Source organism: Lissotriton helveticus, chromosome 1_1 (assembly GCF_964261635.1).
Source record: "Lissotriton helveticus chromosome 1_1, aLisHel1.1, whole genome shotgun sequence".
Lineage (NCBI taxonomy): Eukaryota > Metazoa > Chordata > Amphibia > Caudata > Salamandridae > Lissotriton > Lissotriton helveticus.
Window position 1 is genome coordinate 1,303,304,447 of NC_136057.1, and position 144,179 is coordinate 1,303,448,625.

General features: G+C 46.6%; 1 protein-coding gene across 2 annotated transcripts; it reads left to right on the top strand.

Annotated features, from left to right (window-relative positions):
* The first annotated feature begins 12,735 nt into the window (after positions 1–12,735).
* Positions 12,736–107,633, top strand: PRR36 (proline rich 36). 2 transcript variants are annotated; one of them, XM_078681345.1, is made up of 6 exons: positions 12,736–12,962; positions 73,939–74,480; positions 77,177–77,279; positions 94,699–94,877; positions 97,315–99,495; positions 99,541–107,633. In XM_078681345.1, exons 2-6 carry the CDS (start codon positions 74,012–74,014, stop codon positions 101,640–101,642), a joined length of 5,034 nt encoding a protein of 1,677 aa, XP_078537471.1. In that variant the 5' UTR covers positions 12,736–12,962; positions 73,939–74,011; the 3' UTR covers positions 101,643–107,633. The 2 variants fall into 2 exon arrangements, with proteins under 2 accessions (XP_078537471.1, XP_078537482.1); XM_078681356.1 differs by having other exon boundaries at positions 97,315–101,631; positions 105,681–106,247.
* Positions 107,634–144,179: the final 36,546 nt, after the last annotated feature.

Consider the following 144,179-nt stretch of genomic DNA (forward strand, 5'->3'; position numbering starts at 1 on the left):
AATGTCACAAATCTCCACATTTAGTATATATGTCCTTTCAAGTTGCCTCCGTCATCCACTGCCGTTATGAGCCCGTTGTTCAAGATACGTGGAATCACTCCTCCAAAAATCTCCTTTTATTCTTACTGCATCAATTGGGTGCAAAACCAACGGGAGGGCATTATAAATTTGAAACATGAATAAGGTGGTATGCACACCACGTTTGTCTTTTTTAATCATTGTCAATCTTTAACCATTTTAGTCAGTTCGCGTGCAGGACTAGGTCGTGCCATGCCCTGAATGCACTATTTAAAGTACAATCTGTGGGGAGCGCCTGGTAGACGCTCCACTCCCAGCCGCACTGCGTGTTTTAGGATTCCAAATCCAACCATTATTTATCCATTCCAACATTCTCCATATTCGTCATGCTTTTACGATAGTTTTACCATGTTTTCACTCTCATCCTTAGTTATTCCACGATTCCATCAAAATGTATTTCAGAAACTTCACATATTTACACGTGCCAATCCAGGCCTCCTTGTAAATAGGGTCCAATACAACCAATGGCTTTTAGGCAGCATCTCTTTATTTCAACCCAATGCATTTCGGGCTTTAACAAGCCCTTCGTCAGGGGTAACTGAAAGTCAACAATAATATACATTATTTCAGTATATGCTACGTTTTAACCGAAAGTATTTACATTTCAATTAAGCGTTACACATGTGGCATTTTGCATATAAACAAGTAGAAACCTTCATTTAAACTAGCCCAAATATGCAGCACTTACTCAGAAAAGAGCCTCAAGGCACTATTAAATCCTAACCTTCAGACACCAACCCTCTAACAGGTCAAAAATATCATAATAAAGGGAAACAAAAGTAAAATCATGGGTGAACAGCAAGACCTTCAACTGTTTAAAAAACACAGCTCAATTAAAGAAAGCCTGTAGAGACCAAGGTAGGTTGTTTCACAACTTGGCCCCAATGACCACTGTGGAAGAGCCACTGTGTCTCTTGCATCAAAACTCTGTCTTGCACAATGCCAGTGGCAACCACCTGCACTTTATAAAGGGGACAGAGATCCCATGCAGGAGGGTGCGGATGTCTGGGGGGGGGGGGGTCAATAGGACTCAGTGTGCCCCCTCCAGAGGACGGTCTTCAGGGGGTGCATGGATAGTGTGCCATCTTTTTGATGAACTGTCAGTGCGTCTCCTAAGGGCTTCTTTGCCTCTGTGTCCGTAATAGGGCATGGACACAGTCAAAGTGATTCACTCATTTACAGGAGCCACCGCCCTTGTAAATAAGGGAACGCCCACTCAAGATAGTGCTGGCGCTACATGTGCAGCAGCACTATCATTATTACAGAAAGGGGCACACAAGCATCTGTGGCCTGTTATGTGATACGATAATACCCCGGGGCCCACACAAAGTGTGCACACACGCCCAGTCCGCCCCCAGGGCTCTATGCATAAAACAGCCCCTGCTTAAAGGAGGGCTGTGGTACAAACATGGAAAGTGCACCCATTACATAATAAGGGGCCAGGCCCTCCTGACGACCCCATCCATCTACAGGTCCAAGCAGGCAGAGGACTACTGCTAAGGACCCAGAACTGACAAAAAGTGCCACAAACAAGACTCTTGGTGGCTGTGTCAATTGCTGGATCGGTAGTTGACGATGAACGGTTTTCAGTCAGAAGAATCATAGATCCCAGATATCTGATGAGGGGAGTGATCAGCAGAGAGGGGCGATTTCTGGTCAGGAGTGAGAGGCCGAGTTACCAATGGCTGCCTGTGCTGTGTAATACAGATCTCTTTCTCACCTGGCATTGTCTTGGAGCAGGTTGGGTGTCTATGCTGAGGAAAACGAGCCACTTGCTTCCTAGGCACTGCTGATGGGAAACCTAGCTGCACGCAGGGTGAGAACGGACCACTTCCCCCCAAGGCATTATTGATGATTGTACTACTGAATGTCAACACCAACAATATCATGGCATACTAATATAGAGGACAAAATACAGACATGTAAGTGCATATAGGGAAGTATAGATTTACTATTCCTAACTCCACGTGTATGTGCCTTGAAGATATATGGACATCGCAAGTGCATGTATGTAGAGTTAGGTATAGGAAATCAAGATTTACCTATTGATATTTTACTTTCAATATTCTGTCCTTGAAATTCTGTTCCATCAATATTATTGATTAGATATTTAGGGGGCGCACACCATTGTGGAGGAGTACGTTGCCTGTTAGAATGAGAGCTTCCTCCCCGGCTTGGTGCAGAGGAGCAGGCTCTGCTGCCTGTGCTGTGGCAAAAAGCCTCTTCCCCTCTGGCCTGGCCTAGGAATGGGAGAGCGGTTTAAGCAGCGGCTGCTGCACGGATCGGGGCGGGGGGGCAAATGCGGGGGAAGCGGGTGTAAATTTAAAAAAAAAGAAAACGACTTACCTTCTCACCACGTCTGTCCTCGTAGTCCCTCGCTCTGGCCAGAACAGGAAGCAAGCCCAGGCTCCCAGTCAGCCAATAACAACGCCGTTGTGATTGGTCTGAGCACGGTGGTTCGGTGCTCAGATGCTGACTGGGAGCTTGGGCGTGTTCTCCACGCAGGCTGTAATACAGCCTGCGTGGAGAACATACAAAGTGTGCATGACTGTTTGGCCAGGCCAAGAGGGCCGGCCAAACATTCATGCGCACTTACAGTGTGCTCACCACTCCCCCTGCTCCTGTCGAGAGAGCGGCACCGCCCCGCAAAGCTGCCGCACATAAGGACAAAATAAAATGATAACGTGAGTTATTATCGTTTTATTTTTCTTTAATTTCATTGCTAAAAAGCAGTGGGGCGATGCTCCTCCGCCTTGGCGGCGGAACCACCTCTGGGTTTGGGAATGGTTGCCTTTGCTCAGAGAGTGATCGACTTCCTTCCATGCCTGGCCCAGGAGTGAGAGGACGGTTTCCAGTAGCCGCCTGGGCTGTGAGACTGAACCACTTCCTCCCAAAGGCCCGGCCAGAACTAAGCAGGCTGTCCCAGAACAGGATAAACAGCCGTAAGTTTCGAAAAAAGCGGGGGAGGCCAGCCACAAATGCATTCTGCGCCGCAGCGCATTCCGCAGGCATGGGAACTGTGTTTGTGAAAAACACAACAGGCGAGAGGGAAGCTAAAGAGAGCAACCGCTTGTGGCCGAGAGTTTTTATGAACCACAAAAGCGGAAGGAATCTCTGTTTATTTACGTATTTCTGTGAGTCTTTTGTTGCTAATATTATCCAAAGATATTTCCTTAGCTCTTTTACATACATTTATACATTACAAAGGCAACTTGAGAAGTCTAAAGATGTTCCTATCCGCGAAGGAGGCGGGGACATGACCAATACATCATTCAGGTATTACAATTTGGATATACATTAATGTGTGCATTATATATTTAGTATAGTCAGTGAGAGGGTGAGGGGAAAAAGACTGATGAAGGGCGTTTCTTGCATCAGTATGCACGCATAGTGGCTAGGTAAGGTGCCCAGCTTTTGACATCCAGGAACTCGGACACTCCACAAACATCAAAGAAGGACTACAGTTTTGCATCAACCGAGGAGCATATAGTGACTTCATTGATGCGCTCACCAACATAGGATAGTGAGGCACAGAGTAATTAAATCCAATACTTCCACTTCAATTGCTTTGGTCTAGTGCTAACTTATCCTTTTCTTGAACACATGAAAACTTCCCTCCCTCCACCTTCAGTCGATCCTTTCTGAAAACCAGAACATGTACTAAATTTACTGAAATCTGCAGGGAGCGATGATTAAAATCTGGGACAGTCTCTTCGGAACCTGGGATATCTTATGGTTACGAATGACTCGAAAACAATATGTTATGGATGGAGAAAATACAAGATTTCACTGGCATGGGGATCTAGCAGCGCTGGCCATGGGATCCAGGAGTGGAATGGGGAGGCTTGTGGCCATTTAACTGGTGGTTACTAATGTATGATCTTCTAGCGACTGGAGGAACAGCCAGTAGTCAGGTGTTCGAAAGAGAGGTAAAAGTTTGGGTGTGTAGAGTTGAGTCAGTAGCGGGTGCATTTTTAGTCAGATTCAAAAGTTGTGAAGAATGGGTCATGCCTTATCTCAGTGGATATATCATTCCAGATTTTGGGAGTGACGCCTGAGAATAAGCTTGAATGCAGCAACAGCTGCTGCAAAAATAAAATGGTGGGGCAGCGCTGGGGTGATTTTATTTTTTAAAACCCACTTACCTGCTTCTCCCACTGCCGCTTTGTCTGCTGGATGCCTCAGTGCTCCTCTTCTTGAAGTTCTGGGCCAGCACAGACTCCCCACCCAATCCAGACACTGCTCTCATGCTGTCCTGGTTAGGCGCTCACGAAGGGACTGGGAGCCTGTGCGATTTCTCCACCCCGCTGTAGAAATTCTAAGTTAGCATTTCTGTTAGGCTGGCCTAAGACATGCACGCTTACAAGTGTCCTCCGCTCCTTCTCCCAGTCCCTCACTGGTGTCGACAGGATTGCCTGGTCCCGCTCTACACTCTGCAGCCAGTGAAAAATAAAATGACAGTAAAATTGTTTTATTGTCGTTTTATTTCTCATACTCAGTTGGGCGACGCTTCTCCGCCATTGCGGAGGACGCGCCGCTACTTGGACGTATTGCTGCAGCATTTAGCTTCTCTATATAACTTGGGGGTTGCTTTAAAGATGCCTACGATTTCATAAGGTTAATTTCTATATCGGTTAGTGTGAAGTATTTAAGCTGAATGCCTCACAAGTGATGCATGCGGATCTGAGCATACAGCACTCTTGAAGGAGTTACTTGAGTTTGATAAGCAAAGAACACAACGTGACCAAACTGGCGTTTGTTATCAACACTGCATTGAGGATGCTGTACGCAGCACAGTTTGTAAAGTAGGCAAAGATAGCTAATACTTAGGAGGTCTGTTAGATCATCAAGAGATACACCATTTTGATAGATTGTATATGTTTTAGTTAATAGTGGGCTCCTTTCACCACTGCATTTGTATGTATGCATGTGGATTGGGTTTACTATCTAGTACAAAGCCAAGTTATGTAGCGTTGTGAATTATTTTGGAGCAGAGACAAGCTCCTGGAAGGGTATTCCATCAGTTTTCCATGAGAGATAACTGCAATTGTATACACTTAAAGCTGTTCAAGACCCTGGTGACTGGTCCACACTAAACTCATGCATGCACAGCCAGTACTGGGAGGCGCCAAGCTTTAAGGCATGTCCAAATGAGGAACTGTCACTGGCTTGAACCATACTCAAGCACCCCAACGAGTGTAACTTTTAAGCTCTCATACCCTCTTGTAGGCACACCTTCTACTGGACCACACTGCACAGCCATGCACACTGGATAATATGGTTCTTACAGGTCTGAACCATGCTAACACACACATCCAATAGCGCAATCGCTCTCAGTCCCACACTGCGCTGTGCTCTTTGGGACACTCAGTAACACACTTGCTAATGGATAACACCCTGCTCAAGCAGAAGAAATAGCCTCTGATTGACTAGACATATACTTCAACTTCCACTTCACAGTAAGGCCCTAGCAGAGGCCGCAAGTGTGCAAAATATAAGCATGGAGTATGAGTGGCCACCTTCTAACTTCCATATATCTAGTTGAAGGCACAGCAAGGAGACCTACACCATGTGCAGAGTAAAGGTGCCTGAGTTACTGAAAGCTCAAGTCAGATGCATGCCTCTGGCTCAGCTCAAAGTCTTCTTGGAACCTCAAGCTCAAAACAAGCCGAGCTTTTATGATAGGGGATGTGTCCCATTGTCAACAGCTGTCGACCATATAGTATGGGGAAGCAGGTTTGAATCCTGGCCTTAGTTAAGCATCTTGTGATCTCCCTGTGCCGGAAAAAAAACTTTTAATGTAGTCTGTGCCTGAGGTGAAGCACTTTCCTGCCCTTTGGCACGTTCACACTATGCAAAACTGCCCAAAATCAAACCTAGATTCTGCCTGTCACCCACTCTGATCTTATCTTCGAAAAATTATTGAGAAAACATTAACCTTTTTTTACAGAGATTGACATAGCGCAAACTTGACCCGGTACCGGGTATCAGAGCGCTTTACATAGCACCAGTTGTGTTACGTGAGGACACATTCATTTTTGTTAGGCACAAGGAGATTAAGTGATTTGCCCCAGAATCACAGGATGTTCAGCGTCTTAGCTGAGACTCGAACCCGGTTACCCAGTTTCGAGGTCAACCGCCCTAACCGTTAGGTCAACTCCTTTTCCCAACCTTTGATGTCAAAAAGAGATACTCATCTAATGCATGAACTGCACAATATGAAACTATAAAATCTGGGATCAATCCCAGACTCCCTGCTTGATCAAATTGTGTGATCCTAGATAAATGCTTTATTTCATGAAGCCTCAATTTTGTTTGTTATCATATATTAGAGCATTTCCAAATATATAGGTTCGGAATGTGCGCTGTACAAAAACTTTTCTGGTGGTTGATTTGATAGCCTATAATTCTGCTTCATCTATAATAAGAATCTAGGCCACATATGGGGTACAAATGACAACTGATTTGTCTCTTAATACAGTGTGAGAAATGTGGTTGTTGGTTGACTGGGGTGTGAGACCTGGTCAAGCAACAGTCCCAGTCCCTTGCAGGGTAAACCACAGAAAATAATTAAATTAACCTGTGCTTAACCCTAGGTAGCTTGGAACAAAAGAATCAGTCAGGCTTAAATTAAAAGCAAAGTGTAAAGTATTTACACCGCACACAAACAATAAAATAAAAACACAACACATGAAAAATCCAAAACCAATTTAGAAAAATTGAGTATGTTTTGATAAATCATTTGACACCAAATTGACAAAAATCCAATCAATAGATATGGAGTTATGGATTTTAATGTTTTTAGTGAAAGCTTGCACCAAAAAGAACAAAGTACCAACCCGCGGACATCTGGTCACGCAAGACTGGGTCAAAGTCAAAAGATAAGGCTGACTGCGATGGAGCGTTATTCGGGATACAAGAAGTGGATTGGGCTTGGTCAGCTCTTACCTTCAGACTTAGAAAAATTATTGAAAAAGAATGTCTGAGAAGGTAGAGGTTCAGCGGGGCAAGGCAGCAGGAGTGTCTGAGGTGTGTGTGTTGTCGTTAGATGGCTGTGGAGCGAAGCTGCGGTGAAAATGTTTACCTTCTGACTTAGTCACCGAAATGTAAGTCAAAAATATCCAGCAGGACGAGGAAGAAGGCTGTAGCTTTCGTAAAAGACCGCTGAAATGGAGTAGCCTCAGTGAAGAAATTAGCGAGAGAAGCCGCAAAGTCAACCCAACCGGCGATGCAGCTTGGACAAATAGGTGAGCAGGCTGGTCCTGGTCTTCTCCTGGTTTCTCAGAGCACTTTTTGGCCAAATCTTGTCTACGTTTTCAGTTTTAGAAATTGGCCATTTGGGTACCTTTAGCACCACAACCAAGGGTCCAGGACTGATGGGAACACCTCTTCGGGGTACAGGACTCACTCAGACTGGGTCCAGGTGCGCGTTCAAGATGGAGAGAGCCTTTTATATCCCTGTGGCTCTGAACTGGAGGCCAGCAAACTAGCCCTTGGAATCACTTCTTCTAGTCCTGGGTTCAGGTGAAGATGCAGGGATCAACATCAGGGGGTGCTCTGGGGGTTCACGGCAGACTCCAAGCAGCAAAGCAGTCCTTCTCCTTATAGCAGCAGCCTGGCAGAGTGCCTAGCAGGTTACAGCAGCAGGCCCAGGACGAGAGCCGCGAGGTTCCGGACCCCTCCGCCTGCGGTTTTGGCGCACGTACCTTTTGGCTAATAAGCCTGGACAGAGGTGGTGAACTGCACAACCGAAATTGGTTGTGCATTGAACATACTGAACAGGCTAAACTCACTGGTTCAGTATTAAACCATTATTTGTTGCACTTGTTTTTCGAGTTTTGTTTTCACATAGCTCACAAGTTTCTATTTTGCAGATAGATATATCATTGACCCTGAAGAAGGCCATGACACTTTTTATAGGTCTATAGGCCGAAACATGTTGGTCCTGATACAACACAGAAGCTTCTAATGTCGGCACCTGTGTTATCAGCAAGATTCTATTTTTAATCCTGACACCGGGTAGCGGAATTAAAGTTGCCGCCGAGCTAACTCCGTAGTTAGTTTTAAATCACTCACATTATAGCACTGCACGTTTTCATAACACACCAGGCTAACATAGGGTGTTAGTACACCTGCTGACCTCGCAATAAAACATCCCTGAGCTCCTCCCTCGCAGGAGGGGTTGTAGACTGCGTAGAGACTAGGACTCTCACGTGAGGAGGCACCTCTATGATGAAGCATGATACCTCTTTTGTGTGAGGGGAACCGTCCTAAAAAGGGAATCCCCTGTTGCGCGTAAAAGTGCACGCAGCTCTCCGCTGAATAGCCCTCCTAGCTAACTGGTACGGGCACCTTAGTTGTGATATTATTAATGAGTGGGGAGTTGGTTCCCATTGGTCCTAAAATCTCCTCAAGCCCCCCTTGTGTGACTTACAGCAGCAAGCATTCCTTTGAGAGTCCTTCCACAGGGTCAGTAGTGAACTGAAGAGTGGGTTTGAAGGTCCTATTTTTGTACCCTGGGGCCCTTCTCCTGGAAGGTGGAAGAAGCTTCTGGAAAGGTTATTTGAAGTGTATGGAATTTCCTGATTCCCCTGCACTGATTCCAAGCTGGCTGCAGCAACAATACAGGGTTGTTAAGCTTTTTGAGTGGAGACAGGACACAGTCTATTCAGGTGTAAGTGGGACTGTGCTCAGATTCGCCCCCTCCATCCTGCCAGTGATGGACCATTGAGGCACACCCTATCCCTTTATTGTGAGACTATGTGGGAGGAATTCACAAAGTCTAACTGTCAGCTACTCCCAGTCATTTGACCCAAGACATGCTGCAGACACAAAGGGCTATGGTCAGGAATTTGCCAACTTTCTAAAAGTGGCATTTTCAAAATTGCAATGAAAATCCGACTCTACCATTAAAGAGGGTGTATCATTACAATTCCATAGGTACCAAACATGGTATATCTACCTTCTCTCAATTAGGAATTACATCCTATTAAATGTAATAAGGAATCCCCAATATTATTGCATGGGAGAGGTAGGCCTCACAGTAGTGAAAAACGAATTTGGGAGATATTCACAGCTAGGACATGCAAAACTTAAAAGTACATGTCCAAAATTGTAATTTCACAGCACTCTGCCCTACAGGCTACCTAGGGCCTACCTTAGGGGTGACATATGTAATAAAAGGGGAGCTTAAGTGTTGGCAAAGGGGTTTAAATGCCAAGTCAGTGTGGCAGTGTGACACTGCATTCAGGCTATAATGGCAGGCCTGGGACAAGTTTTAGAGTGCTACTTAGGTGGGTGCCACAATACGTGCTGCAGCCCACAGCTACCATTTAATTTACAGGCTCTGTGTATATGGTACACCATTCTACAAGAGACTTACAAGTAAATTAAATATGCCACTTAGGTATATGCCAATCAAACCATGTTTAGGGTGTGAGCACAGGCGCATTAGCATTGTTTAGCAGAGGTAAAGTGGACTAAGTCCGATTAAAGTCAAAGGGGTAACCCTGTGTCCCTAAGAACCTGGGCATTGTTGATCTTGTCTACAAAAAGTTCAGTTGGGTGAAAAACAATTCCTTTCATACAATGACAATTAAATGAAAAGAGATTTCTTTTTTTATAGCCACAGTGATACTTCAAGTTATAAGTATATTTCATTTAGTAAGTATGGCTGTCATACACAACATGAACAAAAACAAATAGTTTATCTGTGACTGATGTGACATATAGTGATATATGATGTGACAATGATAGACTGACGAACATTACATAAATGCATAAATAACAAAACAATGAAGGATCTCTGTCCAATTATAAAGTTCAAAAGTAACCCCCATATCAACTATTCAAGGTTACAGCGACTAAGACATGAGTAGATAGTACGTCGACGTTTCAACCCTGGTGTCTGTATTACTAAAAAGGCATCACGTAGAGTCTTCTTCAGGACAAAATGAATCACGCTGAGACAGCCAAGTCGTGATAAATCAGAAATGGGAGCTCCTTGATGGAGTACAGAGTAAGAAATATAGCAGGTCATCATAGATGGATTTGTCATCATGATAACCAGTCTCTAGCTCCAAACACAGTCGGCGTAAACCTCTGTGGGGAACCGATCCCTTTAGATATCAGTCAGTAGCAAAGACGAAACATTCAGTCTTCAAAAGTTGCGGAGACCAAGAATCCTTTTGATTAATCTGTTTAGAATAATGCAGTAAATACAACCCGGGGCCGACCCCGGGTTGTATTCACTGTAAAATTCTAAACTGATTAATCTATGATGACCTGATATATTTGTATTTAATTGTCATGGTATAAATGAGTTGTTTTTCACCCAACTGAACTTTTTGCAAAGTCCTAAGTCCAACAGAAGCAAAATGCCAACAAACATTGGAGATAAGTAGGCAAAACATTTGGGGGAAGACCACTCTACGACTGCCAGGCCTAACATACACAAATAGCATTGTCATCAGGTTGAGGCAGGAAGGTTTCTCAGTTCATGTTTAAAACATGCCACTTTTAATAAATACTTCTCAATGCAGAAATACGATCTAATGAACTAAGGTGCAATATTTCAGCGATTTAAATAAATGTTTTTGAATTTTGAAGACACCTTGTCATTTGCTAACCTCATCTGTGGCTCGGCTCTCCTTGTTAATCCATTGACTCGTCCACCTTTAGAGCAGAATCGCTTTAAAGGACCTTTCAAGGTGGTCTGTAAAGCTCTTGCACTGTTCCATCTTGGGACATGTTTTTCCTGACGAACAGAATATCATTGCCTACCAATGTGCATCACTTAAAAAGCATTGAAACTTAACACACCTCATCACATAAGGGAGAAATATGGTATTTTATGGAAACACACAGACATTTGCAACATAATAATATCTTTCTTGATATTAAGCCTTGCAACAAAGCCCTAACATTATCCGGTTTTGAACTTCATATATTGGACATCATCATATTTGAAATAAGAGGGACCCCCCCTTGTTCTTCTTTCAAAGACACCACTCACTCCCTTGTCCTCTGCTGAACGGCAGCTGAAGTCATCCCTCTGCTTCTGACAGCATGTTCACACAAACATAACTGTACTTTTTGTACTTTGCGAAATGTAAAATTATGAGATAATGTTATCCTCGAGTAACCCGTTTTTTCTAAGACTGCTCTCTTCGCCCCTTGCTGTACAGTAAGTACCCTTGCACTCACTTAGATAATATCTGCACTGCATAAAAAAACCTGGAAATAAATAAATAAAACGAGATACAGGTCTCCCAGGCAAGGACGAACAGCTTCCAAAGGCGGCCAACAATCACAGACGTGCTTCTCCCTCCTAGGGGCTTGTTAGTATGAGGCAGCGGGGAAGAGAAAGCAGTAAATTGGTGTCGGCTCGCTGCCTGCTTTCAGCACCTCAATGAAGAATAGGAGATGGAGCGGGGGGGGGGGGGGGGGGGGGCTAGGCGGTGACCAGGCGGGGGTGGGGGTGGGGGGGAAGGAGCAAGGCCAGTGAAAAGAAACCATCCATGAAAGGGGTCTTTCACTAGGCGGCGGGGGTGCTCCAAGACAAGCGTGACAAACAGAAAAGAACTACTTTACCCTTTATGTGGGGGAAATGGGGAGGGGTGGGGAGCTTCGGCCGCACATGGGCGGGGGCAAGCAGCATAGATTCATGGGGGATAATTGAGTGTGGGTTTGCAGTGCTGCAGCACGAGGGGGGCATGCAGCATAGATTAATGACGACGTTTGAGGGTGGGGTTTCTACAGCACGAGGGGCATCCGAAGCATGGGTTAATGGGGGGTGTAGGGGGTGTAGGATAGGCACTTCTACAATAGGGTGAGTTCATGAACCACACGACTATATTTTAAAGTGGGGGCTTCTGCTACAGAAGGAGGGGGGTGCACCATTGAGTAAGAGAGAATGTGGCCTAACGGCTTGAGCTGCCGTTTTTGGAGCTGGGGAACCAGGTTCGAGCCTCCACGTGGGCTCAACATCCTGTGATTCTGGGCAAATCACTTAATCTCCCCGTGCCTACCAAAAATGAACGTGTTCTTGTGTAACGTAACTGCGTAACTGCTTCTCACGTAAAGCGCGCCAATACCTCCGGGTCAAGTTCGCGCTATATAAAACCGCAACAAAAAAGTGTCATTAAAAGAGGGAACATACTGAGCGGGAGCGAACACGTCATAGACTTATGAGGAGGGAGGGGGGGCAGAGTAATGCTTCATCATGGGCAGTGGGAGGTCAGTGGAATCTGACAACATACATTCATTGTTGGGTGGGTGTTCCGGTGGCGTTTTGGGTTGACATTTGGTTCTGACAGGAGGCGGCATGCTGCAAAGATAAGTTCGAGGGAGTCGGCAGGAGTGCCCACGCAGGGTAGCACAGATGGGATCGGGGGTGAGGGTCCGTGAGAGGTCGCTGTCCAGCCGGAGGGGGCATGCAGCGAGCAGTGAATGGTTAACTGCCAGCACCCCAGGGCCCCTCGAGACCCGGCGCTGCAGCGAGCCACCAGCTGCTTCCCGGGAAGGGGAGGTGGGGACCAGAAACAATCCTCCTCCCCTCGCCCACCCCGGGACGGGGTGACATCATGCCTCCCGAAGCGGCGCTCGCCCATTGGCTGCCGCGGGAATTGATGCTGCCGGCCCAGCCGCCGCCCCTTTTGTGTCTCGGTGTCTGAGGATCACACACCCAGTGCGAGCAGGAAGGGAGCGGCGCGGAGCGGACAAAGGAGGCCGCGGATCCCAGACCCCACCCGGGAGTCCCATCGCCGGCCTGCAGCCCACCCGAGAGCCCCGGGCCGCAGCCACCCAGAGGCGGCAGCTCCTCGCCCGAAAGCCGGCGCCACCCCCCGCCCGGAGCACTGCCGGCACCAATCTACTGTGTGGAGGTAAGACAGCGGCGTGCACCGAGCCAGCATGTGCAGTGACTACAGTGCGGCGTGTAAGGGGAACACAGCACTGCACTGACTCCAGGGAAGCACGCGCTGCTGCGCTGGAGGGTATGAGTGAAGCTTTCTTTACTGGTGCCGGGTGGGGAAATGTGACCCTCTTACTGCCTCCAGTGTAGGGGAAGCTTGCACATGTGGCCTCTCCGTACAGTTTTGTACACGTTTGCACGGCTGCTTCGTGTAGTTTACATGTTCTGCTTCCTCTGCTGTGGCCGAGGAGTTAACTTGCACTGCTGTTGCTTCTGTTCCCTGCGGGGTATAGCGCTGTTTAGCGCCCACAGCTGCTGCGTGTGTGGGAAGCTTGCGCTGCTTCACACTGCGCGGTGCAATGTCTCCGTCTGAAGGGAATGTTGCACTGCTGCCGCTTGTGCTGCATATATATATATATATATCCTGTGAGTTGGGGGTTTATACTGGACTTCATCTGATTGCGAAGGAAGCTTGCACCCCGGTACACGAGTGGAACCAACGCCGTGTGGTACTGCCGCTGTCCTGCATCTCGAGAGGAAGCCTGCACTGCCGGCATTATCTGTCGGCCATGAGATTTTTAGAAGTTATTTCTACATATTGCAGTATAACCTCTTTCCTCTGCTCCGCCATCCCGCGCGGAAGGGCTCCGATGAGTGCCTCGGGTCCGCCATCCTGCCCCAGGGTGTGGCCGGCCCGCGCCTCCCTCCCTCCCTAGCTCCCCGTCTGTGTGGGACTTGAGTTATTGTCTGTCGTGCTGCGGCAGGGGATGAACACTCGGGACCTCGTGGTCCAGACCGCAGTTTCCTTGGTTTCTCTGTTGTTGGTACCCTCGGGATCCCTACCACCGCAGTACCCACTCGGGGTATCCATGGCGTTTGCTGCTCTGAGTGTTGGTTGGCATGGGTGGGTCCCTGGGGGACTGTGCCGACTCGATGCGCGCGCATCGCTGCCCTGGGTATTACTGTGGGACTCCTTGGGGCCCTCTATAGAAAGCCCTGCCCGTCGGAGGGAGTGTTGTGGGGCACCACACGACCCCCAGAGGCCCTGCAAGAGGTTCATGCTCGGTACCCCAGGGGTCTTTTCTTACTCTCTACTCCACTTAACTCATCCATGGGTGGGGGTTCAGCAGCACGAGGATGATGTCTTAGCTGAGAGGTCCTAATAGGAGGAGAGCAGTTCTGCAGGGGTATCTTTTGCTTCTGTACCCCACCGAGCAGACCCTTGGCACGCGCTGCTCTAGGTGTTGCCGTGACTGGTCCTCTGTAGGGATGTAGCAACTCGAGGCACCGTCTCTTGGCCAAGCAACCCGACTTGCATGGGGTGGTCCTTCATTATTCAAGACTGGGGCAGGACATTGAGCCCTCTGGGACCACATTGTAGTAGCTGGATAGCTTTATATCCTTCCCAGGCACCCTCCAGACCTGTCTCTGACTCTTGAAGCTTCCACGGTGATTGGACACTGCTGACAGTCCTGGCCTGGACAGTACTGTGATTTTTATGGCTCATCTTTTATGTTGTTGGTTTGCTCTTTGGACTGCAGAGTGTGGCAACAGGTTTGATAGCTTTGGCCACATTTCTCTATTGCTAAGAGTGGGTTGGATTGTGTTTCTTTCGTGGGGAGTGTACTGGGAGTGCGCAGTGGGGTGTGGCGGCCTTCAGGGACCGGCTGAAGCAGGGCGGAGTGGAAGGACACTGTGGCTGTAGTTTTACTAGGTTTCTGCAGAATATTCTGTCCAGTAAGAAAATGAGGCCTGGTTGTCGGGTGGATTATAACCGTGCAGCCCATGGGGACCATCTTTATTCTCCAATTTGGAAGGAGCAGGTGCTTAAACCAAGATGTTGACTGTCTCTATATTACAGGTGCCTTCCAGGAGAGTAATTTCTACAGGTAAGTAACTTTCCTCTCTCTGACATGGGTTTGTTACATTCTGATAGAATTTGCCATCACTGTGTAACTCCAGTGATTGGGTTGGATTTTGGGTGTATCCTCAGTACACATTAATTACTACATCAAAGAGGTAGCGCATGGCCATATTTCAACATAAGCGCTTCACAGAATGTTAGAAGAGTGTGGAGGAGAAGGGGACGTGAATTGCCCATGAGATGCTGCCACCGAAATTGCCAGTGTTTAACCTACCTAGATTTATGGGCAATTCCAGCAATATCTGCTGGCAGAGCGAGGCCGTCGAACCAGTAATGCTGTTATTCCTCAGTTCTTCTCTTCGAATATTCCTTGCTTCATGTCACCTCTCCTGCTTCTAACACTAAGTGGCTTGGTTTTTCCTGAGGCTCTTGGTCCGCTCCAGGAAGCACCCAAGGACCATGTTAGCATTATCTTTAAAGCTTTAAGATGGAGCAGCGGGCACGAGGAAGAAAAAAGGCAAAGGAAATGCTTTACTAATGTGGACATTAGGCACTACTTTCAGCACAGAAGCCGGAAGCACTCTAAAAATGTATCTTTTTTTTGAAAGCGAGTAAAAGACAATCTTGTGTGGGCAGAGATTAAGTTTAACGAGGTCTTCCAGTATTAATGGCCACACAAAAGCTACTTGTCATGGTGTGAAATGTAATATCTGGCTCCCATGAGGCAACTTGGGTATGTGATCATTTCTAAGGCGAGGTTCTTGCTCATGCATTTGTTTGTCCTGCAGAGCACTGGTCATCAGCCAGTGGGATTACATGCTTGGGTGATGTCATGGCACAACATAGTCCCACAGCAATTTGTAGGAAAACAAAGGCAACAGTTACAAATGAGACCAAGTGAGAAAAAAAAAGTTAAATTGCAAAGCAATGAAGGAACGTTAAAGGCTATCACTGCCACCATGAATAATGCTTAATATTCCAAAGAAAGTGTGGAAACCAGAACATGCATAATAATTGTCATGTCTTCATGTGGTTGTCAAAATATTTAACCCAAAAATATCCGCCTGCTACAATATATACAGCAGAATATCGACTTGAACAATATTGTCAAGGTAAGCATACATGTTGGAGAGTACTTGCCTTGGCAGTATTATGTAAGTCGATATCTTCCATGCGTTTTTGTTGCGTTGCGTTTTTGTTGCAGGTTGATATGTAAAGTCAATATTGAGAAGCAGCATTCTGTGGTTCCAAGAAATATACAAAAACTGTTTTGGAGAAAACCCTTCATCACCGGCTTTTAAAAATGAGGGGCCTGGGTGTGTTCTTTGCATTAAACTGTTTGTTGCTATACTGGCCATCGCACCTTTTTGATTTTGAAGAATAGCCCATTCCCCCGCCCTCAAACCTAAAAGGGATTGCATTTTTTTTGAGTGAGGGCAAACGGGAAGTGCCTCGCTAGGAGGCCAGGAGTTTTTTGTGAAATGCCATCCCATGTCCTTTGGTGGCCACCTAGTGTACTCATATGGTGGATCAGAAGCCAAAACACTAGAGTTTAGTTACAGAAGTGTCTGTTCCCATTGCAACTAGCAGCATTGTCTTTACGGCCTCAGAGCCACTTTTTGCCACTCCCTGAATGGAGCCAGAGGGTCATCGTAGCTCTGAGCCATTTCTGGCCGATACTGCCAATGGAAAGACCAAGGAATTAGTTAAGTGCACTGATGGAAATTACATTAGTGTATGGCAGGCTTTCATGATACCATGGGCTGACATTTTGTAGACTCACAGGTCTACCTGTGGAAAATTCCACTTGACAACACGTTGATGAATAACATCTCGGTTGACCTCTCATTTGTGATATCCCGCCACAGCAGAAGGCTTATGCTAATACGTTTAGATGTGTGGTAGATGGCATACACCTATTTGTGTTTGTGGACAAATAAATACAGAAATGGCCATTGCCTTCAACACAGAAGCTAAGAATCGAAGTCCTATGGTATTCTGTGTGTTGTGTGAATATCAGGTTGTCTTTGTTTGAACTCGCACCGTGTTACTCTTTAGGACAAGCCCACATGATTTCCCGGACAACTTTACCGCTGTCAGCTTTTAGTCTGGATGCTGATGGAAAAAAGAGTACTACATTGTGGAGTTAAAAGCCAAGAAGGGCGTCCTGACCAGTATTACCACTTCTGTTACATTCTCTTCCAAATAGTTTAACCTATGATTGTCGACGTGTCAGGAAAGGCCACCATCAGCCAAGCTGCCCATGTTCCTTTAAGGTTGCTGCTCCTGGAAGACCACAGACTAACTATCCAGGCATGTCAGATCACTCAGAGAGGGCAATAGGGACAGTAATTTGCTAAAGGACACAGAGCAAAGCTAGAGAGGCCATGTGTCTTCTAAATCTGAGGCCTACAAAGCATGGAATCCGTTTCCATGCAACACCTGCTCCCTCCACGTCATCTAAGCTTGCTGTAGAAGTAAGAAACCATGCCAGATTTGGCCTAGTGTAGATGGAGCTGAGAAGAGGGCTGTGTCCCAACTGAAGGGCTTGGATTTTCCCTAGATGGTGTCCTTATTGTCCTTTCATCAAAGTGGCATCACCCAATCATTGTTGTAACAGGATCATCAGCCCTAAGTGCCGGACGCTTTAAAGGATGAGTGTCTCTTTCTTGAAGGTCATTGACACGGATATCTTAATGAATGGAACTTGTAACCTGCTTTAGTACATCTCTAAAACCCCTCCAGAAATATGAACCAAAAAGTCAACACTTTTATTAAATTCAGTGTGTTTACATTCTGACTGTATATTTTGAGCATTTGAAATTAATATGGCAGTCATCTAATCTTCTGACACCCCCCCCCCCCCAATTTCCCACCCTCTCAATAAGACACTACTGTGCCACCACTGCCTAGGCACAGAATGTGCCACTCAGAAAAAACCCATTTGCAGTTTCATATTGCATAAATAATGCAATTTTCGAAGATTTCCCCAGGAGCGTCCTCCAACTTACGCCTATTCTGCTGAGAAGATTTGTGACATTGTTTTGGTGCTCCCTGAAACTAAATTCAGCAGGCCCGCCTCCCAAAGCATACCCTTGTATTCGCTAAGTGTTGTCCTCGTCCCAGCTACAATTCTTCTTCAGAGTTTGCCTGAAAATACAGTTGGATAATATGTTTTTACCTGGACAAAATAACCGGTGTCGGATACTTTAGGCTGAGGATGTCGTGGTGTGGCCCGTAGTGATTTACCTGCTGCCACCTTATGCCAAAGAGTTATGAGCTTAGATGCCGGCCCTCCTCTTCTAGGAGAGAGTCTATTTTCATTGCTTTTATTTCCAGATAGGGAGTCCTGGCAGAATTCCCCTGTTATCCAAGATTCCTCTCATGCCTGTGGTGGATGACCACTAAACCAAAATAAGCACCAATATTGCCGCAATACTTGTATAATGGATCTAGCTTGATCGCTCGAATTACTGACCTAAACAGTAACTCTCAGGAGATATATTTATCCGGAATCAATCCAACAATTTTTATTAATTATGCATCAGTAATCTCATGTAAATGAACAATTTTTCTTTTTGAAGACGAACAACACAAATATCAGCTCCACATCATGTAATAAAGTACAATTATTTACAATTCAAAAAGACGATTTGGAACAAGCTACAAACTTTCAATCTAACACTCATACATCACAAGACATTGATAAACATACAAATACTAGTTTACAATTATACCATAATATTTACAAATTCCTGAATTGTAGAGAAAAGCATTGGAAGCAACAGATAAACAATTATTGAGCTTTTTGTTAAATCAACACGATCTTCCTAATGCTGGGTAGAGGGGTCTACGCGTTTCGATAACCCCTTATTGTGGGGAAATCTCGTCAGGACCAAATGCCTGTAAATGGAGAACAAGAATAAATCAACTAAAGGGTAGAAAAACCAAGTCTCCGACACTTCAGTGAGGGGCGGGGGGCTAGTCCTACCTTTTAAGTGCACGGGTATTCTCTTGCTTGGAGAAACTGAAAACAGAAATAGACCATCTTTTAGACTCTCGTTAGGGGGAGCTATTACACTCTGCACATACTCACACTCTTACGTGAGATACTCACAAAATGCTTGCCGCGTATCCAGGCGGGATCCAAGTTAATTCGGAAGTGGTGGAGGTGGTGATCTATAAGATTAGAGGTATTTGTGTAAGGGCACGGGCGTGTGTACGCTTGCTCTAAAGACTAATGCTGGGGAGGGGTGTCTTACTTGTTGTCAGCGTGTGCGTCGGTCAGCTTCTGCTTCTCGGGACTGTCTTCTTTTAATATTGTTCTGAAACAGAGGGGGATTCTCAGTCACAACTCTGCCTGAGGGGCTCGTAGTTTGAATCTAATAACGCACAGTGCGGATGGAAAATACCTGAGTGTTTGAAATGAAGCGAATACATCCGGGGGTTCACGCTGTTCGGTCTCTGGCAACAAATGCAAGGGCCGGTCCCATCCAGTCGATGGTGCTAGTCTCGTGTGTGTTAGATGTACCTACTTCCTGGTTCCGAGGATTGTGGGGATTGTGGTTTGTTAGTCGTTGTCATGGAGACGGGGTGCAGTTGAATCAAGCCGGCGCGCAGCCGACCTCATAGTTCACAGCAGAGGCAGCGGACCTCTTCGGGCTCTCTGTAACCTCCTCAGGAGGTATTTACAAGCGATCAGTATTTCTACAACATCGTCCCGGGGACGGGGTGGAGTGGTAACGGGCCGGCAAGCTTCCGACCACGTTATGTCCCACGGGCAGCTTTTGGCTCTAAATCTATTCATAGCAGGGTGTTTATAAGCGATAAATCTCTGAAAGTTCATTCAGACCGCTTATAGCGGTGTTGAATTTCACAATCAGCATGGCCTCATTACGTGAAAGCTTTTCTTCGATGTCTCCTCCTCTGAAGTCTTTATCAACTTTAGAAATGACTGTCCATTTCAGGTCGTCTAACGTGTGGTCGTGATTTGTCCAGTGATTCACTAGAGGGGCAGTTGTGATCTTCTTCTTTATCCGAGATTTGTGCTGTGTGATGCGGCATCTGACCTCCTGGCTTGTTTTGCCGATATACAGCATATCACAGGGGCACTTTATGCCATAAATGACATAACGTGACTTACAATTTGTAAATTTTACATGTTTCCAAAATTGTTGCTTGTGTTGAAACAAGCTCCCTTCTTCAGTGCTAGAGCAGCAGATACAGGATCCACATTTATGGTGTCCCTGGATCGGTGGTAGGCCTAGCATCGTACCTATTGTTGGTACAGTCTTCTTTATTGCTGCGCGCACCAAATGGTTGGCAATGCTCTGGTCTTTCTTGAATGCAAACAGCGGCTTCTCTTTCAATGATGCATCGATATTCTCAACCAAATGCCAATTTTGTAGGATGGTTTTTTTGAAAAGGTTGGAGTTAGGGCAGAATGTGGAGACGCATACTATCCTATTGAGTGTTGGTTTCTCTTTTTTCACTAAGAGTGTGTCACGAGGAATCCACCACACTCTCTTCATTGTTCTTCTCAACAATTTCCTGGGATAGCCTCTTAAAGCTAGATTGTCTGTCAGATTGGTAGCGTGGAACATATATTCATCCTTAAAATGGCAGTTTCTTTTAATCCGCAAGTATTGCCACCTTATGCCAAAGAGTTATGAGCTTAGATGCCGGCCCTCCTCTTCTAGGAGAGAGTCTATTTTCATTGCTTTTATTTCCAGATAGGGAGTCCTGGCAGAATTCCCCTGTTATCCAAGATTCCTCTCATGCCTGTGGTGGATGACAGCTGAGCATGCAGATCTCTGCCTCCCAGGGCCTGTGGAAAAGAGTTTTCGCTCCCAGCTGGCCCAGTGTCTTGCAGATTGGACTGAACCCACGATTGGGCTGATGGCAAAATAGTCTGAAAAAGGAACTTCGCATTTCTTCTCTTACTTTGCAGGGAGAACTCCTGTTTCGATGGCTACATTTGGTCCCTCAAATCTAAAACTGAGGCATTTGACAATGCTGACGTGCCTTGAAGCACCTGGGCCTTAAAGATGAATCTTTGGGTGGTAAATTGACGAATGCAAGTAACATTTGAAAAAGAAAGATGATGCTCCGAGTGTGCGACTAGGAGTGCCTTTGATGAGTCAGTATCTGAAGTAGGGCCTTATATCCAGGAAGGGATGATGGTGAAATATGACCCCATTTCATGAAAGGTTGATAAACTATACTTTGGCATTGTGCAGCGAACAGACCCTGTACCAAGGTTGGCACACTCCAGATTATGTTTAAAAGGGCAGTCCTAGGGTGGCACTCGGCAGGCTAGACTCTTAATGTTCATGATGTGTACACTCGAACTTGCATATTTTAAGCGGTCTGCCCCAGATATGGAGCACTATGTATAATTGTTTCTTTTTTATAGCTTAAATCCTCAGATTGCTTTCTACAGCGCAAATCCTTAAATTGCCTGCTATCTTCAAAAGCCCCCTTCCACTGTACTCCTAAAACCTTGCATGAAAAAACTGATCTTGACTTCCTCTTGTCACACCGAAACATGTTTTAGCCATTGTTCTAGGCTACTTTATTTGCTTCAATCTACCCGTCTGCCACTTTCACATTTATTTTGTTTGAATGTTTTGTACTCTTCTTTCCCAGTTAACCTTTAGAACACATACCATATGTTGTACTCTTATCTGCGTTCATCTTTTTCCTTCGTGTCCTCGTTCTCTTGTCTCTTTATACAGTATCTGAAAAGCACTCAGTCACCCGAATGGATAGCGTTCGCGTTATGTCAAACTCAAAATAATCAACTCATTGCCACATTTCAGGAAGAAACTTGAACGTCTGCGCTTCGCAATTAATACCTAAATGCCCACCATACTAAAGCTTCAGTTTGGCCTGATGCCCCCAACCCCACACCCCCCACGTGCATTTGAGCATCACTACCTCGGGTGAAAAACTGTACCTCTTCCTCCCACCCTTGTAACTCCCTACCACAACTACCTCTGAACTATAGCGTTCACTTGTACTACTGTCTATTGTGAACTTATTTTATATATTGTTACTATGTTTTATTTACATTTTATGTAACTTGGGAAATTTCTGCTATTTCATTTACACATCCCACTGTATTTCATTAACTCTTTTATACCATTACTATGTATTTTTTATTTACTCTTCATGCAACTCGTGTGGTTGTGCTACCTCCGCAAAGTGCTCTAACTGGGGGCGAGGGGGGACTGTGCCTCTACTCGTCACCCTTGATACCCCCTACCACAACTGCCTCAGAACTATAGTGTTCACATATCCTACGGTCTAATGTATACTTCTTTTATATAGTATTACTATCTATTTTTATTTATTCTTTATGTAACTCTGGTAACTGCTGCTTTTTCATGTACATTTCTCATTGATTATTACCAATACTAAGTATTTTTATTTACTCTTACTGTTGTGCTAACTCTGTAAAGGTCTCTGATACCTTTGGGTCAAGTTTACGCTGTACAAAACTCGTTCAATAGGAATAAATAAATAAATGCCAGAGATCTCAAATTCTGTAATCTGGCTCCCAACTGTACCCGTCCTATCCACAAGAAATGAGCGGGACCAGCTTGCAGTGCACACAATCTTCAGCCTCCGTTTGGCCTGCCCACAGAGTGTGCCTTTGTTTCAATGTTGAACCCTCAACAGGACACACATACCCACCCTCCTGTTGAGCTCTGGTTTGTAAGCATGAGAGGGATTGAAGACCGTGCAGCAAAGGCACCTGTCAGGCTATTGGATAACAAGGTTGTGCAGAACAAGTTGATCAGACAGGGTATCTTCTCTGAAACTAGCAGTGTTGAGTGATAATGGAGTGAAGGGGTGGGGGATCCTAGCCCTCGTTGCTCACTTACTATTTTTATGGAGGGCCTTGTGGGGCAGATGTTCCTGGAAAGCTATAGATGCTGCCTCCAATCTGGTGGAATGAGCACAGACCCCTCTTGGATGGTGTAGAAGTGAGTGACGCAAAGCAATTTAGCAAGCAGTGGACGTCATGAAAGCCTTCTTGCCTGGGGTATCTTACTGAAAGGTCACAAAGCCAGAAATACTTACTCAACGCCCTAGCGCAATGTGTGTGAAGACTAGGAGCTGGCTTTATGCACCCAATGTGCAGAATTTTGTGATCCAGGTCTGATTTGCATCCTAGGAGAAAACCCCAAAAGCAATACCTATTACTTCATTTGGAAATCGCACGCTGAATAAAGGCTGGATCAGTGTGCACAGTGACTTTGTCTCTGTGAAGGAAAAGCCTTCGGCTCTGATGTCGACTGTAGCGTTTGCCAAAAGATCTGTTGGAATCAGTGGCCGCTAACAGACTACTAGTCTTCCCCATCAAGGATATTACCTGGAGGGCTGTAGGACTGGCACACATTTGAGTTTGGCAACAGGAAATAACTGGTTAAACAAAGTCATCACAGATAACAAACCCTTGTGTGATGGAGAACTAATTTTGAGACCATGCCCTGAAATGTTGATATAGAAAAACAAGCATTGGAAAAGACAGTAGGCCTAGCATGCTTTTTAAGTCCTGAATAAAAGTTGAAAAACCCTAATGTGGAGAAGAAAACAAAAATTATTGGTTTCTACATAAAATGCATCTGAGGTAACGATTTAATGTGTGATGATTTTATGTCCAGTCAAATTGCTTTATTTCGATAACGAATATCATAAAAGCATCAATCGATCCTTTAGAAAAAAAATTGTACAAGTAAAAATTATAAAAGACATAACTGGGACATGGTGTCTACTATGGATGACCAACAATCTTCTGAAAGTTAACGCAGAGAAAACGGAGGTGTTGGTCTTCACTAAACAAGAAAGTCCCTGGTGCGAACTCTTCTGGCCCCCAGAATTAGGGGAAGTGCCAACTCCAGGAAGAGTAGTCAAAAGCTTAGGACTAAAAATGTACGCAGACCTGTCTACGGCCCCTCAAGTCTCCTCGGTGGTAGGCTCCTGCACTGGCCTGCTTAGGCAACTCCGGAAACTGGTACCTATCCTTTCTGTCTCCACATTGCAATCCATTGTGTCCGCCACAGTTATTTCTCGGCTGGACTATGGCAATGCTCTTTACCTAGGTCTGTTGCGGAAACTTCTGAGGAAACTGCAGGTAGTGCAGAATGATGCGGTCAGGCTGATTTTTTTTCTCTTCGGAGGAGAACTCGTGCAACGCCTCTTCTCTTGAAGCTGCACTAGGTGCCTATCGAACATAGAGTGCAGTTTAAATGTCTCTGTATAGCCCATAAAGCCATCTATGGAGAAGCCCCTGATTACATTAAAGACCGTCTGAGGAAGTACACCCCGGGCAGAGCTTTGCGCTCTGGCAAAGCCTGTAAACTAACTAAATCCCGATTTAACCTTAAATCCAAGGGTGGCAGAGCTTTGTCGGTACTCCTTCCGCAAATCTGGAATGAGCTACCTGCAACCTTTCAAGGGGAGTCAGCGTTACTGTCTTTTAAAAAGGAGTTAAAGACCCACCTGTTTAAAAAGATAACATCAATACTCTAATTGGCTTGATTGATGGCGGATGGCCCTCCGGTTGTAGCATGTTGTGTACTTTTCTGTGAAAGCGCTTAGCGACCAGTGGTGATGTGCGCTATACAAAAACCTAGTAACATAACCTAACATACTCAGCATGAACATGATAGCTCATTGTTTCATCACAATTAAAATATTTAATTTTGAATAAAAATAGACGGTAAAATATGATTTATGGTACCCAATAGAACCTATATAAGTAACAGTGCATAAGAAATAGTTTGTACAATATTTTGTAAATTAACTTCTGCTGATCTGTATTATCCATGGGGCCTGTGGTATAAGAATAAGTCGCCCTTTGCAAGGCTTTATGCCTAACTATCCAGGCACAGCTTAGAAACGTAGCCACTCCGCAAACAAAAAGGGTTCTTGCAACAGATTTCAAGACGCATAAAGCAACACGATGGTCAAGAGTGCCTAATTGTCTGCAGATTGGTTTTAACCATTTAGACCTTGCTATTTCATACGCTGGACATGCAACCATAAGGTGGGCAACACACTCCTTCGGTGCCCTACAGTAAGGACTGTTGTGGGGGGCGCCATTTTGCAGCTAGTTAATGGACCGGGAGCAATCCAAGTCTAAATTGGATATAGAGCGCCCTATCACTTGGTATCTGGATTATATGGTTCAAGGCTTCAACGTTGCTTGTGCTGGTGACATTCTTCAGTTGGCCTTCCCTCATTTGGATTACTAAGCTCCCGGGTATTGATCCAGTCCCAATAGATGCGTTTAAGCTCTGCCTAGCTAGGTGGGGGGGAGGGGGGGGGGGTTGGTTATCCCAGGAGTCCTTAAGGCCGAGAGCTGTCATCAGTTTCATGACATTAGTGATCCAATTAACCCTAGGGTTGACATCTAAGCTCATTACCTCAGTAAGTCCTGTGGCATATTTCGTGAGTTCAGGAGTCCGCCTAAGGCGTGCCCAAAAGAACAGTGGGCGCAATTTAGCAATATTTCTGTTAAACGCCTACCCATGTCACACATGAAGGGAGTTAATGGGACGTTCCGAGGGAGCATCACCAGATCCCTCAAGAACATGTGCTCTGATCTGCAGATCTCATCAACTTTGTCAAATCCCCATAGCTCTGCTCTATAAATGGCAGAGCCAACTGCCTGTGCATGATTTTATGTACTTTTGAGATGTGACATAGTGCAAGTGTTCCTTAGAGTGCAGAATGATACACCAGGGAGTCGGTAGGATGTGGTGAGAGTGCTATATTTGTTTTTTACTCTGTTTTATATAGCGCGAACTAGACCCAAAGGTATTCGAGCTCTTTACATGAGCACCAGTTGCGTTACAGACTGACCTTCATGTTTTTTTAGGCACGTGGACATTAAGTGATTTGCCTGGAATTACAGGATGTTGAGAGTCCCTGCCGAGACTTTAACCCGGTTCCCCAGCTCCAAGGTCCACTGCTCTAGTTGTTAGGCCACATCCCCTCCCAAACTTCTCTCCCATACTTGTCTTGGAGTCAAAGTACACACTAAGTGCATCTTAAAGAATTAGTAACAGTAGTTCTTGCAGACATGATTACTAATCCTTAAACATACATATAGAGCAGGCCTGAAAATGTCGTCTAGGTTATAGGTTGTTACTATTCTATTCAGCAGGTAAAAAATGCCAAGCCTGCAGGAGATGCTCACATGGGTAGCATAGAGGCTAGCTTAAAGGGGGCCAGTTTACAATGTATGCTGTTTCCAGTCCACACACCATACATACTATAGGGTTCCGACAGTTGGTGATGTGAAGGAAGTGGGTGCGTTAGTACTAGGAGAGGATTTTCTTTCATGGGCAGAGGGTGCGGCCCTCCTGCCAACAGAGTGGTTATGCGAGCCAAGGGCAGGATAAGGGGGCGGGGCCAAAATCGAAAGATCCTTGGCTCTCGCTCAACGTGTAGTCTTTCAGTAGTCGTTGTCTGCGCCGCTCCGGAAGGGGTTAATTATGTCAGAATGAGTACTGCTTGTACAACAACAACAAAAAGCCATATAATGAGGTCATTGTATATTTTCAGCAGTGTCGGCATCGTGACTGGTCACTAGTGCTGATGGCAAAAACCCATAAGCTTTTTGGAAAAAATAAAAAATCGGAGAACCATCCTGACTGCCTTGTGCTGGAAACTGCCCGTGCGATCTGCCTAAAACGTAACGGCGGAAATCTCTACCCGGTTGAAAAGACATTTTCCTTTCGTCAGAGGGCCGATTCTACTCTTTAAGGCCCAGCGTAGCACGAATGAATAATGCTGTAACACGTCAGTTAATTTTGTATTTTCGGACAGCAGTCAAAAGTAGGGAAAGCTTTTAGAGCATCGAGCGATTATCTGAAGTTTTTTTAAAGCGGGAGTACATTTATTATAAGGAGTACATTTAATCTCCGGATCGAAGGAACACTGCAGCCGCGCCTTCGGCGTGCTGGTATCACCGCGCACTAGTCTCCCAAGGAGACTCGGGCAGCTTAGGGATGCGCATGCGCACGCCAAACCATGGCATTTTACGGCACTGTGGCGCGCGAGACAGTTACATAGAACATAGAGTGGCAAACTCTTGTACGTGGCACACACTTCCAGGAGTCGGCATTAAACATGAACATATGACTAGAGCGGGTCCATAAAAAGAAACTTTAAAACTCGTCTTGATATTAAAGTCCTTAACATTACTGGCAAACACACGAATCGATTTCCCTGCAATTACTGTAAAAACCCTTAAGGCAATCCATGTCAGTGATGCAGTCCTGGTATATATTTCACGTTTTACTTCAGCTTGCATTCCTAAAGACTTTTTTTTCAAGATGATTCTCTAGGCTTTAGTGCAACTTCGTATAGAGCATACTTTGAACTAGATCCCTTCCAGGTGTCTGGCTGAGTTCAGACTGTGGGTGGGTGTTGATGGTACGAGATTGACCGCTCCAAAGTTGAAGCTGAAAACTGCACATTTCTCACAGTGCCTGCCAGTGAGCCAAGTGTGCAGAGTACATACTCATCCAGTTCTTGGCCTCTGCAGAAGTGCACAGAGTAGTGGTGCATATATGGCAATTGCAATTGTGGGAAAGTGAGGTGTGCCCATTGAAGGTTTCAGAAAGATGTGAGAAGGAAAGGGGCATACATGTTTAACAGACTACAGAGGGAGCTGGAATGAAGGGGGAAAAGGGAGTGTCAGATCCTCCAGTGACCACTGCCCCTTCAACAGACCCTACTAGTGTTTAATTCAGTCTAAAAATGTTCAGGATTGAAACATTTTCAATTCTAATTATTAACAACAAAATCATTATTGTTAATCATTAATCTCATACATTGGCAAAGCCAATAGGACTGGATTGTTTTAGGCACGTTAGTTGTTCTGTGGTACATTCTGGATGCAGTAACAGAAAGGTCACTGGGAGCCGCCCTAATTTTGGTCAGGTGGCACACCACAAAGCACAGCATTTTCGTTTGAGTAGACAGCATCTCTTGGAAAAGATAATTAGCTACACTTCTTTGGCCACACCCCTTATAGCAACTCCCCACCTTTTTCATCCAACTTGAAGCATTGCTCATGGTCTATCATCACGTACAATATGTGGTCAGGAATGCTTTGCATCACCCTAGTCCTTGTTTACTGTGGCATGCACCCTTGCCTCATCTCATTCCTCTTCAGTACATCCTTTTACTTTCCTTCTACAAATATTTATTTTCTTCTCCTCACTTCACCATCCTTCCCATGCCCAACTCACCCACCCACTTGTAAGCACTACATTTTCATTTCCTTTGGTGCTGTCCATATTTCAACTGCTGCGGACCTCCTTCACATATTTCCCCCACAGATATAGTTGGCGCATATGTGACCATCGCTGTGTGCAGTCTGCAGCGGCCTAGGACTAGGTCCTGTAGTGTGACCACAATTATGATCCACTGTCAGAAATGTGCACTACCTTCAGCATCAACTTCTGAGCTCTCAATTGTGTGCAATCAAAAACACCCACCCATAACCTGAAACCAACCTGGCAAAAGGAGATGACTCAATTCATAATGTGCAGTACGAATGAGTCCTATAATGCTTGAAAAAACCTACAGAAATGCAACATCTGGAAAGAAATAATCTTTGAGAATGCAAGATTTAAATCAAGCGGGTCGGCATAAGTGACATGGATTGCATACGGGTGTTTGCAGTCCTTCTAGGTCTCGCGTGGTGTACTGCGCACATGCGCAGTCGAGCTCGTGACATTTTATGTCTGCGAGTGAACTTCAGTAGCTCCTAAATGGTGGTCAGCCATTGGAGAAGAGGTCCTAGTGACGTTCTTCTCTCTTTAAGCCCCATCCTTTTTAGATTGGGTTGCTTGACTTACTTCTGAAGTAAAAGGTTTCTTATCTTCTTTATGGGTCTAGATGGCCCCATAAAGAAGATAAGGAACCTTTTACCCCAGCAGGAAGTCGAGGCGCCCAGTCTGAAAAGGACGGGGCTTAGAGACAAAAGGCTGTGTCATGGCGAGCGCTTGTTAGGATTTGCCAGCGCAGCCTGCCTCTAAACCTCTTTTTATGTAGCTTTTTTTCTGTGCCTTAATCAAGGATTCCATACATCCATCAGCATGTTATTTCCGCTCACTGAATACAAGCTCAGGGTAGCCAAGAAGGGGTCAGTATGAAGTGTTACAGGTACCTCTTCACCCCTGGCCCTGGGTGCAGCAAGGCTGCTGCTCCGGCACTGGGCCGCATCACATGGCACTGCCGCAGCACTCCCACCTGCACCCCCGATTTTTATTGAAGTACCGAGAAACACACAAAACGCTCCTCCGATGCGCATCTTTTCTGATCTTCGGTACTTCTGCTATTCCAGTACTGAGACCCATACATACTCAACACCCCCGCTATGCGATTGAAACCCGCCCTCCGTGTTCTTCAAATGCTCTTCACCCCTTACCAGCACTCCCAACCACACTGAATGCTCTACGTCTCTACCAATGTACCTCTTACCCGATCTGCAGCATAGCTGCAGAAGACATCACAGCTGCAGTACTCAGAAGCACACCCAGCGCTCGGCCAATGTACCTCACCTCTGCCCTGCAGGGACGGCTGCTGAAGGCCAGCACTTGTTCATTTTACGGTGGCCCGTGTAGTTAGGTGACCCGGTGTCTGCTGGAACGGGCCTGGAGCGGGGGTTTTCAGTACCTTTCATTCCTCCTGACCCCTCGCCCCAGTCGGTTTCTCCTGCTCTTCAACATCCTGCCTCCTTAATTCTCCCACATTATGCCTCCTGCTCCTAAATATCCCGTTCTCTTTCCGAGGTGCGGCTCCTCGTGCCTGGCCAGCGCCGCCCTTGAGTCTCCACCGGCCTTCTGTGAGTAGGCTTGGCAGTGCCAGTGCGCACAAGATGACTCTATTAATTGCTTTAGCCTGGCATCCAGATTGGCACAGCTGGAAGGGGCTCCTCGGGTCCTTGTGGGATTGCAGTGTGTAGGTCATGAGAGCTGCTGGCAGAGGGTAGGGGAGCAGCTCAGTGGGCAGACGCCTGATGAAGGGTGGCGGGAGGGTGGGTCACTTGTCGGGCTGGGCAGGACGTCCGCTCTGGAGAGGCTCCTACGCACAGCAGCTACAGCGTGGCCATGACCTCTCCCCGCACCCCACTTTATGACATCAAGGAGATCATTGACTGCAGTCTGTGGTTTTAAGGAGAGAAAAAAGATGGAAAGTCCGTGTCAATGAAAGTCAAACATATGATGCCCGGAAGTGTCAGGGTGCAGGGGCACAGTGCCAGAGTGCGCACGCATGACAAGAGGGATGCCCCATGAATCAAAGATGGAGTCAGCTTAATTTGAGCGCGAGATTATAACCCATATGCTCTTCCTATGTGTGCACCAACAGCATGCCGTGCTAAGGGGCGTGGAAGCTAAAGAGCTGTGTGTGTGTGGCTCTGTGTGTGTGTGGCTCTGTGTGTGTGTGTGTGGCTCTGTGTGTGTGTGTGTGGCTCTGTGTGTGTGTGTGTGGCTCTGTGTGTGTGTGTGTGGCTCTGTGTGTGTGTGTGGCTCTGTGTGTGTGTGTGGCTCTGTGTGTGTGTGTGGCTCTGTGTGTGTGTGGCTCTGTGTGTGTGTGTGGCTCTGTGTGTGTGTGTGGCTCTGTGTGTGTGTGTGGCTCTGTGTGTGTGTGTGTGGCTCTGTGTGTGTGTGTGGCTCTGTGTGTGTGTGTGTGGCTCTGTGTGTGTGTGGCTCTGTGTGCGTGTGGCTCTCTGTGTGTGTGCGCAAATGCAATAGTTCTCGCATTTGCGACCGGTTAACCCCTTCCGTGCTCCCGTTGGCCAACGGGAGCACTCCCTCCCCAGTGCTGCTGTCGGCCGACGAAGCCCCGCCCACCCTTTAGAACGCCCACTAAGGCGTTAAGCTATTGGCATTGTAAATGACAATGCCATTTATTTAACGGTTTTGAAAACCAACACATAAATAAAAATGTTGTCATTTACAATGCCAATAGCTTTAACTTTTGCAAAGGCGAGACCGTTGCATTGTAAATGCTTGTTGGCAAATGTATCCGTGTTTTTACCTGTAAAGTTAATGACGTGAATGTAGGTCACTGCTGTGTTCTGAAATCTAACCGCGCCCAGCCCACTTTTCTCTATTTAAGTCGTGTTCTCCGTGACCCAATGTGATTATCTGCTGCTTATTCCTGTCCCTATGCCCAGCTTAGGTTTGGTAAAGTTGTTTCACACCCAGTCCCAACACGTGAAGCCTTGACACTCCCTCATGGGAGTGCCAGTGTTCATCTATTCTAGTTTATTACTTCCATTTCCTGTCTCGGAATCGATTGCTGTCTGGAGTTGAATGCAATACAATGACCAATTACATAAAAAAATATATTTATACATTGCCTGGCCATGCACCTCATACAACCCCTTGCATCGGCTCAGCTGATCCGCAGAATGGCGAATTGGCTCTGTGCCTGGACTCGAGGGGACAAAAATGGGCCTGAACACAACTTGGGGCACTAATAAACTATGAGTTGTTAGGTGCGATCCCATAACGGTTTCTTGTGCTGTCAAACCGAATAAAGGTGGAGAATAAATGTAATTAGAGAATTCAGTGCAAGCAGTGAATTGACGACAGGGGATCAGGGGTCGTGCTTTCTCAGTCCCCACCATGTTTAGAGCCGTCCCCAGGACGCCTGTGGCTCCTGATAGTACTACAGTGAAGAGTGACTGGTTCTCAAGGCCTGGTGTGTAGAAAATGTCTACCCTGGGTAACTATCCTCCTCTCCTTTCCAGCCCCAATGGGTGTGTGGGGTGACCACTGAGGTCATTGTCCAGCTCTAGTCTCGGGCTGGCCGCGTGGCTTCGCTCAGAGCGCCCAGCACGAGGAAGGCCTCGAGATGCCACGTAGTGAGAAGGTGGCGGAGGCTTCTCTCCTCAGTTTCCTGGCTTGTTCGTCTTCCATCGTCTGGCAAGTGGAAACCTGTGCTCCAATATTTTTTTCTCTCACTTTTCCCTTGGCTGAGGGGAATATTTTGCTCCAGGGCTGCATCCAGATGTTGACGCAGCACCTCCTCAGCAGCTGCTCCTCCGCTTGTGATGCTATGTAAGTTGTTTATCTCCTTGGGGCCAGCTGTGCCAGGTTGTTCAACTATGATACAGCTGATAGGGCAGCACCCCTGATGACCAGGCCGCTGCTGAAGTGAATCTTAAACAGGGTGCCCATCCTGACCTCGAGCCCTCTTTGCTTGAGGCAACCGTTCCTAAGTGTGTGTGTGTGTGTGTGTGTGGAGAGGGGGTGGTGTTCCCACTACTGCTAGCTTCACAAAGAGTTCTTTGTTCTGCCTGTGGTGAAGAATCCTCCTCTCCGAATCAGTGGTTTGTCCCCAGAGGCGGAATTCCACCTCTGCTCCGCCCTGATATGAAATGAATGACGTACGGTGCATGACGTCACTGTGACAGGCAGCTGTGCACACGTCTCTTTCCCTAGAGCTGAAGCAGGCCACCGACTCTAAAGCAGTGGCGGGGATACGATGTGCCCCACAATGTGCTTTGAATGGCTCACCCTGGGGTGAATGAGAGCAGACTCCTGATTGGCAAACAGAGGCCACTCATAGGCGGACACGTCACCAGGCGCATTTAGAAGAGTAGTTACAGCGTGTTCTTCGGGGTACATAATTTTCTGTTGCAGACACAAATTGCTCCAGGTTACAATGACTCTGAAGTACTGAGAGATTACACTAGTGCCTTTTCAGAGCTGGCCCCTAAACATATGACCCTAAAAATTGGTGGGTGAACCACTTGCCACAGAGCTCACCAGGGGACGACTTGGGTTGATTTGCTTGATGCAATAAATGGCTGGTATTATGCCCACAAGCAGTTTTCAAGATAAGCCACAGACACGAGTTAATGAGCTTTGAAAACCGTTATCTGTTGTTTCCGGTGCATGACGTTGGAAAAGGGTTGACACGCGCAGTTTTAAAATGACAGCGGCTAACCGTCCTCAGGAAGTGGTTTGCTCGTACCTGTATTGACGGCGAGTTGAATAATTCAGAGAAGGCAAAGCATGCTTTGGGCGAGAAGGCGCACAATAACCAGACCAAAGTGAGCGCAAAAGGCTGCTTTATTAGGACAGGCACGCACACTGAACTTTTAACATTACAAATATTTTTATCAAACTCCGGCTCACCAATGCAATCATTTTCCTGACCCTCCCCTCCCAACACCCTCCTCCCCATACCCCCCACAATAAACAGTCCCCAAGCCATCATCCAAAGATTCATTCCTCGCCATCCATTTTCCTTCCATTCACTGTCCTCCACAATCAACCCAACCATCACTCCCATGTATTCCCTCTGCCATGACCACCCTGCAAGTCACCCAACCCTTCTGGCATGTCATATGCGCCGCTGTATCTGCCACCAGGAAAAACCCTGACGAGGATTTTTCCGGAGTTTTCCTGTCTCCCCCGTGCATTTTGTCTTTCAATATCTGTTATTAACCCGTTCGCTGCGGGTGTCGGGCAACGGCCGTCGCAAGCACTACCTCGGTAGTGCTGCGCACGTGTGTTGGCTGGCGCAGCCCCGCCCGTTTTTTAGAATGTTCTTCACTGGTGCGGAACGTTCGAAGCAGTTAAGGCGTTAACCATCATTATGGCTCTTGCCACAACAGCCCCCAATCTTCAATGTGGGCGAGCCAACACAGTCAAAACTTGGCTGTAGACACAACAGCCTTTCAGCACCATCTTTTCTCTGCCAATGCCATGACTAACCTTTCCCTGACTTCCAATTAGTATACTTCAATCCACATTAAAATAGGTGAACCCCATCCTGCCTAAAGCACATAAAATCCTCTTTTTGATGTCTTGTTTTTTAATGTCTTTGTTCTATCCAACCCACTCCCCTCACAAATACACTGCATCTCTCTATTCACCATCATCCTATTTGCTTTCTCATTTGCATAATAGTTTACTACCAAGTGCCAGACCCTTCTTGGGACTAATGCTGTCCAGAAAACATGAGTGCCCGACCACCATCTCCCCAATCAAGTCCAAATCCTTCTTAATTTCCTTTAGTAATCCCAAATCCAATGATTGCACCAAGTCCTTTTCTCCTACATGCACTACCAAAACATCTGGACACAGTCTTACCAATATCATATCTGACAGACAGGTAAGCAATTGACCCTCGTACCTCTTCATTCAATATGTATTTCACCAAAACAAAAACCCAAGTCCCTTTCACAAGGCAGCTTCTCTGCTTGCTCAGTTTCCCAATTTAAGGATGAATGACCCACAATTCAAATGGAAAATGCCGCCAGGACAGGTCCCACCACACAACCTAGAATGAAAGAACGTTTACCAGAACGCTTAAATCCTCCAAATACTAAACATCGACCTTTGCTCGAGCTCTAATTCTCCGAAGAGCCTGGAAAGCAAACATTTTCGAAAAAACAATGTGCTGCTCTTTTACTTGCCTGCCTCTGTTAATGTTTCCACTACCGGTATCTTATGTTTATCGGTTCTGTACCTGCTGTAAAGCGCTCAGATACCCCCGGGTCTGGCCAGGGCTATAGAAAACTTCTAAAATAAATAATGTAGCATTAAACATCGTTGTAGGAATGTACTGATGGTTTCAAATCTGCAAAAAAATGTGCAGCTCATTGGTAGTACTTTATCCACATACAACAGATTCTCAAACTGAAAGCCCAATAGAGAAACCTCGCTGGCGTGAACAGGAAGAAAGCGAAAAGCTCAGATTGTATTGCATTTTGCTAACTCTGCACCAAGACCCCCCCCTTGCGTACCAAAGCTAGGGCCACATGTAAAGCGGCAAATTGAACTGCTGTATCCTCCCGGGTGAAGAAATCGGTAACCGATGACCCTTTAGGACAGGATATAAATAATGAATGAACCTGAATTCACATGCATGCATTCCCAATTCACAATGGGGAAACCATCCAGTCTGGCAACTGCCATTACTGAATTGGCCCTGCCATTCTTCCTTCCTTAAATCCCTTCTCTAGCTTCTGACCCACTACTTAAGGGTGTTGCTTAGACTTCAGGTTTTCTGAATCTTCTGACCCTGATACCAAGCCAAAAACCTGTCTCAAGCCCCCATTTCAAAATCAAGGCTTCGTCTCGATTGGGATAAAACAATAGCTACGCATTCAGGATCTCCATTTTAACAGGAGTAAAATCCCCTGTTCCCCCTGCCACTGAAATGTGCCCGCTCCGCGAAACATTGTAATACCGCACATCTGCCCCACGTTTTACACACTCTTGCTTGTATTTGTATGGGTTCTTAGGGCAATAATCTTTGAGGCTCCAGCATGCCCCTGGTTTTGTATTCTGACACCTGTCCCAGTTCTCCACCCCTCCCGAGGTCGGTCGCCCCTGAAAAGGCCAGTATGGCACTGCTAGACAGCTTACTGTATGCACTTTGGGAGGTGGTCTTTGGGGATACATCCATTAAACCCATAGTTCGTTGTCAACCTCTCCCCATGATTTGCCTGGTTTTAAAACCATCTTCCTCCCGTATTCCTCATCATTATGCAACCATGCAAATCCCCTAAAATCCATATGTGCTTTCCGACTGGTATCCATATATTTGAAGCTTGATACTGATCTGTCTGGGAATTCGTCTCAATGGAGGCTGGCATAAATGAGGAACACCGTCGTCAATTGTCATGGGTCCATGCGGTCACGTAGCCAGCTCTCACGCTTTCTTCCTGGACCCTTCTTCGATTGCAGTTCTCTGTAGAGCAACTTCAATACATCCATAAATTCCCCTTTCCAAATTTTGTCTTTTCTCATATTGGATAAATGCGCCCCAATGGCATAATCTTTTAAAACCTCCAGCAATGCTTTTTGGATTGTCTCCTGGTTCTATTTATTTATTTTGTGGGGGGGGGGGGTTCTCTTGTTTGATTTCCACCACCTCCTCTTCTAACCATTACTCTTACCCTCATCACTCTTTTTGTTATTGCTGTCTTTACCTGTGACCTCTTTTGTACTTACCTCCACTTTGCTGGCATCAGTGCCCAGGGTTGGATTGGGATTGAAAATCGGCCGGGCACGCAAAAAAAAAAATCGGCCCACATTTGCATAATGCCTTTCCCCAAATGACTGCGTCGGCGTAATCTTTAAAAAAAAAAAAGCGGGGTATAAAAAAATGCACACGTTCGTTTACACTGCTGAAACACACCTGGAAACAAGTGAGGCCACTTCTCCTCAGGCCGCCTGCCCCCCGCTCAGTTTGTGCGCACGTTAATGGACCGGCCAGCGAGACAAAGGGAGTGATACCTCTGCCCTTGAGTGCCCATCTGCCTATAGAAAGGCCACGCAGACACCCACTGGGCCGCTGGCTGTTCGAACAATAGAGACAGCTCCCAAAAAGGCCCCCAGACTGCTCAAAAAAGCAGCCCACAGCAGGAACTCGGACACCGGCCCCTCGGGCATTGTCCGAATGCCCGCGTTACCAATCCGGCGCTGTCAGTGCCTACCCCTACCCCTTGACTTTACCCCGTTCCCTGCTACTCTGCCACGTCTTCTCACCTGTTCCAAGCTGTGTCCCATCTTGTAATTTTCTCCTACCCTTGCCTCTCCCTTTGGACTGCTTCCAGCGTCTTTCTTGCTCGACTTCTGGGGCTGATGCTACTCCCTCCTAAAATGCATCACTAGTGCGAGAAACCTTAGTGTCCCCCACCTCCTCCCCTGTCCCGTTTTGCTTCAGTAAGTAACCCTGGCTTTTTGCAGTGTAGAATTCCCCCTTCCTCTAGCTCTTCATCATCCTATTCCTATTCCAGCTCGCATTCCATCGCTTTATCCTCCTCATAACCACTCGCACCAGGATTCTCTCTGTCCCCTACTCTTCCATAAAAAGACCAGGGCAGGACTGGCCGTAGCGGGCACCGGACAATCCCCCGGTGCGCCGCACGGGTGGGGGCCGGTTTTGGGCCCAAGGGGGCCATTTTTGTTACAAGGCCGTTTTTGCAGCATACCTGCAAAATCGTCCCTGTAACAAAATCGTCCGAGCACTTTGCCAGGGCCGGTTTTGGTTCCCAGTCCGGCCCTGCAAAAGACTACCAATTAATCTTGGTCTTAGATTGATACCGCGCCGGTGCAGTATTTCCACCTCTTGTTGTCGGAATGGTTGCCCAGAAGCACTCTTCCCTCTGATGCCCTTCAGGTTGCCTTAACCTGCGGAATCTGTGGTGCTGGTCCCTGACCTCCCTTAAAAAAATGATTCATGTTCTTTCTCTGTAATGTCATCCACCCACACCCATCTTCCTTGTGGTGCACTGGACTGCCGTGCTTGTGGTACATCATGCTGACTCGTCCCTCACCCCTGCCAAACCTCTGTCTGCCCTTAAAAATGCCTGTATGGCAATCCACGCTGCCAGGAATGGTGTTCTGCACATTTTGTCTATTCAAATTTGTGTCACTGGAGGCTTCCTCAAACTTAATTCTCTTCACCTTAGACAGTGCTTTTATTGCCTGCGGCTTGCTGCTGTAAGCCACTATACCCTTTTTTAAAATCAATTTAGTTTTATCCTGCCCACCATCCCCTTAGGACAGCGGTTACGTGTGTTAATTTTCTCCTGTTTCAGGTTGCATAATTTTCTCTTTTAGCTTCCGTGATTTAAGTTGAAGTGTTTGTTATTGGCTATTTATGTATTCACCTCTATCTTGCAGTGGTGTCGGTGTTTTGTCGTATTTATTGTTGTGTCCTAGGATTCCGAGTGAGTTCCTCATTGGTGGGGCACTTCCCGTCCATTGAAGGCATCTTGGGATAAGTGGGGACAGAGGTCTCACCAGGCCCTCCATGGGGAAGTTGAAGCAAGTCGGCTAGAGTGTGTGGGCCGTGTGGGAGTGTACACTCCCAACGGGCTCTTATGGACTACATAGGTGCCAGGCTAGCAGCACAGGCCCTTAGGGGGATAATTAGGGTGTAGGTGGGCCGAAGGTAGGTAATCTGGCAGGCAGGCGGGCCCCTTGTGCAAGATTACTCCGATTGGGATCCAAGAGGGGTGGGCCCCTCCCCTTAGAGAGGGGACCTCACAGGTTGACCAGTCATGATCTCCCTCGTAGGTTTAATGCTCGATACTCGGGGAAAAGACTTTGGGTCATTTCATGTTATGGGGCAGGGTTTCGGCAATACCAGGCCATATTTAAACGGCCTAATGAAGGACAGAAGCCTAACGCTGCCTACCTCCAGGACCACATCTCCTGACTGGGGTAATCAAAAGGGCAAAGGACTCCACCCCAGGTCTAACCAACCAATGAGAGCACCACAGGGGTCTGGACTTTGCCAGTTTCCTGAAGAACCCCAGGGGTGGACATTTTGTTTGATGCCTCCCCGGGACCCCCGTAGTGTTCACTTAATAAAGAGGACCTGGTCTGGCAGATCGGGCTGGACTGTTTCCATTGGGCGTAGGGTCAAGACTGATTTGCATATGGCTGGGACCAAACTGGAATGGCATGGTGAGCAAAAAAAAATGATGATTTAGGCCCAGATCTCTATACTGGGGTGAATGTATATTATTCTGCATTCTGTCCATGAACTGTTCTTTTTCCATTTGTCACTTTACAAAGAGGCACTGTCTGTTCAAGGAGATTGCGACTAAAAGTTATAATTATTAATGTAGTAAAACTGTTTTCACAGCACGCCACTCTCCTGTTGTGAAATGCTGTCAAGTGTTTAAGTTTTTTGAATTATTGTGGGGCACTGCCACTGGTGCTTAAACTATACAAGGAGATTGGCAGCAAGGTATCCCCAGCACTTTCTGAAAGCTTATGACAAGCTGTCTCCATGGAACTGAAACTTGCCTCCCATGCCCTTTGTAGCAGGCCACACTTGTTATTTCCCAGAGGCACCATGGGCCCTTAGCTTATCCTCTCCTAATGAGAACTGTTCATCTTCCTGTGAGGAGACGAGGCAGTGTTGGCAGCAAAGGAATAGCAATCTTGACACTCATCCTTCCATTATTAAGAGCCGTGACACCCTGTGCCGCTTTCGCTGCCTGGCATACATATGCCTCCTGTAATACTAGCCATTAGGCGTGCCAACTCATTGCTTCTTCCCCCTAGTATGACCTTGCCTGCTGTAATATCTGCTAATAGTTAACCCAGCTACAAACCTCTGAGGCGTGCTGTTGATACCACTCAACTCGGTTAAACGATGCCCTCTGTGTACTGTGATACAGTAGTGACAGCTCATTGCGTCCTCTGCCCCAGGATGCTCCTGGCTGCTATAATATCTAGCATGGTGGCAGCTTTGTGCCAGTTTTGGTGCCAAGTATGTGCTTGCCACCTGGAATAGTCAGTATGTGTGTAGGAGATATTTGTGTAGCACAAACCTCGACAAAAAGGCAGCGAAGCACTGTTCAGGGTGAAAAGCCGAGCCTACAGTCCTCGATGGGAGAGGCAGCTGGTTGTTGGATTGTTACTGCGTTGTGATGTAGTGTTTTCTCGAAGTGTCTTTGACTCTTTTCTGAATTGGAGCTGTGTTGTGTCAGTCCTCATGGATTCAGGATGTTATTCCAGATCCTGCATAAATGGAATAGGCCAATTGCAGCTTACAGTTGTGGTATTTAATTATACATTTAAGAACAAATCACTGTAGACCAGTCTCAACATAATCATATAGAAATGCAGAAAGAGCAACATAAGTCCAAATCTCCTGAAGAGATGTATTCTATACAATACAAACCAGACGACTGACTCTGACGACGATGCAGATGATGAGGAAAAATAATAGAGTATTACTTTGCATCATATGATTCTCCAAAGTAACCATGAGCAGACTATCTTTCCCAACACTACTTTAAAATGGCAACCCTAAACTAAGAAGCATTTGGTAAAGGTGAAATCAGAAAGGTGTCTTCAGTAGAAGGCAAGTTAACAATGGGTCGGGTTGCACAAAGCCGCAGAAGCATAGATCTATTGTCGGTGAAATCCTAAAATGACTCTTCTGTCCCTCACTATGTCCAGCATAAAATATCAATTGCATTCAGAGTAGATGGCTCTGGCACAACTGGATACTTGCACCTTGCTTCCTTGCTCTACCACTCTTCTCCTTGCCAACTTCATCTTCTGATGCCTTGCTATCTAAAGAAAACAAAACCCTTCTATGCTAACTAATGAACAAACACATTTTGCATTTAAGGTCAAATGCAAATTACATGTTAGACTCTAAACATGACCATGAACTGAACTGGTTTCTCAAGGCTCACTCTTGTCCACTTTAACAGTGCACAGGGTTACAGAGTACTTGCACATTTCTACACACACATAATAAATGCAGTTTTTTTTATACATGTGTAAAGACTTACAAAGATGCCATTCTAAATGCACCTGCATGAAAATAACTCTTGTTACATGTATAAAGGTTTTAAACATTAGTTCACTCTTAAACATTCTAATTTGGTATCCTCTCAATTGACACATTTATGTTAACTTCTCCAGTCACATTAATATATAAATGTTACATAGACCTTTATTAATCATGTTCTATACACTAATACTTTAAATATGCTCTACTCCAGTCTCCTTAGTAACGTTAATCACACAGAATATATTTGAGCGTTGTCTACGCATGATTGCGATGCACTCCTATGATATCGCAGATAGTGTCAAGATTATGCATTGCCTCTTCGGCTCCCAGCATGCACTTGTCTGCCGAAATTCCTGGTATAAGTGGCGGCTAGTCGTGCATTTGCCTGCTGTTGTAAACTCAAACAGTAGTACAGATTTGCCTCTTCGTTTCCTGGTATGCATTTTCCTGTCCATTCTTGTATGAATGGTGGTAAGCCATGTGTTTGCTCACTGCAGCAACAGCCAACAGTGGTGGTCATGCATTGCGCCTGCATCTCCCAGTATGCTCTTACCTGCTGTAATTGTTGCTATTAGTGGTGGGAAGCCATGTTCTTGCTCGTTGGAGTAACCGCTGACACTGGTGGTTGCCTCTTCGGCTCCAGGTATGCGCTTGCCTGCTGTAATTCCTGGTGTGAGTGGTAGTAAGCCATGTGTTTGCCCGGTGTAGTAACCGCTGACACTCGTGGTTGCCTCTTCGGCTCCCAGTATGCGTTTGCCTGCTGTAATTCTTGGTGTGAGTTTTGGTAAAGCCATGTGTTTGCTGTAGTAACCGCTGACACTCGTGGTTGCCTCTTCGGCTCCCAGTATGTGCTTGCCTGTTGTAATTCTTGGTGTGAGTGGTGGGAAGCCATGTGTTTGCCCGGTGTAGTAACCGCTGACACTGGTGGTTGCCTCGTCGGCTCCCAGTATGCGCTTTCCTGCTGTAATTCCTGGTGTTCGCTGTAGTGACCGCTGACACTGGTGGTTGCCTCTCCGGCTCCCAGTATGCGCCTTCCTGCTGTAATTCTTGGTGTGAGTGGTAAGCCATGTCTTTGCTGTAGTAACCGCTGACACTGGTGGTTGCCTCTTCGGCTCCCAGTATACGCTTGCCTGCTGTAATTCTTGGTGTGAGTGGTAGGAAGCCATGCTTGCCCGCTGTAGTAACCGCTGACACTGGTGGTTGCCTCGTCGGCTCCCAGTATGCGCTTTCCTGCTGTAATTCCTGGTGTTCGCTGTAGTGACCGCTGACACTGGTGGTTGCCTCGTCGGCTCCCAGTATGCACTTGCCTGCTGTAATTCCTGGTGTGAGTGGTGGGAAGCCATGTTTGCCCGCTGTAGTAACCGCTGACACTGGTGGTTGCCTCTTCGGCTCCCAGTATGCGCTTGCCTGCTGTAATTCCTGGTGTGAGTGGTGGGAAGCCATGTGTTCACTGTAGTAACCGCTGACACTGGTGGTTGACTCTCCGGCTCCCAGTATGCGTTTGTGTGCATTAGTACCAGTGAACAGTGGCATCCGCTCATGCGCGTGCCTGCTCTGGTACCAGCCAGGCACAGATGGATCTGGCTGACAGATCTGCAAGTGGGCAGCAGCTGGGGGGCCTCCCTGCACGAGGGGTATTCGACACCACCCCAGCCTCGGGCCACGTTGGCGGTCTGTAGGGAACATTGAGCTAATGCGCAGGGGTTAATGGACTGAACAATTTATCTCCCGTCCCCCGCCCCCTCGCGCATCCGGTGATTTCCACCCGCCAAGTCCCCGGGGGCTGGAGCGCTAGAAACAGAGAACGGTTCTCGTGTGAAGCCACAGCCGTAAGGAGTAGCTGTTTCCCTTCATTGCACTGAGATAAACAAACGTCCTCGGTTGAATAACTGTTTGTTTTAGTTCGGGGGGCGTGGAGGGCGGAAATGACTTGGGATGCGGGAAGTGATAGATGTGAGCAGTCAGTCCATTGACCAGCGTATATTGACCCTGTGTAATTAGTTCGAAACATTACATGTGAGTTACACGTGGGTCGATGAAATTGCTCGAGCCCAGATGGTCGATTTCTTCCTCTTCAGCCCTCTGCTCTCCCCTCCTTCCTCTGCATCTGTCGTTCACCCTATATCCTGTACCAGTCCCATCTCTGTTAGAAAATAATCAACTTGCTGCTCTATTGTCCAATTTGCTCTATTTTACTTTAACATCAACCTTCTTTCTCGCCGAATGGTTGGGCTCCTTTCAGATCAGCCCCTGGCTTCCAGGCGCTCTTGTGTGCAGCGCTGCCTGTAATGTACCCCATTCCCAAACAGCTCTTGTGTGGTTCCGATCAATGTTCTTCTTTAGATATTAATTCCCTTAAGAGTCCCAAGACCCAGTCGCGGACCAGCCTGAAGAGGTCCACTTCAGGCATCAGGAGAGCGTGCACTTGGATTACCCATTGGTACATGGAGTAGTGTGGGAGAATCTGGGACCCTGATCACACCGGGACCGACTCCCATGTTTCGGTTCTTTGTAGGATTCTCCTGAGGTCTGGTTTCAGGTGGCGTGTCATTGGTTCCTGGGAGTATGATGGGGTTTTAGTACTTACAGATGCCTACAGTGTTTGCCCCAATAGCTATGTGAATGGTACTGAAGTGTTTTTCTATTGATCCTAGGCTTCACTTGGAGCCGGTGGAGATTACTTTATGTAATCGGAATCAATGGTTCCAGGGAATTCACATAACCTAATATCTAAATAATGAAAGGACTGCAAAAATAGGTCTGACCCAGGTGCACCTAAGAAATGGATCTGTCTTTGCTTAATAACTATTGTAGTAATGAGAGAACAGGACTTTGGCCGGAAGTTTCAAGGATTTTGTCAAGAAAACAAACATTTAGTCAAAAACGTGAGATGCTGAATACTCAGTCATTGTGGGTGTTATTAAATGTGTCAGGTAACTGCAATAATTAAGATTCAACATACGGGGCAAACAAATGAGTGATCAATGCATTTAAATGTTTCATCTATCTATCGCCCTCACTCTATCTATCTATCGCCCTCACTCTATCTATCTATCGCCCTCACTCTATCTATCTATCGCCCTCACTCTATCTATCCTATCTATCTATCTATCGCCCTCACTCTATCTATCTATCTATCGCCCTCACTCTATCTATCTATCTATCGCCCTCACTCTATCTATCTATCGCCCTCACTCTATCTATCTATCGCCCTCACTCTATCTATCTATCGCCCTCACTCTATCTATCTATCGCCCTCACTCTATCTATCTATCGCCCTCACTCTATCTATCTATCGCCCTCACTCTATCTATCTCCCTCACTCTATCTATCTATCGCCCTCACTCTATCTATCTATCGCCCTCACTCTATCTATCTATCGCCCTCACTCTATCTATCTATCTATCGCCCTCACTCTATCTATCTATCTATCGCCCTCACTCTATCTATCTATCGCCCTCACTCTATCTATCTATCGCCCTCACTCTATCTATCTATCTATCGCCCTCACTCTATCTATCTATCTATCGCCCTCACTCTATCTATCTATCGCCCTCACTCTATCTATCTATCTATCGCCCTCACTCTATCTATCTATCTATCGCCCTCACTCTATCTATCTATCGCCCTCACTCTATCTATCTATCTATCTATCGCCCTCACTCTATCTATCTATCTATCTATCGCCCTCACTCTATCTATCTATCTATCTATCGCCCTCACTCTATCTATCTATCTATCGCCCTCACTCTATCTATCTATCGCCCTCACTCTATCTATCTATCTATCGCCCTCACTCTATCTATCTATCGCCCTCACTCTATCTATCTATCGCCCTCACTCTATCTATCTATCGCCCTCACTCTATCTATCTATCGCCCTCACTCTATCTATCTATCGCCCTCACTCTATCTATCGCCCTCTATCTATCTATCGCCCTCTATCTATCTATCGCCCTCTATCTATCTATCGCCCTCTATCTATCTATCGCCCTCACTCTATCTATCTATCTATCTATCTATCGCCCTCTATCTATCTATCGCCCTCTATCTATCTATCGCCCTCTATCTATCTATCGCCCTCACTCTATCTATCTATCTATCTATCTATCTATCTATCTATCTATCTATCGCGACCTACTTAGTATTGTATACAATGGTCTTCAGCTTGGCAACCAATAGTACAACATTCTGATGATGACCCAGCAAGTGCAATAAAGAGGCATAGAACAAGTATGGTCCAACAGGGAGTCCACTGGGAGTTTTAAGAAATTAAAAACCGCTTATGGGTAGACCGGACAGGGAGGGAGATGGTTCAGATACTCTGTTTTATTTGAACAAATTAACAGCAGGCCAACCGACGTTGTATGCTTGTAAACAAAATGGGAACGCTTTCAGAGCTGGGTTTACACGGTCTCGATTTTGCAGATTGAAATACCTTCTTGCAATCTGGTGCAGTTGGCTTTGCAGCATATTTGGTAAACTTCTTGTTTAGACAGCGTTGTAGTAGTTCGAGTGAGGTAGGATCCCTTTAATTCCCTTCAGTAGTTAGGAGTGGAGGGCCCCCCAGAATAAGAACAGATGACATAGCACACTCTTAATCACTTTGTTGACATCAAGTGCAGCTATCCGTTTTGCTTAGAACATAGTCAGCAAAACTATCCAACTGGTTAATTAAAAAAAAAATGTGATCTGGTGATGGGTCTGTGCTTGTGGAAGAGTGTTTTGGTGTCTGCTCTCTCAAGTACAGTTTGGTTCTATTCAGGTTGCACAACCTCTGTTTAATCATATTCTGAATGCTCTCTGGGCCTCTGCTGAAATGCATGATTGAGCTCTAACATCTGGACCACAGCGCACTGACAGATGGCGAACAGCATTCCCGATGCCATATTCTGGATAGGTGGTGCAAAAGTTCCACTGTGTACTTGAGGGCTGTAAACGAGAAGGGCGACTACCTAGTTGATTCCAGTTTCCTGGACAACTGCCCATTCTTACAGTTTCTCAGCTGTATAGCTTTGTCTCCAATGTTGTACTTCAGGAGAATGGGGAGGATCAAGGTCGTTTGAATGTCGTCAAGGCTGATCCACTTAAATTTGTCTTAATCCCATCAATACCAGCTTGTTGTCTGTGGAACTACAACGTGGAAAATGTGGAACCACTGTTAAGTATAGTCGACTCATTTGAAGCAAACTTGACTTTGTTCTAAGATGAGACTTTGAGGACTTGGCCCCACCATCAACTAACCAGCCTGAGTGTCTGGGAGCACTCTTCCTCATACATTTTGTTTCAATGTGTTTAGGCATTTATGCGCCTTTTTAAAAATAAAAAAATTACACAATTGTTGCCATTGTCCAGTGTAACAAATCCAGATCTGCCAGTGAAATGGCACTGGGTTGATAATCTCATTGATAAGTTGGAGCATCTGCTTAAGAAGTCTTTCTGGAATTTGAATATTGGTGCGTTCTGCTAATGGTGCAAATAATGTATTTTTAAGACTTTCAACACATATGAGAAAATCTCTGCTTTGCCTATTTTTTAACAATGTGTTAAACTTGAGATATTATTGTAATCAACAAAGAATGTCTGGGTTTTTCTTTTTGAATATACACTGTTGACTTGTGCCCTGGTTCTTTGTTTAATATGTATAAAATATGTTCTGTTTGTGTCACTGAAGATATTGGGTCACTAAAGCAGCTCTGGAGGAACAGCTAGGGTTTACTCTGTGTCTGTGCCAAAAACTCTGGGATGTGAGGACGCAGAGCTCACACACTTTCTGACCTGCAGCTCCATAAAAGGAGCTATGTGTAGGCTGTGGATTATCCCTTTAGTACACATTTCACATCTGGTGAGAGTTGCTTGTGTCTGAGCTCTTGAGACAGGAACCCACTCTGCTAAAAAATTTGCTCCTGGGACAGGGGGCCTGATGATAACATATGTACAAGTTACCAACCGTGCAGGAAGCTGGCACGGGGGACGAAATGGGAATGCGGTCGCCCACTGAATCCAGCAAGCACGGGTCTGCTGTTTGCCAGGCATGCCACCCATCAAATAGGAGCCCGGGGTGCCCCCAATCCTTGTTCTTGAGAAGCAGGAATGAGTCCAGGAGACTTTCAAAAACCTGTGCAAGAAGCCCTAAGGTGAAGTGGGAGTCTGCAGCTAGTCCAGGGTACTACCCTGGAGCTCATAGGAAGGAGGCAAGATGGTGCAAGCGAGGCACCCTGTGGATAAATGCACCAACAACAGAAAGACTATTCATAGGTGGTGACATGCATAATCGGTTATGAAGCTATGAATGCAGCAGAAGATCCGTGAAGGCAATGGACTGCCAGTCAAACTCGCATTGGCTAACCATTTCAGTGGTTTGTGTCATCAGTTGAAGTGTGGAAATCATTGTTGGGCATTGGGAAAGCACGTTTGTGGTTGTGTGTGTGAATGCAGTGTGATGTCCTTTTCCCTTCCAGGATGAGGTAAGCATGCACAGTGCTGCATGCCCTTGGCTGGAGTGTAGGTAGGTCCCTGTAAGTGCATGAGGTATTTATAACCTGTGTCTCTGCAAGTGAATGGCGTGACTTGCAGCTATAGCTTCCAAGGGCATGCACATGCTAGAGTCTGGCTCATAGGTGACCTTGCGTCTGCAAGAGTGTGCATGGCGTAGCTGTTGCACCCCACAGACTGTGAAGCGTGAGCTACACTCTACCCTGGAGTGTGGCCACGTGAACAGGGTTACTCTGGTCTCTATGAGCAAGAAACCGCCCTTGCAACTCTTGTCTCTGAGGCATGTCCTGCTGCTCGGGTTTGTACATCCAGAGAGCCTGACGTGGGGCCTGGTCCTCCAGAGCGCTGTGCGTGTGCACTTCATTGCCTGCCTCTTATCTTGCATGTGTTCTGATGAAGTTGATATTGGCTGAATATGCAAATTCATATCTCTGTGCACAGCAAGATACAGCCGCCCACTAGCTCGTCACCGATATGGCCTGGGATCCCGCTGTTGAGTTTTGAGACGGTTTACCATGTACTAACAACCATGGCTGAGTGTGCATTGGGAAAGACCTATGACACTCATTGGCTAAACTGTAGACCAGGAGTCGATATCTTGAAAAGCATTTGAGCAATGACTTGTGTTTCTTTATCGCACTATGGTGGACAAGTACTCTGGCTGCCGGAAGCTGCTGTACCTCTCCTTCGACAAGTGGGACCTAGCATGAGCTTTCAGTTTCCAAAATGAATATAGGGGAGATTGCTTGGTGCACCGCTTGTGGTGCGCCGCCTGCGAGGGTTAACCTGGTGCACTGTTTGTGGGTCGCCGCCTACGAGAGTTAACCTGGTGCACTGTGTGTGGGTCGCCGCCGGCGAGGGTTAACCTGGTGTTCAATGTGTGGCTCGCCGCCTGCGAGGGTTAACCTGGTGCACTGTTTGTGGGTCGCCGCATACGAGAGTTAACCTGGTGCACTGTGTGTGGCTCGCCGCCGGCGAGGGTTAACCTGGTGCACTGTGTGTGGGTCGCCGCCTACGAGAGTTAACCTGGTGCACAGTGTGTGGGTCGCCGCCTATGAGAGTTAACCTGGTGCACTGGTTCCTGCATGAAGGAGCAGCATGTAGACTGGGTCTGTAGCATGTGCTAGGCATGCACAGCTTTTGTGACTCTGGTAGATGGACATATTGAACTCACTCTTGGGCCCAAAGATTTTCTCGGAAGGCCCCCACCGGTGCTCCAGAATGTTGTTAGTCCTATACCAAGGCTGTCCACCATTAATTCCACCTCATGCTTATTTTAACCACCACCCTACAGTCCCCGTCCCTTTGTCACTCTTGCTGGTTTTTTCATCCTTTGCTTTCTCTTTGCCAGTTTACCCATATTTGGCTTCCACCTACTTTCCTCGCTTTTTCTGGGTCAAAGTCCGACAATGAAAAATAAGTCCAGGTCCTCAAAGATGAGTGTGGGTGGGCCCCACCTGTAGCCACCAGCTCGGTTTAAGCACGAAGTGTGTCATTTCTTTCTTTCTTTCCAGAGGTGAATGAACCCGATCGCTGCGGGAATTGGGACTGTTGGTTCGCATAAAGGGTTTCTTAAAAAAAAAACTAAAAAAAAAACGCCCCCCCCCCCCCAATAACGTGAACACATCTTTTGTTTACACTGTCCTGGCCTTGCCTTCCGCTCAGCTTTTGTCACTCACTTTGTCTACTGCTTGTTTTACTGCAATACAAAACAGGAGACGGGGAAAAAAACGAGGGCGGGTATTTCTGTGACTTCTCAACCCGAGACCCTTTAAACCCTCGCCCCCAACATCTTTACATATAGCATTAACTGCCCGGTTGTTCATTTGTCTAATAACAGTGGTGTTTCCCATCTCACTCATACCTCCCTTCATTCTGCTTCTCAATCCGCTTTCAAAGAACTGAGTCAAATCCTTCAACTATTGGCTGATTATAACCGAATATGCTGTAGCCTTTCCATTTCGAAAAGGTCAAGGAATCATTTTACCTTATTCTGATGTACTTAATGACTGTGTAATAATCTGTATCTAAGATTCTCTGGCAAGGTTGGTGTTTTTTGTTTTTGTTTTGTTTTTAGGTCTCGGCTAGGCAGCGCATGCGCTGTCTCGTCGAGAAATGCTGTATACAGTATAGTGGGGAAGCTCCGCCCACTTTCCGCCTATCTTCTTGATTGGCCAAAATCCTAAATGCTGCAATCTGATTGGATTTAGGCAACTTGATCCCACCTCCTGACGGTCATTTCGTCATTTTTCTCCTTACATAGCTCTTGGCCCCTTTACTTTTAAAACTCCTTGTTTCCCTGCCTCCCCTGTTCCCTCCCGCAGTCCGTAAGTTCTCTGCTCACCCCCATCCCCCCCACCCACTCCTGTTAGTGCCTTCTTGAACGTCCGCATTTTTGTTTACAATGCAATAGGGCTCACGTAAATATGAGTCCTATTGCATTTGTAAATGCTTGTTTCCGGATGCTCCCACTTCAGTTCTGCTCTTGTTGGAGCCGATGAAATCGGATCCAAGTCAATGGGAGTACAGCAGGTCGTTTACTAGAGCTCCAAAGTCCACCTAACTACCTGAGGATATTCCCGGCGTAGGAGTACACGATTTAAAACCAAAAAATTGAGGCATTGAGGGACTTTGCACTGAGTGCCAGGTTCTTTCTCATTTTCTGTATTTCTACCTGCTTCGTGCAGCTCTTGGTCCTCTCCTAGTCTTCTCCGGGATGTGGACACTATGGTACCAGAATATTGTCCTGCGCCAGTATCTTATCAAGAATATCGGTGACCAAAATATCGACCTGGTCGATGTACGCATAGTTAAGTATAGGTTTACTATACTTGACTCCACATATATCTACTATGACTATTTACTTGAATATACGCTTTTTAAATAGACTGAGATGTGGAGGATATAGTAAATCGATACTCACAATACATACTTACATCTGCATGGTTTATATTTTGCTATATATTTTATGTAGCACAAAATTTCTGTAGGTGATTGCAAGACCTACAACCCACTAGCTGCAGCATCCGTACAGCACTCTCCTCGCCCCGGACTGAGGGTGTAACACAGCAGTACAGCACTACTCCTGATGCTTCTCTTGCCCCATTGGCCGAGGATTCAGTGCAGCACTACTTTCTCCCCTTTCCCCCAGTCCTCTTGATTACAGCACTTTCTAATTGCTTTCTACTTCAATCCCTTGGCTGGGATCTCAGTGCAGCACTTTCTCCTCCCTTCTTGGCCTCTTCTGGCCCAGTTTGGTAGATGGCTTCAATTCAGCACCTCTTTACCGTCTAATCTTTAGTCCTAGTGGCTAAGGTTCCTGGTCAGCATTAACTCCTCCCCTCATCCTTTCTGAAGCCCCATTAGAACACGTTCCCTCCCCATTCTTCTGTGAGCCCCATTGGCTGCGGCTACTGTACTCCACGCCTTTCCACATCCATCTGTTGTTTTCCAATACTCCCGTGACTCACTCTTCCTCTCCAGCTGCTCCTGATCACTCCCGCTTCTTTGGCACACTCTGTCTCCTACATTCTTGAAGCCCTCGCTGCTTATAAGAGCTCAGTGTATATTCCTTACTGCCCTAAAGTATGATCACCCAGCTTTCTCCAATGTTGACATGTTTGTTGCAGTGTTATCAGTTCTGGTATCCCCAGAATCCACTTTGTCTGTGATTGAACCCAAGCCTGAAAGGACTGGGGTGTCCCCGCATTGCCAGAGCATGTAAAAAACGTCTCCACTTTTGTGTATCCGGTCACCCCTGATGTGTAAAAAAAAAAAAACAAAAAAAAAAACATTGTATTCCTTTAAAAAGCTGGCAAGGATTTTAGGAGTTGCTGTCTCGGTCCAGTTGCATATGAACACTGTAGTATATGTTCCAACAGAGAGCTGAACATCTGCATTCTTGAGCCACGCCTCACTTGCATGTGGAAAAGGGGAACATAATTCATACACAACACGTTTACCGCTGCAAAGCACAACATGACCATGGACTTGCTGAAGGCATCTATTTTGGAGCTTTCGCCATGGCGCAGCCGAGCAGGAAGCGCTCTCCTGTTCATAGTGGAATTAGAACATGCAACTCCAGGACCATTCTGTGTAATTCAACATTGCAATGGGCATAAATAAACATGATGCTGAGCAACAGTTGTGACTGCACAATGCTGAACAGGGAACTTCAATTACTTGTATTGGGAGCCAACTTAGTGAGCTCCGAGGTAGCTTTTTACAATGGATTATTTATATATTGTAGAAGTGTGCTGCTTTTACAACAAATTGCTGCTGTGACCTAATAAATCAGAATTGAATTTGAGTGGAATGATAGTGTTTTTTGGGGGGGATACGTTGCTCGTGTGTTTCTTGATTACACAGCACTGTGCTGCTTACTGACACACACCCTTTAGTGGTCATGTACACCAAGGAGATACATCCAGAGTGCTATCTGCACTGTTTATCTCCTAAATGCTGTCATTGGTGAACTCAATTACCACCAGCAAAATGCTGGTGGTAATGGCTGGTGGCTTTTCTGTCCATTGATGCAGCTTAACTATCAGTGATTCCATGAAAACCCACATACATCTGCAGTGGTTCAGCAAACGTTGAAATCTTGTCTAAAGGTAGTGAGTGGAAATCGGAATTTTGGTCATTGATGGTGTTTGCACTTGGTCTGACTGTCTCCCTAATCTTTTCTGGTGGTGGGGGGGGAGGGGGGGTTACCGCTCGCAGTGAGACGCAAGGCGAAACATTAAAGCATAGACAACAAATAGTATTGCTTAAAGTGAGTTTGTAAGTTTACAAAAACATTTTGCTGATCTCGCAGACGAGGACCTTGGTAGACGTCTAACAGTTCTGGTGACGGCCATGTTGCTTATATTGTAGACCAAGAACAGGGTGAGATGAAAGGAGCGTAAAGACTTCAACCACTGTGCAATGGGGTGTATGTGTCAGCATGACGTTCTCACCAGGTCTGAACATTGCCTTTCTTTTGTTATCTAGACTTTTCATTGATCTACTGACCACCATTTTAGGTGGCCATTTGGCTCTGATTAATATGTTTTGTGTGGATTACTCGAGAATTCCGATGTGCCGCGGCTGAAATAACTGATAGTGAACACCTTTTACAACAACAATAATTTAAGAGTTATGAGTGAGTTATATATCAAAGGAAACGTCAAATTTATTAGGGGCTGAAACAACAATGTTAAAAAAATAAAATAAAAAGAGACCCTATCCAAGGGAGGAGTTGGGTTTTCAAGAGGGTTCGGAACCTTTAAAAAAAATTGTGCGTTTGAGAATGGTTTGGCTGAAGCCTTCTCCAATATGTCCAAATATTTGGTATCCTGAACGATGTTTGATAGCGTATAAAGCCGGTCTACATATTTGTGTCTGGGTGACCAGCCGTGGAAACCAGTGCCTAGCAACTTCTATATAGGCAGCCATTCCCAGCTCAAGGTATAGTTCCTCTGATGGCAGCAGACTGCACCCGAGCCCAGCTCCCAACACTCCACTGTTTCCCAGTTTGCAGGTTGTGTTTGCCTCTAGGGGGCACGAAAATCCCCCTCCTCTGTTTCTATTTCACAGGTAGTCTGGATACAGTACACGGGTTTGTTCCTTTCTAAGAAACAAGCTAAATCTCTTCTCTTCCAAAGACACTTCCAGGAATAATTCGGTCCCTTTCTCGTGACCCTCAAGGCCGCTTGGCAGTCACTTTCCCAACGTTGTAAATATGTATGCTATACCTGTAATAACCTAATTTTGCCACCTCTTACTTTATTTTTTAACTTTTTTAAATATCCTGATTGTATTTGTAACTTGCTAGTGTGTAAATCTCCTTATGTAACATCCTTGGTTCTGTTGTAAAGCGCTCTGACACCTTTGGGTCAATCCGCGCCACATAAAACTGCATTATATAAATAAATAAACAAGGAAACTAAATGCATTTTGCAGGTTTCGCCCTTTGGCTCTGAATCTCGTGGCACGGCCCTGCTACCTGTCTGCGTTCCAGTCACCGCTCTGTCCCCGAGAGGGCGGCTCCCGGCTGCCCCGCTCTGTGCACGCCCCAGGAGCACTGGGCATGTTTAGTGTGTCCTCACGAGGGTGTCCCCACACCGAGGGCTCAGCCCCTCTGTCGCCTGCTGCGCGCATCTGAACCGCTGCCAAGTGGCGCCAGGAGCCAGCGGAGGCTTTTAGATCAACAGCGCTTTGCATTCTGGGACTTGCATTTTCGCTTTCACAGTACAAGCATGGGATTAAAAATCACAATTAATGCATCTGGCTGGCCCGGCTGCGCTCTGCCTCCTATTGGACTTTGCTTTTGTTTGTTCGTCTACCTTTTGTCTGCTTGCCTGTGTGTCTCCCAGGTTTGTCCCTACATGGCTTCGGTTATGCTTTTTTTCTCCCCTCTACCGATCATTGTTACTAGCTGTTTTGCAGAATGTTTTACTGTAGAGGCTGGAGTCTAAACATGCGTGCTCGGGTCCAGGGCGTAGTCGGAGTCAAATATCCGGCATTCTTGGAGCAGAGCACATCTTCCGCTGTAGGCTCGAGCCTTTCCCGGGGAATGGACTGGACCAAGGCCAGAAGGAGAATCCATTTTCAGTGCACGTGCATACCACCTCCCTGACACCTTGCTCATGATTGAGGCCTCGAAAGAGGCCTAGTTGCTAGACTCTGAGCAAAGATTGCTGAACCCAAGCAGCGAGAGAATCTTTCACAAGCACTCACAGAGACTTATTTCTATATCCCCTGCCCTCGCCACAGATGGGCAGTTATTGCATGGATGTGCTGAACCTACAGTTTGGGGTATAGGTTTCAATACATGCGCGCACTCTCCAAATGGGTCTTATTTTTTGTTTTGCATATCTAAAATACGGCTCCATGTTGATTATTCTTGTGTATATGCATGTATGTTTTTTTACTAGGTATTTGTATAACACCGTTTTCACTAATGCCATGAACTCTTGACCGTTTTGACACGTTTGCCTGAGGCTGCATTGTTTATATGTGAGTGGTCGGTAATCGTCACAGGCATGTTCCATTAGATTTGGTGGGTCTTTCCAACCTAACCAATCAACCAATTTCTTCTCCATGGGGCGTTCCTTTGCTTACCTGGCACCCAGGCTTTGAAACTCACTTCCGCTATGCCGAAGACTTAATAACAATCTTCTCAGCTTTAAGAACTGAAAACGCACCTGTTCGCTTGATTTAGTTTGTCGTCCCTCAGGTCTCTTGTTACCACTGGGAAGCCCGTGTTTGGGTAGCCACGCACTCTAGAAGACCCCAAAATAACATAGCCAGTTGGATTGTGTGTGTGGTGGGTTGTTTCGGCTTGGGTAGCTCGCAGTGGGTTTGGGTTTCAGGCTCTCGGACTGACTAACCTGGATCAGATCTGCAGAATTCTCATTCAGGGGCTGCGGGTCCCGCTTCCTAGGTGGTTACATGTTGAGTCTTTCCAGTGTAGTGTTTAAGGACCTTCTGTGTATTATCTGGCGTGGATTATTCATGGTGAAGGTTCTAAAGGAGCCCTGTCAGCCGGGGTGTTTCTACCCTGTCTCTTGGCTTGTACTGTGTTTGATTACCTGATGTTGTTCATTGATGCGGCTCTGTCCCGGTGTAGCCTGTGCCAGTGCGCCTCTCTACCCTTTGTTTCCTTGTCCTACAGCAGATCTGAGCTTCTTTCCCATAAGCCTCCAGTAAACTAGATTTACCGACGGGCCTAGGCAGCCAATCCACTTTCCTGTTGATAAGCAGCCCAGAGAGAGTTGGAGGGTGGCAGCTGGGGACTGTAAGTCGCTCTCTTCCCTGTAGAATTTGGGCTTGTGGGAGGAGAGGGATTTAATTTAATTTAATTAGCGCTAGAATCCACTCCCGGAGGAGTATCTCCGCGCTTCGACCGCTGGGGAACCCGTACTGGCTCACCCTGAGAGATGGTCCCTAATGGGTATCTCTAAGGTGCGACCAAGCATCCCCGGCGGTCTGGGGGGCCGTTGTGAAGATGAGGCAAGCTAATGCCCAGATGTTGCCCAGTGTGGTCCCTGACTGGAGTAGGCACCGAGGCGAGAATTATCGAGCCCGCTGACCCTGGTCCACGACCCTGCCGCGTCGGGAATCGAACCCTGGTCCTGGGCCGTCCTCTGCTTACGGGTCTGCCGCCTCTAACCAGTGAGCCACACCACTCCAGGGTTCAATGGACAGGCTGTCATTGGGTTGCTAAGAGGTGGTCTCAGGTTCTCTGCAATAGTAGGGTAGCTGGGCCTAGGCTGCGAGAACTCTATGCCAGACGCTAGCCTTTAGTTGTCACTGTTCCAGTGAGTCAGCAGCTGTCTAAGCCCACGAGAGCCATGCTAGAACAGGTTCGGGCATTCTTTTGAGAGGATAGTTCTTGTGGAGCAAACCTCTGCCCACTTCACTCTTCTGAAAGAGATGCCAAGTGCACAGTCTCCAGTGCATAGGCCACAAACACAACCATGCACAAAGCCATATGTACAGGCATACCATACCTAATGTTCACGCTTGTCCACAGCGGTCCCTGTTCTGGAGTCCGCTCTGCCTGCACCTTGATCATGAATACCCTGAACTGATATGGGCAGCAGCACCTGCCCCAAGTGAGTATGATCTGTTTCCAGGTTGATAGCTTTTTTGCAAACTAGTCATCTGTCTCTCGGTTGTGGTATGTTTGGCATACATTCCATCTGTCGAGTGGTAGGGTTCTGTTTTCACTTGCATGCGAGCTGTCTCATGTTAACACTGTGTTTGCCTGAATGTCATTGGTCACCAAACTATTCTGCTTTGAAAGATGTCATCATTCTCCTCGGTGGGTATATATAAACATGATCCATCTCCAAATGGATTATATCTTTGAATACGCTAGACTGTCTTTTCAATTGCTGTGCACTTTTGTACATGTGCATTAGATCTTTAGATTGCACTATAGTTTTCAATAGACGAGATCTGCTTCTAGATTGTGGTATAGTTTTGGAACCCTGATCTGTAACCAGGTTGTGTCTCTTTACCTGCGTGCTATTGCCTCCAGTTTGAGCTTTGTTTTTTGCACGCATGTCGTAAATCTCCAGGTTGTGCTATGTATTTGCATGCTGCCATCTGTATCCACGATGGACTCTGTATTTGCATTCTTATTGTCGATCTGTTGCCAGGCTGTGGCACTATTTTGCATTTGTTTGATGCCAGCGTTCTCACCTGCTGCTTGATCGGCTTAGTGGAAAAAGAGAACAGGATGGTGTAGGCTGCAGAATGCAACAGCAGAAGAGTATTTTAGCGTTTTGCTTTTGGTCGAAGTCCTCCTTGCTTCTGCAGAACGAGAAACCTCTAGTGAGCATAAAGGTCCAGGACGGGACTAACCACCCTGCCTTTCCCCATTATAAGGAAGCGGTGGGAGGGATGTCCCTTCCATCTTTGCAACGGTGTGTCCTACTCAGTTGCTCAAAAAAGCTACAGTGAGCTTCTACAGTTGGTCCTGGGTCCTGGGTACCTGGGGAGGCTTTCCAGACCAGCTGCAAGTACCACTGAGGGACCCAGTCATCTGTTTGAATTGGGTCCCCTAGTGATATTGGAGGTCAGCCTTCCCCCTGCTTGCTGGATGTAGCATGGAACCTCCTGATCCAGGGAAGATCATGGAGCCGAGGTAAGTCACTGGGACATCGTACCTGCTGATGCCTTGGTGATAGACTTGATCATTCACAAGAAATTCCTTCTTTTGAACTGGGTTGGTGACCCTGAGGAACAGGAGTTTGTCTTATGGCCTTGAGGCGAACCTAGACCTCGAGATAAGAAAGCTTTTACCTATTGGAAAACCAGCTTGCGAACTGACCAATACCACTTGAAAGACACCCAGTGGCGTGGCCATGACTATGCCAGTTATAGAGTGGTCGTGTAATGAAGAGATTTTTGGCATAAAAAAATAACAAATCAATGACTTTGTCCTTGGCATTCGGTTTATGCATGCTGGTGAATGAAGAGACCACTTACTTGCCGCTGTGGAGGTTCTCAGACACCAGCAGTTTGTGGTTCAGCTGATCATTTCCCAAGTATAAATAAATTCTTGAACATCGCTTAGGAGGGAGTGAGGAAGTGAAGTGTTCAGCTTGCGCCTGAGGTGTAGTCTGTCTCGCATTGATGATTTGCCTCGAGACCTCTCGGCTGCTACCGCTTGATGCTGTGCAAGATACTTTGCTGCTTTAGTCATGTGGGCAGACAAAGCCTTGCCTTTTCAAGAAGCCTCTATCACAAGAACCCATTTAAGGGTTACTCTGAGACAAGATGGAAACTTCATGTGCTTGCTGTTTGTTGGCGAAGGACTTTAAGGCGATGGGCTTGTTTGAGGAACTTTGGCTTGATAACAAGCGTTGGCTTTGATGGGGAGGCGAGACCTTTTCCAGTGCACGAATTCCGTGGTTCTACAACGGAGGTGAAATGGCCCCGACAGACACTGTTTGTTTGATAGGGTCCAACTCGTCATACTCGCTGGTACCTGTGTTATGGTTGCTATCCTCGACCTCGTGAGGAGACCTTGAAGGGGGGAGAATGGAGCCAGGAGATTCAGCTGCATTAGTGCACGCAATATGCAACTGAAGTACTTTGTGCCGTAGGCACAACACAGGGTACGGGCATGCACCCGGTGACTGCTCCACAGACATGAGACTGGGAGGATGTATGCAACCGATGGCACTAAATTCAGAGCACTGAGGTGTCAGCAACCCAAGCTGAAGAAAGAGGGGGGGGGGAATCAATTAAATCCACAGCAAAAATTGGGCCAGGGTCCCCTCCAAATAATTAGGTGGAAGATTTCTGAAGGAGCTGATCCACGCTAATGGGAGGTGGGGCAGAATGGGAGTGAGGTTGGGTAAACCAGCGAATTGGTGAGGTTGGGTAAACCAGCGAATTGGTGAGGTTGGGTAAACCAGCGAATTGGTGAGGTTGGGTAAACCAGCGAATTGGTGAGGTTGGGTAAACCAGGGAATTGGTGAGGCTGCACCCCACCACGGGAAAAGCGAGCATGCCCTGTAGGGTTTACACCCCCATACTTTGTGCCAGGGGTGCAGAAGCGCAGGTGCACTTTCCAGTCCTGCCACTAGGGTGCATGATGTATAGGCTGCGTATGTGGGGACCTGGAGGTGGGAGTATAATCTGCAGTGCCGCACAACACAACACTGCACAATATCGGTATGACACACAAAGAAGATTGCAGCTACCTGTTATGGTATTCTGCGAGGACTGAGACCAGTCCTCAAATTCTTCGACCCCCCTACTCGGCAACTGGTGGTCCAAGCCTCCATTCTCTCTCGGCTGGACTATGGGAGTGCACTGCTGCTTGGAGTGAATCAGGCGGAGGCTACTCGGCTGCAAAGGGTGCAGAATGCCGCAGCGCGGGCCATTGTTGGCCTTCCGAGACGTTGTTCTGTCTCCGCAGTCTTGACCTCTCTTCACTGGCTGCCGGTTAGACAGAGAATTAAATTCAAGGCCCTCTGTCTAACATTTAAGATCTTGAAATTCTCCTCTCCTCCAGCCCTTGTGGGTCTTGTTTCCCCCTATGTTCCCACGCGGGCTCTTAGGTCGGAATCTTTATATCTGGCAACTAAGACCAGGTTTAGACTGAGTAGGATGGGTGGTCGCTCTTTTCGAGTTCTGGCGGCAGGATTGTGGAACTCTCTTCCTGTCCATATTCGTGCCCTGAACAGCCTGACTCTTTTCAGACGCGCCATAAAAACTCATCTGTTTGTTACTATTGACTGATCCCCTGTCTTTCCAGCATCGATCTGTTGTGTTGTGGTACTTGTTCTGGCGCCAGGACGCCCCTTCCCTGGGGCAGCTGTGCGCCTAATAAAAGTTATTAACATAACATAACACTGAGCTGAAATGCCCAGGAGTCCGCCACGCCCCGCCTCTGTTCTTGGGAGCATTTATTTTAGGACTGCTGCAAGGGAGAAGCGCCCTGGAATTCCCCGTCCGCCCATTCCCCAGTTCTAGGCCAGGCGTAAATTGTTGTCTTTGTAACTGCGCCACAAGACGCCTGACTTCAGAAATCCCCTTTCCACACTCTCCCGCCTGGGCACCCTCCACCGTGGCACAGGTGACCGGGCTCTGCGGGCTGTAAACTGGCGTTATTGCTTGATTAAAAGAAATCTGCACTGGGAATACCCTTCCCCTCCCCCAATATGCCGTAGCCCATTCACCCCCCATACGCAGGGTGTCCATACCGGACAGAAAGGCCAAGGGTGAGGAGACTTGGACCTGAACCCCTGCCCTGTTGCATCCCTCAGTGAGGAAAATGCCGGCCTCGTGTTCTGGAACCAAACGCGCCCCTTGCTCAGATTAACGCAGTAATAATAAGCTATCTTTAGACCCTTCTCGTCGCCCACACCGACTGTATTTGCAGAAAAATTCCCATCCAAGACATTCCTGTGGAGTTGCATACCACCGCTGCGGCCTCGCCGGAGGTGTGGAGGACTGCAAAAGGGAATACAGCACAAGGCAGTGTGACCGGAAGTAGCACTGGACTGCAATACGGTGTGCTTCACTGCCGCACGGTAGGTACCCTGCCACACTGGACTGTGGTTTTATTGTGTTCCACAAGAAATACCTGTGCTATGTGTGGTTTCTAGGCTTGTGCTACAGTACACCACACCGTGTTGCAATAAAGTTTACCACAATTTAACATGATGCGTCACAATGTGCTCTGTTACAGTCCAGTATGTTGTAATTCAATACAGTGTTTGTACATAGAAAAGGTCTGCAATACATATAAACTGTTGTAGGGCCCAATGCTTCAATGCGCTAGACTGCAGCAGCAAGGGAGACTGCACCGTAACCTAATGCACTGTACTATGCAGAATCTAAACGCAATACAATACACTGTGCCTCGAGACGCAGGGTTGTACTGCTGCACACCGCACTACAATGCATAAGACTGTCTTGCAGTGCAATCTGCTGTATTGCTAAACCGTATTATGCTGGAGTGTGTATAGTATTGTTAATTGCCCCTTGTTTTGATGCAATACGCTATGCTGTTGTGCAGTATGCAGGACTGCACTCATAGCATGCAAGCATCCATATGCTGCGATGCAGTTGCTGCAAAACATCATACAGCTCTGCAGTACAGTTTAACACATGAATATGCTGTTCTTTTGCATCATACTGTGCTTCAGTACATTATGCTGCTCTGCATTATGTAGGACTAGAATGCGCTGCTGCACTGCAATGTGCTGTATCTAGTATTGAGCTGCGACAAACCTGTTCTTCAGTGTTCTGCTGTGTCTCAGTACCCAGGAAAGCAGTGGAATTGAGAATCGTCGACAATACACAGGACCGTATTGTAAAACGGTACACTGTGCTGCCTTATGTACGACAGTGCTGCATTATACTGAATTACTCTGCTTTATATTGAGAAGCACTACATAGGCTGCTCTGGAACATACTGTGCTGCAGTCAGTAGAAGTTTGCTGCAGTGTACTGCTTTGCCCTGCAATAGGCAGAACTATCCTCCAGTAAACGAACTATACTATAATACAGTGCACGGTGCTGTAACGCAGTGTGATATCTCCTTATTGTCTCTTCCCTAGGTCCTATCCTCTCTCCCCTTGCCTGCTACTCTGCCTACCCCCTGTCCTTTGTGCCCTTTGACTAAGCACTCCTTCTCCCCTTGTTGGGGAAAGATCCAATATTTATACTCTGGAATCTCAGCGAACCCACTGAGTGAGTCCACTGCGCCAAGGGAGCCACTCACACTTGAGGTATGGTATGGCACCCCTTGCCAAAGCACTCCCTCTCCCCTTTTTGGGGTAGGATCCAGTATGTAGACCTTGGAGTCTCAGAGACCTCTCTGAGAGTCCACTGCGTAAATGGAGCCTCTCGCAATAGAGATAGGAAAGGGATACCACTTCCCCTGGGATCACAGCTTACTGGACTTTGGACGTTGCCTTGACTCGTCTACCGGTTTGTGTCCCCGTCACCCTTCCCCCTCTTCTCCCCATGCTGTGACTCTCACCCTCCCCTCCCTTCCTCCTTCCCACCTTCATTATCTGTCTATTTCCCCCACTCCAACCCCCCTGAATCTCTCACCTTGCCTTATTTTCCCGTTACGTATTTGTGCTTATTGTTTATCTCAACCTTACAAGTAACTATGTTGCCATGCTCTAAGAACTATGTAACCTTTGTAACGATGTAACCTGTAACTATGATCTGATGCTCATGTAAAGCGCTCTGATACCGCCGGGTCTAGCCAGCGCTATATAAAACTTTTAAAATAAAAAATAAATAAAATAAATACATTTTGCAGTGCAGTATCCTGTGCCTTAATAGGCAGGACTCTGGCGCAATACCTAGGACCGTCGCAGAATCCACCCAGAGTCTGGGAAGAGGAATGAGCCAGGGCGTATGAGTAGAGAAGTTACCCTTGTGATGCCTCAGTTACTTTGTTACTTTAGTGTAGACCAGGCTTCTCCAACCAGTAGCTCGTGAGCTCTTCCACTACCAGTAAGTAGCTACTGTCCGTGCTGCCCAGCCTATTAAATGAGAAGCTGTTGCTTGGTTTAACTAATATATGTATACGCCATTTGAAAATGTGTGCATTTTCAGAACCCGTAAGCTGATATTCGTAGAAAATACTTAACTTCCTAAAAATACCCTGTACTGATATTTCAATGATAAATTATGTTGCATTGGGAAGACATATTGCTAAAGGGATTACTTTGATAATTCGGGCATTGCAGTTATGGCTGCTGTTACCCATGATGAGGCGTTTTTTGACCGGACGTCTGATGTGTTAAGGTCCTTGCTACTGGTAATCTTGCAAAAGGTGTCCACTAAGGCTTTCTTGTCTGATGTTGTCTCTAATGCAACAACAATAATATTTTTTAGTAGCTCAGGGCGACTTTTACTGAACAGAAGTAGCTCTTATTGCAGTAGAGGTTGGAGACCACTGGTCTAGGCGCTCTCATGCTTCCAAAATTTGTCTCCTGTACCTGCGTTCTGTCAAAGCCATCACACCACCATGAGTTGACACTCCTGAGGGTAGAGGTCTAGACTCTAGCAAGCAGGGTTCTGGAGGCACAATGTTTTTTGTAAATATAGTTTGAAAAGTCTTAACCCTCACAAGTGTGCCTCGGAGCTTTCGTACATATACCTCTGGGATATGTGAACATCTGTTTAGTGCACAATATGCTCTGTTCCATATAGCTTCCCTTCGGAGGGCTTGCCTTTGAGTGGAGTTCTATGTCTAACCTTTCTGGAGAGCTCATCTATGTGGGGAGTTTGTTTAACTTCCCAAGAGAGCTCCCCTTTGGTTAAAGCTTAGTGTGGTCTCTAGCCGTAGCTTCTCTCCTGAACTGGCTTCTCGGAGTAGCTTGTGAGCCACTGTTAGCTCTCCAACTACCTGGAAGTAGTTCTCCTGTATGCAACCCAGCCTACTAAATTAGAGGTTATTGCTTAGTTAAATTTATTTATGTACACAAATTAAAAAACGTGTTTTTGAGATGAAAATGAGTATTTTTAGAAATGATTAGCAGATGTTTGGAGAAAAATGGTTGAATTTCCAAAGTAATCTGACAGCTGATAATTGAATGGTAAAAATGATGCTGGGAGACCTATTACTGATTAGATTACCATGGGTACAGGGGCACTGCAGTAATAGTGGTTATGTATCACCAATGTAGAAGCATTCCACATTGACCAAGCATTTTTAAAAGTTACTGCTAGCAGCCATGCATGATGCATCAAGGTCATCGCTGATGGTAATCTTGCACATGGTGGCCACTAAGGTTATCTCTGATGACGTCACTATTACAACACTAATAATATTGGTAGCTCAGGATGATTTTCATTGAACATAGTCGCCCCTGTTACTCAAGAGGTTGGAGACACCTGCTCTGGAAGGTACACTACTGAGGGTTGGACGGGAGCACAAGCTTGGAGTATAAAGTGAGGGAGTTCCTGCACTCGGACAGCTATATTCACCGCCACAGCGGTTGTCCCTGGTGAGCCCTGCCCATACAGTGTTCATATATTCCGGCCTTTTTCTGTCGTGAAACAAAGATTGCAGATTCGCAAAACTTATCTACCATGCCATCGAATTCCAAGCCCTAGTTCCTTGGTAACATTATTTCCTCATCCCTTCCAGCACCGAAAGACTGGGAACACATTGACCCTCCGCCCGCATTGTAAAGCATGGAGAAGGCCTTGGCACTGCCCTGTGGGCCTGTCGGCTATTCATAGGACCCGCAGGAGGAGCCCCAGACTCATCGGAGAGGTTTTCACCACATCTAGCTAACCTGTGTGCAGACCCTGGGCCTTGAGGGTTCTCAATAGCTGGTAGACATTAAGGGGACTATTCTCACTGACCCCTCCTTAGTGCTCCCAGACACCCAGCCCAGCTCCCTTTCATCTAAGCATGTGGGCATAGGAAGGCAGGTCCATAGCGTCTGTTCGACTCAGCCAGAGGCATAAATGAGGCAGGGGTTTCCATTCAGAGGGTGCACTCTATGAAAAACATGCTCTGCTGCATGGTGTAGTTGTCCCAGTCCAGCTGCACAGAAAAGATCCATATTAAAAAGCCAAACACAAACTGTTGCAACAACCCCGTAATGGCTGTTCCTATTTTCCTTCTTTGTTCTCATCATGCACCTCAGTGGTAGGCTTAATATTAAAATCGAAACCTCGTACAACATATTGGTCAGTGTATTGTCTTTAGATTGTATGTGCTTTGGATAAAGCTATGGGCAGAGTAGGTGATCTACCAATACATAACACATGAATTGCGCACCGAAAGGTCAAACCAACACCGCCCGAGGTGGAATTGGCCTAACATAAGGTATCTCATCCCCTTCTGGTCCCAAGGGATGGTTTCAGTGGTCCCTTGTTTTGAGCTGGACATGAGAGCGCAGCTTTCAAACCCAGGCGCCTTCCTGGCATTGCTTGAAGGGAGAGGGGAGATCAGCCCTCGCCCCATAAGGATTCCTCTTTCAGAGTATTGCATTATCTGGATAAGATTCCATGCTGGCTTGGTAGGTTCAACTTCTTAGATGGGTGAATGTAGAGGCCAACGGGGGACCCCACAAGTTAATCCGGTCCTGATGCTGCACAAGAACGGTCACCATGACGTTATTGTGTCCTCATTCAAATCATTGCTTGGAGATGGCGACCATGGACAACTGATATCACTGTTTCCAGCAGAATACAATGGGCCTCTCTATTGAAGGCTATGGAAAAGCCGATGACTATAAACACAGGATGTTTCCCAGTCCTATCTGTAGTACATTGTCTCTGCGGCACAACAGAGTGTATTCACTGTCATGTCTGGGCCGAACTCTCTGCTGGATGGGGGCCAAGCAGTTCTTTGCATCAAGAAAGCCATGCAGCTGACAAACCACGCGCTTCTAGAATAAGAGCAAAACATTTGAAATCTCTCAAAGCATCTAAAATATCTGGGAAAACAGAAGAAACGTCATTACTTTCATTGGAACATATCTACAGGCAGGTAAAAGGCAGCAAACACTATTGGCACTCTGTAACTTAATTGTGACCACTGCCCTCCCATGTCTGTAGGATCCTTGGGATCCTTGGGTGAAACTTTGCCAGGATGGTTGGTCATGGATGACTCTCATTGGTTGAGGCTGCTTGGAATCACTCCTGCGCTAAAGAATTTACTGCTGTGGGTTTTGATAAGGTCTCTGAACCGCTAAAACTGTACCTGGTCCTTTAGGGCCTTTCAGGGCTGTACACATTCTGAGGACACAAAAGGATTGCACGTGGCTTCAGGGCTCTTTACAGCTGAATAGGAGTTTATGACTGGTTTGCATGCAGCTTGTAGGTTCTGTAGTAACAAACACCATTTATGCGCTGTACATGGCTTGGAAGCCTTTTAGGGTTCTACGTTTCTTGGTCTCTGGTCTATGTAGGTTATTAAATGTATTTAGGACGCTTCAGGTTTGCATAAGGCTTGAGGTGTACGTGTTGAGTTTTTCATGTGGCCTGCCCCATCCCACCCCTCAAACTACAAGGGAATGATGCTATTTCTATGAGGCTGATATAACCCCCCACCCTACAGCACAGACTCCAGGAGACCAGTCAGGTAGAAGAGGTTCGATATACATTGCTTCTGTCCTCACCCATGTATATTAAGGGCTGGTGGGATAATCCGCTTGTATTCATGCGCATGGCCTTCTCTCTAAAAGGCTTCATTTAAGGGCGAGTGTGGTGAGAAGTCTTTATACATTGTATTATATTTAGGATTTATATAGTGCTTACTACACCTATGTGGGGCACTCAAGCGCTTTCCTACCTGGGCAGCAAGCTGCGACATGTAGGGTGTGTGGCTGGATGTGTATTGCGTTTGTTTCACGATCCCATGCGGGAAGTGTTTCCATGCCATGCGTGAGGACCACCGAGGTGCGGTTATCGTGTTTAGGGACACCGCTTTTCACATTGTGGTGGCTGAGGAGGCGAGAGAGATGCTCAGTTTATGGTCTTCGGTAAGCTGGCATCTCTGAGCAGCCCTGCACTTCTATCATCATAGTCTATTTAGCTGGTTACTGCTCTTCATCGTCCAACCTGAAATTTTGTTTGCAGTTTTGGTCCTGAGCTGGTGTGCTTGGAGAGAAGAAAAAGGGGGAGATCTGCCGGGAAGGGCATTGTATTTCTAGCCCCATTTCTGAGTGCCCTTATGAGATGTAGAGAAGTGGATATATATATATATATATATATATATATATATATATATATATATATATATATATATATATATATATATATATATATATATATATATATATATAATCTCAACTCCGAGACCTTGGTTCTGGGGTACAGTCAGAGCTCTGGCCTCCTCACTTCTGGGAGTAGAGGATGTGTGTGTACTCTCTGTTCTAACAAACCAGGAAGAATGTCTGCAGTGGTTTGTATGGGCTAGTGTTGTTAAAAATTGAGTACCTGCACCTCTTTAATTTGAGAGGTGTGACCTGACGTTACAGTAATTGCAAATTACCAACGCTTCCCAGTTACACACGGGTATCCCGCGATAGTGAGGACCAGCAAGCACTTGTGTCTTCCCATTTAAAGCACCAAATAGCTCTGTTTTTGTTATATTCTGTTGGAATACTTCATTTAAAGTGTTTGTATCCCAATTCCTTGCAGCTCTGTTTCTCTGAAGCTGTTCTCTTTTCTTAGCCTCCCACAGTCCCGCTGCGTTCCTCTGTATCCTTTTCCTCCCGCGCCCAGGGGTCATGCCAGGTTTGCCACTTCCTGTTTTGTTTCAGTCGGATTCCTCCATGGTGATTTCCTGGCGCTGCCAGGTCCCTTTGTTAGACCTATTCTTGTGTTAATGAAGAATGGAAATGAAGGCTGCGTCACTTCCTCATCACCACAGACCCGCTTTCAGTTCACTCCCTGGAGTCCCATGAGCTGGCAGGTGTAGGAGCGGGTGGGTTCCTCGGGAGAGTGGCACATAGGGTGAGCCCAGTGGGCTAGCGGAGAGCAGGGTGGGAAGTATCTGTGTCTACAGGACGGAGTAAAAAAAATCCAGGGGGAAGGAGAAAGAGGTAGAACAGAAGGGCTGATGAAGAGGAAATGTTGTGAGTCTGGAAAAAGCGGGCAGCGTGCCACAGGAAGACTGGGTATGGATATTCAGTGCGTACGTATAAGATATGCCACTGTATGCCCTTGACGACATCTCTAGGCTTGTCTGTTCGGCTTTCTTGTTCTGGCTTCGTGTTTGTATCTGGGATGCTACTGTCCTTGGTTTCCATGGCTTCCCTGAGACTGTGAGGTTGCAGGTAGTTTGTGCGTGGGCAGGTTGCTTCACAGCGGGGAGCTTGCGTTGAGTTGGCGCTGCTTCCCCTGCCCACCTACCTAGCTGTGGTGATTAAGAGTTTCTCGCGGAGTGCTTGTTGAAGCATGTGCCTGGTACCACATTTTCATCTTGCACAGTCTAGCTAGGGTGTGGTTGTACATTTGTAGCCGACAATGAGGTTCGGAATTCAAGGGTATCCTCTTCAAACCATCAGAGATCAGTGGAAGGATCAGGAATCCTAGGGAGTAAAATAACTAAATCCACATAAAAGTAGCGAGACTAAAATTCTGAAGAACATCACTGGCTCCCTAGCAGAAGCAATGGACAGAGGTGAAATGGTATATCACGAAATTGGATCAGAAAGAATTCGTTTTTTTTATCCTATTTCTTCTGGTTCCTGATCTCCAAGAGGGGAAACGGCACAGCAAATACGACTGCCGACCAACACGTTGCCTTTGCAACGCTGGGCGGAATAACAAATGTGTCTGAACTACGCTTTACATTTACAACGCAACTTGCTACAGCGACATGTGTTCGGTCAAGTGGCGTTGGACTTTACCTACTGCTAGGGTGACTGGCTATGGAATAGTAAATTATACTATTCCAAAGTCCAGCGCCCCCTTAATGCAAGTCGTTGTAACGACTTGTGTTGTAAATGGTATGCGTGGGTCAGATGCATTTGTTGTTTCGCCCACGCTAAGAAACGTGTGGAAATTGAGAAGTGTGGTTGTCGTACAACCCCCCCCTAGAGTATTCCAACTCCTCCTTTCCTCACAGATAACATTCTAATTCCAACCCTGGTCTTGTCCATCAAGTCCATGATGTGTTCCAGTCCCTTTCAACAAACCAACGCACAAAGTTGAACTGAGACCTTGAACAGGTCAAAAGCTATTGCCTTCAGCTTGGCACTCTTCATACTAGAGGAGGAACGGGTGGAGTGAAGATGGTCCGACAAAAAGTCTCATGCTCTGCCATAGCCGACTTGTGCTCTTGCTGGGTGGCGGTCACATCCTAATTCCGACGGAGGGACCCTGCGGACGGTCCCTCCACCTCGGGGGTGGCGGACGGACGCAGGTCCGTCCGCAGGTCCGTCCGCCATCATAATAGGCCCCTATGTTTTGAGGAAAGAGCCGATAACGAGGTGGTTTCACATCTAGGCCCCTATTTTCTTCTCAGCTGTCCCCTATTCACCTGATAAGAGCGAGCGCCAGGAAACCTCTGGGTAATCGTGCGCTTCACAAAACCACATTACATTAACATCTCACTCTTGTAGCTTCCTGCTGTCTCCCTTTGTGAAGGTTTTTCAGTCTTTCTCTTACTCCATCTTTCCAATTTATGTATTTCTCTTTCTTGCCCTCTGTAAATATCTGATGCAGAACAAGAAGTGCTGATCCCCAAACATGATTTAACCCAGATCTCTTGACTGGGGGTGAATGTTTTGATATGTTCTGTATTCCGTCCAATAATTGTCTCTTTTGCTTTCTGGCCCTAAGTGCGCCGGGTGTGCCCAGACGTGGGTCCCGGGCTCACTGTGCCACTGGAATTAAGCTATCCTGGCAGAAGATGGGTGACACACCGAAACCGGTCCAAGGATGCTTGTTTCCGGTCCAGGGAGGACCTGGCTTGGTAGTTCGGACTGGACTGTTCCCATGAGGCACAGGGTCAAGACTGATTTGCATATGGTCAGGTCTAACTGGGGTGGCATAGTGAGCAAAAGAATGATGGATTTAACCCAGATCTCTTGACTGGAGGTGAATGTTTTGATTTGTTCTGCATTCCGTCCATCTGTTGTGTGTCTTTTGCCTTCCCTCTACCAAGGGCTTCGACTGCACCCACAAAAACGTCCATAAGACCGCATACATGTACTAGAAAATACTGGCCTATTGAATACGAAATGAAGCAAGGCGTTGCAGCAACTAGAAAACGCAGCTACAATTTGTATGTGCAAAACCTCGAATGAATGAATAAAGCCTGCACCTGTAATGCCCCCTCCTGCTTTTTTGAGACCTGCACTGTCCTCTATGTGCACATGACCTACCTCACAGATTGTTCCGTGTGCACGTCCTACAATGTCGCATGCCTGCTGTTGTCACCCTCTTAATTCTACGTGTGCAGGCTTGTAATCTCCCCAAAGGTCTACGTGCGCAAGACATATAATGTTCCCTACCTCTCAATGTGTACAACACCTGCGGGGCTCTCTAGGTCAGCGCGTACAGGCCCTGTGATGTCCCCATTGGTCTCTGTGTACAATATTTAATGCTCTCTGCGTACATGACATGTACTTTCCTTACATCCCTACATGTACAAGGCCTGTAACGCCCCTACTGGTCCTCGTGTACAAGACCACTAATACCTCTTGCGTGTTTTAGAGCCTGTAATGTTTCCTGTCTATGCAGCGACTGTTCTACTTCCAGACTGTTCTACTTCCAAAATGATGTGTTTGTCTTCAGAGGGCGGAAGTGCCCGCCTCATATAATCAAGTAACGCTCCGTCCAGAGTGCCCTGGATTGCGTCATAACCCCGACTCTTTAATCGGAGAAGTAGGTTTCCAAAGAGATTCCCACACTTCATTACACCTTTCAGGATGTGGTGATGGGGGTTTACAGCATTTTCATCCCGCTCTCCCATTGGTCCTTGTTCTAGCATGTTTGGGTGTGCAGCCATCTTTGAAGGCAGCACTGTGCTCCGCAGCACTGAAATGAGTTGCTGTGTACAGCCTCAGGGTTGCTGTACACTGACTGCCGGGATAAGAAAAATATTCAGTTTAGTTAGGCTTTGCTTCCAAAGCTCTGAACAATTATAGTAGTCTAGTAACTGCATAGTGATTGGCTGCCGCCTGGTAAACCCAGTGGACATTAGATCTGTGATCCAGGACCCAACCTTTTCCTGGTTGGTGTGAGCATGGCCTCTTCAGCAGGTATGAGAGACACGAACTTAATTATTTTGGTCTCAAATTCGAAGTACGGACACTTACAATAAATTGAAATTGGTGTTTTTATTGAGTGTGTTTTCTCCATTTTCAATTGACAGCCTAATAGAACGGAATGTCCAACATTAGTGCTGTGACAGTGTCTAGCCCTGAAGAACTTGCCGAAAATTGTGTGGCAGAGAAACATGTTGGCAGTGGGTATTGGTATGCGAGGATAGCTACCAACCTGTTTTAATTTGACAGATTACACCTAAAAATCAAGAATAAAGGTGTTAGAGAGGTGTGTCTGCCAATTTTAAGATCACTTTTTGTCATTAGTGGATGGTGATTCTTGACCACTCCACTGCACTTCACTTCTTTTTCTTATTTGGACACTTTCTTTTACTTTTCTTTTCTGGGACATAAAATATCTATGATGAGAAAAGGGGCCTAATCTGGTGAGTACCTGCCAGTTACCCCGAAGGTGGTGCGCCCGTGAGGGGTCATTTTGTCCTCTACACTTTTTTCACTGTTGTATAGAACTAGTGAGTTCTAACTACTGTTGTGGTTCTTGCTGACTGTCTTTTGAAAATGGCTATGTATTTTTAATAAAGGGCAAAGAACAATGCACACAACCATATATAAAATAGTAAAGAAAGGGTTTTTTTGCAGCAGAGGGAATAGATGGGAGGTATTTCCTTGTAAGATTCAAAATCACTTTTGCCCAAGAGACAGGGTCCTTGTTGTGTTGATGGTGTGAGCATGGGACTGAAGGGAAACGGGTGACTGGGCTAATGGCGCTGGCATATAGGGCACACTGTTCTTACACTCCAGATACTGCCATAGAGGGGCCTGGTGCTGGCCCGGAGGGAGCCGTGTGACAAAATACAGGGTATTGGCATACAGGCAGCTGGTTCCTGGCATACAGAGACCTATATACTAGACTCGGCACCAGATGCAAACTCTGTTAGGTTCGACAAACCTACTATCCCTCGCCATCTTTAGAGCATTAACACTTTGTGCTTGCAGGATTGTACCGTATAGCAGTTTGCTCCAAGAAGGTGAGTTACTGTGCCAAAGAAGCATCTAAACTGGGTATATTTGATGCTGCCAAGATGTTTTTTTTTGTTCTGCAACCTTCATGAAGGTTTATGGAAAATGTTGCCACTTGTGTCAAAGCGGACTCTTTGCGTTGTCCTGACAATCCTGTTGCACATACCCTTTAAAAATATATATATATATTCACAAAGGAGAGCTCAAAAACATATGTCACAGAATACAGTTAGAGTAAAAATGTTCCACGTGGGCCCAAAAGGGCTGGATCCTGGCAAGGCTATTGGGATAGCCCCATAAAATACATTTGCGCATTACGGATCTGGATGGAACCTATTTTTGTTTTTTTTTAAATTGATTTATTTTAGAGGTTTTATATAGCGCTGGCTGGACGAGAAGTATCAGAGCGCTTTACATGAGTATAAAAAAGTTAGTCACAGGAACAAAAATCATCAACAATCCACAGCAGTGAATAATAACAGGTTACAAAAGAGACAGTTTGTAATTATACAAATACAGGTATAAGATGAGGAGCAATTTACAAATCAAAAAGGAATGATAGGAAAATGAGTTAGGGTGAAGACCCTATTTACATAGTTGGTGTTATGCTGAACATCTTGCATGGATTTGGGCATCCTAGGTGTAAGACTGGCACCCCTTAAGTAGAGCCTCATTGCAATTGGCGCGCAATTGGCCTGATTTGGGCGTACTCGTGCATGCGTCCAAAATGCCAAATTATTCTGAGTTTTGCAGTAATTACAGTTTATTATAAATGCTTCTTTTACTTTGCACCAGTGTGAAAGAAAAACTGCTTGAAAAGAAGGCAGACCATGCACATCAATTGGCATAGCGCGTTGTCTCGTTCCAAGCTGAAAATCTCGTATATGTGCATCCTCCAAACACCCCACTAAAGGGTATATTTGGAAGGCATGACGTGGCCACCTGGGATTTGGGAGGCAGCTGTAATGAGGCTCCTTGTGTTTTCTCCCTGGTTGAGCGAAAGGTAAATTGCCCGAGAAATTCTGCATACATTTTCCAGCTTGACTGTGCTCGCTAGGAGGGAAAATTACCTCGATATATTTAGAAAAACTTTGCATGGGTTAAAATAAACCAGAAAACATGCACATTTCGTGGTAGAAGGAAAGGGGAGCTGGCCAGAAAAGAAATATCTGCGCCTCTAATCTAAAATCCATCAGATGAGGTTTGCTGAAGAGGCATTCCTTTGTTAATCCAGGGGCTAATGCGTCAGTCCTAATGAGCATAGGGGGCTTCAGGGGACCAGGTAATCTGCAGAGTAGGATGAATAATTTTAAAGCTACATTGTGTACATCGTTTGTTTATGTAACCTGTAAGAAGGGCGTAATATTAAAAGGGTATCCGTATGAAGCAGTTCATTTACGCTAAATAATGTTTGCAAGGTTCTGCCATGGGTTGGGCAGCTTGTTCTTCAGCCTTTATGGATTGAAAAAGCCCAGGCGACACGTTTGCGGTGGCAAGTGTTTTATCCCTGAAAATCTGCTGGCCGGTGATTTATGGCGAATGTCTCTCCTCCTCCAGGGCCATTTGGACAGATCCAGGGATTGGTCGAGGCAGGGTCTTGTGGACATAAAACACAAGGCGGGCCGTGCTGCTGCCTGACATGTTCTTGATTAAAATCGATCCATAATGCTCCTAGATGGTGTTACCTCCCTGCTCGGGCGCTGACCCTTTAGCCCAGGGCTGGGTCCTGTGTCCTACATCCTTGAAGTGTCTGAACGAAAGATCTCCAGTGGCTTTCAGATCCATCCAAGATCGATACCTCCGCGCCCTGCCTCACGCCTGTACTGAAGGCGCTCCTCTTAGCGCAGATTTCCTCCGCTTCCAGGAGCCGGATGTACATGCCCAAGATAACACAACCAATCAGTGGTTCAACTGAGACCCTGTGTGATTCTGCATGAGTGACTTTGGGCCAAACGTAGAACCCACGACTGCGAAATTTGTGGGATTATGGCAAAATTACACAAACTGCAAATCTGTCATTTTGCACTATATTTGAGCGGAAAATGCGTCTTAGGGTAATTTTTTTGGCGCGAGGACACATTTAAACAAAGCATGCGAATAATAGCCGCTTGTGTTCTCTTGATCCGGTGTGTTTTGCAGTAAATTTCCACCAGCAACGGCGCGTTCAGAGTGAAGGTTTACTGCAAAAGAACAGAATTACACAGTGGCGTAATTTCAGGAAATTTCATATAACTAGTGTGATGCGAAATTACACGAATCGCGCAGCGCTATTTAAATTATGCCCAAGCCTGCTTAGAACCTCACAACTACATTTAATCCCTTTCCTCCTTAGTCAAGGTGAATGAGGACATCTCTCTGTGGGAAGTAGGAGCACAGTGGAAAAAGAGCCAACTACCTGACCCCCACCCCCCCCCCCCCCCCCACACTGAAACTGAGGCCCAATATCCAGTTTGTGCCAAGGCCTCTCTGCCTGCACACCACTTCGAAACTCTCAACTACTTACTACAAAAACAGCATAAATGACTGGGGTGTAAGTGGAGGGGTTTGGGGAGGCAAAAGAACCACCCTCCATGCCCCCCCCACTAATAACCATCCCACATAGACAGTTTATGGCATATCTCGTATGCATACACCCTACTCTTCCAACACCGAGGTCGCAACCCAAATCATGTAAAAGGCCTCACCCACACATTCACTAATAGCAGGGGGCATTGGGTAGAGTTTCTCACAGAGATTGTTCCCTGACAAAAGCCCACAGCTGCATTCCCCCAGCTCCAGTGTACACGCTATGAAATTAGTGAACGGCGCACTATATAAAACCCCTGTAATACAACTTATTGTGTGATTCGTGCTCTCCTGACTAACCTTTTCCCTGTCCTTTTCAGTCCAGAGGGTATGGCCACCCCTGGGTGGCTGGGGTATGGAATGCTCCGGCGTCCTCTTAATTTAGTCCACAGCTGAAATCTCCTCCTTTTGGAGGAAGGGGGACCTCTCCTCCATCCCCATATGTATTCTTCCGTCTACCCCTGAAAAGCGCTTCTCTTCTTCCTCCAATCCAGCCCTCTTGTAGTTGCACCATTCTCTTGCCAATCGCACACCCCATCCTTTGTCACTCTTCTCTTCGACCCCCATGTCTGCCTTTTCCTCTCCTTCACCTTTGGGCCTGTTTCTTCCTGTCTCTTTTCTGTCCACCCTTTCCTGGTCCTTAAGACCGCCTTAGGCCCCCTCCCCTGGACCATTTCCTTCCCTTCTGGTCCAGCTGCTCATCATAGCCTTCTAGTTTGCATCATCCCTGCAACCCCTTCTGGCCCACTTGTTCTTCCGCCATCTCCTCTAGTCTGTCTGCCCCTTCCCGTCTAGTCCTCTTGTATATTGTGACCTCCCGCCCATCCCCCCGTCATCATTTCCCTAGACTGCCCCTCCAACTGCACTTGCACCCCTTTACCTTATCACTGAGGCCTGTAGCATCTTTTGATAATCTTGTTATTTTTCTCCTCTCTGCTGCAGATAACCAGCCACCCGGCTCTGCAACTGGTCGCCTTTCTCCGAAACCCAACAAGCAGCCAGTGACTGAAACAAGATGGAGGCTGCTGAGCCTTCCCACCATCCCGCTGACGGAGAAAGCCAAACCAAAGCCCCTGCCACAGAGAACGGAACGGGGAAACCCACCAAAGTCAAGGCATCTACAGCAAAAGTACTGCCCACCAAGAACTCCCTGCAGAACCAGGTGAAGGGTGCAGAGAAGAAGCCGCTGCCCAACTCGAGGCCTGCCACTGCCAAACCACTGGGCAATGGAGTTTTGAAGAAGGCAGAGGGGCCTGACAAGAAGTTACCCAATGCAGCGCCCAAGCCTCGGGTGGGAAACCCCGCACCATCTGGCACAGCTGTGAAAAAGGCGCCTGTCTCAAAGCCCAATGGTGAAGGCCTCTTGACCAATGGGAAGAAAGTGGAGAAGGCGGTGGGTGTGAAGAATGGAGACCAGACTCAATCTAAACCAGCTCGGCCGTCGAGTGGGAAGCCAACGACCACCACTACAAAGCAGCCCACAGGTACGTTTCTGGCATCTTCCTCCCTCCGACCTTGTCGAATGACGTATGTTTAACCTTTTCTTCCTTTGAATGAGACTTATTTTAAAGATAAGTATGTTGGCCTTGTATAAGGAGCTAATATTTCTTATATTACAGCCCTGCCTTGTGCTAACTTCCTCTGACGCCTGCTCGCTGGGAATGGGCAAAGCCTTCAGCTTTGCCCCCTCCCAGTGAGCTTTGCCCCCTCCCAGTGAGCTCAGATATATCTAGGAACAGGGTGTGCCCTTTAGCAAAGCGTTATACCCACTTTAAGTCTTCAAGTGTCCCAATTGCGGAGATATTGATTGCATCCAGTTAGATTTCACTCTCAACAGCCAATTGGTCTTTAAACCTAACACTGCATTTAGATAAAGTATCAAAACACACTCCGCTTCATCCTTACCCTCTGTTTCATGAAAGGGGACCAAAGCTTGAGGAACTTTATTATTGCAATCGTGGCTCATTGTTAGCTGCACCTTGCAGAATGCAGTTGCAATATTCACTTTTATTGTTCACCCTAGCTTTTATAGACCATTCCAGAACACCGCAAGCATGTGATCACCAAAACTCCACCTCCTGGGCATATTTATACAGGTACTGTTTTACTCTCTTGAGACAAAGAGCAGGTCGGCATTTACTTCTGTTTTTAAAAACACTATATTGTTTAATAAAAGAAGCATATTTTCATGGTAACTGCACCAAAATAAACCTCTACTATATGGGATAAAGTATCCCCTGTCGTACGTTATAAGGATGTCGTAATTCCCCTTATAATGCATGGGCACACCATCGCCTTTCCCACAGAGCACTTACATTCTTGGTGCCTAGTGCTTTCAAATGAAAGAGAGCGCATGTTTGCAAACACAAAGGATAAAAATAGAATCATGTGCAAAATTAAACACATCAAAAAAACCTGTTAGATATTAGTGTCAAAGAGCTATTTGAATTGATTAAAAATAAAAGCTGCAGTAGCTCTGAACGTGTAGAAACATGCAGAAAGATTCTAGCACTTATACAATTAACTAAGGTGTAAACGAAACAAACATGCTGCCATAAATATCTTCTTTCTGCTTGGCACTATAGAGCTAGAAAAACAGAGCAGAAGGAAGGAAAGCTGCATCTTGTTCCTTAAACAGCTGCTTTAATTCTGCTTCGTGACCTGACCTGCCTCTTCACTCAGCTGCTGGCCCTGGCAGCAGGCATTGTGATGTCAGAATGCAGCTGTAATAAATTATTACAGTCTAGTTCTAACTTCATTTCTTTGTAATGGGCAGCTGGGTGACTCACAAGTCACCTATTATAAAGAAATGAGATATCATTTATTTTATCACGATTGCAGAATCCCGTGTATTATTTATGTTAAAGTACCGACCATGTAATGTATTCTGGTCCGACAAAGACGTTTTTAGGTTTGATGCATTGAGGGTCAGTATGTTACCATTACTTATCCTGGTACCATTCCTGGTCCCTAAAAGAGTGCAGGTGGGCATTACTAACCCCGGCTCAAGTTAAGCATGGGCTATTCCATATGCGTTCCCCTGTAGGGTAAGAGCCTCACGATGCACAGGTCTTCTATAGGTTAATCTATATCAGTGTCCCTTAAGGGAAGCACGTATCTGCTCAGTGCTGTTTTCTATGCATTATTTCGTGTATTCATCCCTAGGGATAGAACAGCCCTGCTGGGTACAGTCATTCGAGGCTTTTATTGCATACCCATGTCCCCTCAAGGCTATAACTCCGTTCTATGCATTATTACATATTCATGACCCTCAAGGAAGGACAGGGCATTCTATGTGCAGTTCTTCCCCTCCCCCACCCCTGCATCTTAGTCCAGAGCCTTTTGAATCGAGCTTAGGTTTAACTCTCAGGAGCTCTTTAAAAGCAAACCTGAGGACAGTGCCGACCCCCTGCACTTCATGAAACTCTTAACCATGGAGCTGCTTGGAAGGGGTTTTACTAGCGCTCACACTATGCAAGGCCACTCAAACCAGGAATGCAGCATAGAGGTCATGCCTCGCTTCCGGCCGGACTCCTGCTGTAGCCTAGATTTTGCAACAATTTTAGCACACAAAGTGAATCAGAACACACTGTTCGGCACCCTGTGAGACTCCCAAATATACACGCTTATCTGTATCCGGTAGCCTCCACGCTAACAAGTCTGTCCCATTAACGCATTTTGTGTCGGTCACCCTTGGATTCTGGCCAAGGGTGTCAAACTCTCTGCATCTGTGGTCAACACCCAACAATTTTACATTCATTCGATAAAGGAGATCAGATTCTGAGCCCAACCACTAGCCGCTGTGATTATGTAGCGTACGTGACACTAGATTAGTTTACCACGCTCTTGTTACAGGTAAGTAATTTGGTTCAGTTTTCGACACATTCTGTAGTTATCTCTACCTTTTAATGGTGGAACACCCTCTTTTTGCGCATTTAAAAAAATATATATATATTCTAATATATTTTTATTAGTGTTTTCGAGTAGTGGAACAGCCTTGGTTAGCGCAATTCCTCTGTCATTTTGGGTGTGTTCCAGTATGCGTCACTAGTGATGCTTCTACTCCGGGACCATGAATTCTACTCACTTACCGTATATAGCTTTTGGGATCCCAAACTAAGCTCGCTGCCACCTCTTTAAAGGTTCAGTGATTGACATGTGATTTTCTTTTGTTTTTAAGGTCCAAAGCCAGCCGCTCCGGCGACATTGAAAACTGCTCCAGTAAAGCTGGAGCGCCCCGGGACTGCTAGACCGGCTCCGACAAGAAACGCTCCTGCGACCAGGTATGGAAGTGGGTGGGTTCTCTAGATACAGGCATGTTCGGTTCCTGTTGCTTATATCTAGTACCTGAGCTTACCTGCTTTAAAATAAGAAATATGTAACAAAACAAAAGCAAAATAGTGAAAAAAATGAGTGCAAATCTGCCCATTAGGTGAGAATGTCCCTTCAATATAGGGTCCGCAATACTACATCTCCAGAAATGTATAAGACACCCAAGGTACCAGACAATTAGAAAATAGAAATGTGTGGCCTCATACACCTCCCCTGGGTGTCATGCTTCATCATTGGCCACACCTCCTTCACCAAAGAACCCTCCAATGGTGAATGGGCTCCTTGTGATGAGTACTTGTGAGAAAGTGGTAATAGCGGAAACAAGATGTAGATTATATAAAAAATACATTTTTGCAGCGTGAATCTTTCTGGATTCACTATGCTGTGCATATTCCGCAATCTGGTGGTTGGGTCCGGAATCTTAGTCTTTTTTCTCCTTTTTTTGTCATAGCCCAGGTGGGCGTCGACGTCCCACCATTTGGTGTACCTTCGGTGACGTCGGCGTGCTTCCGGCGGAAGCTACCACCCTTGGGCGCCATCTTCAGATTCTTTTTTCCGCCGTTGGGTCTGGATCGCCGGGTGAAGCTCCAGAAGTTTTGGAGAAGGAAAGGAGAAAATACTGCAAATCTTCAACCGCGAAGACCTGAGAAGATCGGGAGAAGAGGACCTTTAGAGAGGAAACGACGAAGAAAGGAGAAAATCTCAAAATCTTCGACGTACTTCGAGGAATGCACACATAGGGGGCCCCCTGAGCGCAGGGATGTACAAGACGCCCTTTAAATTCTGCAAGAACTGCCACCACAAGTTCGCACAGAAGGACCAGCACCCAGTCTGCAACCTCTGCCTACCTATTGACCACGAGAGCAGAGACTTCAACGCCTGCTCAGTCTTCAAGCCGAAGACACTCCGAGTTCGAGAAAGACAGAGGACGGCTCATCACACGATGCAGGGCAAGGGCCAAGCCCCGACGCTTTATGAACTTGGCCTCTCCACAGACGACGAGGACAACATCGCCGAAGGCCCAGATGACTTCACGGTCGCTGAGACCGATAAGAAAACGCCTGAAAAGGTAGGGGAGTCTACGACCCCAAAAACTCCCACAGGGCCTCGAAAACCAGAGGCAGACTCTCGAAAGTCTGAGCCCAAAGCCTCGAAAGGAGCACCGGCGTCGAACAAATCGACGACTGAAGCTGCATCCTCCGAAAAAGAGCCCAGCGGATCCTCCGAGAAGGACTCCCGGCGGCAGAAGACCAGCGAAAAGCAAAGGTCATCGAAGCAAGCACCCGAAAGAGGGCCTTCGACTTCGACCTCGACTTCAACTTCGACGTCGAAAGAAAAGGAGCCAAAGAAAGCTTCGACGTCGACGGCGCCGCCGAAAAGGGCGGCCGAAACGCTCGACGACGAACAGGCCGCAGAGATGCAGAGAAAGCGAAAGAGGCTCGAGGCCGAAATGGAGAACATCCTTCAGAGAAGGAAGGATTTCGATGAAAAAATGAGAAGCTACAAGATCCCCTCGAAGCCGGCAACGACTGTCGCTGAGGTACAGGAGCCCGAGGAGTTCGACGTCGAAGAGCCGCCGAAAACCCCAGAACCTTCGGAGCACGAAGAGGAGGAAGACCTCTACTATACAGAAGGGGGTTACGGGGAACAGCAGTCAAGCTACGGCTCAGGTTCCTCGACGGCCCAAGACCAGGAATGGCAGGACATCGAGGCCGAAAACCCAGAGGAGGCGGTGGAAACATACCCCTCGAGGCCTTCACCACCGGATGACATTGGGGCATACAATGAGGTGGTAAGAAAGGCGGCAGCAGCCTATGGCGTTAAGATGGAAGAGGAGAAGCCAGAAGCAGACTTCCTGCTCGAGACATTGCTCCCCATACAGACAAGAAGCCAGTTCCTGCCCATGCTCAAGAGTATCACAGACCAGGGGAAGGAAGCCTTCAAGGACCCGGCTACGTGCAGATCAGTAACGCCGAGGACGGAGAAGAAATACAAATTCTCCTCCCAAGACCCAGCTTACACCAAGGGATCCGTCACAGCAGATTCTATAATAGCTGCAACAGCCAGGAAAAGGGCAAACCTCCCAACGTCTGGACCCCCACCTGACAAGGAAAGCAGGAGGATGGATCTAACTGGCAGGAAGATTGAGAGGAACGCCGCAACGCACTGGCGGATGGCGAATTCCAACGCCCTCCTGAATAGGCATTAATACCAGCACTGGGAGGAGATGGGACAGTTGCTCAAGCACCTTCCGGAACAATACCGTGAGAGGGCATCACACCTTGTGGAAGAGGGGAAGAGCATCTCCAATTCGTGCCTGAAGACAGCCTTGGATGGGGCAGAAACATCCAGCAGACTGATGGCTATAGGCATCACAGAACGAAGGCAAGCCTGGCTCAGGATCTCAGGATTCAAGGCTGAGGTTCAGAACAACATCCTGAACACACCCTTCAACGGTGAAACACTGTTCGGAGCCCCAGTTGATGATAAGCTCACCCAACTGAAGAAAGACAACGAGACGGCAAGGTCCATGGGGGCCCTGCAGTTCAGAGGGATGAGAAGGGGCACTCCTACACGGAGGCCGAACGGCAGAGGTGGAAATCAGCGAGGAGATTCTCACCAAAGTTTCCACCAGGGGCAACAGAGTGACAACCAGGGCCAGCAGCGGCAAGGCTGGAACTACCAAAGCAGGGGCCAGTCCTTTCGGTCAAGAGGAAATGGACGAGGCCAAAGGAGAGGCGGTGAACAACCACCCTCTAAGTGACTTCAGACGAGAGAAGGTGCCCCACCACCCAAACCCTCCGGGGAGGAGCACGGAAAAACAAAGAGGAGAGGGCTACACGGACAATACACAAAGGAACATGTAACACCGGTAGGAGGAAGATTAAGATTTTTTCTCCAGGAGTGGAGCAAAATAACAACAGACAAGTGGATACTCAATATCATGCAGTACGGATACTGCATAGAATTAGAAAAGAGGCCACCAAACAGAAAACCAAAGAAAAGACAGCACTCGGGAAAAGAGCTGCAACTACTGCAAGAGGAAGCCCAAGAACTGCTCCTCAAAGCGGCCATCGAACGAGTTCCTTTCAAAGAACGGAACAAGGGAGTGTACTCAAACTACTTCCTAGTGCCAAAAGTGGACGAAAGTCTAAGACCCATCCTGGACCTACGGTTCCTGAACAAATACGTCAAAACTCAAAAATTCAAAATGACGTCCCTACAAGAGGTCATCCCACAAATAAAAGCAGGGGACTTCCTGTCTACAATAGACCTCAAAGATGCGTACCTGCACATCCCCATGAACAGGCAGCACAAGCACATGCTAAGGTTCACAGTAAACCAGGATCACTACCAATTCACGACCCTGGCGTTCGGCCTAAAGTCCGCACCAAGGGTGTTCACCAAATGCCTCGCAGCAGTGGCCGCACATCTAAGAAGAATGGGGATACACGTGTACCCCTACCTCGACGACTGGCTGGTAAAGGCAAGCTGTTACAGGACATGCAAAGAGCATGCAGAACAGGTGACAAGAACGCTAACAAACCTGGGGTTCTCCATACACTGGGAAAAATTCTCGATGGAACCAGAGCAGGTGAAGATCTTCCTAGGAGCCCAGATCGACACCGTCCAATGCAGAGTCCTACCGAGCGAGAAGAGAACGCTCAGTCTGTTGAGGGAGAAACGTCACTACCAGAAGGGGCGAGCTCTGACAGTGAGGACTGTGAGCAAGATCTTGGGGATGATGGCATCATGCATACACCTGGTCCCCAATGTACGCCTGCAAATGAGACCACTCCAAGAGTGGCTGCAACAACAATGGTCACAAGCTACAGGAAGTTGGGAGGATCTAGTGGTTGTAACGCACAGGGTGCAGGAAGAGATAAGGGGGTGGACCAAGGAGAGAATAACAGAAGGGAAACCTCTAACACCACCGGACCCAACAGTGACCATCACCACAGACGCATCCCAGAAGGGGTGGGGCGCACACATGAACAGGCTCAGAGTGAGGGGTCTGTGGAGCCCTACAGATGCAGTCAGGCACATTAACTACCTGGAACTGAAAACTGTGTTGCTAGCCCTCAAGGCCTTTCAGAGACACCTGTACAACCAGAAGGTGCTTAGACAAACAGACAACACCACAACGATGTTTTATATAAACAAACAGGGGGGAACTCAATCGTTCCCTCTGTCAAACTTGGCACAGGAGATCTGGAAATGGGCTATACCACTAAAAATAGACTTGCTAGCCATACACCTGCCAGGGAAGGATAATGTAGAAGCGGATTGGCTCAGCAGGCAGACTTCAGCGTCCCACGAGTGGGAACTCAACAGTCAGGAAACAGAGAGTCTATTCAGGAAATGGGGCACCCCAACAATAGACCTATTTGCAACACACCGGAATGCAAAATGCCAATACTTTGCATCCAGGCAACCAGAGGCACGGTCCCAGGGGAGTGCCCTATGGATAAGCTGGTCAAAAACATTTGCCTACGCTTTTCCCCCGATACCACTGATCCCCAGGGTTCTCAACAAATGCATGAAGAGCAACATGACGCTCATCCTTGTGGCACCACAATGGGCCAGACAGACCTGGTTCTCTCAGATAATGGAGATGGCGCAGGGGCCACCCCACAAGTTCTCAAAAAGAAGAGACCTACTCTCCATGGAAAAGGGAGAAGTTCTACACCCAGAGCCAGAGAGCCTCAACCTCTCAGCCTGGCTCCTGAGGACTTAGAATTCGCACACCTAAAACTACCAGAGAGCACCCTGCGGGTGCTGCGAGAGGCAAGAAGGCCCAGCACACACAAGTGCTATGGGGAAAAATGGAAAAGATTCACTCAATGGTGTTGCAAGAAACGGCTCCAAAGGAAACTGACCAAGGAATCCACGGTGCTAAGGTACCTCACGCACCTAATTAAAGCTAAACTAAGCTCATCCTCGCTGAGGGTGCACCTGGCAGCGATTGCGGCATACACAAGAGGAGAAACAGGAAGAAGCTTCTTCACATCCCAAGTCGTAAAAAGATTCCTGGAAGGAGCTAAAAGAATAGCGCTGCCTAAAAGAATGCCGCCACCGGCCTGGAACTTAAATGTGGTACTGACGGAGCTCATGAAAGCACCTTTCGAACCCATCCATAAAGCATCACTGCAAATGTTGACAATGAAGATGGCTTTTCTGGTAGCAATCACCTCGCTACGAAGGGTGAGTGAGCTGCAGGCTCTCACACTGCAGGAACCCTACATCCAGATACAGTGACAGGGTCGTGATGAGAACTGACCCTCACTTCATGCCAAAGGTGGTGTCAAGGTTCCACATGAATCAGAGTATTCAGATCCCTAGCTTCTTCCAAAACCCCACCACAAGCGCTGAGAGGTCGCTCCACACCCTAGACGCAAGAAGGGCTGTGATGCACTACATTGAAAGAACGAAGGAGCACAGGAAGACTAAACAGTTCTTCGTGTCCTTCGCAAACAGTTACATGGGCAAACCAGTAACTAAAAACACCATAGCTAGATGGATCGCACAGACCATTCAATTCTGCCACAAACAAGCTGGCCAGGAGCTAACAGGAGGGGCACAGGCCCACTCCACCAGGAAGAAAGGAGCAACAATTGCCTTTCTGGCCAACACACCAATTCAGGACATATGCCTGGCGGCAACATGGGCTTCAGTGCACACTTTCACTAAGCACTATTGCGTGGATGTACAGATAAACAAAGAAGCACAAGTAGGGCAAAAAGTGCTTCAACATATTTTCAACAACCAACGCTCGTCTTCCACCCAACCGCCACAAAAGTAACGAAAACCGCTACAAAATCTATGCACAGCATAGTGAATCCAGAAAGATTCACGCTGCAAAACGAATAGTTTCTTACCTGTCGGTGTAGTTTTGCAGCTTGAAGATCTTTCTGGATTCACTAGCGAACCCACCCGCCTCCGCCAGAAAGACGAGGCTGGAAAAGAGGGTGGAAACAGATGGAAAAGAAAGCAAGTTGGAACAATTACATGATACGAGGAAATACTAACGTTGAAAAACGGTTAACAAACATAGCCATGGATTCACTACAAAGACAAAAGAAAAAGAGACAGAAAAAAAATCCGAAGATGGCGCCCAAGGGTGGTAGCTTCCGCCGGAAGCACGCCGATGTCACCGAAGGTACACCAAATGGTGGGACGTCGACGCCCACCTGGGCTACGACAAAAAAAAAAAAAAGAGAGAAAAAAAGACTACGATTCCGGACCCAACCACCAGATTGCGGAATATGCACAGCATAGTGAATCCAGAAAGATCTTCAAGCTGCAAAACTACACCGACAGGTAAGAAACTATTCGTTAGCTACACCCCAGTACTGTCCTTTAATATGGGTAGATGTAAGGGATGATTAAAAACTAGAGGGCCGCACAAGATTAGTTAGTATACTTGCGTATGTAGGCCGACATGTTTCAGCCTATAAACCGACACTTAAGTGAGACCCAGGCTTTCTTCAGGACACCAGATCCCAATTTTCGTAAATCCTGATCCTGAATATGCATCGGCAATTGCACGTCACTAGGCACACAATACCTATTCGTATGGTCCCGTGAATCAGCAAATGCTAGAATTGCTTTTTTATTGGGTTCTGCTAATTTAGAGGTTAAATGACAGAAAATGGAAGTTAAAACCACAAAATGGAGACCTAGACAGACCACACATATCTTTAACCAAATCCTGTAATAGTAAACAAAACATTTGTCTTCATTTTGCGGATGCCAACCACATTGGCCGTTCCCACAGAACTCCTACAGGCCTGACCAATCAAAATTAATATTGGTGGTTCTTTCTCGTGGGAGTACAGGAGCAACCGATATTTATAAAAATGTAACCTTAATGTCTCTAAAATGACTGACGAGAATTATACCAAATCATAATAAGCATTTGCAATGCAATAGGTCTCGCAGCATTAAAGTTTGAGTTACTGGCATTGTAAATGACAATGCTTTGCATTAATTTGTTTTTAATTTGCAATCTGTATATAAACATTGTTTGTGCTCGCCACTCTCGCCTCGCACATCTCCCTATAGTGACAGATTGAGGATCAGAGGAGATCGAGGCTTCTCCTTAGTCCCGTGATGGGTGTCAACACAATTGCTTGTCATCCGTTTCCCAGGAGTATTCAATTAGTGTCCTAACTGTGCGGCCATTTTAAAGTGAGGCGTTGTGTAGCTCTGGAGCAGCTTGCGCTCCGGTTTCCTAATGGTATTCCATTTGCTGGCCAATGTGAGGGGAGCGATCTATGTCTGGGGCTGTCTGGACTCTCATGGGTCTGAGAGGTGACCTTAAGGAGTGGCCCGTTAGATTCGGGGTTCTGGCAATCGGATGCTGTGTCGGCGGCGCAGCCATTTTAAGGGCAGGCAGTGCAGAGCTCTGCAGTGGCTCCAATACAGCTGCCTGCAGAACCCCTTGTGCCAGCTTTTAGATCAGGGAGGGTCGAGGCTCTCTCTGGCCCACTGCAGGATGTCCTTGAGTTGCCTGCAGCCCGTTAGCCGCGAGTTAGCTTCAGCGCTGTCTTGATTGGGTGGCCATTTTAGGGTCAGACGCTATGGAGCTCCGTTTTTGGGTGGCAGCCTTCGTGGTGTCCAGGTGCAGGGAGGGGTCCGTGTCCGGGGCTGGAGGCACTCTCGAGGGTCCGTATTTGCATCCCACGAATTCTTTCTGAATTTGGGTGCTGCCTGCGGCGGTCCTCAAACTGCGAAGATGGATGCAGCCTGTGCCGGTCTTCCGATTGCGATCACCCTCGAGGGTCCGATTTCTGGAGTTTGTGTGTGCCGGTTTCCTTTTCCGAGTGTGCTCTCTGGTAGTGATGTGTGCACAGTGCCCTGTGTACCTGTATGTGCTGGTTTCCTTCTCCGAGTGTGCTCTGTGCACAGTGCATGGACCTCGCTCACATGTCCGCTCCTCTGTGTGTTGTGCGTGCACGCTGTGACCCCAGTCTGCGGCGCGAGGAGCACCGTGCACGAGGCAGGCACATAGTGCCCGAGCTGCGCACGAGAGAGACCCAGCGAGCACAACCTGCAGCGTGGAGCGCGCTGAGCAAGAGCGGACAGGGCACCATCATGGCAGAGGCTGATTCAGACGCGCGCCTTCGGATTGCGTTGCGTGCGTGAGCTTGTAACGTAGACCGCTCACGCGCGCGACCCAATCCGGAGGCGCGGGTCTGAATCCGCCTCTGCCATAGACAATGCTGCGCGCGTGGCCAGTTCTTGTCTCCCCTCGTTGTCGGCTGAGCCGACAGCTATAGTTCTCTCAGCGAGAGTGCGCTTTTCGCAGCGAGACTTAAAAAGGACACTTTTGGAATAATAATCTAGCTTTGTCAAATTTGGTGAGAGATATATGGGCCCAGCAGCTCCCACACAATTAATGCTTTAGAAAAACCATGTCAAAACAAACATTGAAAAAGTCAAAAGGCTGACAGCCAATGTCATACCTACGGTTTTACCCAAAGCTTGTTAATAAAATCCAGGTCTGTATGAACGGAATTTTAGACTGCAGGTGAATGAGCATTCGGCAGGCGCCTGTTTACATCCTGTCCTTTTACAAGTGTGGCTTGCAGCTTAAGGGGCTCTTGTCACTCACTCCCTTTCGGTATATGTTCTGACACATGTTAAGTTTCTAGCTTTTGCTTAGAGTGAAGAAGACTTCTTAATTGTACCAGTGCCTTTCGGGCACCCCGGTTCAGATACACGCATAAAGAGTGAGAGCAAGGGCTGATTCACTGCATTCCGCGTACAAACACAATGCGACTCCTACTGCTTCTCAGTGCCCTACAACCAGCCCCATAGATATAGACCTTGAGTGAAGATTTCTGAAGCAGGACCTTTGCACTAAATCTATTAAATAAAATTAGTGTTAGAATACTCTGGAAAGCTACTTTTTTAGTAACCGGAAGTGGCCTCAGTTATTCTGCGAGACTACACAATACTTACGGTTCTGTTTGTGTAAATGTGCAATGGCAAAATGCGTTCTTTTCATAAAACAGGAGGATTGTGTTAGTTGTGACTGAATGACCTTGGTGAAGGCTGACACTGCTAGAATATTTATAAACTCTAAAACTTTCAACCAGTGCTTACTTTGTTTATTTTCTTGGCTCTTGGCAAGCTACCCGCATGCAGAGGATCCCTTTGTTTTTCACAATACTTTTTTGTTAAAACATTATTTTATGTTCTTTAAAGTAAGTTCCAGGGCCCTAGTTATTGTTCAGGAAGCCACTGCAGGTTGCACCACCCACTGCCCCTGAAAGCGATGCCAAATGCCAGTACTCGTGCTACCCACTAACCATCACACTGACACAAATATTATAGATTGGATTATTCCAGGTCACCAAAAGCTGTAAAAATAGCCATATGAGCTGGTTTTTTTTCCAATGCATTACATTGTTATGTACTTCTGTTGTAGGGCGCATTTATAAAGTCAGACAGCAGCACCACGTGGTAGACTATCAAAGTGCTGTGTTCAGAAATAAGTGCCAGTCCTCCGCACCAGAATACACCGGCACAAACTAAGCAATGAATTCAACCAACCTGGTGTAGGTGAAGGAAAGGAGCCTCTAATTTATATCCTAGACTTACTGCAGTTAATACATCCAGAAACTTTCCCCTGTCTTTAAAAACCACCTCCGTTATTTTTTGTAAAGGAGATAGTTTATTCATAGGTATAAGTGACCCATAAAGACCTTCTTAATACTAGGCCCTCTACTCCTACCCTCATCACTGTTTTGCTTCAAAAGTATACAGCGCACAAACGATAATGTGTGAAAAGGTGATCATCTTGTGTTGTGCTTTCTTAATTCTGATATATTCTGAAATGTCTGCACAGTTTGTGTGCTAGAAAAAGTCTTTCACCACAAGATTGTCACATAAATCCTCTCACTTTGAAGTCAGACAAGGAAAAGAAAACTCTATGGTCTCTAGGAAGACAGAGCGTGCCCTTTGACCTCTGTTTTTAAATGCACAGCAAATGTGACAAGATAAGAACAAGATTTAAAGGTCTGCTTACAGAAAGGGAGCACTCAAAAGGATGCAGTAAATGGTGAATGCTCTTTGCTAGAGAAGTACAGCGAGCTGGACAGTATAAAATAAATTGTGCAATAAAGTAGAAAGCAAGCAAATTTGAGTCTCAAACCACAAAGCTAATGGCAAGCAGTGGGTGGAATGCATTCCCAGGGAAGCTTTCAGAATGTCCCCAAGATGTTTTTAGCTTAGCAGACAGCCGCGCTGTCTGCCAGCCACAGTGTGACACAGAAATGAATTAAATGGAATTATTACATGGTATGTATCTGTAAGTACATTTGTTTCTTCTAGGGCTGCTAACTTTGTCCTGTACCACATTAAAACGTTGTTCCCTGTTCAGTCCACCCTCTGGGAAAACATGCTAAATTTACTGGAAATATGCCAGGTGGGGGTTTAACGGGATTGTATCGGTAGAACCGAGATGCCGGGTGTCACCCGACCTATCCTGTTTGCGTGGCTTGTGTGACAGGGACGCTGGGACTCATTGGTGGGGCAGGGAGCACGCTCCCTCTCTGAGTCATAGATACTGTTTTCTGCGGGAGTGATTCGGTTTCACTAGTAGGTCACCAGACACAAAGTCGATTGGGATCACAATTTGGCCCGGGCACTGACGAAAAAAGTGCCCCACATTTGCTGGTGTGCCCTTTCATGAAACACACAAGGAATGTAAGTGGGAGGATATTGTTCTTGGGAAGGACAAAGGGTCAAGATGACAATGTCCTACAAGCTGAGCACCTGAATATCAGACAGGCCCCTTTCTATTACCAAGTTATTCCCAGCCCTCCAGCGCAGGAGCATCTGAAAACAGCGAGGCCCCTTTCTCTTAAAAAATTATTCCCCAGCCCTCCAGCGCATGAGCATCTGAAAACAGCGAGGCCCCTTTCTATTAAAAAATTATTCCCCAGCCCTCCAGCGCAGTCTCACCTGAAAACAGCGAGGCCCCTTTCTATTACCAAGTTATTCCCAGCCCTCCAGCGCCGGACCGTCTGAAAACAGCGAGACCCTTTCTCTTAAAAATTATTCCCCAACCCTTCAGCGCAGGAGCATCTGAAAACAGCGAGGCCCCTTTTTATAAAAAAATTATTCCCCAGCCCTCCAGCACAGGAGCATCTGAAAAACAGCAAGGGACCCTATTGTCTTAAAAAAATTATTCCCCAGCCATCCAGCGCAGGAGCACCTGAAAAACAGCGAGGCCCGAGCTATTTATAAATTACTCAGCATGGGCGTCCGCAGGGGGGGCAAGGAGGGGCGCTTGCCCCCCCCGGAGCGCCCCTCCTTGCCCCCCCTGCCAGGGCCTGCTCTAGGGCGGTACGACCGGTGCCATCCCATCGGGTGCTGACTTCCTGGGGGCGCCGTGTTTACAACTTAATTATGATTTTAAAAGCACCTTCTGCACATTCCTTTCCTCCTGCAATTACGGGGCCTCACAAAAATGCCCAGATAAATCCTGTGAATAATGTTCTTCCTGGCCAGAGATCAGAGTTTTGTATAGTTGAGGTTTTTGACTTATGTGAAGGTAGTACAGAGGGTTAATATGCCTACTGCAAAGAGCGTGTACGAAGTAGATTACAGAGTGCATTTAATGTAAATAGATCAGCAGGTTACTGCTTTTAAAATAGCCATCCATTTGTTACTTTCAATTTATAACTTAAAGTCCTAATATAGAAGAGTGAAGTATTAACTTTCATCATAGAAGTGCATACACTCTGCTAAGTATAGAACATTGATTAATGTTGCAAAAAGGGTTAATTTGGGTAGAAATGGATTCTTATTATTAAAGAAAACTCCCAACTATGCTGTTTCTTTTTCGACTCTGAGTTTGTGCTTCTCCACACCAAGCACTCCTAAACTATACTGCCTACCAGTATGGATGACATATGACTCCTACACTTTTAGTCCTTTGGCTTATGTAACATTTCCTATACACTGATTTACACAAGTATGTTTGATTGTCTGTGTAATGTGTGTGTGATGCAGTGTGCTCGGACATACTTTAATGGTATGAGTGGCGCTACATAACGAATTCAATGCATCTGAGAGAGAGTGGTTATGTAGACTTGGTCACTGTTAAAGGGTGCTAGTGAGAGAATCCTTGGTTGAGGTGGTCATTGGGGCGCCAACTAACATTGTCGCACTGGGTGCCACCAGCGCTAAAGCCAGCCCTGCCCCCTGCGGACGTGCATTCCACTATGCATTGCACATGCTGCTCCAGCCACTGTTCCTATCCAGCTCGCACTCTCTGTTCTAGTCTGAAGCTCCACTGAGTCCCAGGCTCAGTAGGACAAGACGCGGGCTTCATTTCCCTGCACCGTCCCTTTGGCACTCTCTTCTAGGTGAACTCCTGTACATCTCATCGCACGTCACATCTAGACAACACCTGGAGACTCTGCTCTTTTCTAGATTCTTCTGAGTACCCTCTGCCCCCCCCCCCCCCCCTCCATCTTATAATTTAGTCAGAAGGCGCCAGGAGACCTCGGACTTCATAGCGCGGTCTGACACAATAACAAGATTGAGCCAATGTCTTTTCAAATATTTATTGGATTATAGTGATGGACTGCCTAGATCAGTTGCTGTTTAGTACATTACTAAGCAGAAAGAATAGTCACATTTGAATAAAAGAGTATATTTTAACGTAGGCACTGCTCTAACATAAAATGGTGGACATCAATGGATGAATTTTGATTTAATAAGTTGCATTTATCAAGAAAGATAACATAAACAGAAAACGAATGGAAAAGAAGTGTTAGACATAAGTCAGTACAGAGGGGGATATTCAGATGGGTTAGGAAGCGTGAATGCTAAGAGGAGAGGGGCTGAATCCATGTGTAGTCACCACTGTAGTCCAGAGCAGGGAGGAGGCCCAACGAGAAGGCATATGTAAGATGTATCCATGAGTAGAAATTATCCTACAGCCCTTCCGAGTCTTACTCATTGAGGGTTAGAGCAACTTGTTTACATCCATGTGACTGATAGGCAAGGCACTGAAATTATGCAATTGTGCGGCGATTTTCACATAAATTGTATATTTGCTGCATTTGTTGCATAATCCAACATATGCCGCATAATCTGCAGAGTTTAAGAAAAAAATTGTTTCTAGCTCAAACGGTTCAAAAGTTAGTAAAAACGCAGCAACACCTGTTGCCGGGCAGTTGAAAGTCCTTTGCAAAGGTTGACTGACCACCTTTCTGTAGTTTCATGCTATATTTGGGTGTTTACCTAGTACTAATTAGGTGCAACTAATGCCCAAACAGTGTTAACAAGTTTAAAAATGACAAAATGCAGCTATACTGTGCACAAAATGTGCCACATAATTTGCTTTTTCTTGACGCATAATTCACTCAACCCTGCCGCTTTGTGACCCTCCCTGCCTCATATTTACAGTGGCCCTGCTGTTAGAGTATCCCTGCTGAGTGCCTCATATTCTACTCACAGCGATTGGTTGAGTAAAGTTGGGCCTGCCTTACCCGTGTGCTCTAGACTAAGATGCTGTGGCTGCGCTTGTGTGGTGAATGTGGCCTCAGGGAGTTCAGACCTCTGTGAGGACCGTAGACAGACAAAGTGAGGAAAGAACCTGGCTGGCTATGGCAGAGCCACTTTTCACAGCTACCTCTCACCACTGGCGGGCCCCTAAACTAGGGCAGTGCCTCAAACACACTTACGGGTCTCCCAACCTGTGCACTAGAGTCTGAGCCCGTGCTGTCGTCAAAATGAGACGGTCAGAGACAGAAAGCAGTTAAACTTGGGGAGTCATACAATGACACAGAAATGAGTATGAAAACATAACACAAACTCAGCGTAGCAGGTGCTCCTGAGTAGACTGGGGAAGATATTTCCGTAGCATCCTGCCAAAAAGATGTCTGCATTCCTCACCTGCACTAAGTGACTGTCTGGTGACGTCAGAAACAAGGGGTTAGTGGGGCAGCGATGACCAAGCAGTTTGAACTTCCACTCTGACCTAATTTTAGAATTGCAATACGTGCCCCAAGACTGCTTGAGCTTGATAAAGGTAACCTAGTTAAGTAACACCAGTACAAGAGGTAAATGTAATTTGTGATGTAAAGAGTAAAAATGGTTGTAGAAACATCCGTTTCATTTTCCCTTCCCTAATTACCAAAAATACAGTCCAAAAGGTCGAGAATCCATAATTAGGTACTTTGTAACGCAACAAAAAAGGCCATCCTTCCATCCTTTTTCAACTTTGGGCTGAATCTCTTTTTCTGTCCGTCTGTTCACAGTTGTTCTTAATCACAGAAAAGCGTTGTAAATGGCCATAACACATGTTTTTATTTTTGCATACATTTGACACTGGCAGCCAACTAAATAGCCAGTAGGTGCTTAGAAGAATGTAGGGTTTAAATGTAGTGGTTTTGAGATTTGCATAATTGAGGACCCCTATTCCGAGATCCTTCGCATATATAGACCTTCTAGGCAGGGGGCGCCCCAAGTTGTAACTAACCCCCCAAACTTCAGGACAGGAAGATTTCCAGGATAGCGCACGTACTGGCCCAGTACCCGAAGTAAAGATGGGAGATTTATATATTTATAGTGTTCTGGCGTGTGGTGCTTGCATCAGTAATTGCCTTTTGTTAAAGGTGTAAAGGTGTAAGTTGTACTTCCAGGTTTCGGCGGCAGTCGTCTGTCACTCTGTCCTTTGTTGTTTTCATGACACCGCTGGTTTCTCCGGTGGCTGCTGTTTGTTCGCAATGGGTCAGTTTCTTCGATCTAGTGAAAGGCGCCCTTCGGCTGCTTTGTAGTGCTAAGAAGTGTAAGTTTCTTCAGTTTACACCAGGCTCCCCGCGGAGCGTCTGCCTCTTGCTCTGGTGTTGTTTTTGTCCTCAGGCTGCTCCCCACCCCTTCTCACCTCTCTGAGAGCCAGTGCTCCCTTTGACCCTCTACCTGCCGCCCACTCCTTCCACGCCTCTTCTCTCGGTTCACACATTGGTGCTTTCACACTTAACGTCACCTCCAGCTCGCATTTTCAGAGAGGGCCCGGGCTCCCTATCACCGACATGAGGAGGCGGTAGAGAGAGGGGAGACAGAGGAAGACTTGGTGGGGTCGGGGAGATGGATACTGTGGGGGTGAGGGTGAACGCAGAGGGGGGAGAGAAAGAGAGCGAGAGAGGCAGTGGGGAAAGAGACCGAGAAGTAGGGAGGAAGGAAAATGAGAGAGCAAGTGGAGAGGGAGTGGGGGGCCTGTGTGAGAGAGAGCAGCTTCGTGGAAGTGAGATCTGTGTCTTAACTCCGCCAGTGAAGACAGCGGGTCCAAAGGAGAAAGAACCAGGCCAGACAGAGTAGGTCCAGGCAGTGTGCACGGAGGCAGGCTGGGTGGGTCCGGAAGAGGGACAGGGCAGGCAGAACAGCTCCAGAGAAGGGCGAGCAGAACCGGACCAGGGTGAGCTGATCCAGACTAGCTGATCCTCCCTGAGCAGGTAGACGGCGCGATACTCAATCAGAATGTAGTGTTCATCTTTTGGGGTGCCAGGGGGATAATTTTAGGGTTTAGGGTCGGTATGGGTTCTGGGGTACCAGGGGGACAATTCTAGGGGTCAGGGTGGGTATGGGTTATGGGTGCCAGGGGGGTAATTTTAGGGTTCAGGGCGGGTATGAGTTTTGGGGGATGGGTAATTATAGGGTTTAGAGTGTGTATGGGTTTTGGGGTGCCAGGGGCATTATTTTAGGGTTCAGGGAGGGTAGGAGTTTTGGGGGTCGGGTAATTTTAGGTTTCAGGGTAGGTATGGGTTGTGGGATTCTAGGGAGTAATTTTAGGGACCAGGGCAGGTATGGATTTTGTGGTGCCGCAAAAGAAAGAGATGGCTGTGGCACAACAACCCTATGGTGTATGAGATCATATGCGCCCTGCTTCCTGCCCCCCCATGGCTCCTTCTGCACCCCAATGTTTCTTGTGCCCCACCTGGCACACATCATGACGGAGGATGGTGATGACGTTAACATTTTGCCCCCCCCCTGGAAAAATTTCTGCGGATGCCCATGTTACTCAGCCCTCCCCAGCCCTTCACTGCCTCAGGGCAATGGCGTGGCAAGAGGGGCTAAACCAAAAACACAGCTTCTGGGCCATCCATGGGGGTGGGGGGGAGGCTAAGGTGAAGATGGTGCGAGTTCCCCACATCACTTGGCCCCCAAAGTGAGACCCATTCTTCCTCGCCCACTATGCCCTGAATGAGAAGGGCTGTGGGCGAGGACTAATGCAAGCACTGTTTCTGGGCTGCGTGGGCCCCAGGGGGGTGAGGTGAAAATGGCTCAAAGGCCTGTGCAACACCTAGCCCCCTGGGAGGCCGATTCTGGCACACAATCACCCCTCCCCAGCCCACCATCAGCATGATTGCTTGGGAGGGCAGGGAGTCAACGAGAGGCCACAGCTGATCATCGCACAGGGAGGCTGCTTTCCTCTTCCTGTCAGTTCTCTCTGTGGACTGGTAACGGGAAAAAAACGGCCCACAGAGTGCACGGAGACACCGACCCTTCGGCCCATGCCCGAGTGCCAATCCGCCCCTGAAGACACTAGCTGAAGACAGACCCTTTGCGGAGTCTGACGGTTTTTATGTGGTGCGCCCGCAGCCCACCGACAACCCCCTGAAGAGAAGCGCAACGAGGCCCTCTCTCCGAGGCCCGCCGCGCCTCCCTGCCCACACAGTATCCCCAATGTCTTTGTGTTTGCGACGCCTCGGTGACGTCATTGGCTGTGCCAGGCCCGGTGCTGCTTTGCATAGTGACGTCACACCGCGGCTGGTACCTCGCACGGCCGCCTTCACTCTGAGCAGCAGCTTCAAAACAAGTTTTGAATTGTGAAATCTTGCCATAAACAGCGCGTAAATAAATCTGCCATATGTGTTCAGGGTGGAACGATGAAAGGGGAATTAAAACATTAGAAAAGGAAAGTGCCGAGTCCGCTGTGCACTGCTGCACATCGGTATGACGTTAAGGTAGTTATGTTATAACAATTTGTATGTTCTAACAATTTTTATAGCGTTACCCGTAAGTGTCTAGGCGCTATGGACATCTTACTGTAGAGGGAGACTAGTTTCTAAAAAAGCCATGTTTTGAGATTTTTCCTGAACTAAAATAAAGTTACCATCAAAACTAAGGAGTTGGCGCTTGCTGCTTATATCTGCGCCTGACCCAAATTGGCATCCGGTAGGACCGACTCGGGATTTCATCCTTCCTAGGCTGTACATTGTGTAATGCCCCCTCTTAATTTTCTGTTTCCGCACATTCTCCAGAAAAGTACGTTGGTGGTGGTGTCTTAGGCGAGCACAAAAGCGCACAGCTTGCTTCATCTGTCTCTCTCGCCCTTGCTTCCAGGCCGGCCTCGTCTACGGCAGCAGCAGCCGCTTCCACCCGCACCGCCACCCCTCCGAGCGCAGGCAAAGGACTCGCTAAGGACAAGCCGCCTGCTGCTAAACTGAAGCCTGCAGCGCCATCTGGTGCCCAGACCACGGCAGCGACGCCAGAGAGACCCAAGCTCGATGCAACCAAGAAAGGTATGTTTAGTATGGAGGGAAATGGGGAGGGGGAAGCAATATGGGCGGGAATTACCCCACTGCCCTGGGGGGAAGAAGAGGATACTTCACCTTGTACTAATGGCTTCTACCGGCTGGGAGCGGTTTTATAGGTTTATGAACATTTAGTGTTATGATAGATAAAACAGCTCCTAATGGCGATTGGTGCTTTTTGTTTAACCGGATCGCCTCGCTTCAGGAAATAGTTTTTGTGCTTAACCGTTAGTTTAACCTAGTCTTCCTTAGACAGGTTTAGTCCTGGCTTTAAAAATCCACAGGCCGCAATCGGCTGTAGCATAGCTGCCAAGGTTTCAGATTGCCATGTGTGGCATTTTCATAATTTGTGTAATTATGAGTGACATTTCAACGACTATGAGTGACACTTTATCACAAGCAAAATCAAGCAATGAAGGTGAGCGAAACATACAAGTTACAAACATTTGAGCAACTATAAACCCAACGATTTTAAAACTGCCTCAAAGCAAGCACCAGAAATGAAAGGGCACTGCCTGCACTTGTGTGTCGAGTGCAGGAAGTTGAACATAGGTGTCGATCTTCCTGGAATTTAACACAGCCAGCACTGGGCGGCAGCAGCAATTCATCGGGACCGGGTCTGTCGATAAAGGTACCAGAATGTTAAAAGCAACTATTTGCTACATATTAATGGGAACAGGTACCAGTGCTGGCACTGCACGCTAGTGCTACTGAGGGCCCCTAATACACAGATCTTCTCTGCTGACTTAATTGAGGACAGCTGCCTAAATATCACAAATTAATTCCAGGTTGTTTTTAATACATATTATATCATAAGTGAAAAACTCAGTAGTCAGATGACTCGCAAGCCGCCGCAAACAGCACGGACATTAGCAAGCCTCAGGAGAGTGAATATGGCGCACTAGTGCAATCATGACGGTTTAACTTTCTGAATACAGTGGACTTCAGCAATGAACTGCTCAAGGAGAATCCTTAGCGAGCCCATATATATTTAAATATATGCGCAGGCTGAGAGGCAACAGGCACTCAACTCACTTGTCTGTCTCTCGAATCCCCCGCCGCTTCTAACGACCAGGGACCTCACTTCCTGTGCAGGCAGCCGGACGTAACGAGGTCACATCCGATTAATAATCCCCCACCCATCCATGGCGCACAGCAGCCAATAGAAAACTCTTTTGAGCTAAGCGAGGGCAGGCCCCCACCCGGGTGTAGTCTTAGACACTGAATGAGTGTGTGTCTTCAGGGATTGACAGCCGCGCCGCGGGCGCACAGCGGGACTGGGAATTAAAGGCAGGGCAGTCGTAAAATGTAACATTTGTAGCACCTCACGTTCTCTCAAAGCCAGAGAGACAGATTTAACTGTTTGATGGCAAGTGAGTATACAGGGAAGCGCCGGGAAGCAGAGCCTGAACACAACTCAGCACGATTTACTGATTAGCATTAAAAATGCGTGAGATTGCATTTCAGTGCGGTGATGCGGAGCACCGCACTGAAATGCGTGGGTGTCACACTGGATGCGTGATACTTGACAGGACTGCTGTAGTAAAAACATTTGTAACTGGTCCACCATGGGTACCGGAGCTGGCCGAAGTCTTGCCTCCTTCAGTTAGCCCTACGCTTGCTTGTGCTTTTTTTGCAAGCCTGCTTTCTTCCCGAAGCCGTGTAGCTGGCTGCGAAGGGAAAAGTAGTTGCCACTTTACCTAGCATTATTTATCCAAAAGAGGATTATAATACCTTTCAGTCCAGATATTTCCCCAACATGTGGGAGATTTTTTAAGATTCCAAAAGTTTCCGTACAATATCCCGCATGTGTGTTAAACTTCACTTTCTCAGTATGTGAAGGTGCAACTGATATTTCTGGGCAATTTGGAGACCGGAAATGGGGTCCCCACACGATAACCTGGACCCAGAATCCAGAAGGAAGCCCATAGTTAAGCATGTCACACCTTGAGCAGTTACCCCTCTCCTCGAATGTTAGGATGGATACTGAGCGCTCTCTTCTTATAGTGGCTACCCAGTGCTGAATTTGTGCCAGTGGTTGCAGGTGTTCAGCACCTGTCCTGGTCCTACCATCAGACTTTTTCCAGAGCAAGGAGAACAACTGAAAATGGAACAATGAGTCAAGAAATAGAAAATAGGATATTAGTACTAAAAGAAATGAGAGAAAGAGACCGGAACTTTACAGTGGTGGGAGATTACCATGGGGGTGGCAGCCTTGATATTTCATAACCCCAGGTTTGGGAAGCAGGCTTCTAAGAGAAGCTTCCAGCCCCTGCACCTACATTTTTTTTAATTTTTACAAATTATGCACACAGAGAGCTGTCAGTGTTTCATAGAAAGAAAATGGGACTGTATTAATAGCAGTAAGTATTTTTTTTCAGTGCAATAGATCATGTTCCTAACTGTTGTTTCTTTTGCCTTTTAGATGTTAGTAAAGTTTCCACACCAAACAAGAGCTCCCCTGCTACCTCAGTGGCCAAGAAGTCTGCCACCCCTGTAAAGGCTGTGCCTACTAAAGCCTCAAAGCCTGCAGCAGAGACCAAGACTGATGTGAAGCCAAAGGGGCCGGTGACGAGCACCACTCCGAAAGCAGATCGGACAAGGCAGCCTCTGAACACAGGATCACCAGCACCCAAGACTCCTGCAGCCAAACCGGGGAGCGCAGCATCCCCCACCAAGCAAGTGGCTACACAGAAGGCACCGTCCACCACGCCCAAGAGGTCTACCAAGCCTGCCCCTGGGAAAGCCACACCAAAGAAGGAGCCGGTCTACTCCCTGGAGCCTGTTGCAGTGCCCAGGAGAAAGGCCCAGAGCCTTGATTCACCGGCTGCTGAGGATGCGACCAAGCTGCTGACGGAGGACAAAGTGGTGGAGAAAGTGTCAGTGACCAGCCCGGCTGGTTTAGAGAGCGCACTGGAGGAGACCCCATTTACTCAATCAGCAGATGCATCGCCACTTGGTGGTGCCCAAGTAAAAGCAGACACCTGCCAAATCCAAGAGTCTGGGGCCACTCTCTCATCTGACTTGGAAAACCATTCTCCTCCCAACAAAACGCCAGCCTATTCCGCAGAGGAGGATGGCGCTTTAATGCATGGCCTAACAGAGGAAGTAACAGATGCACAGATAACCACCCCGACTGAGCACACAAAACCAGTAAATGATGTCAACGATCTGGTTATTGAGGCAGAAGAACAACTCCTGATCGACTCACAAGCACAACAAAACTTTCGAGAAGACCATGAAGAACCTTTGTCAGCAGGGAAGGGTCCTTCGCTGTTTGAAGAGCTACCTCCCCAGATGTTACCAACTCAGTCATGCTTCCCAGATCCCTCTTTGGTAGCAAATGAAGCTGCAGCATGTGCTGAATCTCAGCTGCCTGAACTAGGACAGATTGCTAGTGCTGAGAATTCTTACTCTGTTGAAAGTAGTCTCGACGCCGTCCCTGCGCCCTCTGCTGTGATAGATGAGAGAGGGCCCGGGGCTGAAATGAAGTTGCCTGAAACAGAAGAGATTCCGTGTGATGGCCATCCTCACTTCCTTGAACGTACCACAAAGGCAGACCTAAATGCCTCCGATATCGCATCAGCAGTTGAGGTAGAGGAGACTTCCCCATGTGTTGCGGCAAAGTTACTAAAAGCCGAATGTGACATTTCTGGGAATGATTCCTTTGAAAACGCCGCAGAGTCGGCCCTGAATGCACCAGTCTTGGTGCCTCCCATTGTAGTAGATGAAAGTCCACCACATGCTGAACCGAAGGTGCCTTACCATGAACACGACCTTCCCAATGACCATGGTCACTCTTTGGACACTTCAGAGAGGGCTGCAGAGGCAGACTTTAATGCACCGGTCTCCGTGTCCTCTGTTGTAGAAGAGGAGGGCCCACCATGTGCTGAAACTATGTTGCCCAATGCAGAAGAAGACTTGCTCATTGACCATGCTGAAAGTACTGTAGGGATTTCCTCTTCATTCGCACCTTCTATTGCAGTCGAGGATGCGCCTCCATGTGTTCTACCCACGTTGCCAAAAGAAGCAGAAGAGGCTGCCGTTGACATCTATGATCAGTTAAGGGAAAGTACAGAGGTTGGCCTGGGTGCCCCCATCTTAGATGATTATGTTGCTGTAGAGAAGACTTCACCGTGTTTTTCAGCCATGGTGCCAGCATTAGAAGAAGTGGAGAAACTCAGTGAGGGACACGGTTTGCCCTTGGATTGGGCTGAAAACGTGCCAGATGAACGCCTTATCTGCGGAGACCCATGTGATGACATCAAAAGCACAATAGTTTCACCTCTAGAGGCAAAAGACCCGCAGAGGGATGACACCGGGTCTTCAGAGGAAGAAAGACCCTTGCAGCAATCCGAGGCAGAGGTGATGAAAGTAGAAGAAACTGATGTCCATCATGAACAACCAACAGAGTGTGAGTTGGATTTCGAAGAACCAGACTGTCTCCCTGTGCTAGAAAATTCTCAAGGGTCTGCACTATTAAATGAGAAGTCAGATGGTTCTGAAGAGACCATAACTGAGAATGGCGGAATTGAACACCAAGTTGCTGATCAAGCTCCGGCGTTGATTCCCGGAGACAAAGTACATGTACATCAGGCAAACCCTAGTCAAGATGTTATGGACGAAGAACCTTCCATAGAGTGTTCTACAGCACTTGCCGACTTTGATGATCACATGATCCTCAACGAAGAGGAAGCAAAGGCTTCAAAGAGAACAATGGATGAGTATTGCTCTTTGGAGGAAACATCTATGCCCCTTCATGATGCCATAACCAAAGAAGAGTTTTCAGATGGGAGAGAAACTGAAAGCTCGCAAAAGATAGATTACTTGCACAGTTCCTCTGAAGAGAGAGGTTTTTCTGAAAGTAGTTTCCCAGAAATGGAGCCTTTAGACGAAAACACTGCAGAGGTTGTATTTGTGGGAACTGCGACGACCTCTCTAGCACCATTCCATAATGATTTTATAGATGAATCCATAAATGCCTGCCATCTCGTATCTTCAAATCAGACACAGGAGAGCGGTGATTTATTGGTGTCCGATAGCTATGAGGAACATTTAGATAACGAATGTAACAAAAGTATGGAAGCAATAGAGGGAGGACCTCATGCCATCTTTGGCGGACTCTCTGATGGGTTTCCTGGAGCTCAGCCTTCTGAATACCATCACCCAGACTTGCTTGGCCAAAGAATGGTAGAGCAGCATACGGAATGTGGGGCCTCAGAAACATTCACCAGCTCTTCTTTGGAACACAGCACTACTTTGGTCAGTCCTGTTTGCCCAGATTTGTCTGTCGAGGTTTCTTCAATTTATGAAGGTCCACAGTCTTGCGGGGATGCAGAGTACATCAGTATTGGCTCGCCAGAGTCCACTTTCCCTGTAGAAAAGGCTGGTGTGGTGAAGGTGGAAGAGCTCACCATGCCCAGCACACCTCCAGATGCTGTTCCTCCTCATGTAAAGAGTGTCGAAATAGAGGGGGGTCATTTACAAAATCTTGATGTCCCTGAATGCACAATTCCTGTCTTAAAGCATGAAAGTGAGGACATGGTCCACAAGCCCCACAATCTTCCTCTCGATGCTTCAGAGGTCTCTTTTGAATCAAATGGGAACCCACCCTCTCCATATGAAGGAAATGTGCAATCGCCGTCATCCCCACAATCGCGGGAAGCATTGCCAGAACAGTCACCAGAAAAGGTTTCCTCTAAATCTAGCACATTAAGTGGGCCAGATCTGGCTGGAAAAAGCAGCAGCGAAACGAGCACCCCCGAAGAACTTCGAGACTATGACAGCAGCTCGGGCGTGGAGTCCAAATCTGAGGACAAGCTGGGTGGCACTGTTGACCTAGCGTTTGCCCAGACACAACAGCCTTTCAGTCCCCTGGATGATCTACCTGCAGACCAAGACTTAGGAATCCACATGGAGAAGGGGGACGATGAGGCAGAAACCCTGCCGGCAGATGAGGTCTTGGGGGACCCTCGTACTGAACCCACAGTCTCATCAGAGGAGCACTCCGAGGCAGAAATTGATGGAGACCTCTCTCTCAATGGGTCCCCTGCCTTTGAAAAACTAGTCCATCCTAGCGTAGAGTTGGATAAGAGCAAAAGACTTGTCTCCTTGCCTTCTCCGCCCTGCAAGCCCTCACTGTTTCATTCTGTGGAGGAGTCGGAAGAACTAGGCTCTGGTGATGCTGGCACCGAGACTCCTGCATCCACCAATTCTGCAGGTTCATACGACGTTTTTGACGGTGCCTTCCACCTGCACTCGACAGATAGCTGTGGCAAAAGCCCAGGCGTCTCCTCGCTAGATAGTGAGGAGCATGTGCTGGAAGGAAGTCGTGACCAGTTCCCAGTTGGACCTCCGAGAGAAATAGGATTTTCCTTAGACACCTTCGCCCTTAGTAAGGAAGAATATCATCGGACTCCATCTGAGGATGAGGATGCTCCGCACCATCATGCCTTGCCACCTGAACCTGCAGGGTGGAAACAAGAGTTCTTGGGGAGTGAATCCATTGGTTGGGGTCAGCAGCTGGAGCAAATTCCATCACACGGAGAGCATGTGGAAAACATGCAGGAATACACCGAGCAGTCCAGTGAGGAGCCCCAGTGGGTGGCACAACCCATGCCACTAGCCACGTATGGACAGAAGGATCTGGAGTGTGACTTGTTGATGCCGACTGCTGACATGCACATAGCAGGACAGGCGTACAGTGCCACCACGGGTGTAGGGACAGATAACATGGCATCAGGTAACGTATAGGGGTGTCCCTACAAATTTGTGGATTGGTTGTGAGTGCCAAATCCAAAAGAACGTTAACGTGGGGCTCAGGGGAAGCAGCATCCTTCGCGGCTTTGAAACCCATTTTAAAGGTCTTCTAAATTAAGTATTGGAGTTGCCACTAGGAAGGAGAAATGCAGAGATCCACCTTGCCGTGCTGTCTGTGAGTGGACTTAACATTAGCCAATATTGTATGGACTAGACCACAAGGCAGACATCTTGTTGGAACATTAGGTAATAACACCATGGGATAAAAAGAGGGCCCCCTAGCACTGACTGTTGCCACCAGTAATCTTCATACCCAAATTGTCTGCCTTCAGGGCATCCAATGTTGCTCTTGTTTCCCTCAAGCAAGAGTGGCACGTGGAATCCCGTGGATTGCTATCTTTGTAAGTCAGTCCAGGCGCTACCCAGAAGAAACTGCATTTCTGATGGGCCTTTCAAGCCGCAGGTGTGATGCAGCCTTTGAATGTATGTGAAGTGGTGTTCTCTGAGCCAAACACCCCAGCCTCCCACACACACTTACCCTCTCCATTCCCTATCTGCAGACACCAGCCGGCGCCCCTTAGTTTGAGCGCAAAGTGTTTTTTAAAGTTTGCATCGTTGATCATGTCCGCCCATTAACACTAACCACATCCAGTGAGCAGTTCCCTGGTTGTCTTATACCATGTCCTTTGGGAAATTTTAGTCTTCAATAAAAATGCATCCTTGTTTTTGTTTGACCTCCGACATGGATTTTGTTCTGGGGATGGGGCAGAGAAAGCACTATTAAGCCACCCGCCACCTCCTTTTTATTTATTTATTCTTTTGTTTTGTTCCCTCAACCTTTGTTCGTTCAGGAAAGGGATACATGCCCGGGCGTGGTTACAGGGAAAGCTTCATGGAGAGTTGCTACTGGGAGTTCGAAGGTTCAGATTGCTCTGCCCACATCCTACCCCAGTTTTTCCCTGAGCAGTTAACATCCACAAAACATCTCGCTTTCTATTCCACTCATATTTAAATGTTGTTTGCCCGACATTGTCCAGCTTCTGACATTGTCCAGCTTCTGACAGTGGCAAGGATGAGTCTAAGGTGCTCCACCATGTAGATCTTCTTCAAAGATCTTAAACCTTAAAATCACATTCCATCATACTTTCACTTGATAGAACTGCATGCCTTACCTTACAACAGTGCAAACGTTCAGCCTTTAGTTTGTCAGCCGCCCCCAGCAACGAGCCATCAGTAAATGTTCAAGCCTTGCTTGCTTGTTACACCCGCCAAGATAAATTTATGGTCTGATCTCAGATACTTGACACTCAGAAAATGTAGGTTTTTGCTTCTACTGGAACAGTATGGTGCTCCATGCCGCAAAAAAAGGAGAGGGAATAAATCAACCTCAAAGTCTTAATGAAAGTTACTTTCAGATATGGTGCCTACCCATTCTGTCCTCTATCTAGAGTGCCTGCTCAACTGCCTGAGTTAACCTTGGTCTTTAATCCTACTCCAAGCCCAGCTAGATAATTCCTACCGACCTTTGTGGAATTGGCTTGTTGTGGGCTGTCTCGGATGAGAAATGTGCCATAATCTTCCCTTGTAACAAAGAGGCTTTTTCATTCATTATTGCTGCGCTTTTTTAGCTTTTTGTTTTTTACGCTTCACGCATACAGGCAAACGTTGGTCCTCATTTTATTAAATATGTTTAAAATTCCGTTTGTGTAAAATTTGCTCTGATAAAGAAATGAAAATTCAAGAGCATGGAGACATAAAGCATTAACTTCATTATCTAGAAGATACCACAAAGTGTTTTTTATTTTTGCCTCAGGCTTTTTATATCCCTGAAAACTGCTGTTCATTCTATTTTAGTAGGTCTGTAGTCTCATAAAACTACAAATTATTGTCTTCAATTGCAGTCTTTCTACAAAAACCTGTTAAAAATGTCCATAGTAAGGTTATAACCGTAAAGATCCAGTGTCATAACTCTGCATTTATAATCACTAAAAGAGACCAAGTAATCATTAGTACCACTCAGCGCTTATCAAAATTAGGCTCTTCTTGCAGGAATATTTATAAATAATTATTACATGTATCAAGCATTCAGCCTTGTAAGCCGACATAACGTCTACCTGGATTATTGAAGAAAATCCATTCTGTATTGCGTTATTGCATACATAAAGCATACATCTGAGTCAGGGTGCCTCCCATGTGGTGCTAGGGGAGAAAAAAACAGTATAAAAAATGTAGAGTCGCAATTTTCTGCTCTTTTGCACTTCCTTAAAGCTTCAAGTCTGCTGGAAGTCTTCCTGATGTTGCAATGGTCATCTAAAATCTGAGGCAGTAGAGCAAGTTCAGCTCTACTTATTCAGCATCCACCTTTTACATCCCTCCCCCTTTGGTGTCTGCATTGTGACAATGGCCATGCCGCTTTTTAGGATGATGCCCTGTTGATGGTGTACCGCAAAAGTGAAGTCCACTGGGAGTGCCCCCTTTGCGCTGCCTTCATCACAGATAAATCTTTGGGGTTGAAAGCTGAGTTTTTGCACTGTAGGCAGTTTAAGATTGTCCTGGAGAGGCTTCTATTCTCTGCTTTGATATTGAGGGGGTTGGCGGTGGAGGGGCGCAGTCTTCAAAGATCCCATGGTCTCCAGTTCTGTTCAACATGGGAGGTTGGCCAGTGCTCTGACACTCTTGATCTCGTGCTACAGGCACCCAAGAAGGAGCCAACTTATGGAGACTGAATTGAAATGTGTTCTCCCGTTAAACAATCACTCGCTTGAGTCAAATTCTGATATATAAAGAAGTGATCAACACTGCTACGAAAAGCGGAGTAGAAATTAATCCTGTCATAGATAATATCCCCCCCCCCCCCACCAACCAACGTCCTCCGTCATTTATCAAAGTTTTCATTCCGAAACCACTGCAAGCAATAGATGATGGATGCACGTTTTAAAGGGAGCATCCTCTTGAACTAGAATGTCCAGTTAGTCCAGGATTCTGGTCACTTTTTCATGATAACTATAAACTCTGTGGCGGACCTCCAATAAGAATCATTGGAGGTAAATTGATCCCATGTGGATCCGGAAAGGCTGGCTTATACCTGGCCATCATGGATCTGTGTTGGACACCTGCTTTTAAAATATTTGGTAGACCGCAGCATCCCCTTTCCACCTATCTCTGTAGAACATTGTCATGGTCGTAACAGGTGCTCTATTACGGTTTATGGTAGGCATAACTCGGAACGGGTCCAACCCCCGATGGGCGAGCGTGCTTCTAGGAGATCTTCTTGGTTGCAGAACGTGTAGCTAGCTTTCCTTTGCGAAATACTAGACTGGCGTTCTTACCTGTACAGACACAGGGTTGGTGAGTGTTTCCTTGCTGCAGGTGTGTTTGCTTCTGTATTAAAAGAACACCAGCCTCAGATATAGACTGACTCCAGGGCCCACATAAAAGCAAAATATGTGATGATTAGTCAGGATACTTACAGCTTCAATACTAAACCCTTCATTGTTAGGACCCACCATCAACCCTTCAACAAAGGTTAATAAAGTAACGATTAGGCATGGGACACATCTAGGGTTTAAGAACTAACGACATGTTTGGTTTGTAAATTGGGTGGGTTCCTCTGCTGCTCACTCTGGGGGTTGCCAACCAGGCAGTGTTGCCATTCCGGTTGTGAAACTCTAGCCTGTTTATGGGTTGATTTAGCCTATGTTTACTCCAGAGGTAAAAACTTTTGTAGACTCATTTACCGGGCCGAAAACTTAAATATTTATGACAGTTTAATGGGAAGAATAATGCATTATTTCTTGGCATAATCTTCTTCTGGAATGGGTCAACGTGGGCCGGTTGGCAGCCCTGGTTGACTTCCCACTCCCTTCTTGCTCCTAACCCCCCTTGTCTTTCTGTTCTTGTCTGTGCTTGTGATGGCTTGCAGTCCCTCGTTCCTTTTACCCACCCACTTTCACTCCTCTGTTCTTGTGTGCATGTTCATCCTTGTCTTGTGAGGATGGCTGTCCCAACCAATAGTGCTGTGCCCTGTTCCAGGTGTCGGCAGAACCCCTTCGGAGCCCTTCCTCCGGGCACAGGGGCTTGGCCCACCAGAAATCCTTTCTACAATCTACGAAGTGGACCCACCTGCTGAGACGGGGTTGCTACAAGCGGAGCCGATCATTAATGCCCAAAAGCAGGAGGACTCAGCATTGACCGAGATGAACCTTGGAAGCCTTCAGGCAAATGTTGTGCAGCAGTTGATCAGTCGGACGCTGTTGTTCACAGCGGGTGGTAGTGGCGAAATTCCGAGTAAGGGCGTAATGAGCGAAGTTGAGCTCGGCAAGTGGACGGAGCTGCTGTCACCACTGGACGAGTCCCGAGCCAGCATCACGTCTGTCACAAGCTTTTCCCCGGAGGACATTGCCTCGCCTCAAGGCGACTGGACAGTGGTTGAAGTTGAAACTTTCCATTAACCCTTCCTTCTTTACCACGACTCCCCCTTTTTCCTCTCCCCACCCACTTGCCCATCCTGCACTCGAAACCGCTTTGCTTTACTGAGCATTTTTCTTGCACTTCAACCTTTTCCTCCTCCTCTTGGCAGCTGTGCATGATGGTACGTGATCGTAGCTTGATGGGACTGTGATTGCTCTGCTCTGTCAATCATAAGGCTGTCAAGGTACTGATCATCAAAGAAGTTGATCCCATTAACTGTCTAGAGCAACAACAAAAATTGTCACCGGGAGGTGAGCTGGATTCCTTATGATTGTATGAACTCTCCCTTGCAATATGGGTTACAAAATGAGAGCATACTACTTAAACTCTAATTGGGGCCCTCTAGGGATTGGTGGTGGGGGAGTGGCAGATGTGTTCCTGCTTGACCCCGGTTAATTTTGAGTAATTGTTAGACCCATCGTGGGCTGTGGCGATGGGTGCACAAAGCTACATCCAAGCAGCGTCTGCCAGGTTACCCCTTTTGGTGTGAGGGGAGGGACTGTCTGCTGTACAACACTGGGTATATTTCAGGGTGTCAAGTTTTAATGAGGACCCTAATGTTTGGAAGCTAGTTGCAAAAGAGTGGGACCCACCAAAAACAAAGTGTTTTAATTTTAGTGGTTGTAGTAAAGGAGAAGATTTTCTCAAAGTCTCTAGGATTTATGGTACCTCCCGGGGAGTTGGAGTGAAGAGAGAAATGCAGGTAGTTAAAAGCCATATTCTTTTGAATGTCACCCCTATCTCTAGGGCAAAGAAAACTCTAGCATTGAGTCTTCCTCTTTCAGGGAATTCTCATTCAAGTCCACAAGAGCAGTTATGAGACTCCACCCACCCCAAATTGTATATCTACATTGATAATTCTGAAGCTGTCTCCCCTATTTCTTGTACTTGGTCACATGTGTGGCCTGCTCCTTTTCTATGGAAGGATAAAGTTTACTGAAGGCACTTTACCCCACGACATTTGCCTGTGAATTGGTGAAGTGGATGAATAGTTCTAACCTCCTTGCACAAAACTTCAGTGGTTCCCCACAGTGACCTATGAAGCTGAGTTTTTTTTCCCCTCCCCTACACATACAGCATTTGACTGCCTTAACTGCTGGGTAGAGATGTAGAAAGACCAATTCCTTTTTTTGCTTCTCTTTGTATAAACAAGGCAGGAAATTAAATCATTCCTGGTTGCCCGGCAATTCTAAAAGTCCTCCAGTGGTTCAAACATTTAAGGCTGTGCCTAAGAGGGGTACTAGAAAATCTGTCTCACTCCTCAAGAACTGTTAAAAGGATGTTTTGATTGTTCAGAATAGACTTTTCCAATGAAATCGACAGCGGAGGAAGTTAGCCACTGTACTAAATATCTTTTGTGAGCTGTGGCGGAAAGTTCCTGCGCTGAACCCACTGGATGAAGATTGGACCCTGTTTGACTGAGCTGTGTTATGAAATCTAACCTAGAAGCTTGAGTGTTTTGTTATGAATTTTAAATTATAGTTGCATTTTTAATAAAGATCGCTTTGAAAGGTGCTGCTATGACTTGGACTTTAATATGCTTGGGAAGGGGTTTGATTACATCATTTATTTCTTAAATTCTTCCACAAATTGAGTTTTCAAAACATGAATGGAAAATATTTACGAGCAACCAGTATATCTCGATGCTGGTCAGGTTAACCAAGGTTTATGAGATCACAGGCATCCTTGTTATGCTGTCTGCATCCGATACGTACTTCTTTTTAATAGTAAAGGTTTTACAGCTTGCTTTTCATTATTTTGCCATCCACTGGTTGGAACCGAGGTTCAGTGGTATTTTTGAAAATCCTACCTACGTGGCATGTCTATCGGGCCACATCTTATTTGTCAACTTAGTCACAGCATCCATCCACATGGCACCATCTTATGACAGATCTTTCCAGATTCACGTGTTGTGCATTATTCTAACAGCTATTGGTTGGGTCCCGAAGCAGATCTGTTTCCAAAGCTTTTAGGGCGTCAACACAGGGGGATTCAGAAGGACTCCTTATGATGCTGACCGGAAGCCCACACTGCTCCAATATGTGACCTCCATTTTAGTATTGTTTTTGCCCCCACCCTTTGTTGAGTTTGGTTGTATTTTTTAACATGCAATTGAAGGGGGAAGGAGATTGTAGATTATAACATCAAATGATGAGCGAGTAGGTTGAGAAATCCCATTCTTCTGGGTCCAAGACAAAAGCTGGTGGAAGAGAAGAGCAGGAAGGCATCACCCTAACCGCTGCAGATGGAGTTTGCAAGTGGAAAGAGATTGTCGACCTCGAATGGAAGACCTGATGCTTTGAAGCCAGTCAGGGTAAAAAGACACTGAAAGTTGTTGAGGTTAGGACACCGAAACCACGTTAAGAAATCTGATCTTAATAAGACACAATTCTTTTAAGAGACTGTAGCCTCAAATATCACTCCAAGGGCTAAGCTTATGAAAGTAAACAATTGAAACAGAAAAGGTTGAGGGAAAAAACCCTCCATTTCCGAAAGTGCAGTAAGAAAGGAGGAAGAATATATAAGATAACTTGCATGGCATACAAAAGTGATGAAGAAGAGATGACACAGTATTCGAGAAGAGGACATACTGAAAAGTGCAGATATTCACCCCATGATGAAGTGGAAGTGTACTCTAGACTTTCACTGGCTGGTGTTATTACTATATAGCTAGATTAAAAAAGCCTCTGACACGTTTGCAACATAAGAGATTTGGTCATTTAACCACCCTTTTCAAGAGTGGTCGCGCCCAGAGAAGAGGAAAAAATATGAAGTGCAACTTTAGGATCCACAGCACGTTGGAGCATATGTGAACCCTCCTCCATTCTAATCAAAACATCAGGGACGAAGGCACTAACACTAACTATGCAAGGCCCACTACCAGATAAAGGGGGTAAGCGTCTAGAGGTACTGGGTAAAAAGATTGGGGGAGGGGGGCTGGCCAGTGGCAACACAATTTATTTATTTTAATTATTTTCAACGTTTTATGCAGCGCGGACAAGATCTTTGCAGATATCAGAGCGCTTTACAGTAAACACGGGGTAAGGGAAACAAGCGGGAGATTAAGCAAACTTGTGGGTAACATAGAAATGGGTAGTAGGTGGGTAGCAAACTAGGATGGTAACCTGATAAACAACTTGTGAACGAATAGACAATAAGATAGACCGGCTAGTAAAAATCTGATAGACAAATTAGTACAGTAGACAACAGAATAAGCAATAATGCAAAGTCAGTGCACAGTCTTCGGAACAACCAAAAAAAAAAAGGGTTCAAGTGCGACTAGCCATAAGGATGGCTTTTGCTTCTTTCTTAAAGAGTGCTGTGGAGGAAATAAGCCTGGTTTCGGGAGGGAGGGCATTCCAAATCCTGGGTGCCATTCCTGAGAAGGAGCGCTTGTAAGTTTTTTCCTTCCGAAATCTTCGAGGTTTCAGGAGGAGATTCTTTGTGCTTCTGTTGTTTCTCGAGCCTCCTGATAAAGTCAGCTTTTGAGTGAGGTAGCTGGGAGACTTGTGGTGTATAGCCATGTGTGTCATACAGGTGATTTTCAGCTGTATTCTGGCTTCAAAAGGGAGCCAGTTCAGGGATTTTAAGTCAGGGGAAATATGCGAGTGTTTTCTAGAACCGGTGATAAGTCTCGCTGCAGCGTTCAAGGAAGCTCTTAGGGGTGCTGTAGTAGATAGGGGGAGTCCGCTGAGAGCCACGATTCTGTAGTCTATGCGTGGAATGACTAGGGCTTGAACTGCAGTTTGGAAGTCCTTAGCTGGGAGGAAGGGTTTAAGTTTCCTCAGAGTGTTGATTTGGAAGTTCGCTCCCCTAGTTGCTTTGTTGATATGTTGCTGCATGTTGAGGTTGGCGTCGAGTGATGCCTAATGATTTCACGGAGTCCACGATGGTGGGTTGGACAATGAATGCAGTTAGGTGTTAAGCCAGGTTTGAGTGGTGGAGATTTTTGCCGGAGATGGGATTAGAAGGAACTCAGTTTTCAGAGCATTTAGTTTGAGATGATTATCGGCCAACCATGATTGGGTGTTTTTGAGCGTAGAGTTCAGAAGTTTGATGTCTTCCGGGGATTGTAGTTTGAGGTAGAGTTGAGTGTCATCGGCGTACATATGAAAGTGTACATTAGATGCTTGAAACAAGGCGGTGAGTGGTTCCATGACTAGGTTGAACAAAGTGGGGGATAGTGAAGATCCTTGAGGGATGCCTAATGAGACGGGCACAGCTGAGGATAGCACGTTGTTGACCGTGAACTTCTGAGACCGGTGATGTAGGAAGGAAGTGAACCATTTGAGGACAGTTCCCGATAGACCCATTCTGGTGTTTAGCAGCTCAAGTAGGTTCTCATGTTTGACGGTGTTGAATGCTGAGGAGAGATCAAGTAGGATGAGGAGGCAAGAGTCATTGCGGTCTAGGATTTGGAGGGCGTCGTCAATTACGTGTGTCATGGCCGTTTCCGTACTGTGTCTTGCTCGGAAACCTGATTGATGTGGGTTGAGGAGGTCAAACTGATCGATGTGTTTAGTCAGTTGGAGTTGAACGCATTTTTCCAACAGTTTGGCCAGGGTCGGGATATTGGTGATAGGGCAGTAATTGTTAAGGTCAGCAGGGTCAGCTGTAGGTTTCTTGAGTACACAATGGTGTATGGCCAACTCAAATTGCTGATTAAACAAAAATGGCCACCCACAATAGGAAGGACTAGAAGATTAGATCAACCATTTCAAAATGGGGCAAATTCTGTGGTAAAGTGAGGAAATGCAAAAAGAACAATTGATGTACAGAATGAATAACAATGTCATACATTCACCCCAGTACAGAGATCTGGGCCTAAATCCATCGTTTTTTTTTTTTTTTTTTTTTTTTTTTTTCTCACCATGTCATTCCAGTTTGGACCCAGCCATCTGCAAATCCGTCCTGAACCTGCTCCCAATGGGAACAGTCCAGCCCGAACTGCCAGGCCAATTCCCTGGACTGGAAGAAAGCATCCTAGGACCGGTTTCGGGCTTACAGCCCACATCAGCCAGGATAGGTTGACTCCAGTGGCCTGGAGAGCATAGGACCCACGTCTGGGCATCCCCGTCCCACTCTGGGTGACATGCAAAAAGAACAATTGGATTTAACCCAGATCTCTTGACTGGGGGTGAATGTATGATTCATTCAGCATTACGTCCATCAATTGTTTGCAGAGTAGAGTAAGGAAATGCCATCGCAAACGCATACCTCCAATCAGCCCAAGATACGGCAAATATTAAGATCAGAGTACTAGCAAAACTGACAGTCCTGCCCAGACACATGGGTTAATATTTCAGGATATAAAGCCAAAGTACACCTTTAACATGAAACAGTTGTTTGTTCAGTAGTGCATCAGTCTGTTGAGCAAATTAAGATCACATATAAGACAGTAGGGATATGGGAACACTTCAAGTTAGAGGTTGCTTTTGGAGAAGTTTCTATTAAAAAGACGTGTACAAGACACGCACCCATACAATGCTTAAACCAGAGGCAGTACTTTTTAACCGGTGAACAGCCTTTACGACGCGGCTGTTACACCGCGTGCCGTTACAATGCGTTTTTTTCAACGCAAGTCGTTACCACGACTTGCGCTGGAGGGCGCTGCAGGACAAGGAATTTTTTAATTTACTATCCAACACCTTCCATACTGTATGTAGGCTGGTGTTAGAATAGTAAATTAAAAAATTCCTAAGTCCGCACCCCTCCAACGCAAGTCGTGGTAACGACTTGCGTTGAAAAAAACGCGTTGTAACGGCACGCGGTGTAAAAGCACGCGTTGTAAAGCCGTACAACCTTTTTAACCACAAGGGCATCGACAATACACGTCCGCCAAATATGATCTTTGTGGGAGAGGCAAGGCATGATGATAAACCTCAAGAGATTCCTGCCCAAGCAGTAAAAGACTGCTTGCTTTATACTTCGGTGGGCGGCCCGCTTTATTAGGGTGGCAAAGGTCTTTCCTCTATAACCTTTGCTGCTATAACTGCCGTTGTATTAAGAGATCGCTGTTGGTCTTCAGTGATTTTGTGCCTTCAGAGAGAGCCACTGTCATGGCAGCTCCTCTGAAGATACAGAAAATGTGGTCAGTGGCCACCAGGCTTCCATGGGCGTTAGTTATTTTTTATATTTTTGTGTTTCTTAAAAACTGACACCCACGGAGTACACTCGCAGGGTGTGGGGTCATTTTTTCTAGTTTGGGGTGGGTAGATTTTCCCTTGCTGGCTCGAACTGCACCAATGCCCAGCTGTGTTGGACCTTCGGTGTACTGTTTCAGATGGCAGGGCCATTGAGGCCACTTCTGTTGGAAACATGACGGTCCGTCTGAATCAAAATAGAGTGGCGGACCATCTGTTTGGGGACAGAGTACTTTACCACATATTTGGTGGAGAACTATATCTGCAAAACTCAAAATCAAGCCCTTTAGCACTCCACCCACGGAACACAGGTCAGAGGCACACTTAAGAACCACCTACTCAAATGGCTGTTCATGACGACACATATGTGGGCGTGAAATATGTAAACATATGGATATTGTATCAAATTTCTAAAAGCTCCACCCAAATAAAATGAATACACAGCACTACATGACTGATGACATTAAAGTGTTATTACACAAAGTAAAGGAACTCCTTTTGAAATACATAAAAGAAGTCCTGCATCAGAAGAAAAATGCAGGACTTTGGTCTGTGTATTTTCTAACTTCGAAACAAGACTGGACTGTGAAGCCTCTGTGGTTCAGCCCCAAAGCTAGCTCTCAGTCAGAATCTGACGCAGAGGAGCAGAACGATCCGGAGGAGGAGCAGGTCTTGGAACCATTGACCAGAGTACAGCCCCCCACCCTCTGGTTGCACACAGTCACCGTGCAAAGGCTGAGCACTGTCCCACTGGGTGTCAGGCATCGAGCCCAGAAACCTAGCAACAGGTTCCCAATCCACCACTACCTGTGGTCCTTGGTTGGCACCAACAAAAGGCCTCGGAGCCAATACTGCTTCCTCCACCGGTGCCAAAGACGTCATATAAGCCTGGGCCATCCTCAACAATGATTGCTCCATCAAAGCTGGCACAGAAAACCAATGAGGTTCGAAACCTCAACCGGGATTGAAATCCATCTCCGTGCTGAGAAGTAAAAAGCGACGTTTGACGTAGTCATTCAGTGCCGAGACCGCCATCGTTAGCAAGCTCCAAGCATTTGGAGCAGCCAATACTCGATCGTCTCCAGGAAGAGCTTGATACAAGACAAGAGACCCTTCATCCATCCACTGACTGAGAAGATCTCTATAAAGCTACCAGCAAAGGGGCAAGACAATGTTCCCACAAAAGATGAAACGGACTTTCCAGGAGCAGCTTACCTTGGAGCTTATACCTCCTCTCAAGCATAGAAAGCATCAGGACGGTGCACGTGCCCACTCCCAGCTCGTTCTTTACAGAGCCTGCTATTCCCCCCCCCCCCCCCCCCCTTTCCAGTGCCACTACCATATATGCCACCTTCTGCAGAATGGTTCATTGCATTCCTCTTATGGAGGGCACAGTTCCTCGCACCATGTAAAAGTTTGAGGTACCCTATGACCCTGAGAGATGGGAGGACCTGTTGGATGACTACAGTGTAGATCACCCTAGGGGACACAGATCTGCCTTATATCATGAAAGGATACACAGGGATGCCACCTTCCATAAAGTTGATCTGCACACCATCTAGGCCAAGTGGACATCTGCATCATATTACTTCAGCAAAAGACACACAATTGATGGACGGAATACAGAACAAATCAAAACATTCACCCCCAGTCAAGAGATCTGGGTTTAATCCATAATTATTCTCCTCCCCATGCAACCCCAGTTTAGACCTGGCCATATGCAAATCAGTCTTGACCCTGTGCCTCATGGGAACAGTCCTGCCCGAACTGCCAAGCCAGGTTCTCTGTGGACTGGAAACAAGCATCCTAGGACCAGTTTCGACGTTTCACCCCTCATCAAAAAGGATAGCTTGAATCCAGTGGCACAGTGGGCCTGGGACCCACGTCTGGGCATACCCGGCACACTTAGGAGGAGAAAGCAAAAGACACACAATTGTTGGACGGAATGCAGAACAAATCAAAACATTCACCCCCAGTCCAGAGATCTGGGTTAAACCCATCATTATTTTGCTCACCATGCCACCCCAGGGCATTTGGATGCTCCAGCAACCGGGCACCCACATCAGGTACATGGAGCTGCTGGCCAACAAGTTAGCACTCCGGTTCAACACAAGGTGGTCCTCATCATGACAGGCACGTATTACCTTCAGCAACGGAGGCACACACTTTGCAGTTGTCAGGGCTGGCACAGTACATTTGGTGTTGGGCACTTCTGTACAGGATACATCTGCCTGTAGAGTACCTTCCAGGAGTTAACAAGGACTATGCAGAACTACACCTTCAAGTCCTTCTTCTGTCAGGGGTTTCCAAACATGGATCTCATCACAACTGTCCAAAATGCCAAAGCTTTGTCTCCATGTTTCCACACCCTCAGTCCATGGTCAACGCAGTATGGATAAACTGGTCAGGGATATTTGCCTATGCTTTTCCGCCTCTCCCACTCCTTTTGCACATGGTTCTTTTTTTCACAAACGTCCTTCACCCTGTGGCTCCCTCATGGGCCAGATAACCCTGGTACGGACCCTTCTAGAATTGTCAGTGGTTCCCCATGGGAAACTGCCCAACCTGCCTGATCTTCTTATACAGAACCAAAGCACCATCAGGCATCCAAACTCTAGGCAGCTCAAACTTGTGATCTGGCTTGTGAGATCCAAGAGTTTGGTTACCTTAATCTGCCTGCAGAATGGATGTCTGTCCTTAAAGAGGCCTGTAGTGTCACCACACAGGCTGTTGTGCAGCCAAGTGGAAAATGGTTGTCCACTATTGTCTTCCAAGCACATAGAGCTGCTCAAATCAGTGGTGCAAAACTTAGTCTACTACTTTCATCTTCAGACATTGGGCCTTGCCTACACTTTCACCTGACTGCAGTCGCAGCTTACTTACAAAATAGAGAGCAGTCATCCTTCTTCAGAGTCTCATTCTTGAACATGTTTATGGAAGGGCTCAAGCGTTATCTCGCCCTGTGTGCCTCCAGCCCCTGTGTAGAACCTGAATATAGTACTTACTCAACACGTGAGCCTTACTATTGGATCCTCCACTCCTTCCCTCTGCAGTTCCTGTCTTGGAAGGCTGCATTCCTTGTTGCTCCAAGCTCTTACCCTGGAGGAGGCCTTCTTCCAGGTTCTTAATGACAGAGATGTTCTTAGGACCAACCTCAAGTTTCTACCAAAGGTGATATCCCCTTTCCATCTTGATCAAAGCATTGAGTTACTGATTTTCTTCTCACAGCCAGACTCCGTGGCAGAGAGCGCCTTCATACTCGGGATGTCGAGTGTGCCCTCATGTACTACTTTGACAGAACCAAGCCCTTTTGTAAAACTCAGCCGATTTCTGCAAATCACACATAGGACATGCCCTGTCCAAAGAGGATATAGTCAGATGGCTGGCCAAGTGTATCCAAGCTTGCTTCACCAAGGCTAAAAGGCAGCTGCTAGCCCCGCCCAGACCGGGGTCCTCTCTAGCCTTTTTTGGCAACATACCCATAGCTGACATGTAAGGCAGCTACATGGTCCACTACACACACTTTCACCAAATACTACTGTGTGGACGTTTTAGTACAGCAACAAGCAGAGGTTGGCCAAACTGTGCAACAAACTCTGTCCTCTGCAGCAACCACTGGTTAGCCACCACTTAGGGGAGTACTGTTTTATAATCTAAGAAGAGTATGTATATACACAGCTATATATTCCAGAAACTGAACGTGTTACTTACCATGTAAGCATCTGTTCATGGCAAGTAGCGCTGTAGATGCACATGCGCACATCCTCTTCCTCTGAAACCTTTGATTGCTGCATTTTCTCTTTTTGCTTGTTCGTCTACTTTTTCTTTTCTATGCTCCATCTTCAACCTCACCCACCGTGCGGAAAATATTTTAACAGTAGAGGATAAGCCCTTGTGCATTAGCACTCATAGGAAGAGTCACTATACCTCATTGTTGTAAATACCATATGGCCTGATTCTATCTCAAGCTGTCCAAGACTCCATTTTGTGTATTTTTCCAGAATCGTCAACACAACACGTCTGCCTTTGACACAATAATCGTCTGTATTTATCTTTCCAAGAACATGTGAAAGTGTTGGAGAATGCTTTTAAGACTAGCATCTTGATGCCCATTGGTTATAGCTGAAATCTTGGATAAGATATAGTATAAAAAGGCTGCCATTTGTCAGGAGAGGTCCTTGGCCCCAGATTATCACACAAGATATTGTCAGAGATGCTGCTGTATTGCACTTTGAACTGAAAGCTGATATCGAGCCAGGGAGGAGAGGATCTGATGTGACACATGCTTGCCTTTCATAGGGAACACTGCCTCCATGACTTCTGATAATTACAGAGCATGACTGTAAACAAGTATGCAGTGCGCTGATTCTCCCTCAGAAATTCTGGAGACAAGTTATACGACTCCATGCACTCCTAGAGTTGCACATAGAAGTAGGCTTTAGGGTGTTAGGTTTTTAGTTGACATTTTAACCATGCTAGGAATGTACATATTAGTATTCTCATTGTTTGAAACATGCTTGTGTGCTGATTAAATAATATGGTGTGTGGTTGTTTTAGATGTGCTAAGCAACAGGGGGAGCCTGTTGAAATGCGTTTTAGTTTAAATCTTTTTCTTAGTGCAGTTTGTGCGTGTGGTCTTGAGAAGTATGAAATAGGCTTGTTGTCAATCAGCTCAATGTCACTGGATCCCTGTTAAGGGACTGTTAGTAATAAAAAAAGCATTGACACCACTTCAACTATGTATTGGGTGGGATTCTGCGGGCCAACAAAAACGTGTCTAACATACAGGCATTGGTGCATTTAACTAACTTCACTTGTGTCTTCTGTGGAAGTAAAAACAAACTTTGTAGAGCTGAGCCAAAGACTCAGTTTGCGCATTATCGCGACTCGGAAGACATCTACAAGGGAACACGTCCAAGCCCAACAGTACCTGGCAGGAGTATGCATGTGAATGTATAGCACTACATGTCACAAACAGATGCTTACAGGATAAGTAACATATTCCTTTTTCTAGGGTCAATGCTGAAAATGAAGATAGCTTTGGTATACCCTTTAGCAAGAAAGGTAATGGCATTGCAGGAACAAACTCACCTATAGGAGACGTCTCCGTATCTAACAGCGAGAATTGTAATGAGATTACTAGGACAGGTGGCCTATGCCATTCATTTGGAGCCCAATCCACAACCTCGCATGATGCCTATTGAGAGGCTGAACAAACAATGATCGCAGGCGAAGGGAGAACTGGTGGGCACTAGTCATTTTAACAAGCAAAGTGCAAAAGAAAGATGTTTCAAAACACCGGTCTCAAACACTATCATAACAGATCAGCAGATGCCTTACACCAGAGGTCTTCAAACTGTGGGGCCCGCCCCCCTGGAGGGGCATGGATGTGCTGCCAGGGGGGCGCCAAATGGTCTGCAATTACATGCAAATGAAGATAGCCTTTAAGCGCGAAAGGCGCTGGTCTAAGCTGTCTTCCTTTACATGCAGCAATTAAACGCCACAAAAAAAGTGAAAGGACGTATTAGTTAGTGGCACTGGGGAGGCCAGAGAGTGTGATGTTAGGGTCAAAGACCAGGCTAAAAAGAAGGGAACAATTGATTTCTATTGTTTTCTGTTCACCTTGGAATAACTACATATAGAAACGCACATTAAACTACGAAAGTGTTTAAGCAACTCGGAAAGGTGCGGTGGGTGATATAAACAGAGAGTTTCCCTCCAAACTGCCAGTGGTCATTAAAATTTAGCACATAGAAATGTACTTAAGAACTACTTTTTGGGAGGCACAACAATCAAGGGATTTTTCTTTTTTAGTGAAAAATAAACTTTGCACAACTACAACCTCACAGAACATACTGCAGCATTTTTGTATTTTGGAGCTGGTGAGAATAAAGTGCTCGCAATGTTTTCGATTTTGTTTTCAAGTGTGGAGATTACATGCAGGAGAGTGGTACATGGATGGCATTCATCACCTACCATTCTCGTTGGGGCATTGACAGACATGATGGTGACTTGTCCTGCACTCAATTACTGCACCACAGTGACGATTGGAAAAGAACTTTGAGGTTTTGCAGATAGAGGCATCTATTCTGTTCTTGCTTGGTGCTGCATATTTAGGGGCAGATTTACAATAACTGGCGCATCCCTGCATATCAGCAGGGATGTGCCAGTTATTGTGCGCCACAGCAGACACCTCCTGCGCCACCATGGATGCGCTGCATTTACCATGGGGCAAGAAGAGTCAGATGCATGACGCATCTGCTGCCGTAAAGGTGACGCATTGCTGGAGTTGCGTTGCAAGCGCGACGCAGCTCCAGCAAGGCTCGGGGTGCCTCTATGCCTAACATGCTGCGTCAATCCTTACGCCTGCTTCAAGCAGGTGCAGGGTTTTGACGCAACATGGCCTTAAAAGTGACTGAGTGAAATCTTGCAGATTTCACTCAGCCACTTTTAGTAGGTGTTCCTGCTCCGGAACGCCCCCTTGTGGTGCAGGGCTTTACAATGTGAGGCATCTCCCACATGCGTCACGTTATAAATACCTGGCAGCATGGCGCTGGCTTTGCGCCGCCCCTGCATCACAAAAGTGACGCAAAGGCGGCGCAAATGTGGCATCCAGGACTTGTAAATCTGCTCTTGTGTGTGGATTACGAGCTACAGAAAAGAACACCTGAAATGGTCTCATGATCCCTGCCCCCTGTGATCATTCCTCCCACTCCCCAAATCCTTGCCATATAGTTTTGGAGGGGGGCCCAACTTCAAAACATTTTGGCAAGGGGCTCAGACCGAAATAGTTTGAAGACCTCTGCCTTACACTGTACATATAGGTATACATACTGAAAAACAAGCACAAAGTGAGTCCTGGGTCTGGCTTAAAATCACTGAAAATTGCAAGTTATGGTTATCAATGAGCCCTATTTTTTATGCTGCTCTCCACACCAGAGGTGCACTTTGCACTTCATTTAATAAAGTACTAAGAACCTAAGGTGTGGGTTCATTCCCTCCTTCTGCCAGTTCACCAACTCCTCATGCAAACAAAAATCAATCTGAGGCTCCGGAGCTTGATCGAGGACTCGCGCAGCACTGACGGGTTCACACAGACGCCCTTCAGAATGATGCCAGATTAATTCGGCGATTATCACCCAGAAACGACAGCACGACCCTCCGTCCTATGCTGCTGCATGAGGACGCACTGCCCAAATTTCTAGGAGCCTCACAGCCCCACACCAGGACGGAACATCCATTGACCGTTACTTCCATGCTCTCCACCATGTCCTGATGAAGACCCCAACATGAGGCCACACTAACCCTTCAGTACACAGGGGGTCGAAACGTAGACTACGCCAACCTGACACACCATAGGATTCAAAGCAATGAATATTTTCTTACCTATGTGTGATGTATTTGAGAACATTAATACTACCTTGATTGTAAAGGCGTTTTTGATTTTACTGTGATGTCCTAATGTCACACCACCTTTACCCAGTCCCTCACATACCTTTCACTCCCTTTCCCTATTTCACTGAGAGCACTATTCGAATGTAATGAATCTACAATTACATTGAATGATTGATCATCAATTACAATATGATGAATTCTCTGTTCAAGATTATCAATGAATGATTTCTTGTGGATAATAAATGCAATTTGACTATGAATATTGCACTAGTTATAATCCATTCAATTGAATTATATGTGGTGTTTTTTGGTACAAAGTCATAAACTTGTGTATACATAAAATTGTTAACTCGGACCACTATCCCTTCTGTACTTATTAACGACCCCAGGTCCTTGAGTTTACAGGGCAACCCCTTTATAACTTAGACCCCACATCTTTGGCACCGAAACACAAGGCTAAGTCTGACGCTCCGCTGTTGGCACCAAGGACATCTTCGGCACAGAAAAAGATTCACATAAACCAAAGACTACGGTGCCGATTCCACCAAAACTTAAAGCTTCGGATCCAACACCGCCTAAACCGACAGCATCGGAGCTGAAACCAGTTAAAGAAAAAAATTTGGAACCAAAAGAAAAGCCTTTGGATCTGAAACGGGAAAACCAAGCCCTCGGAGCCGAAACAACCCACACCTAAGGGCACCGATCCTAAAAACACGGAAGCCCTCCTAAACATCTATCCAAAGAATTTCCTCCACAAGACTTTGGATCTGAAGCAAAAACAGCTGCATATTGACCCAGACACTGGGAAACTTCGAGCAACACTTCCCAAAAAACGGAAACTGGACCTCACTGAAGACTACCACATACCTCTTAAGAAAAAAGAAATGCATCCTAACCCCTCTCCCCCTTACATACCTCCCTCTCCTCCACCTTTTAACCCACATCTGCTAATTTCACCAGCAAATTCACCACCACCACGTTTTTCACCTGGGCCACAGGATGATGGGGATGGGGGTGGGGATGGCGATGAAGACGGAGATGGGGATAATAATCTGGACACCCTTCTACAGGACCCAGACCCCTGGGATGATTATGATAAAGACCCGGTTCTTTATACCTCAAGACCATCACCACCCGAGGACAATATTGGTTTTGCACAGCTCATTAATAGATCTGCTCAATACCATACTGATCCCTTAGAAGACGATTTCTTAATCAAAACTTTCGCTCCCTCACAAAAAACCACAAACACTCTGCCCATGCTCAAAGGTATGATAAAAACGCCAATGAGGAATTCAAAGACCCTGTTGGAGCTAGAATATCCATGCCAAAGGTAGACAAAAAAAATATAAAGCAGCTCCTACAGACCCAATTTACACCAGGGGTCAGGTACCTGTAGATTCGCTTGTTGTTGCAAATGCACGGAAAAGGGCAAATTCTCAGTCAACAGGATCATGCCCCTCCACCTGACAAGGAATCAAAACTTATGGATGCATCAGGCAAGAGAATCGCATCTGAAGCTGCCACCCATTGGCAATGCACAAGCTCTGCTGGTGCGGTATGATGGAGCTCACTGTGACGAGCTACAAAAACTGATTCAACACTTACCAGACCAATACAAGGATAAAGCTCACAACCTCATTCAAGAGGGTAAACTTAGCACAAACGCTTCCATCAAATGTGCCCTTGACGCAGCTGATACAGCCTTGCGTACCATTAACACCAGTGTTTTGCTACGCCAACACGCTTTGCTTCGAATCTCAGGATTCAAACAAGAAGTATAGTCATCACTTCTTAATCAGCCATTTGATCAACAACACCTTTTTGCCCCCACAGTGGATTCTTCATTGAAGAAAATGAAGAAAGACCCCAAGAGTGCTAAAACCATGGGGGCATTACAACTACCCTCTAATAGAGGTTCTTTTTGTTTCTCCTTTTATAGGGGTGTCTCAAAGACTGCTGCATCAGAAAACACCTCCTCGTCTTATAAAATCCCCAATCAATCCTTCTGATCCAGAGGATATTTTCGGGGAGGATACAGAGGGAATAACAATAGAGGAAGGGACAGGGAAACCCTACCCGCACTTCCCCTACCAACAAACAGTGACTTTCCTCCCCTACCCCCGATCATTCCACTCCTGGCGGGGGACGTCTATCACAGTTCCTACCTTTCTGGAATTCAATCACAACAGAAAAGTGGGTAAGACAAATTATTCAGTATGGTTACTCCCTGGAACTCACTTCTACCTCCCCAAACATTCCTCCCAGACAACGTCCAATGTCCACGGAACATCTTACACTCCTCAAGCAAGAGGTTCTCTCTCTATTACCAAAACCTGCATTCAAACCAGTCCCCTTGCCTAAACAGGGTTTTTTTCCCTCTATTTTCTAATCACAAAAAAGGACGGCTCTCTAAGGCCCATATTGGACCTCAGACCACTAAACCTCTACATTCAGTGGGACCACTTCCACATGGTCACTCTTAAACAGGTGCTCCCACTACTGCAACAAGTTGACTTTCTCTCCACACTGGATTTAAAGGACGCCTACTTTCGTATTCCCATTCACCCCGCTCACAGGTTCATGGTAGATGGTCAACACTACCAGTTCAAGGTCCTCCCATTCAGGGTGACTACAGCACCCAGAGTCTTCAGCAAATGTCCCGCAGTAGTTGCAGCCCACCTAAGAAGACAGCACATTCATGTTTTCCCATATCTAGACGACTGGCTCATAAAGCCAAGTCACACAGCAGCTGTGTGCAGCACACACACAAAACAATCCAAATGCTTCACCACTTGGGATTCATGGTAAACCTCACCAAATCCCACCTCCAACCGTTCAACATACAACAATATCTAGGGGCTACAATAGACACGTCCATAGCTCTAGCATGCCCCAAACCAGTCAGGGTAAGTGCCATACAAGCTCTAAGAAAAAAATGTCTGCCTCCACACTCACTACCAGCGCAAGTGTTCATGCAGTTAATCGGGATGATGGCCTCTTGCATTCTCATTGTCCCTTTTTTTTGTGAATTGTTTTTATTAAATTTTCATCTCAACAACGTTCAGTTTGATACAAAAATCAAAGGTGCCCAGTGGTTATCCAATCAGCAATCATCAGTACTTTAGTGGTCCCATTATTCACTTTCAGCTCTATACAGGGAGCATGTATCTACACCTCCCATACATTACCCAGTACTCGTATACAACTCATCGTCCCTTATGCAAGACTCCAGATGTGTCCCTTACAGGAGTGTTTGGCACGTCAGTGGAACCAGGCTGAAAGACAGCTAACAGACCTGGTGTTGGTAGACGACCGCACCCATCGCTCTCTGCAGTGGTTGAGCACACAAAACCTTTCCAAAGGGCGGACTTTCCTTGACCGGGTTCCACAGAAAGTGCTAACAACCGATGCATCGCTCACCGGCTGGGGAAGTCCTCTTCAAACCCATACCATTCAGGGCATATGGGCCCGTCAACAAAAACAATTCCACATAAATTACCTGGAATTGTTGGCAATCTTCCTAGCTTTAAAATCTTTTCAACTCCATCTCGTGAGCAAAGCTGTCCTAGTCCGTACAGACAACATGACAGCAATGTATTATATACAAAACAGGGGGGACACACTCTCTGCAGATTTCACACCTAGCTCAAAGCATATGGAGATGGGCCATTCCTCAAAACATATATCTCCCTGCAGAACACCTCCCAGGACTACACAATCACATTGCGGATGTACTCAGTCGCCAAAAACAGCAGATCCTCGCATGGGAACTTCATCCTCAAGTTCTGCTTCCATTCTTTCAAATGTGGGGCCACCCAGAAAACCTTTAAAATATGGATACGCTTTTAAACACACACAAGATGGTAGAATAAACTACAAAATATGCTTCTAAAAGGAATTATAAGCTGCAAAACTATTCTTACAGGTAATTGGTTTTCTTTCTGCTATAAGAATCCTCATGACCTTTTCTTTCGGTAAGGTCTCATGCCGCTTATTGAGGGTGGTTTCAAAATTGTGACAACTGTAGGGGGCAGCTGAATGTTATTACTAATATGGTTCTAAACAGCTGGAAAAAACTTTTCTGCAACTGGAAGATTTTTCTTATATTTAAGGAAAATATTATTTGGAAATTGGAATGTTCAAGAAATGATCTTAAGGCCTTTCACACACAAACTTTAACCTGCAAGAAGTTCAAATGAAAGATACTCCAGTACTGAAGGGAGTATCGCTGGGCCAGAGAAACATGCAGGAAATAGGTTAGTCCATAATGAAGGTCCCCTTAGGGTACTGAACCAATTCTTCCAATGAAAACCACGAAAGATCAGAGCAAAAAAGACTGCAGAACATATTGATGCACAAGCACAAAGTTCGATACCAAAAACGAAGTACTAGCACTCAATGTGTGTATGCTTGAAACAGCAATAATATTGTAAGTCAACGTCAAGACCCAGTTTCTAACAGCCTGATTCATGAAGCGAAATTGCGCCCGCAATGGCTGCGAAAATGCAATTGCGGGTGCAAAACACGGAATCGGCATTCAAGTACAAAATAGCGATTTCGCAAACACAGAATAGCGATTAAAATAGCGATTACGCTATAATAGTCGCAGAGTCCCGGTAGTCGCGCATTAGCGATACAGAAATAGCGACCAACCACGGAATCTGCGAAATGAATAGCGAAACGCAATTTATTCTCAATCGGCATTCATGAAAAATATACAATAGCGGAAAACCCCAAAATCGCAGTTTTGCGCGGCGCAAATTAAGGACAACTCAAAGCAGGTGGTAACCATAAAAGCCGTGATTAAGTAAAATTTGAAAAACATTTGGCCAATCACCAACAGGTCCAGGCCTGACCAATCACACATAAGGACATTCAGCAGCAGCATTAGGTGTTCCACAATGCCAGGAATGTACATGGTGGTGAGGCGGCGAAGGCTACAGCGAGCAGCACGGAGGAGACGCATGAGGCAGGAAAGGATTTACCGGCAGCGGGTCACCTTGCTGGGCCAGACCAGAGAACAGATTTATGCCAAATACAGGCTGAATGGGGAAATGATCACCTGGCTGATACAAGAACTTGACCCCCTCATGCAGCACCCAACAAGGCGAAACAATTCTGTGCCTACACATGTGCAGGTATTGTGCAGCCTGCACCTCCTGGCCTCCGGCAGTTTCCAGGGCATAGTAGCGGCTGCTGGGGGGATATCCCAGCCCACCATGTCACGCTGCCTCCACACTTTCGTTGACGCCATGCTCACCCAGCTCCACCGCCACATCACATTTCCCACGAGCCAACAGGAATTGGACCTGACAAAACTACAATTTTACAATGTAGCCCATTTTCCCCATGTCCTCGGCTGCATCGACTGTACCCACGTCGCCATCTGCCCACCAGCTGCCACGGAGTATATGTACCGCAACCGGAAGTCCTACCACTCCCTCAACATACAGATGGTCTGCAATGCCAAGACCATCATCACTGACATTGTCGCACAGTACCCAGGGAGTGCCCATGATTCCTTTATCTTCAGGCACAGTGGACTCCACACACGACTGCTCAGAGGAGAGTTTGGGGAAGGACACCTACTTGGTAAGTACACTTTGTCGACAATGTCACATTGCAATGAAGTCACTGCGCTGCACAGGCAATCAACATCTGCTCCTCTCATTCAGGTGACAGTGGCTACGCCCTACGAGAATACCTCCTGACCCCTTACCTCAACCCTGCCACACCTCAGCAACGGCGCTACAATGTTGCGCACATCCGGACAAGGAACTGTATAGAAAGGACATTTGGCCTGCTCAAGAGCAGGTTCCGTATACTGCACAAGACAGGTGGGGCCATGTATTACAGTCCTGCTGCGTGCTGCCGCATTGTGGCTGTCTGTGCAATGCTCCATAACATTGCAACCAAGCGCCGGATACCTGTTGACATCTCAGGCAGTGAATCTGAAGGGGACGACCGGCCACCAGCACATGTGCACCATGCACGCGGGGAGAACCCAGCTGAAGGCCACAGACGTCGCAACCACATCACACTGAACAATTTCTAGCCCACCCTCTTCCCCCACCCCACATATCACAATTGCATGCAAAATGTAATGATTACACAAGGCTAATGTGTGCAGCAAAATAAATATATTTGTTTCATTCACAAGAAAAAGGTAATCAGTCCAACTATTTACAAATAACAGTATTGCTTCATACTGCAGTGTGCATGTACATGGCAGGCTTAGCGTCAGCCTGTGCCAGTGTTATGCAGACAGTGTCAATGGCGCCTCCTGCGCGTAATGCCCAAGCGCCTCTGAGGCTCTTCCTCTTCCTGGGCACCTGTACCAGCCGTTGCCCTGGTGCTGCGCCTAGGTGGCGGGACCAGTGTGGCCGATTGGCTGCTCACGCTGGAGGCACCCTCACTGGCATCGTCGCCCCCTACAGTGGCCGGTAGCGCAGGTGTGTGTAGTGCCGTTACCGCGGTGGTTAGGTGCTCCAGTACCCTGGTGATGTCCTCACAGCACTGCACTAGTTGGTGCTGCTGTGTGAGAGAGCGCCGCGACAACTGGGTGGTGGCATTTGCTGCCACATAATTCGACCTGCTATAGGCGGACAGCCGGCTCATCAGCTGGTGGTGGCGCCGGCTCGCTACACTGCGGTGCTTGATGAGCGCAGCAGTGTTCTCCTCCATGGCTGCAGTCATGCGGCCCATGGCCGCCGTCATGCGGTCAATGCGGTCTCCAACTCCCGCCACATTGCGCCCAATTTTGTGCAGCTGGAGCTGGATGGCACCTTGCTGCTGTGACTGGCGCTGGTGGATCCGGAGCATGCGTCTCTCTACGCTCATGCAGGCATAGCGATGTCCATTGCCCCTCCTGCTGATTGCCCGCTGTGTTGCCGCTGTCGCAGGCCCAGATCTCTTGGCACCAGCTGCAGGTGGTGTTGCAGCAGGCGTTGCTGGTGCGGCAGGGACTGGGGGCACATTAGTGGGGTGCCTGGCTCTGGCTGCGGGTGGGACGGCAGATCCAGATGCAGCAACGGTGGGGGGCCTGGCCTTGGCTGCGGGTGGGACGGCAGATCCAGATGCAGCAACGGTGGGGGGCCTGGCCTTGGCTGCGGGTGGGACGGCAGATCCAGATGCAGCAACGGTGGGGGGCCTGGCCTTGGCTGCGGGTGGGACGGCAGATCCAGATGCAGCAACGGTGGGGGGCCTGGCCTTGGCTGCGGGTGGGACGGCAGATCCAGATGCAGCAACGGTGGGGGGCCTGGCTGCTGGTGTTGTTGCAGCGGCAGGGGCTGGTGCCTGGGTTTCTGGTTGTGAATCCTCCTCCTGGGCCTCCTCATCTATCTGCAGCCTCTCGCTGTCACTGCTGTCTGCGCCACCTGTGAGGGTAAGTGGATACTCATTAGTTGCATGTGACTGTCAGACGTGCTGATGTTACATGCATGCTGGGTGACATTCCCTGGATGGCTGTGGATTTGCGTACTTTGGGACCTGTCTGGCTGCATTGGGGTACTACTACATTGTGGACATACTGCATCTCCCACAATGCTTCAGGGCATTCCCTGATGCGCAACAAAGGCATGACTAAGGGCCAATAAGTGAGCCTATTTGGTCAGGGACGGTCATAGGGGACAGGGTCGCAGTCGCATGCCACTTACCTTGGGTGTCTTGGGTGGGGCGGGAGGAGTCCAGAGGGGTCACGCCAACGCACGCCTCCCTCTCAAGGGTGTCCTCGACCTGGTCCTCCAAGGGTGTGTTGGGTGGGACTGTCGGTCCGCCACCTCCAGTGCCCGATGCCTCTCCAAGGCGCTCCGCCACCCTCTCCTTGGCACGACCTCGGAGGTCATACCAGCGCTTCTTAAGCTCCTCCAATGACCTATCGGCCACACCCACCGAGTTCACGCTGGAGGCTATTCCCAGCCAGATCCTCCGCTTGTCTTGCTCTGGGACCTTTCTGGAGTTGGTCCCGAAGAGCCGGTCATGGTTGGCCACCACCCCTTCAATAAGGTTCTCGAGCTCCTGCTCTGAGAACTTGAGCTTTCACTTTCGTCCTGCGCTGTTGCTGGGGCCAGGGACAGGTTCCTCAGACATGGCAGCAGATATGTCGCTATTTCAGTCGGTAGAGAAGTCGCTATCGCTGGTTTAGCGTCTGCTTTCCGACTTGCTCCCTCGGAGGTTTGCCTCGCTGTGGTGTTTGGGGGTGGGAACTGCCTGCTTCCTGGTTGTGATGTCATCACTGTGCTCGGAAAGCGACTTCCCGTTTTCCCGATCGCGCGAGAATGCGAGTCGCATTCCCGATCGCACGGGATTGCGAGTTGCATTTCCGATCGCACGGGATTGCGAGTCGCATTTCCGATCGCACGGGATTGCGAGTCGCAATCCCGACGCAGGTAGCCGGGATTAGCGATTTTTCTGCGTTTTTAGTTGGTCGCTATCGGATTTAGCGCCCGCGTGCGAGTCGCTATTTTTTCCCCGAAAAGTACATGAATGCCGTTTTGCGTTTCCTCAATAGCGAGTCGCTATTAATCGCTATTAGGGACACGCAAAACGGCCCGTACATGAATCAGGCTGTAAGCCTCTTCGCCAAAGTGTTCTATATGAACCGGTGATAAGCTGGAAATGGTCTATTTCAAATAAGTTGTCATAGAGTCTCTTAAATTGACCCAGCCACTCAAATTGTGCTTACCTTCAAAGAAAATTTAACAACGCCTGAAAATGGCAATTTCCTGGCTCCCTTCTGCCAGAGAAATCTACACAACCTTAACTTGGCCGGCCAGCTGTCATTTGAATGGGTTTGCATGATTGTAAGGAAGTGGGGTGTATTATATAGTGTGGTTGCGTGACCTCACCATGTAATACACTTACCAACACCTTTAGGTCCAGTAGGTTTGGTCAGTAAACCCGTCAGCTCAACCCTGGGAAGCTGTGGCACCGCACAATGAGGTTTACACAGGAACAAGTGTGAAGCATTTAAACAGCACCAAAACAATTGAAGAAGAAATCGACACAACACTCAAGAAATCTGACAGAATATATAAAAATAGACTGTATTTTTATAAGATTTTAGACACTAGAATTAAAAAGATGCACCAGAGGGTTCTGGAGATAAATTTTTTTTACAAGCAATAATAAATCAAAGCAATTTCACTCAACTACAAACAAGCCTTAGCAAGGTCAATGAATTTGACATAACTACTTGGGGCAAACTACTCAAAACAAAATTTCTCTACCATAATACTGAACATGCGCTATAAGTCGCTAATATACAAACACCCAGGGAAATGGCCAAAAAGACAAAGGCATGTCACAACGCACAGATTAGAAACATCAAAATTTATTAATAATTCATTAGCATCTTATTTGTAAAATGAACATATATAACATCCCACACCACACTCGTGCACGCATTCATACCAACAATTTCATACCAACAGATTTGTACTCTCATGTATCAACACATCCTGACAATCAGGAATTCAATCATACTCATACCAACAATACAGGAGATAAGAACAAATGGACCAATTTTAACAGATGGAGATGACAATAATCATAATCTAAAAACAGATGTATACTCCAAAATTTAAGTAGTGCCAAATATATCCAGGGTCCTCAAGATACATTAGAATTAGGATGATAACCAAGAGTATAAATCATGAATTAGATGTGGTCCATAAAGTAGAAACAACACTGACGTGGGTCTCACCTTCCTCAGGGCGAAGAGATCCAGAGGCGTGGCTGTGGGACGAGCCTAGGATAAATACAAACCATGAAACCTACAATATTCAAGGAGGATTTTCAAAAACAGTAAGATGAATACACATGATGGTACGGAAATAATATATATGCCATGCTTGTCAAACAAGGCTCAGCTGCAAGAGGGTTAAGTTCAAATAAGAAGGTACCAAGAAGCACACGGCAAAATAGAATGCACAAAAATAATATATGAAGAGTGCAGAGTAGTGCAAAGAGCAACAACCAGTGTCTCTGAATATAAATAAAGATATAAAGAGAGAATATTGTAAATAGTGCAGGTCAAAAGTAGTGACAGAATCAAGTATGCATAAAACATCCCGTGAACCGACACCTCAATGTATCATAACTAAAAACATAAATACAAAGAGGAAAATAAGATAAGTCTCAGAAAAGAATAAGTTGAAACGATAATTACCAAACTCAGGAGTTCAACTAGGAGGATCTCAAGTTCACATAACAAGAGACTAGGATCAAAGTATAGTACTTATCTCTAGAGGAGACTAGAAAAATAAAAAAGAGAATGAGAGCATCCAGTCAACATATAAACAAAAAAAGAATAATGTAAACATCTAATAAGAACACACAGATCTTACCCTAAATAGTAATGCAGGAATCTAAACAAAAGAAGGAGAAGACTACAATACGAGTAAGTGCGATGTACATAGAAGAAGAAGAAAAAGATATGTCCTCCGCTTATATTAATGGAAGCGAGGTTCCGTCTAATAAAGGAGAAACAGACAAAACGCCAGCTAGTCGTATATGGGGGCAACAGAGTATTCTTAGTGGAAGCAATAGTCGATAAAGAAGATAAAAATAAACATGGGCCTCAAACAAAAAAGCAGAGTCAGGGTCACATATACATACCAAGTTATGAATATACGAACAAAGAAAGTTACCAAATAGTAAGACACAGGAAAGAACGCTGCAAGAGGCAAAACGCAACAAAATATCAAAAATAGAGACAGAGGTCTCACCTTGAGGATACCAAATGCAAACACTCAGAGAGAGGATAAAAGAATCGCAGTCTGCTTCCAGGGCATAGGGGCAGGGATAACTAAATAAGAACAGTAAACAGAAAGAATATTAGTGCCAAGAGTTGGTTCAGTGGAAGGTCGAGGGACGGAAATAGAGGGGCGCCCGTTGTCCAAGTCTAGAGAGGCAGGGAGAACAAACTTACCGATAAACGTCTGAATCAGCGTCCCTCAGTGTAGCATATCCGCATTGGATCTAGAGAGGACGCCCTACGTAGGACGTCACGGTTTTTAAAGGCAGGGCTGGCAAAGAAAAGGTGAAGCCACGCCACCATGGTAAACAGCTGGTAGATGACGAAAACGGAGATGCTAAGGGATCCTCTAAAAGTTACAGTGCCAAAATCGATAGCACCAGATAGGGAAATATCGGGAGGGTCAAGGGATCCTCTCTAAACAATGCACATCTCCTCGCCAACGCTTAGGGTCTGGGATCGGTTTGCAGTGCCGAAAGGCTGGATAACATTCCCCTCACCCATGTCCCCCATTGTGGACAATCCCGATTTCCCACCGGGACAAGCGTCTCTGGTATTTTACCGTTGGAGGGAGGAGGGGTGCAAGAGAGTGGGCTCCCTTTTTGACACCGAAGGATTAATCCCCTTTGCCTAATTGCGTAAAGACTATGACTTACTACCTACTGACGCATTCCATTACCGACAAGTCGCACACAGGGTTACACAAGCCGCTAATTTTGTACAAAGGACCCGACCCCTTACTATGTTTGAAAAATGGTTGGTATGCAAAAAAGATGATCGTAGACTCATATCTGAGCTATATGCTATGATCATCGCACGCCCGAAGGGACACCGTACAAAGGCGCAAGTGCGGTGGGAAACTGAACTGGGGAGGCCCTAATCGCCCAAGGAGTTGGACCAAACCTATACAGAGCACACCACACTGCATACAGCACAGCGGGGGCAGAATCGCTTATAAAGTGGTCACATACTGGTATTACACACCGGCACATGTGCATTGCTGGGATAAGAGCAAGACAGACCTCTGCTAGCGGGAGTGTGGCTCAACGGGCACTCTAGTTAACTTGCTATGGCACTGTCCGAAATGTATGCGCTATTGGAAAGAGGTTCTTGATGACATTGATGCTGCATTTCAGATTACATTGCCGCGTTCCCCAGAATACACAATGCTGGGTCGCTCCCATCCTCAGTCATTCCCATTGAAGTCGTTGAGGGGCAGACAGGTCGCGATGGCACTGCTTGCGACGCAACAGGTTATCCTAGCGCAATGGGGGTCACCGTCATTGCCTGAGGCAATCACTGGATACATTGTCTTTGGCAGGTTTTGGCCATGGAGCGACTTTCGCTCAGTGTAGAAGGGAAGGGCAATGAGTTTGCAAAATTGTGGGCCCCTTACTTACAGATACTCACCAAAGATTTGAGAGAAGTGACTTGTCCTAAATATTTGCAAATTCTCAAGCTCATACCGCTAGAACCTCCTGGCTCATCCAAAGTTAGGAGTGTTAGGTAATGCCTCGATATGCTATTGGGTAAGCGACGGGTCCTGAGGGCAAACGGTGGAACTGATGCGGAGAGAGGGTGGGTGGGGCGGGTAAGGGTGGGTTGGGGTGTTCTATTGTTTTGTTTTCTTTGTTTCTAAAATGTGGTTGTCACTGATGGGTGAACCAAGCTTTAACCTATGCTTGCAAATTACCGTGAGGTTGACCTCCGGGTTGTAGACCTGAACGCTGTGTATTTCTGTTCATGTCATGCTCTTCTGCCACCCCGATGTAGGCAGCTTAGCTGTGTCTTTATCTATTGGATACCACACAATAAAAAAGATTGATTGGTATATTCTCAATCTTGGCCAGTCTAAATCGATCCTACAGAAGCCCCTGTTTGCCTTCAAGAGAAATAAAAATCTGAGAAATCTCCTGGTGAGGGCAAAGGGACAAAATGCCAACAGCTTCACACAAAAATCCATTACAGGAAGTGCGCCTATTATGGGCAACCACAAATGTGGCACGTGTCAAGCTTGCCCCAATGCGATTGTTAAAGATCAAATTATCATCAATGGGCGCACAGTCTTCCTCAAAGATATGACCAATTGCCGGTCGTCCAATGTCATCCATACCATCTTATGCTCCTGCGGACTCGCATATGTGGGGGAGACTGGCAGGGAGTGCAGAATACGCATTGGTGAACACAAATCCAATGTGAGACTCCAGAAATTAGTTGCCCTCTAGTGAATCATTGGATTGAGTTCTATCATACTGAAGCTGAAATACGGTGGACGATTTTGGAGAAGATCCATGTTCCTAATGCATCCGATGGCACGGCTGTACGCAAAAAATAAGAGGTCTTCTGGATCTATACCCTTAATACGAAAGACAAAGGACTCAATGAGAGTCTCCCGTGGAAGAACGCCATTATCTGACCTTGATCTCTATTGCGGTTTGGGGCTCCAACAGCCTGCATTGCAATTGATGTCATTTGAAAATCACCCCCTGTGATGTTTTCTCCTCATTCCCTATTTACTTTGTACATTTTCTTTACTTTTTAATTATGGTCTGTTGCCCTTTTTTCTTTTTTTCTTTTTTATCATTTTCATCCTTTGCGATCTCTGCTGCAAACCTGTGGAGTAAGTTGTATGTCTTAGAGAGGATCCCTTGATCCTTTCTTCATTCTTCTTTCCAGTGCATTAATTTCGGGCTCTGTTACTTCTAGAGGATCCCTTGTGTTTTGGATCTTTAGATGTGCATTGTTTAGAGAAGATCCCTTGACCCTCCCGATATTTCCCTATCTGGTGCTATCGTTTTTGGGACGGTAACTTTTAGCATCTGACGAACTCCGTTTTCGTCATCTACCAGCTGTTTACCACGGAGTTCACCTTTTCTTTGCCAGCCCTGTCTTTAAAAACCGAGACGTCCTACGTATGGCGTCATCTCTAGATCCAATGCAAATATGCTACGCTGAGGGACGCTGTTTCAGATGTTTATAGGTAAGTTTTTCTCCCTGCCTCTCTGGACTTGGGACAACGGGCACCCCTCTATTTCCGTCCCTCGACCTGCCTCTGAACGAACTCTTGGCGCTAATATTCTTTCCATTTACTGTTCTTATTTAGTTATCCCTGCCCCTATGTCCTGGACGCTGACTGCGACTCTTTCATCCTTTCTCTGAGCGTTTCATCGCCCCAGCGCCTCTGAATTAATCCAGATTCACGATCTGATTGCATTTGGTATTCTCAAGGTGAGACCTCTGTCTCTATTTTTTAATATTTTGATGCGTTTTGCCTCTTGCAGCGTTTTTTCCTGTGTCTTACTATTTGGTAATTTTCTTTGTTCATATATTCATACACTTGGTATGTATATGTGACCCTAACTCTGCTTTTTGTTTGAGACCCATGTTTATTTTTATCTTTTTTATCGACTATTGTTCCCTCTAAGAATACTCTGTTGCCCCCATATACGACTAGCTAGCGTTTTGTCTGTTTCTCCTTTATTAGACGGAACCTCGCTTCCATTAATATACGCGGAGGACGTTTACATTATTCTTTTTTTTTATATATATTGACTGGATGCTCTTAATCTCTTTTTTATTCTTCTAGTCTCCTCTAGAGATAAGCACTCTACTTTGATCCTAGTCTCTTGTTCTGTGAACTTGAGATCCTCATAGTTGGTCTCCTGAGTTTGGTAATTATCGTTACAACTTATTCTTTTCTGAGCACTTATCTTATTTTCCTCTTTGTATTTATGTTTTTAGTTATGGTACTTTGTGGTGTCGGTTCACGGGGTGTTTTATGCATACTTGATTCTGTCCCTACTTTTGACCTGCACTATTTACAATATTCTCTATTTATATCTTTATTTATATTCAGAGACACTGGTTGTTGCTCTTTCCATTACTCTGCACTCTGCATATATTATTTTTGTGCACTCTATTTTGCTGTCTGCTTCTGGGTACCTTATTAGTTGAACTTAACCCTCTGGCAGCTGAGCCCTGTTTGACAAGCATGGCATGTACATTATTTCCGTACCATCATGTGTATTCATCTTACTGTTTTTAAAAATCATCTTTGAATATTGTATGTTTGATGGTTTGTATTTATCATAGGCTCGTCCCACAGCCACACCTCTGGATCTCTTCGCCCTGAGGAAGGTGAGACCCGCACCGGGTCGATCATCGAAACGCGCATCGGCATTGTTTCTACTTTATGGACCACATCTAATTCATGATTTATACTCTTGGTTATCATCCTAATTCTAATGTATCTTGAGGACCCTGGATATATTTGGCGCTACTTAAATGTTGGAGTATCCATTTGTTTTTAGATTATGATCGTTGTCATTTCTATCTGTTAAAGTGATCCATTTGTTCTTATCTCCTGTATTGTTGGTATGAGTATGATTGAATTCCTGATTTTCAGGATGTGTTGGTACGTGAGAGTATAAATCAGTTGGTATGAAATTGTTGGTGTGAATGTGTGAGTGAGTGTGGCGTGGGATGTTATATACGTTCATTTTACAAATAAGATGCTAATGAATTAATAATACTTTTTGATATGTTTCTAATCTGTGCGTTGTGACATGCCTTTGTCTTTTTGGCCAGCTCCCTGGGTGTTTGTATATTAGCGACTTATAGCGCATGTTATGTATTATGGTAGAGAATTTTTTAGGAGTAGTTTGCCTTTTCCCCCTGACTTTTCTCTGCCCTGTTTGCTTCAGGGCCCCCCTCTGATTGAATGTCCATAACTACTTGGGGCGACTAGTTCCAGCAGGGAGATAGTCAGGGGGACCAGCAAGATTCTCAAGAACAGTTACCTTCCCAGAAAAAGCACTCCTTCAGTAGTTCCAGGCACTTAATCCATGTTGCCGTGGATTCCTATGGAGTGGCCCGATGCAGGAATGAAGAATGCTGAAGATGCTCTAAGGATGCTGTGGAGGCGATGTGGTCGATGGGTGTCTTCCTGTATCGATTCCTGAGGCCATAAAGAGGCTCGTTGCAGGGTCTATGTCCCACGAAATCCTCTCCGGTCTGGCCAAAGTCCAGTCGCACTTGGACTACCAGCCATCTATTGTCCCTACCACATGCCAATCCTTCCAGGGTAAATAACTTGCCTTCTGAGGATTCCAGCAACTCTCCAGCGGCACTCCCAGGCTCAGCGAACTCTCGTGCAATAGTGCAACTTTGTGCGTCACGTTTTGGTCATCCTCTGTGCTGCACAGCAGCAGTGGTAGTGACTTTTAGGGCTACCAACTTGTCCAAGCAGGCTTCTTCTGCTGTAGTGTCCCTATGCTGCAAACAGCTGGCCTTGGAGTTCTCTTGACTTGACTAGGTTTTCATGACTGACAGCTTCTCCTTCAGCAGGATGAAGCAGGCACAGCCCCTGTCATTGCTAGCCAGCAGGTGCAGTTGTCGGTGCAGCCTCTCGTGGCTGGTCCCTCGGTGCAGCAGGGCAGCCCTTCCTCCAAGTTGGTCGAGATCTGAGGCCTGGGTGACCCCTTTATGCCTTGAAAGATGCAATTGGTAGCCAATCTGCTACTAGGTTCCCTCCCACCTGATGACCACTTCCTGTGGAGTGTGGCATCTGGCTATCCCAGGATGCAACATTCTGCCCACTCCCAAGATGGCAAAACCCCTCTCTTGGTGTTTAGGCCTCCCTAGCCCACCCCGAAGTGTGGCTACTTCAGGGATACATGCTCCTGGGGAAAACTATTTGGCAGCTAGTTCCCCCTCTCTGCTTCCTGTGCCAGCCTACCTCAATAATAGGGCTGCACCCCCTCTCTCTCCCCCCCGGTGTTGCACCTCTGCCCTTCAAAAGTTGACTTCACCTTTGAATCCTGAGTTTTGATGCTAACACCCAAGTGACTTCCTGCAGGAGGAAGGTGTCACCACCCTGGCCTGCAATCCCTCATTTTTCTCCTTCCTAGGAGTCATTGGCACGTTTCTCCATGAGGGCAGAAAGCTGTCTCATGGATCAGCCTCCGTTGTGTCCAGGAAGGCCCATACACTGCAACAAGTTACATTACTTTTGACTTGAAACACAAGTTCAGTTTAATCTAACAAGTTGTTTGATGCTTTGAGGTGCCTACTTTGGTCACACCGTTCAGTAGTTAGCACAGCTGAGCGATCAGCGTAAAACTCTGTACTCACCAATTGGGCAACCAATTCTTTCCACAGTAAATGTTTTACTGTCAAGGTATGCAAAGTACTTGTCCTGCCTGTATCGTAGGAGTAGGCCTGCCAAAGGACTGACTTGCACACAATTCCAGGGAAAGTGGTGATTTTGCGATGGCTTTCAATGGCAAAGTCAGGTTAGCAGTGCACAACTGCCGTGCTAGTCTGAAGTGGCGGACTGTGGGGCTTGTTTTACTTGGGGGACCTTCAGGTCGGCACAATCAATGCTGCAGCCCCTGGAGTATCCTTCTTACTTACTCGCCCTGGGTACTAAGGTATCATTTACTAGGGAGTTAGCCATTTCCAATTGGGTACAGCCAATTCGACATACAGTTTATGGTCAGGGCACTGGCAGAGAGGTCTGGTTAGCAGACCTCAGTGCACTTGCAAAGTCAAAAAAGAGCATCATCAGGCAAAAAACTAGGGAGTAACCACAAAATGAAAGGCATTTCCTTACACCGAGCAACCATGATGTCTATTGCATGAACATCGATTGCAGACGAGTACATGCAAATGTTGTGCAAAGACATCTAATTAGACACTCATTAAATTGCAAACACAGCTGTGTTTGTCGTGAATGGTGCATGACTGGTTTTGCGCTAGCAAAGGGTACCCTGGTTTAACCAGACAATAGCTTTTTCTCATTGTATCAAAGATTAACTGTATGTGCAGATTCCCCTAGTTGCTGAAGATTATTCTCTTCTGTAATGTGTTCCAGTATCCCATTTGTGAGTAGACCTAGTCATAGTTCAGGAATATCACTAAAGACTCATGATGAAAAAGAATGTAGGAACTAGCACACAAGGTTAAGAAGGGTGTCCACAGAGTGTTGGCTTTTATGGCACAAGAGATCTATTTTGGCATCACAGGAAGTTGTCCTTGTACTCTGAACGGACAACATTAAATTTGGAAAATTCTCCACATGATCTCCCTCATGTTTGCTAAGACACTGAGGCACATATTACAAGAAACTGGCAGAGTGCGGTGTTAGACCAAAATTGGTAATGCCGCTCTCTGTCAGTTTAAAAATGGAGGGATGTGCCGTATTCACAAGAATGCGGCGCAACACTACGCTACCCTAGCTCTGGCAACAATAAAGCTTTCCAGCACCAGCGCAGGCATTCTAGTGCCATTTTGCCAGGGTCTTGTGCTGTAGGGGCAATTGTTTATGTGCTGGAAGGGACACCTTCCAACACATAAACAATCTATACTGGTAATTTTCTATCTCTTTGTTCTGCAGAATGCAGCACACATGGAAAGAGCAAACAACGAGGAGAAATAAAAAATTTCTTTCTCCTAGTACCGCCTGCTTAGGACCAGGTATTCCTCAGCGGTATTTTTTTTTTTTAAATTTTTTTTTTTTCAGGTGAAAAAGATGTTTATTCAAATAAAATGCATCGCCACCCGCATAACGTTTCGGCCTACCCAGAGGCCTTGATCACATGACGCTGGGGATAAGACAACCCATTTTTTTTTTTTTTTTAAAACCTTTATTGTGCAGTATCAGCAAACAGTTATGGGCCTACAACCACCTGGCCGGCCTCAACGTATGTCTAAGCACTTTCATAAGTTATACGGTAACTCAGCAGTACGGTAATACAAAGTAGCAAGCATTCAGAATTACACTGGAAAATATCAGACTGCCGTGAAACAGGAGAATTAAGGTTCATTTTTAAATATATAAACAACGTGCATAAAAGGAAAGGAACAAAGAAGGATCAGTAACCATATAGTCCATCGAGAGCAAGAGTGAGCAACGCCCACCAAAGGATATCCAACGAACAGGGAACATAAGCAAGAACGGCACATAAATAGCAATGAAAGGATAAACAACCACCAAAATATTTCGCGCCAGTCCGTATCCACCCCACATCAAGCAACCCTACTGACCCGAGAAAAAGAGAGGAGAAAAGAAATAAGAAAGGAAAGAAAAATTAAGGCCCATAGAAACTGAAAACGGACAAAATAAACCCCCCCCCTCACCCCCCACCCTACACACATGCAGAGGCTACGGCCTACCCCCCCCCTAGCAGTGTGTCTGTCGCCCAATAAAGAGTACCCGAAATATAGACAAAGAAAAGAAAGACAGAAAGGAAACAGAAACTATATAAATCGGAGGAGGGTCATACATATGAGCTCCCGGTCTCCCAAGCCTCAGGTTTATTCTCCACCCCAAGAATAAATGACAACAATGATAAGCAACGGTTACGGTAATGAATGGGGAGAGACAGCAAAAACAGCACAGCTGAATGTTACATTGGGACATGTCAATCCAATCCTCCGCCAGCCAAGCAGCCATCAACTATAATAGGGAGCACCTAGCCCTGGCCTGTTCGCGCGAGCCCCCCTAAACATGGCTCCCGAGGGAAGCCCGTCCCATCCAACACAAAGGAACAAAATGTCCACGCACGGCAGAGGAGTGGTCCGTAAATACAAAATGGACGCCGCCAGTTACCAATATGACCATCTTCATCGACAAATATCGCCCCCAAGTTCGCCCGATGATACTCAGTCCATAGCAAGGAAAGTGGGGCTTGGAAGGAGGAAGCCGTCAAAGGGGCTAACAGCTGAAAAAGCATTGTTCGGGGCGGTAGCGACGATACCACAAACGAAATCTCAGCCCCCAGGTGGGAGAGATACACTGCAGTGCCACAGGAGCTAGCAGACGGCCGTCCGCAGGCACCAACACCATCAGGGAGAAAACGCTCCCCTCTGCACTCGCGCGGAAACATTGTAGCCCCCTCAGGAACTGGAGAAGGCAAATCGTCACCCCACTGGGAGCAGTTCCACCGTATCCGCCTCAGAGTGAACTGAACGCCATCAAGTTTATCACCCAGCTCTCGGTAACCATCCCTCCACACAGATCGTAGATCCCCAAGAGCAGCGAGAATGGTGCCACAGGATAGCTCAGATAGGTGACTCCACACCTCCGTGTTACGAGATGACCCGCATACCCCATCACACATCACATCGATAGGCAGGGCACTGCATTTCAACTCGCGTAGGGCGCCATCAAACGTGTTCACCATGGAGGGAGAATGACAATGAGATGGGGGCGAGGACGGCACCGGCAGACCGCAGTCCAAGGTACCGATGCCAACAAGGCGTACCTCGAGGGAACGATCCTCTGTAACAGCCATCCCCTCATCAATGCAAGGCTGGGGCAAATTCGGGGGCGGTCCGCAAAAACCGGGCAATTTCGAAAATGGGGTCGGCTCTGCTCACCTCCGGCTTTTCACAAAGAAGAAGTATTCCCAGGGAGCCCCCATCTCGCAAATGCCCTCCAGTCGCGCGGCGTGAGGAGCCGCGCACCAGCCGAGAAATTCCGTTCCTGCTCCCAGTCAGCAGTCAATGCGTCTCAAAGGGCCAGCTCCGACCAGGCCCAGCTGGCCGGTGTTGATCAATTAGGACCCGGCTGCATTCAGCGGCGTAGGTCCCGGCTTCAGGGCGGCGAAGGCCACCAAACAACTTCCCGAATAACTCCGGTTACCGGGCAGGTAGAGACTCCGGGAGAACACGAATGAGGACAGCGCGCAATCACCGGCACCCCGCTGCAGCGCGACCTCAGGATGGTAATCAGGATTTCAGAGCGGGGCTCGAGAGCTCGCGGAGCCGGGAGCCTACACGTCCGCTCCGGTGGCCATCTTGGCTCCTCCCCCCTCAGCGGTATTTTTGATGCTGCCCCATACCTTGTAAATATAGGCCAGCATCAAAAACAATGTGTGTGGTGGCAGAACGCCCACTGCAACAGCCATGGCACACCCCTTTCACGCTAAGTGCTGCATGAATAGGAGCCCTATTTACAAGGCGGCATTAAGCCACGTTAAGTGGCATAACGCTGCCTTGTTAATAAGGCAAAGGAGTTAACGCCACCAGAACATCGGAAACAGTGATGTTCTGGTGCTGTTAACACCTTGTAAATATGCCCCCAGTATTTCTGCAGTTCGAGAGAGTTACACATGGTTTCTGTAGCGCAATAGTAAAATGTACAGGTAAATCCAGGCTCAGTCTGCAAACAAGCTGCTACACAATTAAACACTGGGAACAGCTGCAATTAATCAAGGATCTCAGAATGTTTTCAACAAAGGATTTCTAGTTTCTAATATAGTCTGGTGGCTCAGTGGACTAATGCGTCCCCTGCAGTGGCCAGTGTTCGACCTCATGGTCACAGGTTGAAATCTCGGCGGGTCCACTGAGCCTTTCATCCGAGATAGATAAAATGAGTACCATTGAGTTGGGTAACAATACATCTCTGTTATTCAGTGTGATTGGTCCCCATTCACAGAACTAACTTAAGACAAAATCCTAAACTTACTACTTTTGGTATTCACAGAAGGCATTTAGTAGTAGTAAAGTTAGGATTTTGTCTTAAGTTTGCTTAAGACAAACTTAAGACAGACTTAAGACAGACTTAAGACAGACTTAAGTTAGGATTTTGTCTTAAGTCTGTCTTAAGTCTATCTTAAGTTTGTCTTCAGTCTGTCTTAAGTCAAACTTAAGACAACATCCTAACTTTACTACTGCTAAATGCCTTCTGTGAATACCAAAAGTAGTAAGTTTAGGATTTTGTCTTAAGTTAGTTCTGTGAATCGGGCCCAAGATACCTACGGTGAACGTGCACTTTACAAATACACGTGTTATGTTACAGTTAGTATCTGCTTGATTCACAGGTTACTGCTGCGTGATAGCTAATCTAAGTCGCTTTCCAGTAACATGTAGTGACGCAGCACACTATTTTGAAGCTGCCGAGATAATGTGGGTAGAGCGTGGGTATTCTCAAAGAACTGGTTTGATTTGCACCTATCAGTCCTGTTAAGGAACTTTGCAGCTTTTTTCCACATATAAGGCGTGGCTCCATCCCCATGTTGGACAGGATGGATTATGGAGGAAAGAAAGGGTCTGATTACACTGAAATTCTGATGACGTGCAAAGGAAGAAAAGTGAGTATTTTAAGGATTCGCTATTAAGATGAAATACTGCGCATGGCTCATGGAGGCGGGATCTCACTTAACTTTTACGCTAATGTAACAAAACCACCATCTATTACGTATCCTGAAGGCCCAGTGTGCCTGGACTTAAAATAAGGGTCCATTAGTTTGGAAATTACTATATCCAGGCCACAAAAAGTGGAAGGGCATGCTCACATGTGGAAATATCTAGTTTTAAATCATTTTTATTTAAGTATTTAAGTTGTACAGCAGGCAAACACGACATAATGAGTCTCAGCATATCAACTCAGACAGAAGATTTACGTCAAAAGAGACCCCATTGAATGATAGCAGGAACCAACTCAATCCCACACTACACTGACACATTCAGCATTTTCAAAAATTAATCAGCCACTTATGGCACAAAGAATATATTGTGCTAAAATTAGGAAAGTAAGTGAGGATTCGAAGTGGATGAAGATTGGAGTGGAGAGCATAGAAAATGGGAGGGGATGAACATGGGGAATGTGAGAAGTGTGAGGAAGAGGAATAAAGCACCCACAACTGCTGGCTCTTACTTAAATCACCAACAAAGAGCAACCTCCATCCTCATGCATGCTGACAGGGGCCCACAAGCTGACTTGAGCAGTGCTAACAGCGGCCATAGCATACACAGTTTATCAACCTCCCCCAACCAGTGTCAGATATGGCAGAGTTCAGTTGTAAATCTTCCAAAAATGCACTTGTCTCCACAGTCTGGACAAACAAAGGAGGGAAAACATGTGCATGTCTCAAACTCCTTTGTGTATCTCTTGCAACGCTCATGTGCTGGGTCTAGGAAGACCTATCTTCAAACAACACGGTGTGTTTTAGAGATGCACTTTACTCCTGATAGTATGCTGCAGGTCTGTGCGTCAGAGAAACAATAACGATGCCACCACCTTTGTCCTCTGCGGGCCCAGCATACCCCGAAGGCTACGTGAATGGTCTTTGGCCCAATTAACCATGCTCATGACCAGGAGGAGAAAGGGGCTATCTAAAGAACGCCATCTTGGAAAAGGCAGTTCATATGGCTTCCACACTGTCGTTTCCTGCATATGATTGCATTAGCTTAAAAGGTGAAGAGGAAGTTTGACATCCTTTGCCCAGCACAGCATTCTGCACTCCTGTCACTGCCTCTCCCATCTGACTCACCACACTGATCATGGAACACCTCTTCGAGTGACCAATGAAATGCCAGCGTGGTCCATACTGTGAGGGCGCCCAGCCATCAGAGTGCAGCGTCCTGCTTTGCGCTTCTTGATGCCCACAAGTACTTGTAAGCTCTTATATGAAGCATTTAATGGCATTGGCCCTGGTACAGTGGAAAGTTTCTCAGCATCCTCAATGCATGCAGACTACTGCCAAATACATACTGATATGAACAACAAGGATATGCATGAAGGGGCTCCAACGCGTTGGGTGAGCAGCTCTGGCAGTCTTTACACCTTTACCAATATTGGTTACATGAAAGGTAGCACAAGAATGACTATTGTTGGGCCATAGTATGGAAATGTGGGGCGAAACATTGCGTGTTGGCAGTATCATTCCATCTAACGTGTAACCCCATTAAATGGACAGGCAAGATTTAGTAACAAAGGGGCATATTACCAAGGAATAGCGATATTTATCGCAAAATGCGCTTAGCGCATTTTTTTTATCGCTGCCTATCGCTGGATATGTTAGCGGAGAAAACATGCTATTAGCAACGTTTTTCTCCATTGTGCTAAAATATCCAGCGATAGCGGCAAAATGCGTGAATATCGCTGAGAATACAGCGATATTCACGCATTAGCGACAAAATGCTCTTAGCCATGTTATCCACCTCCCATTGGATAACATGGCTAAGAACTGGTCTGGGCAGGTGTTAGTATTTGGAGATATTCGTGCTTAGCGCAAATATTTCCATCGCTACGCCTGCCTTGCTAATAGGCGATAGCGACGTTAGCGACTGCTTTCAGTCGCTAACTGGTTGGGTACGCCCACTTTGCATGTCATTAGTGATAAACATCGCTGACATGCAAAGCGGGCCCCAAACCGCTCGCTATCGCCTAAAAGCTGTCGCTAACATCAGTTAGCGACAGCTTGCTAATAGAGCGATAGAATTATCGCCGCTTAGAGGCCGAAAACGGCCGCTAAAGCGACGATAATTGCCTATCGCCCTGCTTGATAATATGCCCCAAAATTCTGAGGACCAGTATTTTACCATGCACGGACCTACAAACAGTATTCTCATGAAGCAAGCACATATACCCTTTCCAACCCATTTTCTCACTCTTATGTGCTCATTCGCCAAGATCATGTAAAGAGGATATATAATAGATAAATGGATGCACAGAAACACACAAATTTGGTGACAAATCAGTATGATTTTTGCAGCTGAATTAGCAGCAGCATTCCATCGGAACACTTGCAAGGAGTTGTGGGCAGCACATTTCACAATAGGTATATGTGATGGTGAAGGAGGAGGCGCACGAGGAAGTAGGAAATTAAAGTATTTATCCCAACAAAGAAAGAAGCATGACGTGTCCCAGTGGCTGTTTCAGCTCTAATTGAATCTGCCTCGAGCCTTGATTGCCACACAAAAGTCACTTACAGGAATATTCTAAGATTTAAAGACATAGATGAACACTACTTTACC

Coding starts and splice junctions, on each gene's coding strand:
- PRR36 (XM_078681356.1), top strand. CDS start 74,012: ATGGAGGCTGCTGAGCCTTCCCACCATCCCGCTGACGGAGAAAGCCAA. Junction 94,878..97,314: donor GCTCGATGCAACCAAGAAAG/GTATGTTTAGTA, acceptor TTTGCCTTTTAG/ATGTTAGTAAAGTTTCCACA. Junction 101,632..105,680: donor GACAGATAACATGGCATCAG/GTAACGTATAGG, acceptor GCCCTGTTCCAG/GTGTCGGCAGAACCCCTTCG.